Here is a 137,500-nt window from a genome sequence, read left to right on the forward strand (position 1 = left end):
TCAGGACCTCATGTCAGGGACCTCATGTCAGGGACCTCATGTCAGGAACCTCATGTCAGGAACCTCATGTCAGGGACCTCATGTCAGGACCTCATGTCAGGGACCTCATGTCTCTAACCTCATGTCAGGGACCAGTGGATGTGTTGCATCATGTTCAGACTAAATGTCAACTTTACTTCTAGATATCTGGAACAAAGTCAGAGGTTTTAAAAGAACACAGGAAATGAAAGTGCTTGTGCAGCATCTCCCGTCTATGGTCTGTGCTTTCACAAAGCCGGCTGTTGCCACGGTAACTCCTCTGAGCCTCTTACTGCGACCTCACTGGTTTCAGGGTTCATTAGTGTGTTTTGTGTAACGTGTCGTATGTACTCTAATGTGTAAATCCATAACATGTGAACCAACGTGGGGCCCCAATGATGACCCGAGCTCCTCCGTGGGGCCCCAATGATGACCCGAGCTCCTCTGTGGGCCCCAATGGGCCCCAATGATGACCCGAGCTCCTCCGTGGGGCCCCACAGATGACCCGAGCTCCTCCGTGGGGCCCAATGGGCCCCAATGATGACCCGAGCTCCTCTGTGAGGCCCCAATGATGACCCGAGCTCCTCTGTGAGGCCCCAATGATGACCCGAGCTCCTCTGTGGGCCCCAATGATGACCCCAGCTCCTCTGTGGGGCCCAGCCGAGGTTCTGTCCTGAGGTCAAAGAGTCTGTGGAGGAAATAAAACATCCTGGTATCAACACTGTGGAGCCGAGGTTGTCCTCTAAGAAAACAGTTTTCACCAAAGACAAGTCTGTGAACGTATAAAACCTATAACCAGTATCCTGTTCTCGTCTAACGGTGACGTATTAGACGTGAGGTCAGTGTTATTGTCTGAGGAGTTTGAAGAGTAGCTGATGAATGAATCTGAAGTCTAACAGATCTAACAAAGCATAAAAGTTTTTGTTTCAGGTTGATCTTAAGTTGAAGGATCTGATATCGTTCACTGATTTATTCTTTTAAATACACATCATTTCCTGCGTCTTCTCTTTGATATTTGTTCAGTTAATCTCTGATTGTGAGGAGCGTGTCTGATGGAGGTGTTTGACTTTCATCCCGTCAGGTTTTGGTGGTTGGAAATCCGGCAAACACCAACTGTCTGATTGCCTCCAAGTCTGCTCCATCCATCCCCAAAGAGAACTTCTCCTGCCTGACCCGGCTGGACCACAACAGAGCCTGCTCCCAGGTACTCACACCTCCATGCTCTTAGACCGCTGAGGACTCAACTGGTGTTAGACCGGGTGAAGAAACACGTCCTGTGCAAAAGTAATATGTGAAACCATATGAGGGCATCTCATCTGTACAGCTTGATTCATCCTCCTGCAGCCAGCAGGGGTAGTAGGGGTAGTAGGGGTAGTAGGGGTAGGAATCCCCCCGATCCAATACCTAGGGCTGTCAAAGTTAATGTAGTGTGGAGAGGGTAGCTGGTACCTTGTGTTCTCTACTCCAGAAATGTTCTGGTCATCCAACGCTGCCATAAACTCCCTAACCCTCTCTGGAAGATGTTTCTCCTTGACGCTGTCTCCAGGAAACTTTTCTCTTCTTTTGTTGAAATTAACAAAAAAGTCCAGTGTTAGGTGGTGTTAGGGTTTAGGGTGTTAGGGTGTCAGAGTGTCAGGGTTGGGGGGTGTCAGGGTTTTCAGGGTGTCAGGTTTAGGTATCAGGGCCGGTCCAGGCCGATAGAGACGTCCCTTAAAGTGGAGCCTTAATGTGGTCGCTGGCTACACTAGTGGAAGCATTTATTCCTGTGGGCTGATGCTTCTCGGACCATGTTGGAGTTAAAGTTAATAAATGTGGATCAAGACTTTACTTTCTCTGAAATTCCTGAAACCAGAGAGAATCCGTCTGAAGGAGGCAGAGCTTAGTGTTCTCATCCTGCTGCTGTTTAACGTCCGGTATCTACGACGTAGACGTCTCTCTCCTGCCAGGCTCCTCAGACTACAACAGTTTTTATTTCTCTTCTTAAACAAGAGTTCAGTGTTGATCTAATATCTGGACAGAGGTCTGATCAGAAACCAGGTGGATATAAACTGATCCAAATATTCTGATCCAGTGTACACTGAACAAAAGTGGAAGAAATATTTGAACTACAGATTATATTCTGTCTGCTCTGTTCGCTTGTGTTTTCTGATAGTCATTATTTTTCTCTCCTGCAGGTGGCGATGCGTTGCAGCGTGTCCTGTGACAGTGTGAAGAACGTCATCATCTGGGGGAACCACTCCTCCACCCAGTACCCCGACGTCCACCACGCCAAGGTCACCCTGCAGGGCAGCGAGGTGGCCGCCTACGACGCCATCAAGAACGACGCCTGGCTCAGAGGAGACTTTATCTCTGTGAGCGCTGCACTCTCATCTCATTCTGTTATTGACTACTGTAGTCAGTGCCTTACTGTGTGTATATATACATGTATATATATATACATGTGTATATATACATATATACATGTATATATCAGTAAATCTTGTTTCTTAATCCTCCTCCTCTCCGTCCTGCAGACGGTGCAGCTGCGTGGCGCCGCCGTCATCAAAGCCAGGAAACTGTCCAGCGCCATGTCTGCTGCCAAGGCCATCTGTGACCACATGAGGGACATCTGGTTCGGCACCAAGGACGTGAGTGTGGACAGAGACACTGAGGACAGGGACCAGTGTGTAGAAGGACGTTATATTTTAAAAAGTATAAATGATTAAACGTTCCACTACGGTACAGTCTGGAATGAAAACATGACAGATAGGATGAAAATGTTCTACAGACGAAGAATAAGAAATTTCAAATTTCAAATTCATTTATTTAGAAAAGCTGATGAAACCGACCGAGGCTGTCTTCTTACCCACAGGGTGAGTTCATCTCCATGGGCGTCTACGCTGGTGGAAACTCCTACGGCATCCCAGAGGACCTCATCTACTCCTTCCCCATCCAGATCAAGGTGAGTTAGAGCTGCACCTGAAAACACCAGGTAGACTGGTGGAGACACATTCTGACAGAACAGTCCTGCACTAATGTTTTCTGTCTGACAGCGTCCACACACTTGTCCTGTATTTTGTGCCACAGCAGCGGCGCTGTAACCGGCCGGACTGTTTGTGTGTTCATACGTTTCCAGATGCTCTGCTTTACTAGCAGCTGCATCAAGGAACAGCTGTCATCAATGCATCAGTGCAACTCTGCAAAGAAGTCTCAACACTTTAAGGGGCAGACACATTGATGCAGTGATGGGCTGCTACTAGGGTTGCAAAGGGGTGGAAAATTTCCGGTAAATTTCCAGAAACTTTCCATGGGAAGTTAAACTGGGGAATTTTGGAAATATTCCAAATTAGAAACTTTCCATGGGAATTATGGGAATTATTGGGAATTTATGGGAATTTATGGGAATTATGGGAGAGATCAAATATATTTACCCCATGATATTATCAAAACTTACTTGACTTTATATAGTCCGCGGGCTCAAATGTGTGGCTTCAATAGTCTTGTGCTTTGAGCTCAAAAGTGTGGCCTCCAGGCTTCAAGAAATCACCTGTGCATGTGATGGAGGAATGCACAGTGCATGTAGGGGGCGTGGCCTCAATAGCCCTGCAGTAAGCAGTGTGCTGTGTGCATGTGATTGAGGAGTGTACTTGCATTAAATCTGGTTGTTTTAGCCAAGACTATGCTACAATATATTCCCCCCAACTATATTTAAGTTCCCTGTTAAGGGCCAACCTTCAATTTTGTAAATTTCTTATTTATTTCTGTTTATTCCCATATATTCCCGTTAATTCCCATGGAAAGTTTCCAACTTTGAAAATTCCCGGAATTTTGCAACCCTAGCTGCTACATATAAATCATCTTTAATTAGGAATCTTGTATATCTCCATCCCTTTCATCCCTTTCATCCTTGGCCGTGTAGGTGAAAGGTGCTAATAATCCAGCTGTGTCCTTCAGGGGACGGTTGCTAGGGAGTCAGTTGTTTTTAAAATCTAGACTTTAAATGTTTACAGGTTTATCTGATGCACCACAACTAAACTAAAAGCTTGACCTCTGACCTTTCTCTCCATCATCATCATCATCATCATCATCATCATCATCATCCACAGAACAAGACCTGGAAAGTGGTCGATGGACTCTCCATCAACGACTTCTCCCGTGCTAAGATGGACGCCACGGCGGCAGAGCTGGTGGAGGAGCGAGACACCGCCATGGACTTCCTGTCCCAGTGACTGTCGCCTCCTGCTGGCCAACAGAAGCACTTAGATTCCCTGAAGACTGGCTGCTCTCGGCTCTGAAGACGAAGCTCTCCATCACAACCACCGTCCGAGCTGATGTCTGTGTGTCACCTCTGTGTGTGCGTGGGTGTCTGTGTGTGTGTGTGTGTGTGTGTCAAGGCCACTTCTTCAGGTTTATCAGGAAACCTGTTCAATGACCACAACCTGGCCTCCTCCATCTGCAGAAGGTAGATCATAACAGACTAGCTGTCCTGTAACTGTAACGGTTATCACCAATAAACTACAAGGAAACCACAGACCAGACTCTTGATGCTTCCTTCATCATCACTGTTCACCTGTTCACCTTCATCATCACTGTTCACCTGTTCTCCTTCATCATCACTGTTCACCTGTTCACCTTCATCATCACTGTTCACCTGTTCACCTTCATCATCACTGTTCACCTGTTCACCTTCATCATCACTGTTCACCTGTTCACCTTCATCATCACTGTTCACCTGTTCACCTTCATCATCACTGTTCACCTGTTCACCTGTTCTCCTTCATCATCACTGTTCACCTGTTCACCTTCATCATCACTGTTCACCTGTTCACCTTCATCATCACTGTTCACCTGTTCACCTTCATCATCACTGTTCACCTGTTCTCCTTCATCATCACTGTTCACCTGTTCACCTTCATCATCACTGTTCACCTGTTCTCCTTCATCATCACTGTTCACCTGTTCACCTTCATCATCACTGTTCACCTGTTCACCTTCATCATCACTGTTCTCCTTCATCATCACTGTTCACCTGTTCACCTGTTCTCCTTCGTGGAGACGTTTTTAACTCAGACACCACAGATAAGTCTTCTACATCATAACAGATGGAGGAGCTGCACCACTATACTATACTATGTAGTACTACTATACTATACTATGTAGTACCACTATACTATACTATGTAGTACTACTATACTATACTATGTAGTACTACTATACTATACTATGCACCACTATACTATACTATGTAGTACTACTATACTATACTATGTAGTACTACTATACTATGTAGTACTACTATACTATACTATGTAGTACCACTATACTATACTATGTTGTACCACTATACTATACTATGTAGTACTACTATACTATGTAGTACCACTATACTATACTATGTAGTACCACTATACTATACTATGTAGTACCACTATACTATACTGTACTATGTAGTACCACTATACTATACTATGTTGTACCACTATACTGTACTATGTACCACATACACCACATACACCACTACTCACCACTATCACTACAACAAGCCCACTGCCTTAAGTCTGTCTGAATTACATTATTCAGTTGCTGTTAGACTGTGATGGACAGGTGACCTGTCCAGGGTGGACCCCCGCCTCTCGCCCGATGACAGCTGGGACAGATACCGATAATTCCTGATATTACATTTTTAACCCAATATCGGACACCCCTACTGCCAAATTATTAGGTACACAAGTACAAAGAAGATCATTCTAACATGACAGTCCTGCATTAGATCCAAACTGATGACTGATCTAATGTTCAGTTTATTTCACATCACACAGGTGATAATTCTTCTGGATGGTCAATGAACCACTCAACTCAACTCAACTCAACTTTATTTATAAAGCCCTTTACAACAGCTGTGGCTGACACAAAGTGCTATACATAAAATACAACCTAAAATATAAGACATCAAACATAAGAGACAATATAAAAGCAATAAAAACAATATAAAAACAATAATGAATGATAAACAGTATTAAAGTAATAATAAAACAGAACAGAAAACAGGGTCTCATGCTGTGTTAAAGGCCAAAGAATAAAAATGGGTCTTAAGATGTGTTTTAAAAATGGACAGCGAAGGGGCTTGTCTGATGTGTAGGGGGAGATCGGCAACAGAAAAGGCTCTATCCCCTCTGAGCCTCCGTTTGGCCCTTGGTACCTCCAGGAGCAGCTGATCAGCTGACCTGAGGCACCGGGCAGGAGTGTAAGGATGGAGCAGCCCACTGACAAAGACAGGGTTGTCAAAATAATAGAAACATGTCAGGACACCTCAGTATGATTGAATTAGAACTTAATGTGATGCTTTAACACCAGAACCTTCCTGAAGCTAAGATGTAGCGCAGCCTGCTCTCTGACTGAAAGCTTTTAATAAATGTCTGAGTCGTCCTGAGTGACTCTGGGACGGGCGTCTCCTGCAGGGACTGACTTTCATCACACGGGGGCAGCATTAGTCAGAAGCATGAGATCAGTCTGATGGTCAGTGATCATCTCTGGCTCTGTTTGATATTAGGGGACTGAACTTTATGAACAAATGCTAGACTAGTAAATCATGTCACTACAGTGATGAATCAGAACAACTGTTACACATGGACAGATTATTATTAACCACGCTGTAAAAGCACCGTCAACTATCATGTACATCACTGCAACTAAAACTGACTTTAATTATGAATCTGTTGTTTATTTCCTCCATTAACTGACTGATCTCATTAATGTTTAACATATAATACATATGGTCTCAATCACTGCTTTACATTTGGCTTCAGCAAGCTTCAATAACAACAGCTGAGACAAGAGAAGAGAAACAAACAGCAGATACTCATCTACTACAGCTACTGGAGGTAAGTACAGGCGTAGTGAATGAATACAACTACAAGGTACCAGATACTTGGTTTAAATGCAGTCAGTCCATGAAGTGGCACAAAGTAAAGAGGTGATCAACACAATAATCATCATTGTCCCGCCCCTCTGCTCCTCCACTGGCTGTGTTTAATCACCTTAACCAGATACACCTGAGCAGACTGAATAAAAGGAGGAGGTCTGGAGGAAGCACTGCTCAGCTGCAGGAGCTCAGTGGGTCTCACCTGTCGCCTTTTTGTTTTCTGTTGAATGAAATAAATCCTTTTCTGTTCTAACTCTGTCGTGTGTCTCCACTTTATGTTGAACCTCTCGATCCAGGTCGTAACATCATCCAGTCTGTCAACATTTCACTGAACTCCAGATGATCCTGGAGCATCGAGCTCCAACAGACGTCACTCTGAAACTCAACAACTTAAACTTCAAGAACCAAACTCAGTGTCTGTGGACAGAGAGAATCAATGTGTCCCACACTGGGAGGACACTGGGAGGACACTGGGAGGACACAGGACACTGGGAGGACACTGGGGGAACATCTGTCAAATATTAAATATGTAGATCTTGTTAAGTTTCTTTATTTCTTTACTAAGGGCACCTGCAACCTGAGCCTTTAATAATATATGTGTTTGATTTCACCTTTCAGAGTCAGAGAGCATCATTACCATCTACCATTAATTATTAAATCAATGTGTTGAGAGACAGGTGGTGAGCTCACGTGTTCCCATTTGACTGACGCAGCGTGCGACCAATCAGCGCCTTGCTTTAGAGCTGTAGTCGTTGCGTCACTCGTCTGCGTCACTGGGCTGGGCCGGTGCAGCCACATGGGTGCAGCAGGTTCGGGTGTCCGTCAGAGTGCAGGACGATGAAGCCACAGAGAGGTGAAGTCCTGTTTCTGTCCTGAAACTGACTCGTCCGGGTCAGAGCGTCGCCACGCCACGCCACGCCACGCCCCCTTTCTGACGTAGTCCGTGTTGTCCTCCGGTGTGTTGTTGAGGCTCGACCGTTTCTTTGAGTCCAGGTGCGTAAGAGCTTCTTGAGGCAGAGCTGTGGCTGAGTGTGCACAGAGAAAGATCCAGAGCTGGTGTGTGTCTGCTGGCACCGAGCTGCTTCTGTCTGTGTGTTAGTGTGTGTTAGTGTGTGTTAGTGTGTCTTAGTGTGTCTTAGTGTTAGTGTGTGTTAGTGCAACCATTACTTCTCACACACAACAACACAACAGCCCATGAGAACTATATAGAGATCCACCGTGAGACAATGTGCACTGATATTAACCAAGAGATAAATAAAGCTAATGTAACTGTCCGTCCTGTGTGTGAGGAAAACAAGTCAACGAGATGATTCAGATGAAAACACCTCAACACACGATGTAACAGCAGCTAGAGCCTAAACATGAAGAAGACAGAGAAATTACAAGACGAGTATGTGAACTTTAGGAGTTGTAAACTATATGCACAGTCTGCTTCACCTTTGACCTTTACACACCCACAGAAAGGTCAACCCAAAGGTCACAGAGACAGTTGTTTTACATGAAAGTCATTTAACGTGCACCAACACAGAGAGATTAGGATTTATAAAATGTTTAATATGTGAAAAGAACAGTCAGCCAGACTCACAGGCTCTGGATGAGGATCACTATCATCAGCTGTTCATCAGACTAAAATGAGCCAATATTACATATCAGAGTTGTGTCCAGTATCTGCTGGGACCTCCCTTGACTACATGTTCCTGGTTCCTCACAACAGAACCACTTCAGTTCTGATGTTCTCAATCATTTTTATGAAGAAATGGACACAATTAATTTAAGCAGCTCTGTAGTTGCAGCTTATTTGTTTTAACAGCTGACTCATTTATACAGTCACTGAGTGTTCCAGTGTTTAGAAGTGAGATTAAATGATGCTTTCCTAAAAGGCATGGGGGTCGTGGAGCGTGGTGAATCATCGTTGTGTTGTTGTTGTAAAGCAGCCTGACTCTGATGTTGCTCTAATACATTTAAGTGACGTCAGGAAGCATCAGATCCACGTTTATCTCTGTAAAATCTCAAACCCTCTGTGGCCTCTCTAATCCACACCTTTGTCCTAATATCACCCAAGAAAGCTGCTTGTGTTTTTCACTGGTTGTCCTTTGGCAGCCATTCAGAAATTCCCAGCTGTGTCCCAACGTAGACGGAGTAAAGCAACGAGTCAAGTGTCGAGAACAGAAGAACCAAGTTCAGATCAGTCACATGTCTCCTCGTTTCTACATTAGTGTCAGAACAGTTACAGAGCGAAGCAGCTTCCAGTTAGTTCCCTTCTCTAGTCCGACCACTTCTCCTCCATCTGACAAACAGTTATTGGAAACTGCATTTACACCCATCAGCCATAACATTATGACCACCTTCCTAATATTGTGTCCCTTGTGGTGACTTATCAGAGAATGGACATGGGCCTTCTGAGGGTGTCCTGTTGTTAGTGGGGGGGTCTTTGAGGGGAGGGGCCTCTGTGGATCATCCCACAGATACTTGATCAGTTTGGGATCTAGTGAATTTGGAGGCCAGGTCAACACCTTGTGCTGTTCTTCATGTTTTTTGTTTAGTTGTTCCTAAAGTGTTTTTGTGTGTGTGTCTGTGTCAGGCTGCATCCTGCTGGGGATGGCTGCTGCCATCAAGGAGTGTCATTGCTATGGGGTGGGGGTGCCTGGTCTGGTCTAGGTGGGGGTGTCTGGTCTGGTCTAGGTGGGTGCTACATGTCTCAGTAACATCCACACCAATGAATGCCAGGTCCAGAAGTTTCCCAGCAGAACACTGAACTGTCACAAGATGGTCGATGTCAGTGGTCATAATGTTGTGGCTGGTCAGTGTGTATAAAATCTCCATTCATTTACAATGTAGTCACTTTAACATTTAGTCTGTTATGGTTCAGTTTGTAACCTGAACCCAGGGCCTCGTGTGAACACGACCCTTAAATGAATGAATACTTTAATTAGATTTAATTAGATGATCCGTCCAGGATCCAGGATCCAGGGTCCAGGGTCCAGGGTCCAGGATCCAGGATCCAGGATAAACACATTGTTATTTAACAGTCTCCAGATATTCAGTTTGTTGTCATGAAGATGAGTAATCCCACTCTGGTACCTGATGAGCTGGAGACTTGATCACTGAATGTACACTATATTACCAAAAGTATTCGCTCACCCATTCAAATGATCAGAATCAGGTGTTCTAATCACTTGGCCTGGCCCCAGGTGTATAAATTCAAGCACTTAGGCATGCAGACTGTGAAACAAGACATTTGTGAAAGAATGGGCCGCTCTCAGGAGCTCAGTGAATTCCAGCGTGGAACTGTCATAGGATGCCACTTGTGCAACAAATCCAGTCGTGAAATTTCCTCGCTCCTAAATATTCCACAGTCAACTGTCAGCTCTATTATAACAAAATGGAAGCGTTTGGGAAAAACAGCAACTCAGCCACGAAGTGGTAGGCCACGTAAAGTGACGGAGAGGGGTCAGCGGATGCTGAAGCGCATAGTGCAAAGAGGTCGCCGACTTTCTGCACAGTCAATTGCTACAGAGCTACAAACTTCATGTGACCTTCAGATTAGCCCAAGTACAGTACGCAGAGAGCTTCATGGAATGGGTTTCCATGGCCGAGCAGCTGCAGCCAAGCCACACATCACCAAGTGCAATGCAAGGCGTCGGATGCAATGGTGTAAAGCACGCCGCCACTGGCCTCTAGAGCAGTGGAGACGCGTTCTCTGGAGTGATGAATCACGCTTTACCATCTGGCAATCTGATGGACGAGTCTGGGTTTGGAGGTTGCCAGGAGAACGGTACATTTCAGATTGCATTGTGCCAACTGTGAAATTTGGTGGAGGAGGAATTATGGTATGGGGTTGTTTTTCAGGAGCTGGGCTTGGCCCCTTAGTTCCAGTGAAAGGAACATTGAATGCTTCAGGATACCAAAACATTTTGGACAATTCCATGCTCCCAACCTTGTGGGAACAGTTTGGAGCGGGCCCCTTCCTCTTCCAACATGACTGTGCACCAGTGCACAAAGCAAGGTCCATAAAGACGTGGATGACAGAGTCTGGTGTGGATGAACTTGACTGGCCTGCACAGAGTCCTGACCTGAACCCGATAGAACACCTTTGGGATGAATTAGAGCGGAGACTGAGAGCCAGGCCTTCTCGACCAACATCAGTGTGTGACCTCACCAATGCGCTTTTGGAAGAATGGTCAAAAATTCCTATAAACACTCTCCTCAACCTTGTGGACAGTCTTCCCAGAAGAGTTGAAGCTGTAATAGCTGCAAAAGGTGGACCGACATCATATTGAATTCTATGAGTTAGGAATGGGATGGCACTTCAGTTCATAGAATGAGTAAAGGCAGGTGAGCGAATACTTTTGGTAATATAGTGTATGTCCTCGTTAGTCGTGTTTCATTGAGCCGGTCAGTGACGACTAACCCTAATCTATTATTCATGTATTCATCCGTTGGCTCAGGAGTGTGTGAGGTGAAGGTTGTGAGTGGGTACCACCCTACACACACACACACTCTCATACACACTGACACTGAAACACACTGCCCTGGTTGTGTGTGATTGGTGTGTGTGTGTGTGTGTGTGTGTGTGTGTGTGTGGGCCGGACTAATGCTGAGCTCTGGGTCGCTGCTGCAGACCTGTGAGCTTCCTCTGAGCTGAGGATGAGGATGAGGAGGACGTGTGCTCTTCTCTGACAGCTGTTGAATCTTTGGGATCATTTTTCAGTTTTGACCAAACACGTGGACTCATCTGACACATCTGCCTCCACCTCTTACCAGCTGCTTCCTGTCTGTCTGCTGACCTTCACTGTGTCTTGTTCTTTACGTAGACTGTGGTAAAATGTCTCTGACCGTAGCGGGTAAGTTTGTGTGAGCCACTTTTATTCTCTAAAGTCTAACAGTCCTCCAGGTGTAGTGAGAATGAAACACTTCTCACCCTCCAGTTGATGTTCAACACTAACACAGAGAGTTTAAGTGTGTGACCGTTTCCAGAGCATTGTGAGACTGGGTTGTAGTGCACGGGTACACTGTTGGACACACTGTGTTGCTCACCCAAACTACTTGTAATTAACTCCACTAATTAGTGAATATTATGCTAATAATATCATCTGTTGAGGGTAAAGTTTAATGAGGGTTAGTTATATTACGCCTGCAGGCCTCATGGTTATATCAGATTATAACACTGTTCTTAGGAGCTCTGACAGCAGCCAGCCTCCGTTAGAACAGAAGAAGAAGATGTGACTCTACAGGGACCTGGTTTATGTCAGACCTAAAGTACTAGAGATCAGACTGATACTGACTGGACGGTGCAGGGTGATTAAATAATGGTCACTAGATATTAGACGGTTTATAAAAGCAGGTGAAAACATATATTGGTTCAAATAGTCACTTAGTTTTTTTAATGCAAATTTTTAATTTGTTAATAAAAAGTTGAAATAAAAACAAAAATCTTTTTTCCAGTACATGAAAAGGCAGAGGCTAATTTATCAGCAATTAGCTTAGCATTGTGGGTTTAAATAAAGTTTAATAACAACAGAGCTCTTAATGATCTGAGCTCACGTCTGTTTTAACGACATATAGACAATGAAGTCAAGAACAATATGTCAGATTGTTAAAATATTTACATTAAATAGTTGTCTTCTATAGGTATAAATGACATTAATGTGTTCATAACAGAACGTCTGCTCCTCCACTAAGAAAAACACAACTTTGCATGAAGACCCAACACAGCCCGGACCGGCAGCCGTCCACGACTCTGACCTTTAAACATCTTGTCTTGGATGAATAACATGTTTGTGTGTTTGCAGATCTGACCAGAGGAGCCATGACAGAGTTCCAGGAGAAGCTCCGTCAGCAGCACGAGGAGTCGATGCACCGGGACCTGGAGGCGCTGCTCAATACGGCCAACAAGGCCGAAGCAGAGGTGTGGAACAGCTGCAGCTATGGCTCAGGGTTGTAGAGATCACCTCAGAGGGATCTGTTGTTTCTGTTTGTTCTTCACTTTATTCAGACGATCTGTGAACCACACTGGAATATAATGAAGAGACCAAGTTAACCTGGTCTCCCTGTCTCATGGGCTCATTATAGAATAAATATTTGTAGTAGAGTTCATGAGGTTATCTTCACACTCAGCTCACTGACTCTGGTGGTGGAGGACTGCAGGTGAACAACCCTGAGGTCCTGCACACATGTGAGCTGCAGCAGTATTTTACTTGGCAGTGATGGAAGCATCCCTCTAACAGTGTGTGTCCATAACCTGGTACATGGACCACATCAGTGAGCTTCACTGTTAAACCCAATACACAGGATCAGCTGATGTTTAATATAGACTCTGTCCTTTAAGGTGCTCAGATGAACAGACTTGGGTTTTTGGCCTCACTGTTGTTTGATTCCATGTGTTCCAGATCTCCAGAAAAGACTTTGATGGTTTCAAGAGGCTCTTCCACAGATTCCTGCAGGTCAAAGGTCCCTCAGTGGACTGGGCCAAGATCAACCGGCCCCCAGAGGACTCAGTAAGTCACTGTTTACCAGAGCTCAAGGTTCCATGTTGCAATCCTCTGTGCTGATGTCCAACACGAGGCCACGGTTCAGACAAAGACCAACAAAGTTTAACTGACTGTCCCTGAATGTCCCTAAATCTGATCAGGAGGTGTTGTACCACCTCAGCTGGAACAGAGGTCCACATCTTATATCTGAAATCTATTTGTGTGTGAAGAAAGCGTCCAGTATCACAGCCCTGGACACGTCTCCTTCATGATAGAGGTTGTCTCCAGTAACTAAGACGCTGATTCATGTCCCTTCAGGTTTCTGTTATATTTGAGTGAAGCTGTCATGTGCTGTGTAAGATAATCCTTTAAGATCAGATAATCCTTTGATTTATCCCACAGTGGGGATCACACTATGACTGCCAGTCAATGTCCCCTATGGTTTAGTGTGAATGACTATGAATGACTTTATGCAGAGTGGTTTAGGATGGTGAACTCCAGCCTGTGATTAGTGGACAACTGTCTTTATGTGGGGAAGTTAGAGGACACAGGACACAGTGATGAGGAGGAGCAGGAAACAAAAGAGGCAGAGAGACTCCAACAACCTGTATGTGGTGGCTTTGATGCAGCAGGTGAGATGATGGGAGGTGGGACCTAGCGTTACCCAGAACCCCCTCATCTCATTCACACACACACACACACACACACACACACACACACACACACACACACACACACACACACACATATATATATATATATATATCTGATTCCAGCTAGTAATAAATATAAATAATATGGGACTGTCCCTTGAAATGACTGACGTGCTGCAGAGACAAGCGTCAAACATCAGACACAGTCTAATGAAACCTGAGGACAGAGACAACCAGCAGCATGGCAGCATTTCACAGTCTGTCCCCCCCCCCCCCCCCCCCCGAGGTGTCCCCTAAATACCCGGCAGAGTGAAGGTTAGGCCTAAGAATAGTCTGACCGCTGCAGCATTCATAGTCTGCTTTTAGGACCAGGAGACCAGGCAGAGGCTGACATTTGTCTCTAGTGGGACTAGAGACAAATGTCTCCCCCCCCCCACAGCCTGAACCTCCAACTATCATTATTAAAGCAAAGTTGTTCAAATGAAGCTGTGAAACACTTTGTCCTGACAGACCTGAGACGTCTCTGACAGCTGTGACCTTGACTTGTTCCTTCTAATTTAACACAAACTCTACTCAACACAAATGTTGATAAGGACTCAAACTTGAAGTCTGTCATGATGTGTGTTTGTCTGTTCTGAGAATCCAGACCTAGTTCTGCTGATGTGATGTCATCTGACCAACCCCCCCCCCCCAACACACACACACACACACACACACAGTGTCCATAAATACACGTCCTCTGCGTGTCATGCTGCTGTCACGTGTTCATGGTGAGGTTTTAAAGCCTGATTCAGATTATTTATGTTCTATAATGAACTAGTAAATGTGTTAAATAGTGTTAAATAGTGAAACTGCTCAAACTTTACAACCTTAATCTAATTATTTCTAAAGTCTAAATGTGTATTAACTCTGGTCTGGCCTCGTCCTTCACCTGCTCTGACGTCTGACTGAACATCGTCACCGTTCTGCTCTTGGTTTCTTTCAACTTATTTTTCTTTTGGGAAAATAAGACATTGACACTAGAGTTTAGTTTTTCAAATGCTCTCTGTCTCCACAAACACACGTATAATATGCCAACGAATAAAAAAAAATCATAAAAGTCTCTCATTTCATGAGTTAGTGGGACATTCAAACATCTACAACCTGATGGAGATGAGCTGGTGCAGCTCTTCATCTAACAGCTCAGCGTGGCTGTTCCCTCTTGCTCCATCCTCCCTGCAACATTTCAAACAGATCTGTTGTCACGAAGCACAGAAGAAAATGAATTTAGAGCATTTCTGATGAACGGTAGCGCTAAGAGTTAAGCTTGTGTTTTACAGTTAAAAGCTTTTAGTGTTTGAATTCGCAGCCGTTTCTGAAACATCACAAAATGAACAACAGGACACCGTCTGGTAAAGACAGAGCTTTTTAGGAACCAGGTCCTAGTGACCATCAGTATTAATGGGTTAGCTTCACTATGAAGCTGTGGATGTTAAAACTTGTGGGATCTGATCTGATGTGATGTGATGTGATCGAGCCATTTAATATAATGTGACCTTCAGCTTCTTGTCCCGTTAACCTTGTGTCCTGGCTCTGCTGCCTCATCAGATTCAGCCCTACGAGAAGATCAAGGCCAAAGGACTCCCCGACAACATCACTGCCAGCCTCAACAAGCTCGCTGTGGTCAAACTCAACGGTGGTCTGGGAACCAGCATGGGCTGCAAGGGCCCCAAGAGTCTGATCAGCGTCCGCAATGAGAACACTTTCCTGGACTTGACTGTGCAGCAGATCGAGGTACAAATACACAAAGACACCTGACGAGGCAGCTCTGCACCTCCCGTCCTCATGGTTTCTTCTCTGTTGACCTTTTTCAGCATCTGAACAAAACCTTTAATGCCGAAGTGCCGCTGGTTCTCATGAACTCCTTCAACACAGATGAAGACACAAAGAAGATCCTACAGAAGTACAAACACCACAGGGTCAACATCCACACCTTCAACCAGAGCAGGTGCCCTGTACACACACAGTATACAAGAAAGAATCTACACGTGTCCAGAGGCTGAAAGCACCGTCTGATGTTTCTTCACGTCATCTTCAGTGTGTTAAGAAGAGGGTTTATTTATTTCCTGGCAGGTATCCGAGGATCAACAAGGAGTCTCTGCTGCCGATCGCTAAGAACATTGGGATAGGCGGCGAGAATGCGGAGGCCTGGTACCCGCCGGGTCACGGGGACATCTACGCCAGCTTCTCCAACTCCGGGCTGCTGGACAAACTCATCGCTGAAGGGAAGGAGTACATCTTCGTGTCCAACATCGACAACCTGGGAGCCACCGTCGACCTCTTCATCCTCCACCACCTGATGAGCCAGCCGGCCGACAAACGCTGCGAGTTCATCATGGAGGTCACCGACAAGACCAGAGCTGACGTCAAGGTGAGCGCCGGTCATCCAGGTGTTCCTTCATGACCTCGTCCCCTCCAGCCTCTCTCTGAGCTCTGTGTTTCCTCTCTGCAGGGTGGTACTCTGATCCAGTATGAGGACCATCTGAGGCTGCTGGAGATCGCTCAGGTACCAAAGGCCCACGTGGACGAGTTCAAGTCCGTCACCAAGTTCAAGATCTTCAACACCAACAACCTGTGGATCTCTCTGCCCGCCATCAAGAGGCTGTACGAGAAGAACGCCATGGACCTGGAGATCATCGTCAACCCAAAGGTGACCAGGTGGCTCAAGTACTGTCTGAGCATTTTATTAGTAGTTTATTCAGTTTGCTTTTAAAACCAGGAACAAAAACTGTTATAATAATAATAATTAGTATTATTATTATTAGTGGTAATATATTCTGTAGTCTAAAAGGAAACAGATAAAGTTAATATTTGACTTCATTTTCTTTCTACAGACGTGATTTAAAAAATAAAAGTACAACAGCTGCATTTTCCTTCAATGAAACAGGAAGTAACCAAGACTTATCATGACAGCCTGAGGAAACCAGCTGATTACTGAAACTACTCTAGTAAATGTGTCTGAGTTTCCCTTCAGAAAGTAATTCTACACGAGCATGAAATGAAAATGACCTGTGTGCAGACGCTGGACGGAGGTCTGAACGTCATCCAGCTGGAGACGGCAGTGGGCGCCGCCATCAAGAGTTTCAACAACGCCATGGGCGTGAACGTCCCCCGCAGCCGCTTCCTGCCGGTGAAGACGTCGTCGGACCTGTTGCTAGTGATGTCCAACCTGTACAGCATGGACGCCGGCTCGCTCACCATGAGCAAGAAGAGGGAGTTCCCCACCACGCCACATGTGAAGCTGGGCAGCTCCTTCACCAAGGTCAGCACCCGCTACCGTCCCTCTGTCCCACAGGAAACTGTCCTCAGTTTGAATATTCATCAGTTTCACTTAAAGTCATCAAGTCCTTGATTATGACACAGTAGTTTAATCACTACATTTATATTTAAAAGAAGAGGGAAACCAGTAGTGTGAACATGAGTCAAGTTCCTGAAGTAAACCTTCCTCTCCTCTCTGCTTCCTCAGGTTCAGGAGTTTCTGGCCAGATTTGAAAGCATCCCAGACATGTTGGAGCTCGACCACCTCACCGTGTCTGGGGACGTCACCTTCGGAAAGAATGTCTCCCTGAAGGTAAAGAACGTTTCTGAACCAGAGTTTCATCAGTACAGAGTTTAAACAAAGGACTCTTACATTTACTAATTCCACAATTCATTCATTCATTCATCTTCTGTAACCTCTTGGGGGGGCTGGAGCCTATCCCAGCTGTCATTGGTCTAGAGGGGGGGGGTCCACCCTGGACAGGTCTCCAGTCTATCCCAGCTGTCATTGGTCTAGAGGGGGGGTCCACCCTGGACAGGTCTCCAGTCTATCCCAGCTGTCATTGGTCTAGAGGGGGGGGTCCACCCTGGACAGGTCTCCAGTCTATCACAGCTGTCACTGGTCTAGAGGGGGGGTCCACCCTGGACAGGTCTCCAGTCTATCCCAGCTGTCATTGGTCTAGAGGTGGGGTCCACCCTGGACAGGTCTCCAGTCTATCCCAGCTGTCATTGGTCTAGAGGGGGGGTCCACCCTGGACAGATCTCCAGTCTATCACAGGGCTAACACAGAGAGACACTCACACCTACGGCCAATTTAGAATCACCAATGAACCTAACCAGCATGTCTTTGGACGGTGGGAGGAAGCTGGAGAACCTGGAGAGAACCCATGCAGACACAGGGAGAACATGCAGACTACACACAGAAAGGAACCAGTGGGCCTGGATTAGAACCCAGAACCTTCTGGCTGGGAGGCATCAGTACTGACCACCTCCCCACTGTGACGCCTGGTGTCAACAACCAACCAGATATAAATAATAAAATCTGATTTCATCTTTAATCCTTCCTCCAGGGAACCGTCATCATAATCGCCAACCACGGCGACCGCATCGATATTCCCGCCGGAGCGATGCTGGAGAACAAGATCGTTTCAGGAAACCTGCGCATCCTCGACCACTGAGGCCTTCTGGGAAAAAATCAACCCACCCCCCACAAACGAGGCCACGTCCACCTTAAAGAGACGTTGTACCGAGCAGCACGGCCGCTCCAAAGAACCTCAACTCAAATCTTGTGTCAAAGTCAGTTCAGTGTTCATGAAGGGGTCAGAGGTCAACCTCCTTCCTGATGCTCTGACCTGCTGTGGTCCAGTTTCTCCTCAGGTCAATAAACAGTGAACTCTGGGTCATGTGACTGTCCTGTGGTTTTTATGTAGAGACAGACGGAGAACCAGAGCAGGTGATGGTTTAAAATGAGTCACGCAGCACCAGCTTCATTACAGCTGCAGTCAATGAACACATGATGACAACATGAATGAAAGCTGGCAGCAGCTTCAGGTGGTTCAGGTACAGAGGTGGCAAGTAACGAAGTACAAATACTTCGTTACTGTACTTAAGTAGATTTTTCAGGTAGGCTATCTGTACTTTACTTGAGTATTTCTTTTTCTGACGACTTTTTACTTTTACTCCCTACATTTGTACACAAATATCTGTACTTTCTACTCCTTACATTTGAAAAACAGGCTCGTTACTTTTTTAACCTCCACGGACGACAAGACATAAAACACGTGACATGATCGGACATGACTAGAGCATCGGACTAGAGAAGGAAAGTCGAAGATGAGCTTCCTGTGTTCTTCTTCTACTGTTTTGAACAGGCAGCCTGTTGATTAGTTTGAGCTCTGCTGCCACCTAGTGATGAATTGTTTCATTAATAGCAAAATCATTTTTACTTTTTCCTTAAGTACATTTCAGAGCCTGTACTTTCTTACTTTTACTTGAGTAAAGGAGTTGAATCAGTACTTTTACTTTAACCAGAGTATTTTTTTACACAAGTATCCATACTTTTACTTAAGTACAGAATGTGAATACTTTTGACACAACAAGGTACAACTGATCAGAGCTGGAGGATGGGGGGCACGTTGTCATGGCAACGTTTCTGTCCCATAAGCCAAAACAGTCTAAAGTATCACAGGGCTCCTCTGATGTGTTCTTCTCTTCTTCACTCATGGTGTTGGGACACGTTGGTAACGGGACACCTGATGTTAATGTGATTCCAGCTGGTGTCTTTGGTCTCTGACTTTAAATCTCTTCATGTGTCGTTTCACATTATTATACAGAACTTCATGGGTTGTTACTGACATCTGCTGAATTGAATTTACCTGCCGTGTATTTATTCATGCTAGCTTCATGCAGACAGAGCCTTTAAAGGTTAAATCTAATAAAACATTTAGTGAAAGGACTTCCTCCCTTCCTTCTGTCTTCACATTCAATCTGTTTATTGTGAAGCACCTGGGGGAATGAAAATGATCCAGATATAGAAAGCTACTATTTAATAACCATGAAAGATGCTTCTAAGGTCTGGGGGGGGTCCTGGTACCTGAAGGTCTGGGGGGGTCCTGGTACCTGAAGCTCAACGTAGAGCAGACAAACAGACTCAGAGACGAGCAGTCGCTCCATCATCCTGTTTTATTCTCAGCAGGTTTGAAGGATTCAACTCTCACACATGCTGCTCCTCTCAACCCAGAGAGAGAGAGAGGGTTCACTCATTCACTCACTCACTCACTCACACAGTGGTATGGTAGGCACACTGTAGGAGAGCTCAGACGTGTTGTCTCTGACAGTCGATCAAAAGTAGGCACTTCTGAAGCAGACAGTGATGGGGGGGGGGGGGGGGGGGGTCATGGACGAGGCTGCAGCCATCCTGGGACGGTTCGATCAGATGTTGATCATCAGCTAAATTATTTTTATACTTTCTGTCAGTGACCTTCTGTTCCACCAGCTCACAGCCGCAAGCAGAGACTGATGTGACTCATCTGGAGCACCGAGCTGAACGCACCGAGCTGAACGCACCGAGCTGAACGCACCGAGCTGAACGCACAGAGCTGAACGCACCGAGCTGAACGCACCGAGCTGAACGCAGCTGAACGCACCGAGCTGAACGCAGCTGAACGCTCAGAGCTGAACGCACCGAGCTGAACGCACCGAGCTGAACGCACCGAGCTGAACGCTCAGAGCTCAGAGCTGAACGCACAGAGCTGAACGCACAGAGCTCAGAGCTGAACGCTCAGAGCTCAGAGCTGAACGCACCGAGCTGAACGCACCGAGCTGAACGCACCGAGCTGAGAGCTGAACGCTCAGAGCTCAGAGCTGAACGCTCAGAGCTCAGAGCTGAACGCACCGAGCTGAACGCACCGAGCTGAATGCACAGAACTGAACGCACCGACACCGAGCTGAACGCACCGAGCTGAACGCTCCGAGCTGAACGCTCAGAGCTGAACGCTCAGAGCTCAGAGCTGAACGCTCAGAGCTGAACGCACCGAGCTGAACGCACAGAGCTGAACGCACCGAGCTGAACGCACAGAGTGCAGAGCTGAATGCACAGAACTGAACGCACTGAGCTCAGAACTGAACGCACAGAACTGAACGCACAGAGCTGAACGCACAGAGCTGAACGCACAGAGCTCCATCGTGTTAGAGCTGCAGCAGGACTGACAGGGTCACAAGAAGGAGGCTGGATCTTTTACAGCTGGGTACATCTCTGTGTCTAGTTCACATTAACAACCTCAACCTCATCATAGAAAGCTTTCTGAAACTCTCCACACTGTGAAGCAGCACATGATTTACTGGAACTGGAACCTTTGTGCTTTTCTCGGAGTTAAAGAACCTGGTTGAGACGGTTCAGAGTTAAAGAACCTGGTTGAGACGGTTCATAGTTAAAGAACCTGGTTGAGACGGTTCAGAGTTGAAGAACCTGGTTGAGACGGTTCAGAGTTGAAGAACCTGGTTGAGACGGTGACGTTCTGGGTTATGTGGAGGGTTAATGATCAGCTGCAGGTTTCACATGTTCTGTTCCGTCCCGTTTAGTTTCAGCCTCGTGCAGATGAAAGTAAACTACAGTAGAGGTCAGTAGAGTTAACAGCTGATATTCATGCTTCACATCCAGCAGTTCAACTCATTGCATCAATTAACTACATTTATATATATATATATATATATAAAAAACAACATTATATATCAGAAGACATGATGCACTGGACTGTTTAAGGGAGAAAATGCATTTGAGACGTTAGAAGGAGTTTGACTTTGGTAACAACAGGATGTAGAGGTGACTGGTGATGCTTTCACAGTCTGGATGTTGTTTAAAAAAGATAAATGAACTCTTCTCAGCTCCTGCTCCTCCTCCTCCTCCTCCTCCTCAAACAAAACATTCTAGTTTAAATTATAAAAAACCGAAGCAGAACCAATAAAATCAAAGAGGATCCCTGTTGATTGTTTCAGAGCAGGAAGGAGAAACAGATTCTTTCCAGAGCAAATCACTTCGTCCCTTCAGGCCCCAAAGCTTCATCCCATAAAGAGGTTTCAGTGATGATGATGGTCCTGTCCCGCTGGAGGACTTAAAGTCAGAAAAATAAATTACCCTCCATTCGTTAAACATCATGGCCGCCCTGCGCTCCCACTACAACACTCTAATAATTTACTAGTATTCTGTTGAATTGCACACAGTGAGAGGAGGAGGCGGAGTCTCTGAAGCTGCTCCACCTCATCGTCTCTCACATTTATAAGTTTGGTCCTTCTGGGCCTCCATCACCCACAGCCGGCCACCGCTGTCACAACCCGAGCTCGGCCTCAGTCGCCGGGTCGGTTGGTTGAGGACGTCCAGACTCCATCATCATCATCACCATCATCATCATCATCACCTCTTCTGCTCCCAGATCTCTGTCATGTTCAGGTCCAGTCTCTCGAGGCTCTTCAGCGCCTGGATGTTCTCCGTGTAGAACGCCACGTCCACCACCACCAGCCTGCAAACAGTCCACCGTTAGGAAAGGTCCACATGGACTTTAACTGCCATGACAACACATACACACCCATCAGCCACAACATTATGACCACTGTGACAGTTCAATGTTCTGCTGGGAAACTTCTGGACCTGGCATTCATTGGTGTGGATGTTACTGAGACATGTAGCACCCACCTAGACCAGACCAGGCACCCCCACCTAGACCAGACCAGGCACCCCCACCTAGACCAGACCACCCCCACCTAGACCAGACCAGACACCCCCACCTAGACCAGACCAGCTAGACCAGACCAGGCACCCCCACCTAGACCAGACCAGGCACCCCCACCTAGACCAGACCAGGCACCCCCACCTAGACCAGACCCGACCCCCCCACCTAGACCAGACCAGACCAGGCACCCCCACCTAGACCAGACCAGGCACCCCCACCTAGACCAGACCACCCCCACCTAGACCAGACCAGACCAGGCCCCCCCACCTAGACTAGACCAGACCAGGCCCCCCCACCTAGACTAGACCAGACCAGGACCCCCCACCTAGACCAGACCAGGCCAGGCACCCCCACCTAGACCAGACCAGACACCCCCACCTAGACCAGACCAGACCAGACCAGGCACCCCCACCTAGACCAGACCAGGCACCCCCACCTAGACCAGACCAGGCACCCCCACCCCATAGCAATGACACTCCTTGATGGCAGCAGCCATCCCCAGCAGGATGCAGCCTGACACAGACACACACAAAAACACTTTAGGAACAACTAAAAAAAAACATGAAGAACAGCACAAGGTGTTGACCTGGCCTCCAGATTCACTAGATCCCAAACTGATCAAGTATCTGTGGGATGATCCACAGAGGCCCCTCCCCTCAAAGACCCCCCCACTAACAACAGGACACCCTCAGAAGGCCCATGTCCATTCTCTGATGAGTCACCACAAGGGAGGTCATAATGTTATGGCTGATAGGTGTGAATGGACTAAAATTCTTCAGAGTTGCAGTTACCCGTGCTGTGGTCCTCCATCATTAACAACCCCCAGACGGGCCAGCTGCCTCTTCAGGTGCATTTTAAAACTGGCATTGATCCTCAGGAACAACATCTGGACATCAGGACAACACATCATTTAATCTCATTTAATCTCAATCATTTAATCTCATTTAAATCCATTTAATCTCAATCATTTAATCTCATTTAATCTCATTTAATCTAATGTAATCTCAATCATTTAATCTCATTTAATCTAATGTAATCTCAATCATTTAATCTCATTTAATCTAATGTAATCTCAATCATTTAATCTCATTTAATCTAATGTAATCTCAATCATTTAATCTCAATCATTTAATCTCATTTAATCTCATTTAATCTAATGTAATCTCAATCATTTAATCTCATTTAATCTCATCCATCTCTCTCTAACCCAACGTGGAGGATGAGTGGAGCTCAGTCTCACCTGTGTCTGTTCTTCAGGTAGAAGTTCATTAATGGCTTCGTGCATCTTTGCCATCTGCTTACAGACGTTCCTGAGGCAGGCCGAGGGCATCGGAGCCTTCACTTCATACTGAGGACACGCCAGAACATTACGACCACTCAGAGGAGCAGTGCAGATTATCTGGACGTATAAAATATCTAATACTGATACAATGAGGTGTTATATGTTTAAATGTTCTACTAAAGCACAATGTGGCCGATCTGAAGGTTAATGAAAACCGGCCGTGAGCTTACCTTTGATAAAACCTTCTCAAACAGACTGTCCATGATGGCTACCAGCTTAGCAGAGATCTCTGCTATGTGGTCGTTGTAGTCCTGCAACACAACAATCAGCCTGAGGCACAGAGAGCAGACACACACACACACACACACACACATCACATCTGACCTCAGTGATCTCTGTCTCACCTTGGTGATGTGGTCAAAGTGTCTGAGGACGCTGAACTGCTTGGGCTGCAGTTTGCTCTCAAAATGAGCTCTGATGATGGGAATGTACTGAACCACTAGCTGCAGACAGCGGGAAACCAGCGCTACACACACACACACACACACACACAAGTATGAATATTATCTGAAGCAAAGCTAAGACCAGACAAATCAGCTCGTTTTCTTGAAGCCACTCATCACATAGAGAAGTTATGTACCGAGGTTTCTGGTGGTGATGGTCTTGAGGCCGACGACCTGCAGAGCCCCCGCCCCCAGAACCAGCTGGCAGCTCCGAGAGTTGAAGTGCTGCAGAAACACAAGAGACCATGTCAACACTGCTGCTGTAACGGAACGCTAACATTAGCACCATGCTAACATTAGCACCATGCTAACGTGGAGCTGAGGATCAGTGCTGATGGAGCTGCATCAGCCCTAACACCACACTAACCCCATCACTTTAAAAACACACGTGACCAATCTGTACTGAACAGCGACTGTAAGGACTGCTGACCTTCAGGAGATCTGACAGACGTGTGAGCATGTCGGTGGCGATGGACGGGATGTCGTTGACACACTGACAGTATTCCAGGAAGATCCGGATCAGCAGCAGAACCGTCCTAGAGACACAGGTCAGGTTGAGATTAACATGAGAACACAGTGAGACTCGTTGGACCATTTCATTCTTCCCACTAGGAGGAAACTTACCCGACCACGGCGTATCTCTGCCCATTGACGAGCAGGAACTCTGCAGGTTTCCCGTCGTCTGGAGCTGCAGGAAGTCAAAGTCACAGCTGATCAGATTTGACCCCCCCACGCCTAGATGTAATTCATCTGCCACTGGGTTACTGTTATTACTGAAACTACACTGTTCAGGTTAAAGTGTGTGTTGAGGGCTGGACAACACAGAGTGACACTCTACAGATGTGTGTAATAACATCATGTGTAACGATACCTGAGGATTTGCGTTCAGGGAGAGTTATTCTGCCGTCAGCGATGGAGTTGACCAGATCCTGAAACTCAGCAGGAACCTCAGCCTGCTTCCAGCGCTCGTTGTCCAGGAGGAGGCTGCAGGGACACGAGACACATCAGAAACACACAGACACACACAAGGACACAGACACACAACCACACAGACACACACAAGGACACAGACGCACAACCACACAGACACACGATACCGACTGCTGCCTCAGACAGATGAGAGTCAGAGACAAACACTGGCTGAGCTGCAGGTTACCCCAGTTTGGTCTTGCGTTCTTCGTGGAAGCGGTGGACGAAGCGGTTGGCCTGGCTCTGCAGCGCCCCCCTCAGGGAGACGCTCCGCCTGCCACACAGCTCCTCTGTGTCCCTGACGAAACCCTCCACGGCCTGAGAGAGACACACAAACTCTGCCGAGCTCAGGCGCTCCAGAGAGCCGTCCTGAGGGACAGACACAAATATTTAAAGTTCATTCTAAAGGGAAGAGTAAAAATCTAGAGCAGGCCTGTGTGGCGGTCGTACCTTGGCTCTAGCTGTGAGCACTTTGACACAGCGGTCATGGCTGATGTCGGAGGCCGAGTACAGCAGCTCCTGGGCGTTGTTGACCACACGGTTCAGCTCCAGCTCAGACGGCATCATGCTCTCACCACACCTGAACACCAACACACTCACATGGGAAAAGAAGCTACAACCACTGGTGGCGTTCACTAACCAACAGACCCAAGGTAGAACCTGTCACAGCTGATGGAGGTGGGAATGGAATGACATTTTATTTTAAGAAGGAGAAGAGAGAGAGTGACATACATGAAGCTCTGCTCCCTGGACGCAGACGTCTCTGTCGACCCAGAGGCCCCGTCGCCATCAGGGGTCTCCACCCGGCTGTGCTGCATCCTGGGACCCACCGCAGAGCTGTGGTCCTGAGAGGCCAGCGCTGTCTGCTGATGCTGCTGGGCATCACTCAGAGCGTCACTAATGAACAGACCCTCATGGGTGAGGTAGGCCAGCTCAGCCTCCCCCTGTAGGACTGATGGATCCTGAGAAGCCTCTTGGCCTGATGCCCCTGAACCGGTGTCCTCCAGGAGCCGGTTCTTCTGGTTTGAGTCCAGAACCTCCAGAACCACGTTTCTGACCACAGTCAGAGTTGTCTGGCAGACAGACAGAGGAGGAGCGAATCGTCTCTGTGGTCCAGTTTGATGTTTGAACATGAATTAGCTGAGAGCTGGAACTCACCTTGATTCTCTGAAGGAAGAGAAGGAAACTCTCAAAGACGTTCTGCAGCAGCTCAAACCACTGAGGAAACGTCATCAGACGCATCTGGTCAGCAAGCCTGAAGAAATACAGTCAGGTTATAAACTGTTAGACATCCTCCAGCTCTGACGCAGTGAGTCCCTGCTAATGAAATCTAGTTGATAGATGTTTATTTGTAGATTAAGTAGAATGGGAGATCAACCAGTTGAGATTGTTTCCATAGACAGACAATAGATTACTTTTACAAATCCTATAAACCAGTCAGGATGTTCTGTGGGCTACAGCAACACCAACAATCGTTTCATCAAAAGCTTTAAATCACACGACAGGTGTAAAACCAACTTACATACAGGCCTGTCACCGGAACACATTTTGCTTGTATTTTTGATATATTGTCCCATAAGTTATTGCTGAGAAAAGATATTACTGTCAACATTATTTTTTCACTAATGTAATTATAATATCATAATAATGTAAGTACAGCCTTTCAAAAGCATAAACTTTTATTTCTAAGAGTATTTAACAATGTAATTGGAACGTCAAGAACTTCTAAATATCCTAAATAAATAAAACAAACACAAACTGTTTTCTATTGCTTTATTTCTATTGCATGCTCTCCTTTCCCCAAACAAATCATGTGAGACTGCACAACAAGATTAGTCCGTGAAGGAGGAAGATCTACAACATGACAGAAGCTCCAACTCTGACTCCAACGCTCACCAGCCATAACTACTGGTGCCAAAAATAATTAATTAAAACCGTGCACGTTGGTAATGGATTGATTCAGGACGTCAGTAAAGATGTCCAGTATGCTTTCTTATTCATAACAACGTCTACAGTGACGAGGGATCTCATCAGTACCAGGAGATCAGCAGTAGAAGAAGAACCAGAACCCTGGTTCTACCATGAAGGTCATCCTCTGTTAGTCAGTAACTAGTGTAATGTGGATGTGTGGTGAGGTGGTAGTAGTTGATCATCTAAACAGAATCCATGGAGTCCACTCAGTCAAAGGCTGCACCCAAACAACAACAACAAACACTGAACGTTTAAAAGAAGAGAAAAGTTTCCTGGAGACAGCGTCAAGGAGAAACATCTTCCAGAGAGGGTTAGGGAGTTTATGGCAGCGTTGGATGACCAGAACATTTCTGGAGTAGAGAACACAAGGTACCAGCTACCCTCTCCACACTACATTAACTTTGACTGAAAGATTTATTGGACTGAATCCAGTCCACTCTAGGAGAAGACAAGGAAGACAAGGACAGACTTTAGGAAGACACAGGAGACCAACTCTAGGAGAAGACAAGGACGACAAGGACAGACTTTAGGAAGCTACAGGAGACCAACTCTAGGAGAAGACAAGGAAGACAAGGACAGACTTTAGGAAGACACAGGAGACCAACTCTAGGAGAAGACAAGGAAGACAAGGACAGACTTTAGGAAGCTACAGGAGACCAACTCTAGGAGAAGACAAGGAAGACAAGGACAGACTTTAGGAAGCTACAGGAGACCAACTCTAGGAGAAGACAAGGAAGACAAGGACAGACTTTAGGAAGACACAGGAGACCAACTCTAGGAGAAGACAAGGAAGACAAGGACAGACTTTAGGAAGCTACAGGAGACCAACTCTAGGAGAAGACAAGGAAGACAAGGACAGACTTTAGGAAGCTACAGGAGACCAACTCTAGGAGAAGACAAGGGGGACAAGGACAGACTTTAGGAAGACACAGGAGACCAACTCTAGGAGAAGACAAGGAAGACAAGGACAGACTTTAGGAAGATACAGGAGACCAACTCTAGGAGAAGACAAGGACAGACTTTAGGAAACTACAGGAGACCAACTCTAGGAGAAGACAAGGAAGACAAGGACAGACTTTAGGAAGATACAGGAGACCAACTCTAGGAGAAGACAAGGACAGACTTTAGGAAGCTACAGGAGACCAACTCTAGGAGAAGACAAGGAAGACAAGGACAGACTTTAGGAAGACACAGGAGACCAACTCTAGGAGAAGACAAGGAAGACAAGGACAGACTTTAGGAAGACACAGGAGACCAACTCTAGGAGAAGACGAGGAAGACAAGGACAGACTTTAGGAAGCTACAGGAGACCAACTCTAGGAGAAGACAAGGAAGACAAGGACAGACTTTAGGACGCTACAGGAGACCAACTCTAGGAGAAGACAAGGAAGACAAGGACAGACTTTAGGAAGCTACAGGAGACCAACTCTAGGAGAAGACAAGGAAGACAAGGACAGACTTTAGGAAGCTACAGGAGACCACCTCTAGGAGAAGACAAGGAAGACAAGGACAGACTTCAGGAAGCTACAGGAGACCAACTCTAGGAGAAGACAAGGAAGACAAGGACAGACTTTAGGAAGACACAGGAGACCAACTCTAGGAGAAGACAAGGAAGACAAGGACAGACTTTAGGAAGCTACAGGAGACCAACTCTAGGAGAAGACAAGGAAGACAAGGAAAGACTTTAGGAAGCTACAGGAGACCAACTCTAGGAGAAGACAAGGACAGACTTTAGGACGCTACAGGAGACCAACTCTAGGAGAAGACAAGGACAGACTTTAGGACGCTACAGGAGACCAACTCTAGGAGAAGACAAGGAAGACAAGGACAGACTTTAGGAAGCTACAGGAGACCAACTCTAGGAGAAGACAAGGAAGACAAGGACAGACTTTAGGAAGATACAGGAGACCAACTCTAGGAGAAGACAAGGAAGACAAGGACAGACTTTAGGAAGCTACAGGCGACCAACTCTAGGAGAAGACAAGGAAGACAAGGACAGACTTTAGGAAGCTACAGGAGACCAACTCTAGGAGAAGACAAGGAAGACAAGGACAGACTTTAGGAAGCTACAGGAGACCAACTCTAGGAGAAGACAAGGACAGACTTTAGGACGCTACAGGCGATCAACTATAAGGCAAATTTAGGACCAGATCAGATGATAGTGGATATTAAAAGACAGGGATCAGATCAGGACGTCCTAACAACCAGAGGTATTACTGGATGACTGGCTCAACATACACAGTAACACACATTCACATTCACATTTTTACTCACTTAATGACGACATCAGTGTCAATGTCTTCAATGTGCACAACACAATCTGCAACACACTGCAAACACAAACAGGGCGTCCGTTACTAGATGTCCCATGGCTCCTGTCCCTGTTGTGTTTAAAGAGTGAATGTGGGTCCTGCTACCTGAGCAACGATGGCCTTAGCAGCCAGGATCATCTCATCACTGTAAATATCCAGAAAGTCCAGCTTCCTCTGGCGCAGCAGTCCGAACACCAGCGACTCCAGACGCTCCTGAAAGACAAAGACACAAAGAAAACTGTCCTCAAACACACACACACACACACACACACAGCTGACGACAGGCTCGTTAAAATAAAACCCACAACTGAATTTCATAGGTTAAGATTTGTTCCACATGCTGAGATTATCGGCTACAAACCTATGGTCAGATTACTGAGGATTGAATGAAGATTTAACGGGATTAAATCTTCATTCAATCACTGTTTAATATGATTATCATTACATTTGATCACATTCAGTTTTACAGACTGTCTATTTATATGTGATTTAAAAATAATATTATACATATTTACAAAGATTTAATCTGAAATTAAATATAAGAATGATACAACATCAATCATATTTATAATTTAATTTTGTTTTTAACAGAAAACTCACGACACCACCTGAATTATGTGAAAGCATCTCCACCAAGCACATTAAAAGAAACAAGATTGGACTTCTCACTGATCCACATCCTGATGCATGAGCCCGGGTTCATGATTTAATGTGTGTGTGTGTGTGTGTGTGTGTGTGTGTAGCCCACCTTTAATGAGGCAGCGTTTGGTGTGTGATCCTGTGATGAGCACATTCATCCATTAAATACACTCAGTGTTGTCATGTGTTTCTATGTAAACGTGAACTTTTTCTTACGGAGCATAAAACTCAAACAGACTGAATGAATGTAAGAACTAAAACTCATGAGGTGGTAGGTTTTACATTTAAAACACTTTCATTCTCCAAACTGAATAATATTCAGAACAAGTGTTTTCCTCTGAACTGAACACAGCTGTTATTACTGTGAGTCATGTGTCTGTGGTGCTGAACTCCCTCCCTGCCTGTAGGGGGTGCTGTCTTCCCCATTCCTTCTCATTCCAGCTTCCTGTGGGCCGGCCTGTGATTGGAGGGGGCTGGTTGAACCAACATTTAAACGGCCTTTGTTGGCAGAGCTGAACCATGCTACACTTCAAACGATCATCACTTTATAATCTGTGTGTTTCTGGCTGAGTCGGGGTGAGAAGCTGTTTTTGTTTAGGGAACAACTCCTGTATTTTATTTCATTGTTTCATTCGATAGTTAGGTAGAATCTATGTTGGTCAGTTGTTAGTTTGTTATTGTAGCTATGCTCACCCTGAATAAAAGTTGTTCACTGACTGCAATTTTTGTGGATCTCTGGATTTTCTTTGGGAGCAGGGAGAAGTTGAGAGCCAGCGTTTGTGTTACGTGCTGGTTTCCCCGAGGCCGGTCGTAACACTCGTATTTCTCAGTGGCCTGTAGAAAGTGTGCTGCAGAAATCCTGTTTATATAAGAATACCTCTGAGAACCCACATTATTCACTGCTGCAGGATGCGTTTAAAAGTGTGAAGCACAGGATTTCTCTCACCTGAAGCCAAACAAAGCTGAACTGTATATTTAAAGTTTAAAGAGGTTCTTGTTTTAGGTGTTCAGATAAAAACATGTGTCTTGATCTGAGACTGAGGGTTTGTTCAGACCTTCTCCAGGACCAGAGGCTCCTCCTTCAGGCTGCGGTTCAGGTCGCTGCGGGCGTACATACTGAAGTCCTCCACCATCATCTTATCAATCAGCTTCTCTAGCTCACACAGCTGGGAGCCCAGATGTCTGAGGGACACAAACAGGACAGGTGCACTTTAATGTGAAGCGGTGGACAGTTTCAGATGTTCTTCCTGTACTGAGGCCACAGCTTTGGATCAATAACGTGTTTCTCATGTTCTTAAGTAATGCTGAATAATGACCAGCATACAGATGATGTACCATTTCTACACTGACAGCCCATAAACTAGCCCACATCCCCTCAGCGAGTGAGCCCCTCACCTGAAGCTGTGGATTCCTTGCAGCTCCTGCTGCAGCACCTCCTTAGTGGTGGCGATCAGCTCCAGCGCGCCGACAAACTCTGAGGTGGAGAGCAGCAGCTGCACGGTCGGCTGCGTCTGGTGCACCGCTGCCATTAGTTTCAGCTTGTTGTGCAACTTCACGCAGTTGTTACGAGTCAGAGCTGTGCGAAGGGCCCGGAGAGGCCCCTGGCACATGACCCGGTCCATGGCCGCGGTCCGGCCCCGCAGGACAGCCACGGCCCGCTGCGTCTCCTGCAGCTGGTCCTGCAACTCGTGCTGCGAGGACATGGCGTGAAAGAAGGCCTCGGAGCGCAGCGATATCTGCCGAGCAATGCTCACCTCCACCACGTCCAGGTAGTGACTGAGCTGGAGGTAAGAGGACACGCAGAATGAATTCATGTCTGATTAGATTCAAATAGATTTACCTCTTTGTTTACAGTCAGCTGATCAGCTGAAATGATTAAAATTATAACCAACTACAGTTCTGGAATTAATCAAATATTCCCTTGTTTTAACTTTTTAATTGTGAAATCTCATTTTCCTCTGATTCATTTATTATCATTTTTATTCATTTACTGATTTGTCAGTCAACTGGACAGATTTTAGACTTTTGTTCTAATTGATTAAGAAATAAATTACACATCTCTAATTTATTTTATTTATTGGAACCATTGACATTTGCAGAATCAGTGTCCATCGTCCTCTACATGTGTAATCATAAGCAGACAGTTCACCTTTTCTTGCAGCAGTTTGGAGGAGGCCACATCTCTGCTGCTTTTCCCCCCAGCACTGTTGAAGTGTGACCAGGGCAGGACGGCGTTGAAGGTGGCCGGGTCTTCCAGAGCAAAGTCAGGCTTCAAGAATATCTGACAATTCAAGACATAGACAAGTCAGGACAGAGTGGAACAATCATTGTAGTTGATAAGATGCTTCCAGAGGCTGAATCTAAAAATAAACTGAATACGTGAGTGAGAAGACAGATCTGAAGCTAACAGACCAGGCCATGTATCAGCCAGCCTCTCATTCACAAATGTATTTCAATATTAAATCATATTTTGAGGAGACTTAGGGAACATTACATGACAGGTTCCCCAAGATGGATGAAGGAAAATAAATTAAATGAAACACTTCCATGCTTCAATAGAAACAGAGAATAGAGTCGTGTTACCTTCGGGACTTGTTCCAGCTCAGCTCTGGATTTATCTGGAAGAAACAACAAAGGTTCTGGATCAGTCATCTCATCATCACTTAATTATTACTTGGTTATTTTACTGTTTGCATGGCTGTACTTTAAAACTGAATAAAAAAAAACATAGCTAAACATTTTAATGACACTAGTTTCTGACGCCTGGAGTCACGATACCCCCATTTACATTGATGTAAGTATCATGGACAAAGACACTGCTCTCCAAGAAGAACATTTCTAAACATCATGTGGACAAGACAGAAGACTATTGGGACAATGTTTAGTGGACAGATGAGACCAAAGTAGAATAGTTTGGTTTAAATGAGATGAAACATCAGAACCTCATCCCTCCATCAAACATGGGGGTGCTAATGTCCTGGTTTGGGCCTGTTCCGCTGCATCTGGACCAGGACGGCTTGTCATCATTGATGGACCAATGAATTCTGAATTCTACCAGTGAACTCTAAAAGAAAATGTCAGGACATCTGTCCATGACCTGAATGTGAAGAGAAACTGGGTCATGCAGCAAGACAACGAGAACCAAGAACACAAGTGGTTCTACAAAAGAACGGTTAAAGAAGAACAAGATGAATGTTTAGGAACGGCCAAGTCAAAGTCCTGACCTTAATCCAATAGAAATGTTGTGGAATGACCTGAAGCAAGCAGTTGATGTGAGGAAACCCACCAACATCTCAGAACTGAAGTGGTTCTGTTCTGAGGAATGGGCTAAAATCCCTCCAAGCTGCTGTAGACCACTGATCAGCTGTTAGCACATATGAACACATGATGAATTTTCTTGAGTTAAACAAATAGAAACGTATGATATTTCTGTGTGTTCGACTGGTTCTTTAGTCTTTGTCTACTTTGACGTATCCGATGATGTTTTAAATCATTTTTATGCAGAAATGTAGAAACGTTTGAGGGGAACAAATACAATAAGCTGCTCTGTATGTCTATATAACCAACCATCTACACTATATTGCCAACAGTATTCACTCACTCATCCAGATAATTGAATTCAGGTGTTCCAATCACTTCCATGGCCACAGGTGTATAAAATCAAGCACCTAGTCATTCAGACTGCTTCTACAAACATTAGTGAAAGAATGAGCGTGGTTCTGTGATAGGACGACACCTGAGCAACAAGTCCAGTCATTACTAAAGACTCCACAGTCAACTGTCAGTGGGATTAGAACAGAGTGGAAGTTTGGAGCCACTACAGACCTCCACTTCTTCAACTTCATGTGTCCTTCAGATTAGCTCAAGAACAGTAGAGAGCTCCATGGCCGAGCAGCTGCATCCAAGTCATACATCACCAAGTACAATGCAAAGCGTTGGATGCAGTGGTGTAAAGCAGCCACCACTGGACTCTAGAGCACTGGAGACTCTGGAGCACTGGAGACTCTGGAGCAGTGGAGACTCTGGAGCACTGGAGACTCTGGAGCACTGGAGACTCTGGAGCAGTGGATACTCTGGGGCAGTGGATACTCTGGGGCAGTGGATACTCTGGAGCAGTGGAGACTCTGGAGCACTGGAGACTCTAGAGCACTGGAGACTCTGGGGCAGTGGAGACTCTGGAGCAGAGGAGACTCTGGAGCAGTGGAGACTCTGGAGCAGTGGAGACTCTGGAGCACTGGAGACTCTGGAGCAGTGGAGACTCTGGAGCACTGGAGACTCTGGAGGGATGAATCACTCTTCTCCATCTGGAAATCTGATGGATGAATCTGGGTTTGGTGGTTGCCATGACAACGGTACTTGTCTGACTGCATTGAGCCAAGTGTGAAGTTTGGTGGAGGGGGGGGTTATGGTGTGGGGGTGTTCTTCAGGAGCTGGGCTTGGCCCCTTAGTTCCAGTGAAAGGAACTCTGAATGCTTCAGCAGACCAAGAGATTCTGGACAAGTCCATGCTCCCAACTTTGTGGGAACAGTTTGGGGACGGACCCGTCCTGTTCCAACATGACTGAGCACCAGAGCACAAAGCAAGGTCCATAAAGACATGGAGGAGAGAGTCTGGTGAGGAAGAACTAGACTGGCCTGCACAGAGTCCTGACCTCAACCTGATAGAACACCTTTAGGATGAATTAGAGTGAAGACTGAGAGCCAGACCTTCTAGTCCAACATCAGTGTCTGACCTCACTAATGAGCTTCTAGAAGAATGGTCAGAAATATAAAGACACTCCTAAACCTTGTGGAAAGCCTTCCCAGAAGAGTTGAAGCTGTTCTAGCTGTAAAGGGTGGACCCACGTCATATTAAACCCTATGGATTAACAATGAGACGTCACTTAGTTCATATGTGTGTAAAGGCAGATCAACCAATACTTATGGCAGTATAGTGTATATGTGAGTGTTTTCACTGGTCATTTAATGTGCTAATGAGGATGCAGGAAGGTCCCGCAGCAGCAAGTGGTTAATAATTTATACCGTGGTTGGTCGTGATACTGGAGACAGCGTCCACGTCGTCTTTGTTGGGACAGATTGTCTTGCAGCGTTCATGGATGCGCTCCCTCTAAAATAAAATCATGAAAAGACAAGAAGATTGCTGTAGTCAAAACAAAGTCACAGCAACACGAGGCATGGCCCTTACACAGACGACAACTAACTGCTTTTCTGTATCTGAGTTCTGTATTTGAGGTTTGTGTCTCTAGACCAATTCAAGGGTATGATTGATGATATGGCTGTTGTACAATGTTCTTGTTTTGACTAATATTTAGACCTTTTATATTATTATTGTTATTATTATTATTATTGTTATTATTATTATTTATACATACATATTTATATATGTATGTATTTATACATACATATTAGACTTAGACTTAGATAAACTTTATTGATCCACAAGGGAAATTGCTTGGTTACAGTAGCTTAGTTGTCATAAAAAACACACTCTTAAGAACCTCAGATAAAAAGAAAAGATTAAGTTAAATAAAATAGAAATAAAAAATAAGTAGAATAAGATCTAGTAACATAAAAAAGAAATAGTATAAGCCAAAATGTACAAATTATCATATTAGAATATGAACAAATGTACAAGAAATGGAAGAATATAAATATAAATTATATATACAGGGTAAGGTGTAAGGTGCAGTAGTATCCATTAACATTAATAACATGGAGTTATCTGTCACAGAAAGGTGAGTTGTTGTACAACTGGACAGAGAATGGTATGAAAGTAGTCCTGTAGCGTTCAGTGTGGGAGCGGAGCTGGATCAGCCTGTTGGAGAATGAGCTCCGCTGCCCCTCTATTGTCTGGTGTAGTGGATGTGACGGATTGTCCATGATGGAGAGCAGTTTGTCCAGTGTCCTCCTGTCCCTCACTGAGACAAACGTCTCCAACTTACTGCCAATCATATGACCAGCCTTTCGGATCAATTTGTCGATCCTACTTATGTCCTTTTTGCTGGTGCTGCTCCCCCAACAAACCACAGCAAAGTACAGGGCACTCGCAACAACAGACTGGTAGAACATCTCCAGCAACTTGCTGCACACGTTAAAAGACCTAAGCTTCCTCAGGAAGTAGAGTCTACTCAGTCCTTTCTTGTACACAGCATCACTGTTGTCCCTCCAGTCCAGTCTGCTGTTCATGTGGACTCCCAGGTACTTATAATGGTCCACTACTTCCACCTCCAGACCCTGGATGGAGATGGGCTCCACTGCTGTCCTCTTCTTCCTGAAGTCAATGACCAGCTCCTTGGTCTTGTCCACATTCAGGAGTAGGTGCTTTGCCTGGGACCACTCTACAAAGTCTCTGATCAGTGTCCTGTCCTCCACCTCCTGTCCATCTCTAATACACCCAACCACTGCAGAGTCATCAGAGAACTTCTGCAGGTGGCAGGACCCAGAGCTGGACTGGAGATCAGAGGTGTAAAGAGTGAACAGAAATGGAGACAGGACAGTCCCCTGTGGTGCCCCCACATTACTGACAACAGTATCAGACAGGGAGCCCCCCAGCCGCACAAACTGGGGCCTGTCAGACAAGTAATCAGTAATCCAGGAGACAATGGAGGAGCTGACACCCATCCTGAGCAGCTTCTCACTCATCAGAAAGGGCTGAATGGTGTTAAAAGCACTGGAGGAATCAAAGAACATGATCCTCACAGAGCCCTTCCCACCATCCAGGTGAGAGTGAGCAGGTAGATGACAGCATCATCCACACCAACATGAGGCTGATACGCAAACTGAAGAGGGTCCAAGACAGGGGTCACCAGGGGTCTCAGCTGAGCCAGGACGAGTCTCTCCAGGACCTTCATGACATGTGACGTCAGTACAACCGGTCTGAAGTTGTTGAGGCCAGATGGGATGGGCTTCTTGGGCACCGGCACTACGCAGGATGTTTTCCATAGCACCGGTATCCTTTCCAGCTTCAGACTCAGGTTGAAGATGAAGTGCAGGATGCCAGACAGCTGTGAAGCGCAAGTCCCCAGCAGGGGGTCCAGTGGTGAATCTATTCTTCTTTTCTTTCTGTTTATTATAATTATTATTATTTCATTTTTAATTATTTTATTACTTTATACTTATACCATTATTATTATTATTATTTTGCCCTTTTTATCTTTTATTGTTCTTGTTTTGTTATTTTGATTATTGTTGTTGTATGTTTTTGTAACTCAGGGCATTGCTGTAAAAGAGCTTGATGCTCAGTCAATTTCTCCCTGAATAAAAAACGGTTGATGATATTTGAGGCCTGAGAGTGAAACATCTTCTAAAGGCAACGGTGTTGATGAGAATGAGGAAGCAACAGCTGTTCTCCTCTCTCACACATTAGCTTATTCATCATTCTGAAACCTACAGCAGGAAATGAAAACAGCGCTGCAATAACATGTAGACAGTGGTATTTCTGAAAAGCTGACAATTCTTCCAGGAACAGAAAGTGCCCCAGAATAAATAAATAATGTTATACCTCAGTCTGCATCTGAAACCACACTCAGTCCATCTGGAGTTTTTTCTAAAGCAAAGTTCAGAAGTTTTATTTGCTTTTACAGCTTCAGTCCATGAACTGAACCAGTAATAAAAACATAAATAAGGAATAAAAAGCACGATACTGCTAAGAATAGGTTTAGGTTTGGACAGACTGAATATGTTAAAGCTATATATTTAAATGTCTGTGAAGGTTCTCCGTCATCCAGGTCTGGTTAAATATTTAGAGATGCAATTCTCCCTGGCTCTGGTCTGCACCGTTTCTATTTGTTCTATATGTTCCTCTTAAAGTAAATGTGACGCTTCTAATGTGTGTTGACAGGAGGTTCACATTTTTCTAGTCTGTCTTTAAAGAGAAATATTCACGTGCCAGTGATCTGACCCTAAGAGGAAGTCAGTTATGGCCGTCTGGTGACTCTTTCAGCTTCCTACATGTCAGCAGAGATACTGGCTGGACTCTGAACTCTAACCACTTCACTGACATTTCCTTTGTGTTGACAGTCATATCACAACCCAGACACATGACATGCATGCTTCTAAATTCAGTCTGACTTACTTTTTTAAATATGTTTTTGGCTAAATGTTCATGAATAAGAATCAAAACTGCAAGAAAAAAAAAAGGAAGAGGAATCTGTTCAAAATTCAAACTCTGTGAACCCACAAGACTCAGGACGGGTTCTGGAAAGTATCTGGAGACTATTGTTGTTTATGCCAAATAAAGACAACTGAATGAAACTGAACAGGGACGCTGCAAAACGTTTCTAGAGATAGTTGGACACACCTTCTAAGCAGCTGATATGATCAACCAACACATATGATCCTGGGAGCATTGTATTAACAGACTTTACTAAATGCTTTTAACTGCTTTTACTCGGACCACACCGTAAGGATGATATCTAGTTCAGTGGCCACTGTACAGTCATGCTTCAGGACAGTATGACTACCCATGATGCACTGGAGCTGCATTAACTCACCTGTAACATCAACTAATCAAAGCATATCCTGGTAATGGTGAATCTTTGAGTATGTTTATGTCTTTTTCCTACAGTCGGTTTGACACTGAGCTGTTGGAGCCTAAACTGCCCCAACAGGATTCCTGACACGCCCACAACAAGCACACACCTTTCCTTTAATAGCAGAAAGATTTAATCAGCATAGTCAGAGGTGAATCAATCCTCCACCAATCAGTCGTTACCTGAGCCATCTCCTGCAGGTAAGGGCCGAAGTGTTCCCTGGAGATGTTGGGGAGGTAGAAGGAGGGCATCACCTCTGTCTCTGCAAAGTCCAGCCCCCATGTTTTGGTGAAGAAGTCAGACTCCCGTTTGGCAAGGCGTGGGTCGTTCAGCGCGGCGGGGAGGTTTACCTTCGAGCTATACACTGTCCATCGGTCGTGCTCTGCCACCACAGACGGGCCGTTGCACAGGCCCCGCCCCTCACCTGCAGGACCCCGGAAAGACAGAGCGAGGAAAATAATGGACTAGTTTCCTTTAGAGAAGGGTTCTGCTTTAGTTTACAGGTTTCACCTCTGTTAGGTGGGACTAGGCGCTAGCTCCGGGTACACTGGGGAGTGTTTCACCTCTGTTAGGTGGGACTAGGCGCTAGCTCCGGGTACACTGGGGAGTGTTTCACCTCTGTTAGGTGGGACTAGGCGCTAGCTCCGGGTACACCGAGGAGTGTTTCACCTCTGTTAGGTGGGACTAGGCGCTAGCTCCGGGTACACCGAGGAGTGTTTCACCTCTGTTAGGTGGGACTAGGCGCTAGCTCCGGGTACACCGAGGAGTGTTTCACCTCTGTTAGGTGGGACTAGGCGCTAGCTCCGGGTACACTGAGGAGTGTTTCACCTCTGTTAGGTGGGACTAGGCGCTAGCTCCGGGTACACTGAGGAGTGTTTCACCTCTGTTAGGTGGGACTAGGCGCTAGCTCCGGGTACACCGAGGAGTGTTTCACCTCTGTTAGGTGGGACTAGGCGCTAGCTCCGGGTACACTGAGGAGTGTTTCACCTCTGTTAGGTGGGACTAGGCGCTAGCTCCTCTGTTAGGTGGGACTAGGCGCTAGCTCCGGGTACACTGAGGAGTGTTTCACCTCTGTTAGGTGGGACTAGGCCCTAGCTCCTCTGTTAGGTGGGACTAGGCGCTAGCTCCGGGTACACTGAGGAGTGTTTCACCTCTGTTAGGTGGGACTAGGTGCTAGCTCCTCTGTTAGGTGGGACTAGGCGCTAGCTCCGGGTACACCGAGGAGTGTTTCACCTCTGTTAGGTGGGACTAGGCGCTAGCTCCTCTGTTAGGTGGGACTAGGCGCTAGCTCCGGGTACACTGAGGAGTGTTTCACCTCTGTTAGGTGGGACTAGGTGCTAGCTCCTCTGTTAGGTGGGACTAGGCGCTAGCTCCGGGTACACCGAGGAGTGTTTCACCTCTGTTAGCTGGGACTAGGCGCTAGCTCCTCTGTTAGGTGGGACTAGGCGCTAGCTCCTCTGTTAGGTGGGACTAGGCGCTAGCTCCAGGTACACTGGGGAGTGTTTCACCTCTGTTAGGTGGGACTAGGCGCTAGCTCCTCTGTTAGGTGGGACTAGGCGCTAGCTCCTCTGTTAGGTGGGACTAGGCGCTAGCTCCAGGTACACTGGGGAGTGTTTCACCTCTGTTAGGTGGGACTAGGCGCTAGCTCCTCTGTTAGGTGGGACTAGGCGCTAGCTCCTCTGTTAGGTGGGACTAGGCGCTAGCTCCAGGTACACTGGGGAGTGTTTCACCTCTGTTAGGTGGGACTAGGCGCTAGCTCCTCTGTTAGGTGGGACTAGGCGCTAGCTCCTCTGTTAGGTGGGACTAGGCGCTAGCTCCTCTGTTAGGTGGGACTAGGCGCTAGCTCCAGGTACACTGAGGAGTGTCACAACTAGTACACAGCAATTACCAATGAAGGATGAATTCAGATAAGAGCAGGAAGGAAGCAGGTTTTTCTTCAGTGTTATGCAGGTGTCCATGTAACCTTTCCACTGTTTCTAAACTCACGGTGTGTAAGTGAAGGACCATTACACCCTAACCCTAACCCTAACCCTATTACAGTCATTGAGCTGCTGGAGTGAAAACCTTTCTGATCATCTTTCAGTCAGTTCAAATCAATGATTAGGCATTTATTGGTGAAAGGGTTATAAGGTTATTAGAGTCTTTGTGTTTCAGACTGCTGGGTTTAGAACAAAGAACTCAGCTTGAACTTTCTGATATTTTTACAGACTAAACATCTAATTGAGGAAAACACTTCAAGTTTCTACACAAGCTGATATAGTGGAGTCAGGAGTTTTTCCCACCGGTGGGCTCCTTGGGGCAGACGTCAGGCAGGGAGCGGATGGGCCGGCAGCGAGGGGAGGAGGGATTCCGCTCCAGCTCCTTATGGTAGATCCCATCTCGGCCTCTACTGCCGGGACGAGGCACTGGGGAGGAGCTGTGACTGGAGGCCATGGCATTGGGACTCGCCTCCCAGGAGGCTAGCTGGAAACAAACCCAAAGAGAGCTGGTATTAGCTGGAGGAAGACAGGCCGATGGCAAAGCTAAAGTCTGTACCACTAACAAATACCAATGCTTTCCTGTGCTCTGTGCAGCGCAGCCCAGTGGGACTGTGGATAACTTTAGTGGTTTATGGCACAGAGGAGGAAGAAGAGGTATCAGGGCTTGATGCACAGATTATATGTTTAGAACTGGTTCAGCATTAAGAATAATATAAGTTAAAACCAGATGCATTATCGACATCCACTCATTTTATTCTACATCACAGCAAGACAGAAAATAAATCTCTTATTTACAACAGATTCATTATTGTTCCAACTCTGATCAGAGCTGGGTTTAAAACACAAAGAAATATCGCTCTTCATTTAAAACAACTGGTATCAGTTTATAAAGTATGACGAAGGAGAAGAGCTGGACAAACACAAAGCTATGTGCAAGATGTGAAGTAAACAAACAGCTGAAATATCTCTCAATGAATCAAATCAATTCAGTTTATCAGCTGTTAAATAGATGAGCCATAAAACCAAAAGCAGGAACTGAGAGACGCCACAAATCTCTACGCAGCGACACGTCTGACATACGGTTCACATCTGTTCAGCTTCAGAGGATATGAAGCTGTGGAGGTGTTAGATCTGGTCTGACCCTGAGTAGAGGTCTGACCCTGAGTAGAGGTCTGTCTCACTATCTGAGTGGAGGTGTTGGATCCGGTCTGACCCTGAGTAGAGGTCTGTCTCACTATCTGAGTGGAGGTGTTGGATCCGGTCTGACCCTGAGTAGAGGTCTGTCTCACTATCTGAGTGGAGGTGTTGGATCCGGTCTGACCCTGAGTAGAGGTCTGTCTCGCTATCTGAGTGGAGGTGTTAGATCCGGTCTGACCCTGAGTAGAGGTCTGTCTCACTATCTGAGTGGAGGTGTTGGATCCGGTCTGACCCTGAGTAGAGGTCTGTCTCACTATCTGAGTGGAGGTGTTGGATCTGGTCTGACCCTGAGTAGAGGTCTGTCTCACTATCTGAGTGGAGGTGTTGGATCCGGTCTGACCCTGAGTAGAGGTCTGTCTCACTATCTGAGTGGAGGTGTTGGATCCGGTCTGACCCTGAGTAGAGGTCTGTCTCACTATCTGAGTGGAGGTGTTGGATCTGGTCTGACCCTGAGTAGAGGTCTGTCTCACTATCTGAGTGGAGGTGTTGGATCCGGTCTGACCCTGAGTAGAGGTCTGTCTCACTATCTGAGTGGAGGTGTTGGATCCGGTCTGACCCTGAGTAGAGGTCTGTCTCACTATCTGAGTGGAGGTGTTGGATCCGGTCTGACCCTGAGTAGAGGTCTGTCTCACTATCTGAGTGGAGGTGTTGGATCCGGTCTGACCCTGAGTAGAGGTCTGTCTCGCTATCTGAGTGGAGGTGTTAGATCCGGTCTGACCCTGAGTAGAGGTCTGTCTCACTATCTGAGTGGAGGTGTTGGATCCGGTCTGACCCTGAGTAGAGGTCTGTCTCACTATCTGAGTGGAGGTGTTGGATCCGGTCTGACCCTGAGTAGAGGTCTGTCTCACTATCTGAGTGGAGGTGTTGGATCCGGTCTGACCCTGAGTAGAGGTCTGTCTCGCTATCTGAGTGGAGGTGTTAGATCCGGTCTGACCCTGAGTAGAGGTCTGTCTCGCTATCTGAGTGGAGGTGTTGGATCCGGTCTGACCCTGAGTAGAGGTCTGTCTCACTATCTGAGTGGAGGTGTTAGATCTGGTCTGACCCTGAGTAGAGGTCTGTCTCACTATCTGAGTGGAGGTGTTGGATCCGGTCTGACCCTGAGTAGAGGTCTGACCCTGAGTAGAGGTCTGTCTCACTATCTGAGTGGAGGTGTTGGATCCGGTCTGACCCTGAGTAGAGGACCAGCTGGGCTTCCTTCTTCCTCCATCTACTGAGACCTCTCTGGAGGCTTAGGGCAACAATGGCAGGAAGAGATGGTGGATCTTCAGTCATTATATGAATTATTATATTTCTGCATGTAAAACACATGACAGGTCATTTAATATTCTAAACACAGAGAAACGTCTTTGTATCTCGTCTGTGTTGTTTACTGGTCTCTGGAGAAATGCTCTTACACATGATTAGTTCTACCTGGGGACGTCATGTGATTCAGAAATGACCCCCCAGAATCCAGAGCTAGTGATTAGTTTTATCACAGGACCTCTCTGTGAGGAGAAAGGGGGTCGGCCATTAGCCGTGTGACTTTATGAACACTGTTGATTCACAGGTGACCTCTGACATTTTCACACGTTCCCAGAGATCTCAGGTAAAACTAGTCCCGTGAGAAATGGGCTTCAGTGATGGACATCATCAAACATGTCATCTGACTGGTTGCAGGACTGTCCCGTTGATGCAGAGGTAGTTCTTCTACGCGTCGGCTGAAACACGCCGTAATGAATCCATATGGTGACTGACCAGACTGGTACGCCAGGCCACTAAGATTACAGAGATTTAAACCTTTCAACACAACCAGTGTCTCTGTTACAAACGCCAACGCCAGCCTTCGGCCCGACGGCGTCTCCGTCACAGACGCCAACGCCAGCCTTCGGCCCGACGGCGTCTCCGTCACAGACGCCAACGCCAGCCTTCGGCCCGACGGCGTCTCCGTCACAGACGCCAACGCCAGCCTTCGGCCCGACGGCGTCTCCGTCACAGACGCCAACGCCAGCCTTCGGCCCGACGGCGTCTCCGTCACAGACGCCAACGCCAGCCTTCGGCCCGACGGCGTCTCCGTCACAGACGCCAACGCCAGCCTTCGGCCCGACGGCGTCTCCGTCACAGACGCCAACGCCAGCCTTCGGCCCGACGGCTTCTCCGTCACAGACGCCAACGCCAGCCTTCGGCCCGACGGCGTCTCCGTCACAGACGTCAACGCCAGCCTTCGGCCCGACGGCGTCTCCGTCACAGACGCCAACGCCAGCCTTCGGCCCGACGGCGTCTCCGTCACAGACGCCAACGCCAGCCTTCGGCCCGACGGCGTCTCCGTCACAGACGCCAACGCCAGCCTTCGGCCCGACGGCGTCTCCGTGACAAACGCCAACGCCAGCCTTCGGCCCGACGGCGTCTCCGTTACAAACGCCAACGCCAGCCTTAGGCCCGACGGCGTCTCCGTCATAAACGCCAACGCCAGCCTTAGGCCCGACGGCGTCTCCGTCACAAACGCCAACGCCAGCCTTCGGCCCGACGGCGTCTCCGTTACAAACGCCAACGCCAGCCTTCGGCCCGACGGCGTCTCCGTTACAAACGCCTTCGGCCCGACGGCGTCTCTGTTACAAACGCCAACGCCAGCCCTCGGCCCGACGGCGTCTCCGTTACAAACGCCAACGCCAGCCTTCGGCCTGACAGTGTCTCCGTTATAAATGTCTCTGAGTCTAAATGTACAATCACAGAATACACTACGAACCCATGAACACTGATCCCCATCCCGTCCCATCCCATCCCGTCCCGTCCCATCCCGTCCCGTCCCGTCCCGTCCCGTCCACATCCATTACATCCTGTATGACTTCAGCTGAAGAACATAAGCTCACTAACCGACTCCTGCAGACCTCCAGGTCAGAGCTTCCATGAGCCTGACTGTGCAGATGTGCACATCTGGTCAACCCTAACACACATCTACTGAGAAGTCATCATCTGAATTCATAAACTAAACATAAACTCATAAGCGTCGATGAAGCTGGAAATTAGAAAGCCCCCCTTACTTAGACTTAAGGTTTAGTGATGTAACAATGAGCCCGTGTGAATCAAGCATTTATCTCTACAGACACTATATTATATTAAACATTTATCTCTACAGACACTATATTATATTAAACATTTATCTCTACAGACACTATATTATATTAAACATTTATCTCTACAGACACTATATTATATTAAACATTTATCTCTATAGACACTATATTATATTAAACATTTATCTCTATAGACACTATATTATATTAAACATTTATCTCTATAGACACTATATTATATTAAACATTTATCTCTACAGACACTATATTATATTAAACATTTATCTCTACAGACACTATATTATATTAAACATTTATCTCTACAGACACTATATTATATTAAACATTTATCTCTACAGACACTATATTATATTAAACATTTATCTCTACAGACACTATATTATATTAAACATTTATCTCTACAGACACTATATTATATTAAACATTTATCTCTACAGACACTATATTATATTAAACATTTATCTCTATAGACACTATATTATATTAAACATTTATCTCTATAGACACTATATTATATTAAACATTTATCTCTATAGACACTATATTATATTAAACATTTATCTCTATAGACACTATATTATATTAAACATTTATCTCTATAGACACTATATTATATTAAACATTTATCTCTACAGACACTATATTATATTAAACATTTATCTCTATAGACACTATATTATATTAAACATTTATCTCTACAGACACTATATTATATTAAACATTTATCTCTACAGACACTATATTATATTAAACATTTATCTCTACAGACACTATATTATATTAAACATTTATCTCTACAGACACTATATTATATTAAACATTTATCTCTACAGACACTATATTATATTAAACATTTATCTCTACAGACACTATATTATATTAAGAATTTATCTCTACAGACACTATATTATATTAAGAATTTATCTCTACAGACACTATATTATATTAAACATTTATCTCTACAGACACTATATTATATTAAGCATTTATCTCTACAGACACTATATTATATTAAACATTTATCTCTACAGACACTATATTATATTAAGCATTTATCTCTACAGACACTATATTATATTAAACATTTATCTCTACAGACACTATATTATATTAAACATTTATCTCTACAGACACTATATTATATTAAACATTTATCTCTACAGACACTATATTATATTAAACATTTATCTCTACAGACACTATATTATATTAAACATTTATCTCTACAGACACTATATTATATTAAACATTTATCTCTACAGACACTATATTATATTAAACATTTATCTCTACAGACACTATATTATATTAAACATTTATCTCTACAGACACTATATTATATTAAACATTTATCTCTACAGACACTATATTATATTAAACATTTATCTCTACAGACACTATATTATATTAAACATTTATCTCTACAGACACTATATTATATTAAACATTTATCTCTACAGACACTATATTATATTAAGCATTTATCTCTACAGACACTATATTATATTAAGCATTTATCTCTACAGACACTATATTATATTAAGCATTTATCTCTACAGACACTATATTATATTAAACATTTATCTCTACAGACACTATATTATATTAAACATTTATCTCTACAGACACTATATTATATTAAACATTTATCTCTACAGACACTATATTATATTAAACATTTATCTCTACAGACACTATATTATATTAAGCATTTATCTCTACAGACACTATATTATATTAAGCATTTATCTCTACAGACACTATATTATATTAAACATTTATCTCTACAGACACTATATTATATTAAACATTTATCTCTACAGACACTATATTATATTAAGCATTTATCTCTACAGACACTATATTATATTAAGAATTTATCTCTACAGACACTATATTATATTAAACATTTATCTCTACAGACACTATATTATATTAAACATTTATCTCTACAGACACTATATTATATTAAACATTTATCTCTACAGACACTATATTATATTAAGCATTTATCTCTACAGACACTATATTATATTAAGCATTTATCTCTACAGACACTATATTATATTAAGCATTTATCTCTACAGACACTATATTATATTAAACATTTATCTCTACAGACACTATATTATATTAAACATTTATCTCTACAGACACTATATTATATTAAACATTTATCTCTACAGACACTATATTATATTAAACATTTATCTCTACAGACACTATATTATATTAAACATTTATCTCTACAGACACTATATTATATTAAACATTTATCTCTACAGACACTATATTATATTAAACATTTATCTCTACAGACACTATATTATATTAAGCATTTATCTCTACAGACACTATATTATATTAAACATTTATCTCTACAGACACTATATTATATTAAACATTTATCTCACAGACACTATATTATATTAAACATTTATCTCTACAGACACTATATTATATTAAACATTTATCTCTACAGACACTATATTATATTAAACATTTATCTCTATAGACACTATATTATATTAAACATTTATCTCTATAGACACTATATTATATTAAACATTTATCTCTATAGACACTATATTATATTAAACATTTATCTCTATAGACACTATATTATATTAAACATTTATCTCTACAGACACTATATTATATTAAACATTTATCTCTACAGACACTATATTATATTAAGCATTTATCTCTACAGACACTATATTATATTAAACATTTATCTCTACAGACACTATATTATATTAAGCATTTATCTCTAGACACTATATTATATTAAACATTTATCTCTACAGACACTATATTATATTAAGCATTTATCTCTAGACACTATATTATATTAAACATTTATCTCTACAGACACTATATTATATTAAGCATTTATCTCTAGACACTATATTATATTAAACATTTATCTCTACAGACACTATATTATATTAAGCATTTATCTCTACAGACACTATATTATATTAAACATTTATCTCTACAGACACTATATTATATTAAACACTTATCTCTACAGACACTATATTATATTAAACATTTATCTCTACAGACACTATATTATATTAAACATTTATCTCTACAGACACTATATTATATTAAACATTTATCTCTACAGACACTATATTATATTAAACATTTATCTCTACAGACACTATATTATATTAAGCATTTATCTCTAGACACTATATTATATTAAACATTTATCTCTACAGACACTATATTATATTAAGCATTTATCTCTAGACACTATATTATATTAAACATTTATCTCTACAGACACTATATTATATTAAGCATTTATCTCTACAGACACTATATTATATTAAACATTTATCTCTACAGACACTATATTATATTAAACACTTATCTCTACAGACACTATATTATATTAAACATTTATCTCTACAGACACTATATTATATTAAACATTTATCTCTACAGACACTATATTATATTAAACATTTATCTCTACAGACACTATATTATATTAAACATTTATCTCTACAGACACTATATTATATTAAACACTTATCTCTACAGACACTATATTATATTAAACATTTATCTCTACAGACACTATATTATATTAAACATTTATCTCTACAGACACTATATTATATTAAACATTTATCTCTACAGACACTATATTATATTAAGCATTTATCTCTACAGACACTATATTATATTAAACATTTATCTCTACAGACACTATATTATATTAAGCATTTATCTCTAGACACTATATTATATTAAACATTTATCTCTACAGACACTATATTATATTAAGCATTTATCTCTAGACACTATATTATATTAAACATTTATCTCTACAGACACTATATTATATTAAGCATTTATCTCTACAGACACTATATTATATTAAACATTTATCTCTACAGACACTATATTATATTAAACACTTATCTCTACAGACACTATATTATATTAAACATTTATCTCTACAGACACTATATTATATTAAACATTTATCTCTACAGACACTATATTATATTAAACATTTATCTCTACAGACACTATATTATATTAAACATTTATCTCTACAGACACTATATTATATTAAACACTTATCTCTACAGACACTATATTATATTAAACATTTATCTCTACAGACACTATATTATATTAAACATTTATCTCTACAGACACTATATTATATTAAACATTTATCTCTACAGACACTATATTATATTAAGCATTTATCTCTACAGACACTATATTATATTAAACATTTATCTCTACAGACACTATATTATATTAAACATTTATCTCTACAGACACTATATTATATTAAGCATTTATCTCTACAGACACTATATTATATTAAACATTTATCTCTACAGACACTATATTATATTAAACACTTATCTCTACAGACACTATATTATATTAAACATTTATCTCTACAGACACTATATTATATTAAACATTTATCTCTATAGACACTATATTATATTAAACATTTATCTCTATAGACACTATATTATATTAAACATTTATCTCTATAGACACTATATTATATTAAACATTTATCTCTACAGACACTATATTATATTAAACATTTATCTCTACAGACACTATATTATATTAAACATTTATCTCTATAGACACTATATTATATTAAACATTTATCTCTACAGACACTATATTATATTAAGCATTTATCTCTACAGACACTATATTATATTAAGCATTTATCTCTACAGACACTATATTATATTAAACATTTATCTCTACAGACACTATATTATATTAAGCATTTATCTCTATAGACACTATATTATATTATAGTCTAATCATCCTGACTAACAGACATCTACATTTACATGTGGATGTCTGTTAGTCAGGATGATTAGACTATAATATAGTGTTCCAACCATTATGTTGACATGAACATTGTTCGAGGTCAGCACCACAAATAAATCATTTAAACTCTGACATGACTCAGACAAGACCTTACTGTAAACAATTAACGGCTCGTTTAATAATTATTATTATTGTAAGAACTAATAACTAAATGTATTTCACCCCATAAGACCTGAACACTCTGTGTTTGTAGTAGGTTTGGAACCCCCTAACCCTAACCCTGTCTCCCATCCGGACAGGCACTATGTCATAAGCTAGCCAGCTAGCTTTAGCATTAGCTTAGCTACGATGCATTCATTGACTTGACTTGTCAGCGTGACAGCTGAGGAGTTAACAGTCGAGTCAACACTGACCGGATGTACAATAACACCAGAGGACTGGCTTCTCGGTGTCACAGGGCTGATACGGAGCAGAACAACCGCGGCCTGTGCCGATAAGCTAATGCTAAAGCTAACACTGTCAGCGACGGTTACACGTAGACTGGCTACAGTTAGCATGTTAGCCACATTAGCTACCTCACAGACGAACGTAGACTGGCTACAGTTAGCATGTTAGCCACATTAGCTACCTCACAGACGAACGTAGACTGGCCACAGTTAGCATGTTAGCCACATTAGCTACCTCACAGACGAACGTAGACTGGCTACAGTTAGCATGTTAGCCACATTAGCTACCTCACAGACGAACGTAGACTGGCTACAGTTAGCATGTTAGCCACATTAGCTACCTCACAGACGAGGCTACGTTCAGTGGCCGCGAGGCCTCAGCTGCGTCTGTACCTGATGTGTGAAGCACAGCAGCCGGAGCTTCTCCTCTTCATCATCACAGGAAAACAACAAGACACACAGACACGGCAGCAGGTAACACCGGTACATCCCCCATCATGCACCGCTGCTAGGGGAGGAGCAACAGAGGAGCAGGGACCAGTGGCAGAGACGGACCGGCCGCTTCTTCTGCGTTGTTTGTAGTTACAGACCACAAAGCTCCACGCTGCTCCACGCTGCCCCCTGCCGGCCACGGGCGGCTCTGCCGGCCACGGGCGGCTCCTCCGGCCTCAGGCGGCTCCTCCGGCCTCAGGCGGCCCCTCCGGCCTCAGGCGGCCCTGCTGACCTGTAATATTTTTACTTTGCTGGACTCGGACTAGGACTCGGACTCGGACTAGGACTGACTTTATTGATCCACAAGAGAAACTGCTTGATCACAGTAGCTCAGACATGAAAAACACTAGTAAAAATAAAAATCGATGTAAAATAGTTAAAAATATTTAACTTTTAATAAAAATAAAATAAAATCAATAATACAATAGTATAAGCAAGAATATATAAGAAACAGAAGTTAATATACACACATAGGAAGGATAATAATACGGATGGAATATAATTTATAACTATTCTACAGTAACTTTAATATGTTTGTGATAAACATCTTCTGACGTCTGAAGTCTGAGGTTATTTATTTTAAATGAAGGTCTGTTACACTCACTGACCCATGGACATGTCAATGTCAGACTGACTTGTCAACACCAGATATTAATATAAATATAAATAAAATCTGTGGCATTTATAAGCACCAGTGTTCATGTATCTGACTGTGCTGTGACATTGATTATCCTCCCAGCATGCACTGGGCCAAGACACTGGTGAAACTCATTAGTTTGATATGAAACTGCAACGATATTAAAGTCATTTGATAAGAAGCTAGATGATGTTGATCTTGTCGTCCAGCGTCGTGTTCTGTCGTCTCTATCAGACCTGTGATGAATGTCGTCCACCCCAGACACAAACTTCTTAGAGAATTATCTCTGAACAAGAAGAAAAAGACACACAAACACAAGCTATGTCTTTTTATTGTTTGCAGTTGGTACAAAACCAGTGTTCATAGCTGTGAAGTCAACACACATGGACGACCTGCTGGTGAATGACCACTGGTACAGATACGAGTCAGTGCGTTCTGACAGCGTCCTGCAGCAGGTTTGATCTGATGATGCTCTTCTTTGTTACTTACTCTCTTCTCAAAGGAATGAACTTGTGTTTTTAGAGACTTACCAGAAACTAAAATGGAAAGTTTACAAGAGTGGTACAAGAAGTCTGTTCCACAGAAACAGTCCTTCTCCTGAGAGCAGTGAGATGTACGGCCTCATGGTGGCGCTAAAGGGAAGGTCAGGAAGGAGTATTTGAAGTCATTCCTCAGACAGCAGCATGAAATGTTTCCCAGATGTACTTTTATTACGCTCTAGTACGGAGCTTGCATTAAGGTTGAGATCATAAAAAAATACAGAACATTAGGAAAGAGGTCACCCGATTTCTGAAAAAGAATTACAAAAACACATCCTGGAATTTGAGCCACAGTTCAATATTTCTTTAGTATTTTTCCCAGAGAAAAGCTTCCGAAGCAACGTTTAGGCCACAGACGGGACGAGAACAGAGGCCTGAGGCCTGAGGCTGAAGAGACGAGCGTGTCTTTAAGGCAGGGTGAGACAGTGAGCTGAGAGAAACACATTACTGCTGATTAGTCCAGAATAAATAAGACGGTGTCACAGCTCTCTACGCCACACCGCTGCCTAAACCGTACAGAAGGTATTCAACAAGAGGGAATCAACCCGATAAACACACCTATACAAACCAGAATTAAGTTAAATTAAGTTAGGTTCATTCCCAGACCGCCCCCCGCCCCCGCCCCCGCCCCCCGCCTCTTGGTTAAAGTGGTTCTAGTCCAGTGGGCTCTGGAAGATGAGTCTGACGCAGTCGGTGTCTCCGCTCAGCGGCTGGATGCAGAACGGGCAGGCTGCATGGAAAGCATGTGTGCCGTGGGGGAGGGGGATCTGAGACCAGTACAGCGCTGTCTTCTCTGAACACACATGTCCACAGGGGACAAAGGCATGGGTGGGGGGCTCCGCATCGACGTAGAAACCCGCCTCACAGCCCAGCCACAGCGGCACGTACGGGCCCCTCGCCCGGCACATGGGACACTCCCTCTCCTGACACTCCGCTTCAACCTCGGGGTCACGGCGCCCCCCCCAGCTGTGGTAGCCGTGCACGTGGCCACAGCGCAGGTAGGCCCAGGGCTGCTTCTCGTCCAGGACGTCCTTGCGGCGCATGCTGGGGAAGGCCAGCGTGTTGAAGCCCACGGGGCACTGAGGCCGTCCCGCGTTCAGCTCCTGACGCAGCGCCTCCAGGTGTTTGACGGTGGGGGTGAGGGCCAGACCCTCAGCGGTCCGCCACAGCAGCGTGGCGCCGCACAGGTCGATGAGAGAGCCGTCCCTCAGCTCATTAGACTCAGAGTCCACCTGAAGGACATGAAGAGGAGGATCCAGGTCATTCACAGGACACAGTTTTGTCTCACACAGACAACCTACCTCGATCCCTCAGTACTGTGTGTGTTATGTAGCGTGGCGGCTGGACGGTGACACATCGTCTCCTGTCAGACTCTGTTCCACTCACTGACACAACACAACACAACCAAGCTCTGTCTAAATAGATGAATATTTATTTATGTGAACAGAAACTCATGCTCCAGTTCTGCTGCTAAATGACCCGATTCATGAGGGAGACGACAACTAAGTCCTTAAATTAGTTAAACTCTAACATGACAATACGCATACAGGTATTATTTTATTTAGGCAGCACTGCCACCATCTGCAGCTGAGAATTAGAACATGTTGTGTTATCACACCTCAGGTTTACGGTACAGACTCTCTATCAGGCGTATCACCAGGTCAGGTATCAGTGTGTTTGTCACCAACCATCTTGCCCCTCTGCTGAGCTGATCTGGTCTCCCTCAGCGTGAACACGTTGCCGCAGACTGAGATTTCCCTCCACAAACCGGGTCTGGAGTCCTGGCTGAATCCGTGGTGAGGATGCATCACCAGAACACCGTTGGTGGTCAGGGCGTCCATCTGACCGTCCACCGTCCTCCACTTGGCCGCCTTCTCCTGTGAGGAGGTAAGAGGAGACCGTTAGAATAGTTCATCACATGTCATGCATCTCTGCAGCGTCACCACACGGCCTCTCCTACCCCGAGGAAGATGTTCTTGGAGGAGTCGAAGCCTGCAGCGTAGATCCGTGCAGAGTAAGGAGGGGTTCTCTGACAGATGATGCGACAGGCAAAGCGTGAGATGGTGCTCTGAACGGCGTGACCGTCCGCCTGGCTCTGACCGCCCGGCACCGTGTCCGTCACCACGAAGTCGATGGGATTCTCTGTGGAACGACCAACCTGTAATCACACACAGACCACGAGTGTCAAGACTTCAGACATGAGCTGCTAAGATCTGCTCATCAAACCAGGACCAAACGACGAGAGACAGGAAGTCTGATATGAAGACGGCACAAACGGAGGCAACATGAATGTTCTAACTCTATAAAACCTTTCAGCTCAGAGAGTTTTGACACAAACGAAACAAGAAGAACAGAGCAACAGGAAACCTGGGTGGTTTTTTGGAGGGTACACACCTGGAACATGTCTGTGTTGCTGTCGTGGGTGTACTCCACCACCACCGTCTGAGCCCTAGAAAGAGTGTATGAGATGCTGTGCTGCTCCTTGTTGTTGATAGCCTGCAGAAAGAAACAACAACATAAAATAACTGGTTTTTAGACCAGAAAGACTGAGTGGCCATGAGGTCAAGACACACTGATCTCTGGGGACACGACATGTAAATGTCCTCAGGACTGTGCACCTCTATGTTTATACTGTATATATTTTTGCACTGTTATTGGTGACGGCTTTAATCTCATTGTACATGTGTATAGTGACAATAAAGGCGTTCTATTCTATTCTACTCTACTCTATTCTAACCAACGCTAGCTGTGCAGGTAGACAGCAGTCCACCTCTGAGCTGGTGAGCCATCGGCCAGTAAACCCAAAATAAGAAGCAGGTGAGTGGCGACAGGAAGGTTAGCTGGCTGTAAATACGGGTCACAGGACGGATGGAAAATAGTTCAGACATTTAAAACCAGCGGTCACCCTGCACCACGGGCCGCATCAGTCAAGACAAATGTCCACGGGCCGGTCAAGGTGCATCATGAATAAATAAATACATACAGAGAAGGTGTTTAATGTGAACTAATAAAATGTTTTAGTGCAGAGTGCTTCATGCTCTGGTTCACCACATGTTACAGAGCTGCACCTGCTGTCATCAACCTGCAGACTCTTTTCTGTTTGCTGTCACTCTGTCTCATCATTACTTCTTTCTCTCTTTTCTAAGAAGCTCTGCAGAGACCTTTGACCTTTGACCTTTGCTAAAAGATAATCAGGTAGAACAAGAAGAGTCAGAACCAGCACACACTACACGGTGGTAGATGTCAGACAAACAGGCTGTGCTTCAGAAACACTCAGACCAGTCAAAGAATGATTTAAGGAGTCTCCATGATGACTGTAGCCGTCCACACGTAATGTTGACAGGAGAACATACCAGAGCTGCTCATAGGCCTGAAGCGACTGGACCAGTTTTACCTGTCTGTTGAGATCTCACCTTGGCAGCCTGAGGTGTGCAGGATGTGTGGACCGTGCTCGGTTTCACTCCGTTGGCCTTCGCCCTGCGACACAGAGCGAAGCGACTTTTCCTCCGGCCCTTGTCTCCGCTGGGCAGAGAGCCGTTACACCTGAACACACAGCAGAGGAAATGCAGCTTATTAAACATTGATCCTAACCTCAGATGTTTCCTCAAACCCTTTATCACTAAACATATCAACACACTGGTGAGCAATTCCACAACTCTACAAATGAGCTGTAGAGGAAATGATGTAATTACAAGAGTAGGAGGCAGCAATGCTCTCAACGAGTCTAGAGCGCTGTGAAGAAGAGGAAGATGAAGATTGTACGGACTAGGGCTGAAACGATTCGTCGAGTTACTCGATTAACTCGATTACAAAAATTGCTCGAGGCAAAAACTCTGCCTCGAAGCCTTGTTAAATTCCTATGACGCGCACTATACGCGCAGGGATCTGATTGTTCCACACGGACCGTTGTTTTGGAAGCACCTATGCAAGCACACCACTAGCGCGTGATACATTGTGAATTTAGTTGGCGCGATGGCGGAGAGTAAAGATGCCCATAAACGCCAAAAAATGTCTAAAGTTTGGGATCATTACATTCTAAGAAAGGAAGAGAACAAAGTGCAGTGTATACTGCAAAGTAGACCTGGCGTATCACAGCAGTACAAGCTCAAATGATCCAGCATCTGAACAGAAAACATCCACATGCTGTTTCACCAAGCGTCGCTGAAACAAGGTAACGTAACCTAAACCTATACATTAATGTTCGCTGATTTTAATCGCATACTGTATGTAGCGATGTCATGATGCGGTTTGACTAGATATGATGTTTAGCTTCAGGGGCGGAGTGGCAATCGGGACGACCGGGCCGGCCGAAGGATTTACGCAGCGGATCACAAATTGAGCGGCCGCGAGGCGAACGCGACCGGCCTGAGCTTATCAGAATCATTGACGTTACTAAATTCTCTGCACCCTCATCTCTCTCACTCTTCCTCACGCACAGCACGCGTTCACAAACAAACACACAGGTTGCTAGGTTACCATAGCAAATAGGCTCACCCCAGAAATTATGTATTATTTGTTAGTAGCCTAATGGTAAATGCTGCAGGTGTAGAAATCTACATAAAACGGATATTTACTTTGATGTCAGGGCTAGATTACAGCATGAAACTTGTTGTGCATATTAATAAATTAAATTGCTTTTTGTTTTACAGTAAGTTCGCTTAACTGTATTGTTATGCAATTGTTGGCACTGGCACTTTTAATGGGTAAATTGCAATACATGGGCTTAGTTTTGGAGCCAAATGTTGGAGTTGGAGTTCTCTGTTTTTTTGAGAAATAAAAGGCAAATGCTTGATCATTTTACAGCCATATAATTTTCGTTATGCATCATTTGTTTTGGTTGTTTAAAAACGTAAAAAAAATATCCGATTAATCGATTAATCGATCGATAAAGTGCTAGATTAATCGATGACAAAAAGAATCGATAGCTGCAGCCCTAGTATGGACATGGCCATGACAATGGACATGGAGGAGCTGCTACGTCCATTATACGAGTTACATGAGAACCTACAACCATCCTAAGAACCCACAAAGTCAGACAACAAATATACCTGTAGCAGGTGAAAGGTGTCCTAGGAGTGCTTCACCCCATGAAAACCTTTTATATAACTTAGATATGTTTATATGAACATTATGCTCTACTGGCAGGTACGTTATATGAACCAGGAGTTTATTATGTGAACCATTAGTTTATTATGTGAACCATTAGTTTATTATATGAACCATTAGTTTATTATGTGAACCATTAGTTTATTATATGAACCATTAGTTTATTATATGAACCAGGAGTTTATTATATGAACCAGGAGTTTATTATATGAACCAGGAGTTTATTATATGAACCATTAGTTTATTATATGAACCAGGAGTTTATTATATGAACCAGGAGTTTATTATATGAACCAGGAGTTTATTATGTGAACCAGGAGTTTATTATATGAACCAGGAGTTTATTATGTGAACCAGGAGTTTATTATATGAACCAGGAGTTTATTATATGAACCATTAGTTTATTATGTGAACCATTAGTTTATTATATGAACCAGGAGTTTATTATATGAACCAGGAGTTTATTATGTGAACCAGGAGTTTATTATATGAACCAGGAGTTTATTATATGAACCATTAGTTTATTATGTGAACCAGGAGTTTATTATATGAACCAGGAGTTTATTATGTGAACCAGGAGTTTATTATGTGAACCAGGAGTTTATTATATGAACCAGGAGTTTATTTGGGGGTTTAAGCAGCATTCTCTCCCCTGCCTTAATTCATTAGTTAATTACTGACTGTATAATGCCTTAAAGGTTAATGAGCTAAGAAATGTCTATTTGATCATTTCAATGTTTTAAATAAGAAGCGTCTCATGACACAGTAATGACAGTTTTATTCCAGCTCTACATACAATAGTACTAAAATACACAGCAGCCCACAGACTGTGACAGCCAAAGGCCTCAGTCAGCTCAGTCTGACGGTGGCTGAGTTTCTCGGCACATTGAAGTGGATTAATGTGAGTCAGAGTTTCTCCAGCGTGATGGAGCAGCTCATGAGTATCTGGGCGGTGTCTTTATTAGCCAGACTAGAGAAGGTGTGGAGAAAAGGCTGAGAGACATTTTAATTCCAGGTATGATGACTGGTCACTCAGAACATAAAGAGGATTTATTTTAGCTCAACCATCAGTTTAACACATCCTATCTCTGTAGTGTATCACAGTGTTTTCTTGAGCCAGGAAGCTTTGCAGGAGAGATAAAGCTGAAGAGCAACAGTTTCTCTGGTCCAGAATCAAAAGCAGGATGCTGTGGTTTACATTTATCAGCCCAATCTATTGGGACGTCCATCAAATCCAACTTCCATGTGCAGAGCTCATTATTGTGGTGCTGAGTGTATCACATCTAAACAGAGTGGATGGAGCAGGTTATCTCCAGAGCCAGACCACTGCTAGCTGCAGGTCAAGTAAACATCTGAGCTCAGTTAAGAGTCGAGCCATTCTTCCACTGGATAATGTGACTTCCTGCTTTTCACCTCCTTTCTAAGACAAACCCAGACAAACCCAGACAAACCCAGATCACCCGACTCCACCCTGGCTTCACTGTAAGAACATAACACAACCAAACCCTGATGGCCACAGCAGCGTCTCCACAGACGGACAATAAAACCCAACAGCAAACAGAAGGTCTGAAACCTTCAACCTTCAGCCTCTCTGTCTACGTCCACAGTGAACGGCCTTCAGTCAGGAAGTCGACTGCATTCTTCTCTGTGCTCGACTTTCTCAACACATTAACCTCGACTGAAACCAACGGACTGAACGTCACACTGTGGAGAAGTAGATTTAAATAAAATGGATTTAATGTTGTGGCCAAGGTTCAGTTCGTGTTTATTTAAAGGTTGGGTATCAACCTTCAACATGTTCTTGGTACAGTCCACAGTTAAATAATAAAATGTTTGATCATCAATGAACCAGATTACACTTTGACCATAACTGACCATTATATGGAGGCAGTGTTCCCAAACAGCTGCTTTCATTCAGACATTTAGCACAGAATAACTTTTATTTTATTCTACTAAAAATGTTTAAATCCCAAAAACAGTCTGATCACAGTAGTTTATACTCATCATGTAGAACACTGGACGATCCTGACAACAATAAAACCATCTAGATGTTTGTTAGAATAACTCATCTACAGACTAGTGGACTAGTCCATTAGTGGACTTCACTGCTGGACCATGACTCTTTAAGCATCATGTGGACTAGTCTCTGATCATGTAACCATAACAACATGGACGCTTCCTAGAAGACAGGTGAGGAGCCCTAAGTGTGGAAACAAAGCTTTCTGTGCATTCTCAAGTTGTGGGTAGTTAGTTTCTTCATTCAGTCATTCATCTTCTGTAACCTCTTGTCCTGTGAAGGGTCATGGGGGTCTGGAGCCTATCCCAGCTGTCATTGGTCTAGAGGGGGGGTCCACCCTGGACAGGTCTCCAGTCTATCCCAGCTGTCATTGGTCTAGAGGGGGGGTCCACCCTGGACAGGTCTCCAGTCTATCACAGGGCTAACACAGAGAGACACTCACACCTACGGCCAATTTAGAATCACCAATGAACCTAACCAGCATGTCTTTGGACGGTGGGAGGAAGCTGGAGAACCTGGAGAGGACCCACGCAGACACAGGGAGAACATGCAGACTACACACAGAAAGGAACCAGTCGGCCTGGATTAGAACCCAGAACCCTCTGGCTGGGAGGCATCAGTGCTGACCACCACACCACTGAGCTGCCCTGGGTAGTTAGTTTCTGCTCATATAAACTCACAAAGCTTCAACAGCTTAGATTCTCAGTAAGTCTATTAGTCGACTACTCTTGTTACAGTGCTAGTAAAGGAAAACTTTACGTGTAAGAAAGTCCCATTGGCTTTTGGGTTTGACACTGGGACAAGCTGCATCTCAATGATTGAGTTTAAACCCAGATTTAATGAATCTCCTTTCCTCATGTAAAGACAAAGCCTAATTCACTGTCTGACACTAGGAAACCCAAACATGTTGAAAGCTCCTGAGTGAACATCTTACCCCAGCACAATGAGCTCTCCATATTTGACGGGTCCTTTGGTGGATGCAGGGGAGGTACAGATGTTTTCCTGACCGACAGAAAACATCTGTGCTGCCTTCAGAGGGAAGAAGAATTTTGGATTTTTAAGTTGAAGTGAAGTTCCTGTCAGCGTCAGAGCTTCTCCATCAAGACAGGATCACGACACATCACCTGCAGACACAATCAGAAGAGGTTCAGGAACCAGACATGAAGACTTTCTGAGCAAAACATTTCTAATTTAAAATGTACAAACCCTCCAGACATTCATCGTAACACACAACACCATTCATTCCTAGAATACACCCACACTGCCTCTGTACTAGGAGCTGGGAGCAACAGGACCAAACAATGTACGTATTGACTCCAGGACACTGAGTGGGGTTGTTAGGTAGAAACAGACAGAGTGACTCACTTAGCAGCTCACAGGATTTTATATTATAAGACAAGATGAACATTCAGTAAAAGCCCAACTCTGATGTCAAAGAGGCCGTCATCATCATAAATCTACAAGTAAAGTCTCCATGTTGACTTTATCCACACAGGGTTAGGGTTAGGGGGGTTAGAGACCTGATACAGGAGTTTAGACCAAGCTCAGATGTGATGTAGTTTACAGAAGATATAATCATGACAGAGCTGAGACTGTAAACAAAGACACTATCAAGAGTTACTATCACCATAACACCCAGAGATATCAGAAGGGCATACTACCGTGACATGTCAGTCCTGAAATACAACTAAAGTACTACTGCAAACAAGGCATGCTAAGGCTAACGCTAGCAGAGGAACGGTCCAAATCCTCTGGACAGCAGTCAGTTAACAACTTGACCAAACGTCCTGTGGTAACAGAGAGAAGGAGGCTGCACATCAACTATCTGATAAAGTTATTAGACCTTTAGCTGCTACACTATCCCATCTAACAACACGCTGTGGAGTACTATTAAATGCTACTGATGGTGCTGAGGTGCTGCCTGTTTTTATACAGACTATACATATCTGCAGCTCACAGTATGTAGCACATGAGCTGTCTGTTCTCAGCAGATGATTCAGGTCAACAATAGAGATTTCATTGTTGTTTCCTGTCTTTCATTAATCTTGTTTGGTATCCCTGATATACCAGCTTCACTTTGACCAATGGGAGGAAGTGGAGACGTGTCATGTGACCTACTCTCAGTAAAACATGAAGAAGAGTTCAGATTTTATAAATTCTATTTGATTGTAATCACTTGTTGTTTTAAAGGAGACACAGTCAATGAATGGATGAATAAAACTAAATGATCATGACCATGAAGAGGAGGCTGGCTAGGTTTTGTTTTTGACCCCTGACTTCTTACCACAACCTCCCCTCCACCGCTCACAATCATCAGTCGAGGCCGAGGCTTGGAGGTCTGGTCCTGACCTCTTTTATATACAGTCTTTGGTCCTGACGGCAGGTTGGTAGGTCATCCTTCCTGACAGTGGCTACCTCTGCACTAGATCCCCCTCCTGCCCATCCTCAGCCCCCCAGTACGATGAGGGCATGAATACAGCCGGTGAACTGCACCCATTCACAGCCTGTAACTAGACACCAGACAAGTAGAACCACTTCTAAAGTGACTTCACTCCTCTACAACAATCACTCTTCTGTCAACCCCTCTCCTCTCGACAGTGTAACCCCCCCCCCCCCCCCCAGAGTCAGACATGGAGGTGAATCACAGCCCACAGCAGATTCTATCCTGCACTTGTGACTCAGATCTCATGATTCCTAATGACTCTCAGATATATGGATGCTCTTCACACAGCCTAGTCTTCCTCAACACACTGATGCTATATATTTACAGAACAGTTCTTTGTTATTTGTTATTATTTGTCTTCTTCATGGTGTCCCGGGTCGATCTGATCATACGGAAGAAGACTTTCTGAAGAGTTCTAGTGTCGTAGCCACATCATCTGAACACGTCTGTATTTGTTGAAACACGTCAGGTAATTAAATCCAAACGGGGCGTTACCATGACTCATACTGAGATAAGAAGAGAGTGTGACTACACCAGGAAAACAAAGTTAATCAGAGATGAATGATTAGACTTTGACTGCAGACTTTACTAGTAACAACATCCGTTCAGCAGCAGCAGAGAAAAGAGAAGCTTACAACAGTAAACCTGTCAGGAGAGTATAAAGATAATAAATGGACGCTACAGCATTAGGACAACTAACGCAATCATTACCTCACTGATTAATATTTACAGGACATTTGTTTGTCCAACAGCGTACTGGAGACAAACCTGTATGTCCTAATTATAGCCACAGCCTTATAATCCTCCAGGTTGTGATGATACAACCTGACTTTTAAAAGTCAACTCACGTCTCCCATGTTTTAATTTGTTTTATTTTGTGGCGTACAGGCTGCATCTTGTCAAAGATCTCCTTCCCACTGTGCTTAGAGGACTATTTAATGCCTTATCATTAGGTACACCTTGATGGATCAACGTTTGTCTTCAAAACTACTTTAAGTCTTAGTGTCATAGATTCAACAAAGTGCTGGAGACGTTCCCTAAATAATAAGGAGTGATAATTCCAGGTGGACAACGTGGACCAATGATGTTTCAGTGTTTTCTCTTGTTCAAAAGTAGACGTAGCCACTTAATCTGATGTACCACCTTTAATAAGAAGGACTTTACATCCTGCCACGATCTGAATCACACTGAGTGACATCTGTAACCACGGTAACCCTAACCCAGCCATAGACTCTGAATGATTCAAACTTCTAAAAGCTTAATTTAAACTGTGACTAACATGGGTTGGGTTTCAGCTACTAAATGAAATGCCTCAGGTAACAAATGAACATGTGTAGATTAAAACATTTTCCTGTTGATTTAAAAGTAAAAAGATGATGAAATGTTCAAAAAAGCCAAACAGGAAATGAGCCCGGTGTTTAATATCATCACAACATCAAGTTTCTTAGAAATGTTCTATTTTTGTAATTTGTTGAGAAATATTAGTTAATATGAAGAAGACAATGTTTAGTCGGTGAAATTCTTGAGATGAGTCCAGGAAATAGTTTTTAAAGTTAATGTTCAACTAATTTAATTTGTCCAGATTATTATTGTGAGCCTCGTGAGGTTGTCACGGTTAATGATTGACATTTATGTTCTGCACATGAACGGAGTTTAACCTCAATCAAAACATGGTCACAATAAAAGACTGAATTACTGAAGCAGGGACTTCACTGCTGGAGACAGTCCAGGCAGCGTTGGACGACCAGGACATTTCTGGAGTAGAGAACACAAGGTACCAGCTACCCTCTCCACACTACATTAACTTTGACTGAAAGATTTATTGGACTGAATCCAGTCCACTCTAGGAGAAGACAAGGAAGACAAGGACAGACTTTAGGAAGCTACAGGAGACCAACTCTAGGAGAAGACAAGGAAGACAAGGACAGACTTTAGGACACTACAGGAGACCAACTCTAGGAGAAGACAAGGAAGACAAGGACAGACTTTAGGAAGCTACAGGAGACCAACTCTAGGAGAAGACAAGGAAGACAAGGAAAGACTTTAGGACGCTACAGGAGACCAACTCTAGGAGAAGACAAGGAAGACAAGGACAGACTTTAGGAAGCTACAGGAGACCAACTCTAGGAGAAGACAAGGAAGACAAGGACAGACTTTAGGAAGCTACAGGAGACCAACTCTAGGAGAAGACAAGGAAGACAAGGACAGACTTTAGGAAGCTACAGGAGACCAACTCTAGGAGAAGACAAGGAAGACAAGGACAGACTTTAGGAAGACACAGGAGACCAACTCTAGGAGAAGACAAGGAAGACAAGGACAGACTTTAGGAAGACACAGGAGACCAACTCTAGGAGAAGACAAGGAAGACAAGGACAGACTTTAGGACGCTACAGGAGACCAACTCTAGGAGAAGTCAAGGAAGACAAGGACAGACTTTAGGACACTACAGGAGACCAACTCTAGGACATTTAGGACCAGATCTGATGATACTGAACGTTAAAGGATCGGGATCAGATCAGGGGGGCAAAACAAACTTGATTAGGACGTCCCTAACAGTGACTCTGGTTTAGTCCCACTCAGACTAAACTTTCTCTGGAGCTTATGAGGAGACAGTTGGACAAAAACCTTTCCCCATTTTAAACTGGGAACAAAGGCAGCGTCTGCAGGGACAGATGCTCCATGCTAATCAGTCAGTGAGGACGGAACAAAGGAAGCCAGCTGGGCTACAGGGACGGGACGGGACGGGACGGGACAGCGTGTCAACCACAACCATGGAGGCAGCCCTGCTTTGGGACAACACACTGTACACACTGTACACACTGTACACACTGTACACACGTACCCGGCCAGAGTTAAATATAATATCAGTCAGTGAACAACTCACTCACTAACACACAGATCTACAACTACCATACAGAGAAACGTTGAACAGCCTCTGTAGGAATAAATAGAGTCTTTATGATAATATGTAATATATAATATATAATAATAGTATAACAGCACATTAATAATAATGAGATGAACCCGGTTTACACCTACAGACCAGCTGTAGCATTAAGTTAACGACGTTCAGCTAAAACACATGAATGAAGTTTATCTGTTGTTTTATTTAGTCCTAACTGACTGCTCCTGGTCCTGGTCCTGGTCCTGGTCCTGGTCCTGGTCCTGCTCCTGGTGAGTTAAACAAGTAACAAACTTACTGAGCGTCTTTAGTCGCCTTCATCTCTTTGTTTCGGTAAAAGTCCAGAAAATAAGTCAACAAGTTGAAAGTCGTCCTGTTTTTAGCGAGTTCAGCCAAACTAAACCAGACTCGGTGAGGTCTCCCTTTCTCTGAGCACAAACAAAAAAACTACATCCTGACACGGACCGCATAGAAAAAACTACATCCTGGCCGACGACACACTTCCGCTTCTCGTTTCAAAATAAAAGCGCCGCATGTGGCTGATTTCAAAAGATAAAGTTTGAAACATTTAACAGATGAATTAAACTAAATAAATCACCCACGTGTTTATAAGTTCATCTGTCTGTAAGTAGAACTGAGATCCAGAAAACGTTTCAAAGCATGTACGCGTTCACCGTAGATAATAATGAGAGTCTGCTTAATGAAATGAAAGTTGTGTTAACTTGTTACTTATTAGCATCAAAATATTCTGAATTTGTAAATGTGCAAATGTTATTGTCAAAACTCGAACTACTGAAGTTAAGATCGCACCAGCTTCAGTTTTCACTACAGCTTCTGTTTCCTGTCATGAGTTATCATGTTTGTTCAGTTCAGTTTTATTAATATAGCGTCAATAACAACACAAATAGTCTCAAGACGCTTTATAAAGAGTCTGAGTCTGAGTCTGAGCCAGAGTCAGAGTCTGAGCCAGAGTCTGAGCCAGAGTCTGAGTCTGAGTCTGAGTCTGAGCCAGAGTCTGAGTCTGAGTCTGAGCCAGAGTCTGAACCTGAGTCTGAGTCTGAGTCTGAGTCTGAGCCAGAGTCTGAGTCTGAGTCTGAGCCTGAGTCTGAGTCTGAGTCTGAGCCAGAGTCTGAGTCTGAGTCTGAGCCAGAGTCTGAGTCTGAGTCTGAGCCAGAGTCTGAACCTGAGTCTGAGTCTGAGTCTGAGTCTGAGCCAGAGTCTGAGCCAGAGTCTGAGTCTGAGTCTGAGCCAGAGTCTGAACCTGAGTCTGAGTCTGAGTCTGAGCCAGAGTCTGAGTCTGAGTCTGAGTCTGAGCCTGAGTCTGAGCCAGAGTCTGAACCTGAGTCTGAGTCTGAGCCAGAGTCTGAGTCTGAGTCTGAGCCAGAGTCTGAGCCAGAGTCTGAGTCTGAGTCTGAGCCAGAGTCTGAACCTGAGTCTGAGTCTGAGTCTGAGTCTGAGTCTGAGCCAGAGTCTGAGTCTGAGTCTGAGCCTGAGTCTGAGCCTGAGTCTGAGTCTGAGTCTGAGCCAGAGTCTGAGCCAGAGTCTGAATCTGAGTCTGAGTCTGAGCCAGAGTCAGAGTCTGAGCCAGAGTCTGAGCCAGAGTCTGAGTCTGAGCCAGAGTCTGAACCTGAGTCTGAGCCAGTCTGAGTCTGAGTCTGAACCAGAGCCAGAGCCAGAGTCTGAGTCTGAGTCTGAGCATGAGCCAGAGTCTGAGTCTGAGTCAGAGTCAGAGTCAGAGTCTGAGTCTGAGTCTGAGTCTGACCCTGAGTCTGAGTCTGAGCCAGAGTCTGAGTCTGAGTCTGAACCAGAGCCAGAGCCAGAGTCTGAGTCTGAGCCTGAACCAGAGCCAGAGTCTGAGTCTGAGTCTGAGCCTGAACCAGAGCCAGAGCAGCCTGAGGTGGCACGTATGAAGGAAGGCGTTGATACTGCGCTGCTATTTCACCTGGCAACGAGAAATACTGTTTCCTGATTGGCTGATAGGTCGCTGTTTCAAGTGGTGTCACGTGGCTGCACAGAGCAGCACTACTAAGTAAAGACCATAGAGAGCCGAAGTCCCGCCCCTTCTACTTCCGGGTTATGGGACCTATCTTTCAAAAAAATATGAACGGCAGTCTATGGCGAAAGATAAATTATTTTCTGGTCCCGATCGACTTGTGCCTTGGATTATACATATGTTGTTTTTCAGAATAAAAAATGATTTTACATGTCAAGAATGTCACACTTTGTCGCAAGATAGTTCAGTAAAACGCTATGGAAAATACGTAATTAAACGAACTACAAGTCCCGCATGCTGGCGTGAACATAACCGACCAAAACTCCCTTGGTGTAACTACAGCTCTGGACATGACCCGATTTATAATGATTGTCACCTCGTTTGATGCTTCTGCCTTCGTCCTGGAAGAAGACGGTAAAGCTCAACAAGGAGACAGCCATAGTTCTCTAGTGACGTACATTGTTCGAGACAAGAGATGTAGTTCACTAAGCGATCTCATACAAAACCTAATGTTGTTCAGCTTATTTACGTCAAATAATTTATCTCTTGACGTGAAAATTTATCTTTTAAATTCACACACATCACCTGTGAAATTCATGCCACAATTCGAACGGGACCAAAAAATAATTATGATCTCTCCATAGACTGCCGTTCATACTTTTAGAAAGATAGGTCCCATAACCCGGAAGTAGAGGGGCGGGACTTCGGCTCTCTATTGACTAACCCTTTGTGACGTCACCCATTGGATTCCGAATTCAAAAATGAAGCCTGTAGTGGGCGGAGACTTCGGTCGCCATGTTGGATTTGCTTTACTCCGCCCACACTCGGATACTCCACATATGGGCATGGGCGTCGTGTTGGGGGCGGACCTAAGGCAGCCTGGACGCTAAAACCCGCCCACTCAACTCTCCGCTACCGTGTTAGCTCAGGCTACCGAGCTAGGCTAACCGCTATCCGCAGTGCTAGCAGCCGGCTAACACGGCAAAGCGGCCAACTCCCCCTTTTTCCTCACCCGTCCTCCCAGCACCCCACCTCACCTTGCTAGACGTAAGTTCACCAGAAGATATATAACACTCAAAATAATGAGTTATGTCTTAATTTTAGTTATACACAACAAAATAAATAAAGGTATAACTTGGTTAAATTACAGCTGTAGATTTTGTCGAGTGCTGCAGAACTTTGTCAAGTTGTCATAAAACATTTACTCAAAACACCAACGAACCTGAATCAAATGACTTCATTGTTAAACTTTTAAGTTATATTTTTATTAAATAATTAATATTTCGAACAACTTTAGTGGATTATGTTCCTTGAATATGTTTACTACCATTAATAAACAACGTTGGTGCTGGCTGCTGTTTAAAGCTCTCACCATAAATGACATTATGATCTGAAAAAGACAGGTACATTTATATTTATTACAAGATGATTCTCTTTCAGTAACTAGTTAATATATGTACTGGTATTAAGTTTTTTACCCTTCAAATGTGACATAATAATTTTGTTAACTTATACTTTTTTCCCTTCCATAGATACAGTGATGATAATTGGTGATGGCGTGGGGCCTAGAGCTGTGACCACCATGGGGCCCAGAGAGCTGTGACCACCATGGGGCCTAGAGAGCTGTGACCACCATGGGGCCCAGAGAGCTGTGACCACCATGGGGCCCAGAGAGCTGTGACCACCATGGGGCCTAGAGAGCTGTGACCACCATGGGGCCTAGAGGGGCCCAGAGAGCTGTGACCACCATGGGGCCTAGAGAGCTGTGACCACCATGGGGCCCAGAGAGCAGTGACCACCATGGGGCCTAGAGAGCTGTGACCACCATGGGGCCTAGAGCTGTGACCACCGTGGGGCCCAGAGAGCTGTGACCACCGTGGGGCCCAGAGAGCTGTGACCACCGTGGGGCCTAGAGCTGTGACCACCGTGGGGCCCAGAGAGCTGTGACCACCATGGGGCCTAGAGCTGTGACCACCATGGGGCCTAGAGAGCTGTGACCACCATGGGGCCCAGAGAGCTGTGACCACCATGGGGCCTAGAGCTGTGACCACCATGGGGCCTAGAGCTGTGACCACCATGGGGCCTAGAGAGCTGTGACCACCATGGGGCCCAGAGAGCTGTGACCACCATGGGGCCTAGAGAGCTGTGACCACCATGGGGCCTAGAGAGCTGTGACCACCATGGGGCCCAGAGAGCTGTGACCACCATGGGGCCTAGAGAGCTGTGACCACCATGGGGCCTAGAGCTGTGACCACCATGGGGCCTAGAGGGGCCCAGAGAGCTGTGACCACCATGGGGCCTAGAGAGCTGTGACCACCATGGGGCCCAGAGAGCAGTGACCACCATGGGGCCTAGAGAGCTGTGACCACCATGGGGCCTAGAGCTGTGACCACCGTGGGGCCCAGAGAGCTGTGACCACCGTGGGGCCCAGAGAGCTGTGACCACCGTGGGGCCTAGAGCTGTGACCACCGTGGGGCCTAGAGCTGTGACCACCGTGGGGCCCAGAGAGCTGTGACCACCATGGGGCCCAGAGAGCTGTGACCACCGTGGGGCCTAGAGCTGTGACCACCGTGGGGCCTAGAGCTGTGCCTAGAGCTGTGACCACCGTGGGGCCTAGAGCTGTGACCACCGTGGGGCCTAGAGAGCTGTGACCACCATGGGGCCTAGAGAGCTGTGACCACCATGGGGCCTAGAGCTGTGACCACCATGGGGCCTAGAGAGCTGTGACCACCATGGGGCCTAGAGCTGTGACCACCGTGGGGCCTAGAGCTGTGACCACCGTGGGGCCTAGAGCTGTGACCACCGTGGGGCCTAGAGAGCTGTGACCACCATGGGGCCTAGAGCTGTGACCACCATGGGGCCTAGAGCTGTGACCACCATGGGGCCTAGAGAGCTGTGACCACCATGGGGCCTAGAGCTGTGACCACCGTGGGGCCTAGAGCTGTGACCACCGTGGGGCCTAGAGCTGTGACCACCATGGGGCCTAGGGAGCTGTGACCACCATGGGGCCTAGAGCTGTGACCACCATGGGGCCTAGAGCTGTGACCACCGTGGGGCCTAGAGCTGTGACCACCATGGGGCCTAGGGAGCTGTGACCACCATGGGGCCTAGAGAGCTGTGACCACCATGGGGCCGAGAGCTGTGACCACCATGGGGCCTAGAGAGCTGTGACCACCGTGGGGCCCAGAGAGCTGTGACCACCATGGGGCCGAGAGCTGTGACCACCATGGGGCCTAGAGAGCTGTGACCACCGTGGGGCCCAGAGAGCTGTGACCACCATGGGGCCGAGAGCTGTGACCACCATGGGGCCTAGAGAGCTGTGACCACCGTGGGGCCCAGAGAGCTGTGACCACCATGGGGCCCAGAGAGCTGTGACCACCATGGGGCCGAGAGCTGTGACCACCGTGGGGCCCAGAGAGCTGTGACCACCGTGGGGCCCAGAGAGCTGTGACCACCATGGGGCCTAGAGAGCTGTGACCACCATGGGGCCCAGTGAGCTGTGACCACCGTGGGGCCCAGAGAGCTGTGACCACCATGGGGCCTAGAGCTGTGACCACCATGGGGCCCAGAGAGCTGTGACCCCATGGGGCCTAGAGCTGTGACCACCATGGGGCCTAGAGCTGTGACCACCATGGGGCCTAGAGAGCTGTGACCACCATGGGGCCTAGAGCTGTGACCACCATGGGGCCTAGAGAGCTGTGACCACCATGGGGCCTAGAGCTGTGACCACCATGGGGCCTAGAGAGCTGTGACAACCATGGGGCCTAGAGCTGTGACCACCATGGGGCCCAGAGAGCTGTGACCACCATGGGGCCTAGAGCTGTGACCACCATGGGGCCCAGAGAGCTGTGACCACCATGGGGCCTAGAGCTGTGACCACCATGGGGCCTAGAGCTGTGACCACCATGGGGCCTAGAGCTGTGACCACCATGGGGCCTAGAGCTGTGACCACCGTGGGGCCTAGAGCTGTGACCACCATGGGGCCCAGAGAGCTGTGACCACCATGGGGCCGAGAGCTGTGACCACCATGGGGCCCAGAGAGCTGTGACCACCGTGGGGCCCAGAGAGCTGTGACCACCATGGGGCCGAGAGCTGTGACCACCGTGGGGCCCAGAGAGCTGTGACCACCGTGGGGCCCAGAGAGCTGTGACCACCATGGGGCCTAGAGAGCTGTGACCACCATGGGGCCCAGTGAGCTGTGACCACCGTGGGGCCCAGAGAGCTGTGACCACCATGGGGCCTAGAGCTGTGACCACCATGGGGCCCAGAGAGCTGTGACCCCATGGGGCCTAGAGCTGTGACCACCATGGGGCCTAGAGCTGTGACCACCATGGGGCCTAGAGAGCTGTGACCACCATGGGGCCTAGAGCTGTGACCACCATGGGGCCTAGAGCTGTGACCACCATGGGGCCTAGAGAGCTGTGACCACCATGGGGCCTAGAGCTGTGACCACCATGGGGCCTAGAGAGCTGTGACAACCATGGGGCCTAGAGCTGTGACCACCATGGGGCCCAGAGAGCTGTGACCACCATGGGGCCTAGAGCTGTGACCACCATGGGGCCTAGAGCTGTGACCACCATGGGGCCCAGAGAGCTGTGACCACCATGGGGCCTAGAGAGCTGTGACCACCATGGGGCCTAGAGAGCTGCGACCACCATGGGGCCTAGAGCTGTGACCACCATGGGGCCTAGAGAGCTGTGACCACCATGGGGCCCAGAGAGCAGTGACCACCATGGGGCCTAGAGCTGTGACCACCATGGGGCCTAGAGAGCTGTGACCACCATGGGGCCTAGAGAGCTGTGACCACCATGGGGCCCAGAGAGCTGTGACCACCATGGGGCCTAGAGAGCTGTGACCACCATGGGGCCTAGAGAGCTGCGACCACCATGGGGCCTAGAGCTGTGACCACCATGGGGCCTAGAGAGCTGTGACCACCATGGGGCCTAGAGAGCTGTGACCACCATGGGGCCCAGAGAGCAGTGACCACCATGGGGCCTAGAGAGCTGTGACCACCATGGGGCCTAGAGCTGTGACCACCATGGGGCCTAGAGCTGTGACCACTATGGGGCCTAGAGAGCTGTGACCACCATGGGGCCCAGAGAGCTGTGACCACCATGGGGCCTAGAGCTGTGACCACCATGGGGCCTAGAGAGCTGTGACCACCATGGGGCCTATAGAGCTGTGACCACCATGGGGCCTAGAGCTGTGACCACCATGGGGCCTAGAGCTGTGACCACCATGGGGCCTAGAGCTGTGACCACCATGGGGCCTAGAGAGCTGTGACCACCATGGGGCCTAGAGCTGTGACCACCATGGGGCCTAGAGAGCTGTGACCACCATGGGGCCTAGAGCTGTGACCACCATGGGGCCTAGAGCTGTGACCACCATGGGGCCTAGAGCTATGGGGCCTAGAGCTGTGACCACCATGGGGCCTAGAGCTGTGACCACCATGGGGCCTAGAGAGCTGTGACCACCATGGGGCCTAGAGCTGTGACCACCATGGGGCCTAGAGCTGTGACCACCATGGAAACAACCTCAGTCTGCAGGACGTCCTCATCTGGTGGTTTGTCTGGGTGGACTACAGTGGAAAGGCCTTCTTCCTTTCTTTTCTTTTTTTTTTCTATAGCAAATATTTTTAACTATTACATTAAAATCCTCTTTGTATTTGCACTCCTTTTGTCTTTCATGCTTACTGTAGATCTTTCACAAACGTCACTGTTAATCTGAAAGTTAAAAAATAACAGGCAATGGTGTTCAACACATGAGACAGAATACAGAACTGTAGTTTATGTAGAAAGGTAACAAACAAAAACTGTGTTAAAATGACCACAATATTAACATTGAAAACTGATGAATGTCAGCAAGTCCAACATTTGCTGTTAATTTAAATTATATTTAGTCTTTTCTATTTTAATAACAAAAATATTACTGTTATACAAGCAGTGGTTTAACAAGTTAGGATCAAATGCATTCAGTGAAACATCAACATTATAGACAACACATTACCAAGTTGTTTAGTATGCTTTAATATGTTAACAGATGAACAGTAATTACAAATACTTGTGTCCTGTGAAATAAGTAACGTTTTCAACCTCTTTATTATTATTGTTGTTAGTGTTGTTTGTTGCCCAGGTATATCTCTCCCAGAGTGTCCTACAGAAGAAAAAGGTAACTGGTTAATTACTGGCAGAAAGAAATACCATGGTCTGTCTGGTGCAGGCCAGGAACACTGGACAAACATAAGAAACTAAAAAGCACGAGGACATAAGGATAAAAAATATAAATATGACAGATCCAAGACTAGAGAACCTGTGTATGACATCTGTAGCAACAAAGGCCTGTTCAGGTGTCATTAATCATTTTATGTTACACAGATCTTATTGTAATTGCACACAGGTCGACACTTCTTAATGATTTTAAGCTATTCTGACATTAACGTCCCGTTACCTGTTAACGTTATATTGCCAAAAGCAAGTTCAAGATTAACATTACATGTATGTTAGCTAATTTATGAGGTGAACTATTTTTACCAACCTCATACAGAGGCATTAGGTTTAAAGGTATCATCAACACTTCTATATTACTTATTGATTTCTATACAAGTCGGTTTAATAACTGTGACATCCAACAATGTGCTCCGTTAGGCTAATTCATTAGCTGGCTAACGAGCTAGCTAACAAGCTGAGCTAACGCGCTTGTTTTGTTAAGCACAAACACCAATGTTTGCTAATTAGTGAGAACATATTTAGAATAAAACCAGTGTTTCACTCACCGAAAAAACTGAAGAGCAGATTTCTTTGAAGGTCTGTTAGAACAATTAACCGAACAACAAGCCATTGTTTATTCGGTATCTGTCAGTGGTATTTGTGTGTATAATTTTCCAAAACTGACTACAAGCACCAGGCCGGGTGGTCGTGACACTGATTAGCTAAAGAAGTGGGGGCTAGCGGAGAGACCAGAGCTAGCTGCTAGTAGCTAGTAGCTAACAGCTAGCAGCTAGCAGCTAGCAGCTAGCGCCAAGTGACCGGCCCATACGTCACCTGTCAATCAAGGCGGGAACGCCCTTAATTATGCAGAATTTTAAACCTTAATAAAAAATAAACGAACACGTTAGAAATGAATCCACCCCCCGTACAGTTGTCATGAATAGTGAAATAAGACATTGAGACTAGAACCGTTTCTTGTACCAGGCTGTAAACATGTTTAACATTGCTGTAAAGTTGAGCATTTTAACATGAGGGTCTATGGGGATCTGCTCACTACATGAACTGCAGTTTGCTGCACTTCCGCATTGGCTTCAGCTTCAGACCCGGATGTTGCCGCCTGGTAATGACGTCCCTCGTTTCCTGTTTCCAGAAGACATGTTCTGGTGCTCCCTGGTGCTCCCCGCCCGCCACATGTATTCATTCATCATTCATTCGTGGTGGAGGTTCACCTGTCTGACCCGGGATAGACCAGACCACCTGTAGACCACCTGTAGACCACCTAGAGCACCTAGAGCACCTAGGACCCTCACAGGTAAGATCGTTATTTCTACCGAGCTGACTTTATTTCATTAAGTTTATTGGACACGTGCTTCCTTTCTCTTTGAGTTTAGGCGCGTGTAACCATTAACCCGCCAGAATGAGGCGCGTTAATTATTATTAATGAATTAAACTTCAACACAAGCTGATAAAAGTTTAAACTACTAAACTCACACACACATTTAGACACGAGATCAGACATTCACTGTTATTAGAGAGACTTAGGACAATATCAGCCTGTTACATATCATCATATATAATATATATATATATGATGATATATGTATTATATATGATGATATATTTATAAATGATCATATGATGATTTATAATATATGTGATGGTATATATATATACGGTCATATATAGACATGATATGATCGTATATATATTATATATCATCATATATAATATATATATGATTGTATATATATTATATATGATGATATATTTATAAATGATGATGATGATTTATAATATATATGATGGTATATATATATATATATATATATATGTGTGAATGAATGCAGTGTGTAGACAGGAAACAAACATATGAAATGAGCTGGCTCCACGAGGCTGATGATGCAACTAGATCCACAGATGAACCAGTAGTAGTAAAGCAGGTGTAGTGTCACGGTGTCAGCTGGTGTCTAAATGCTGAGGCAGAGATTAAAAAGGTTTCTGATAAATATGACACTGAAATCACGCTGTGGGGTCAGAGATGAACCGTATGTTAAGAATCATTGAAGAGAATCAGAAGTTTTATTGAACTACAGTAATACTACAAAGCTACAATATGTATATAATAATACACATATAAGTATAATTCATCATTATACGTCTGACTCACATGTAATAGAACAACTATACACCGATCAGCCATAACATTATGACCACCGTCTCTCTTGTGATGAGACTATTGGGACTATTTGTTATTGACGCTATAAATGAAACTGAACTGAGCTGAAAACAAAACAAGATGACAACAAACTGACAACACACACCAGATATGACGCCTCCATAGAACACTGAGCATGTTTAGTGCAGAGTTCCTTCAGTATAATTCAGAACAGAGCGTCATCAGAGCTGTTGGTTCAGAGCTGATTTTCTTGACGTTTGCACAGAAACCCAACAGAAGCAGCAGCATGTGGAATGAGAAGAAACAGAGTCCGCCTGCTGACCGGTGAGTTTTTAGATCTAAACTCCTCATGCTCATGCTTTGAGCCAGTTCACGTCACCACAGTGTTGTGTTTTAACCTTCCAGTGGTCAGGCTGTGGCCCTCATCATCTTTGTGCTGGGTCTGGGAACTCTGCTGCCCTGGAACTTCTTCATCACAGCCTCACAGGTTTTACTCTCATCACCAGATCTTTAGTTTCTAACGCTTGTGTCTCTGGAGACGCTCCGGGTGACGGTTCTTGTTGGTTTCTTACGCTAACATGTTCTTCATCTTCATCTTCCAAGTATTTCAACGAGCGCCTGAAGTCCAACACGTCCTCAAACGACACGTCGGACGGGACGTCCAAAGACTACAGCTATGACAGCTGGATGGCTCTGCTCTCCCAGCTGCCCCTGCTGCTCTTCACCCTGCTCAACTCCTTCCTTTATCAGTGGTGAGTGCTGAGAACACAGAGCCAGGCGGCTGTGAAGGATGTCTAGGGCTCCTGCTCCTCTTCCTCTCTCTTATGATCAGAAAATAAGAAGAAGAACAATGTTTCCCTGTGCAGGGTGAAGGAGCATTTCCGAGTGGCCTTCAGCCTGGTCGCCATCTTCCTCCTCTTCTCCCTCACTGCTGCTCTGGTCCAGGTCCCCATGCTGCCGGACACCTTCTTCTCCGTCACCATGGCAACCATCTGGTTCATCAACAGTAGGTTCTAGGGACTGATCCCTGCAAATGGACAAATGAAGACAAACTTTATATTTGTGTCCTGACGGTTTCCTGATGATGTTCTGATGATGTTCTGATGATGTTCTGATGACGTTCTGATGACGTTCTGATGATGTTCTGATGATGTTCTGATGGTGTTTGTGTGCAGTGTTTAGTGCCGTGCTGCAGAGCAGTCTGTTCGGGGTGGTCGGCCTCCTCCCTTCTCGCTACAGCACTCTGTTCATGAGCGGTCAGGGTCTGGCCGGGATCTTCGCTGCCATCGCCATGCTGTTCTCCATCCTGAGTAAGAGATGAAGCTCCATCCGTAACTTACTGTTGACATGTTGTAGAGATGTTGATCAGAAGCCAAACTGATGTAAGAGAGCTAATACCACATATAATAACACCCCAGCACAAGTCTCAGCAGATAAGTAAAAGCCTTTAGAAGTCAAATTAAAGTAAAAATACTCAGTAACTTATGTATTCTATTATTTATTTCTACTGTAGCTGAACCATGTTGAGCTCACTTCAACTATTTTCTTCTAATTAATCTGCTAATGAGTTCCTTCATTAATGCAGCGACTTTAAACTATTAAAAGGAAAAGCTGCATTTAGAAAATGATACAATATTGAAAGGATTTGATAAATTAAGACTTTGTTTATTAAATGTATTTATTAAAGGTCAAGGCAGTAGAAGTACTATAATACAAGTTAGATAACAAAAAGATTTAATATATTAACAAAAAGAGTTGTTCAGGATGTTAGAGCCACCTCCTCCACTGAGTCCTCAGGATCAGTTTGGTGATTACCACTTCATTAATTAGCTAAAGAAGTTTATTTTCTATCAAAGCATCACGTACGTTACAGGGTGCTCTTTGATTGGAAACAGATTTTGTTCTAACGTTAGTTCTGAGGAGAGGTCATGTGCTGGTTGTGGTTGGTCTGATGGGAACAAGAGAAGCTGATGAACAAACCAGAACAAACAAATAAATGAAGATTAAATGAAGCTGATTCGTTGTTGATCTGCAGGTGAACCTGATGTAAAGTCGGCTGCTTTAGGATACTTCATTACTCCATGTGTGGCCACTCTGGGGACTCTGGTCTGTTACCTGCTGCTGCCACACCTGGTGAGGAGACACCCACCCAGACACATAGCATCACTCCATCCAGGACGTCCTGAACCTGAGACATCTATGCTCCTATGAGGCCTGGGGTTAAATGTGATCATTAGAAAATAGAAGATTAGTTATTTCTCCAGCTGTAAAGCTCTGGAGCAACGGATGCTGGAAGTTAAAGGAGGATCTTTGTATATAATAAACTAACAAACCTCATTAAACACTTTAAATAATGTGTGAATACAGTTCATGAAATAATGTGATTTTATTCAAAATCAAGCTTCCAGTTTAAAACATATACTGCGTCAGTGAATCTTTTTATAATTTATTTTCATTATTTAAATCCCTCCTGCAGGACTTTGCTCGTTTCTATCTGAACAGAAGTCAGTCTGATGACGTGAAGACGTCCCAGGACCTCCTCAGCAGCAAAGGTCAGTGACCCCAGATTAAAAGAAGCCATTATTAATTAATAAAGTCACTAATTCATGTTTATTTTATTATTATTATTCTTTCTTTGAACAAAAAAGACCTGGAGGCCAAAGGTCAGGTCCCCATGAAGCCAGAGGAGACTCAGGAGCGTTCCTCTGTCCTGGCCGTCTTCAAAAAGGTGAACATTAGGTTTTGTCTGCTCCATACACTATATGCACTATATACTATTTAACCTGGGGGGGGGGGGGCTCATACACAAAGAGCTTTAACTGTGGTCATGAGCAGAGGACAGGGCTCAGCTGAGCAGACTCTCTTTTCATGGTTGCTCCCTCTCATGTCCTGGTGCAGTTTCATACTTGAGTTCTTTTGAGTGTCTTTTTTTCTTCTTTTCTGTCATTACTAAATAAAACAAGCTTGGTTGTGAAGTGTCTGGTGTAATCTTTGTCTGTCTTCATATCCTGACTCTCAGATCTGGCTGATGGCTCTGTGTGTGACGTGTGTCTTCACCGTCACTCTGTCGGTGTTTCCTGTCATCACGATACGAGTTAGGACGGTCTACGAGGACAACGCTGGCTGGGGTGAGACGCCTTCACAGGAATCAAACTGTATCTCAGTTGTTAAGTCAACCTGAGTTCAGTTATTTTAGCTGGGAGGCAGCACTGATCTGTAATGGATGAACTAAAACCAGCTGATGTTTTATTGACGCTCTCCTCTCTCACCCTAACAGGCAAAGTGTTCACCTGTGTCTGCTGCTTCATCGTCTTTAACGTCATGGACTTGGCCGGTCGCAGCGCCCCGTCTCTCGTCCAGTGGGTGAGTTTGACTTGTATAACATGAACAGAAACCAAGTCTGAAATATGTGGATGTGACTTTTTCCTTATATTTGGAATTATTGTGGAAGATGGTTCTTGACATGAGAAGATAATGAAGGCAATGACTCCAGATCAGATACTACCTGTGATCCAGCCCTGACCCAACCCAACATCTGCAGACTATTAAATAATCCTCCAACCAATCAATGCTCTAATGACTTGTATGACTGCTGTCCATCACCACATTAAGCCCCGCCCCAATCGATCTGATTGGCCCAGCAGATCTTTACTAGAATGCACAGACTCTCTAGTTTCAGGATTCCTTGAGTTGAGTATATTTGTCTTTGATCATCCATCTCTTCCTGTGGACGTTTGCAGCCGTCGAAGGAGAGTCCCCTGTTTCCTGCCGCCGTATTGTCTCGTCTGGTTTTCATCCCTCTGCTGATGACGTGTAACATCCAAAACTCCACACTCATCGTCTTCAGTCACGACTCGGTCTTCGTCATCATCATGGCTCTGTTCTCCTTCTCTAACGGATACTTGGCCAGTCTGTGCATAGCCTACGCTCCACAGTGAGTCTTTACTTCACATGTCACATGGTCGGAGTTAAAGAGAAAGTCTGAGACGTCTCTCAGTGTCTGGAGCTGCTCTGTTCTCACCTGGTCTGGTCTGCTGTGGAGCAGATCCGGTCTGCTGTGGAGCAGATCCGGTCTGCAGACCCGGTCTGCTGTGGAGCAGATCCGGTCTACAGCGCTGACTCAGTATGTCCTGTACAACCCTAGAGCGTATCAGACAAGGTGTAACTGTGTGTTTGTGTCCATCAGGTTGGTTCGGAGTAAGGACTGTGAGACAGCAGGGTCCCTGATGACCTTCTTCCTGGTCCTGGGTCTGACTCTGGGAGCGTCCCTCTCTTTCCTGCTGGGTACTCTGGTCTAGATGACGGGACGTCCTGGAACTAAATGAACAGTCTCTGTCAGGATCAAACAAAGGGAAACACCACATCAGATGGGGGGCGGTCTGATGAAGTATTCTGGAATTTGTTGATGCAGCTAAAGTCAGACATGGTCTCCTCTGTGCTTTTATTACTGAAAATTCTATATTTGTATATTTATCTTTTCACTGTTTTTACTGTTTCAGCTGTTTTTTATATTGATGTATATAATGTTTTACTGCTGTTGCTCTTCACGTCAGTTTTATTGCTTAATGTTTTTTTCACTTTCATAATAAACTGTTAAAGTGACAGTTACAGTGTATTTGTCATTTTGATTTAGAACAGAATAGAATAGAATAAAATAGAATCCTTTTCTGTGTTCAGAAGTTCTTACACTAACATGGCAGCTACTGTCCCATCTGAAGACGTTTAAGTCTCTCTAGCAGCACCACCCTGACATTACAGCTCCTAGTTATGATCCAGTAAACAGACTGATATTAAAAGCCTTGCTGCAGAGCTGCAGCTGGTCGCTGGTGTCCTGAAGAAACACATTAGCTGCTGTTATGCTGCTGCTGCTGGTGTTTCCTCTTCCTGCAGCTCGGCCCTTTCCTTTGACCACGTGTCCTCCTGCTTCCTCCTCTTATTGTCTTTATTTAAACTCTGTCTGGAAACTGAAAATGGAAAGTTGCACCGAGACAACGGGGATATTCAGCGTTCTTTAAATCACATTAACGTGAAGATGTTTTCCAGGAGAGGCTTCAGATCTGAGTGTTTCTAGAATAATCTTCTCATCAGCTTCCTGGAGGTAAATAGACTATATGAACATATATATATATATATGTGTGTGTGTGTGTGTGTGTCTTGTAAGACGTAATAAGACGTAATAAGAAGTATGGAGTGTCACTGCAAGCTTGCATTATGTTCTAGTTTATTTATTGAGCTCAGCCCTGATGTTAGTTTTACTAGAGTCAGAATAAAAGACACGGCTCATCATTAAAGATAACAGCGATGTCAGTTTGACAAGTGGAGGCTTCAGATGGAGGTAAACTCCTGACACCTCCTGACAGTCTTGCTGTTTATTAACTCCCAGTGAGATGTCATAAAACACAATAATGCTGCTCCAGGTCTTGATCCAGGTCCTATATCTAGGTCCGAGTCTATATACAAGTAAACACATTAATACATTCATGAGACCAGATCAGTGTTCACACCTGGACCTGTTTAACCTGGACTCTAGAGACCAGATCAGTGTTCACACCTGGACCTGTTTAACCTGGACTCTGGAGACCAGATCAGTGTTCACACCTGGACCTGTTTAACCTGGACTCTGGAGACCAGATCAGTGTTCACACCTGGACCTGTTTAACCTGGACTCTGGAGACCAGATCAGTGTTCACACCTGGACCTGTTTAACCTGGACTCTAGAGACCAGATCAGTGTTCACACCTGGACCTGTTTAACCTGGACTCTAGAGACCAGATCAGTGTTCACACCTGGACCTGTTTAACCTGGACTCTGGAGACCAGATCAGTGTTCACACCTGGACCTGTTTAACCTGGACTCTGGAGACCAGATCAGTGTTCACACCTGGACCTGTTTAACCTGGACTCTGGAGACCAGATCAGTGTTCACACCTGGACCTGTTTAACCTGGACTCTGGAGACCAGATCAGTGTTCACACCTGGACCTGTTTAACCTGGACTCTAGAGACCAGATCAGTGTTCACACCTGGACCTGTTTAACCTGGACTCTAGAGACCAGATCAGTGTTCACACCTGGACCTGTTTAACCTGGACTCTAGAGACCAGATCAGTGTTCACACCTGGACCTGTTTAACCTGGACTCTGGAGACCAGATGAGTGTTCACACCTGGACCTGTTTAACCTGGACACTAGAGACCAGATGAGTGTTCACACCTGGACCTGTTTAACCTGGACTCTAGAGACCAGATCAGGTCTGATGATGTATGTGACATCTGAGACACTGAATGGTAGCTTATGTCTCATAATAATAATAATAATAATAATAATAATAATAATAATCTGTATTTATATAGTATTTCTATAAGTTAAAATGTGCTACGCTACAAAACAACATCTGAGTAAAGTTTGAAGTCGCTGGTATAAATGTCTGTTGCCTTGATTCTTTGTGGATGTTTTAGTCTGGGACTAACTTACTGAGCTTTTTTAATTTACTGAGCTTTATTAATTTACTGAGCTGAGCTTTAATCTTGCCTGTGAGCGGCTCCGTGAACTTTGACCTTTGACCAGATTCTATGTTGATCTTTCAGACGTTTCTCAGACTTGTTGCCGTTCTGAACAACATGAGACACTCGATGGTTTTAGACTGAATAAGAGGTGTTGGTGTGGAACTTCATTTGCCCTGCTGGAGGAAATGTTCACCAACCTGGGGGGGGGGGCTCACAATGAGTCTCCTTGTTATTGACCTGAGGAGGGAAAGGCATGCAGGGGCAGCTGATTAGCAGAGCTGGTTGAAGGTTGAAGGTCTACGTCAGTGGACAGGATAAACTGGATCTGCAACTCATTCCTCTTTGTTTGCTTCAGATCAACATGGCTGAAAGCCACAGAGTGACGGCGGGAGGCAGGAAGGTAAGGGACAAAAAACCTTGAACACACAGACAGGAAACAGTCAGACAAACTGCTTCGCTGCTACACGACTTCTCTGAGCTCACTTTTATTTCTCAGGATCCAGGTTAGACTCAACACAACTTGTCTGCTTTTGGTTTCTATCAACATGTTTTTCTACCTCCTGGTGTCAAGTTAACTACAATAAGCCACAGTTCCTGTTAGAAAGAGCAAAATAAAAGCCTTGAACCATATCTGACTAAACTATATGCCAGGCGAACAGGACAAAGGTGCTAAGATAAACTCATTAAAATTCGCCTGAGACTGGTAATAGTTAAAAACAGTCTATTCTATGGAAGACTCAAAAATGTTGAATAGGGAATCTGTAAAACAGGTATAAAGTAATAAATGAAAAGTCTTAAATAATATCCCAAGTATAAATAAAGTCCAGACTTTAATTGAAGATAAGTTTAAAGTTAAATGTTTCTTCTTTTTATTGAACAGGCTTTTATATTTTGATTATATTGAGTGTAAATGTACTTTAGGATCTTTAATGTTTTAATTTTTATGTTTTAACCAGGTAACACTTATCACAGAGACGTTTCAGTAAAAGCTTTTATTTTGAAGGTCATCAGTTGGTCACGGCTGGTCACGGGTTATGTGACGTCACGTCGTAACCTCCGTTCTGACTTCATTCATCAGAAAGAACAGATTAAACCAGGAGCTTTTATTTTGTGGACGTGTTCTGTGTCTGTTGGTTTTTATGAAACTGAGAAGGAATCAATAAATGAAACTGGTCCTTTAAATACTCAGATATAAACAAGTGAAAAATAAAAACTGCATTGAATGTTAGTGTCAAAGCATGAGGTCAAAGTGAGTTCATTCATTAACACGTGTGTTTTCTTTGTTCTTCAGAAATGGACTCTCCCACAGAGAAGTGGAACCGACCAAACAAAACCAAGCAGTCGCCCTGCAGACCCCCCTGACAAAGAAACTGAGAGAACACTGGTAACGTTTATAGATCAGATCAGTCAGATCTACACCAGCGGAGCACAATACAATAAAATAATGTCAACATCAACATTAAAGTAAAGAGATATTAGAGATATTACACCTGGTCTCTAATCATAGAGATTACATTACAAAGAATCAGTAAAAAGTCAGGTAGAATGGATGAAAGCATATGTAAAATACACAATACATATATATTTATACAGATCCATATATATATATATATATATATATATATATATATGGATCTGTATGGATTGAAGATGAATAATGACTGTTTTTCTGTGCAGGCCGTTCCTTTCAGAGGTCATGTCTCAGGTGGGATGAGGCCGGGGAAGAAGGTGACAGTGGTGGGCGTGGTGGACCCCCGTCCTGACAGGTAGAGATGTGACCACTGTTTTCCTCTCTCCTCAGTATCAGTGTTACTTCCAGTTTGTGTTGCTGCACGTTCTCTAGGCCTCCTCACCTTTTAACCCTTATATTGTGTTAGGGTCAAATTTGACCCGTTAACCAGTTCAAACATGTCTTGTATTGTATTATATGTTGGACCCCAGGAAGAATAGCTGCAGTTCTGCTGCAGCTAATGGGGATCCAAATAAACAATAAACAATAAACAATAAATATGTAAAAAGTACAGTTCATGATATCCTCAGGAACAGGTCACTTCAGACCTTTCATGTGTCCAGAATTATCCACTTTGACAATTAGGAGACGAGAGCTGGTCCCGTGTAAATTACAAACTTGCTCCCATTAGAGATGTTTGGGACGAATGTGAGGAGCACTTGACATACATGTACAAACCAGGGCCTATATTTACATTTGCAATTTTGAGCAAAATAAAGTTTCATTTTGTACATAAATATATACATGTCAATAATGACCCATAACACAACAGATGTCACTGTGGTTAATAGTATTCAACATGGTGGTATGTTCTAATATGATATGTGACAGTCAGATGGAATAACTGTTCATTGTCTTCACTATAACAAAGATAAGAAGTCAATTTAAAAATTATTTCAAATGAAAACTAGTGGTCACATAAAGCAAGTGACCAGGACTGCCTTCTTTCACCTGCGTAATATCGTCAAAATTAGGAACATCCTGTCTCAGAGTGATGCTGAAAAACTAGTTCATGCATTTGTGTCGTCCAGACTGGATTATTGTAATTCATTACTGTCTGGCTCCAAATAACTCTTTAAAAAGCCTCCAGTTGATTCAAAATGCCGCAGCAAGAGCATTGACAGGAATTAGCAAGAGAGATCATATTACTCCAGTTTTAGCTTCTCTTCACTGGCTCCCTTTAAAGTCTAGAATAGAATTTAAAATCCTCCTCCTTACATACAAGGCCCTTAAAGGCCTAGCTCCATCGTATCTTAAAGACCTTATTGTACCATATCATCCCAGCAGATCACTTCGGTCTGAAAGTGCAGGCCTACTTGTGGTTCCTAGAATTTCAAAAAGTAGAATGGGAGGTAGAGCTTTCAGCTATCAGGCTCCTCTCCTGTGGAACCAGCTCCCAGTTTGGGTTCGGGAGGCAGACACTCTCTCTATTTTTAAGGTCAGGCTTAAGACTTACCTTTTTGATCAGGCTTATAGTTAGGGCTGGACTAAACCATCCCTTAGTTATGCTGCTATAGGCCTAGGCTGCTGGGGGACGATGCACCAAACACATGTCCTCCTTCTTTCTTCTGTCTCCTCTCTCGCATCCTCCACTTTCTTTTCTCTGGCACAGAGCTCTTGCCCTCTAATTTCCTATATACTACTAGTCATACAATTCTGAGCTATTACTATGTAGAATGTTTACTGCTGTGTGTGTCCCACCCCCCTTCCCCCCACCTCCCCCCCCTTCCCCCCTCTTCTTGTGAGTATCTCTGGCCTGGAGTGGTGTGTTTCCTGTGGAGCTCTATACTACATCTGTTGTCGTGGTCTCATCAGCCTGCCCAGTCTTCATGGAATCCTGCAGTTATCCACTCCTACCTGAATGAACAATTCTCCAACCTGCCTATGATTCCTCTTACATTTTCAAACTGTCATGTAACATCATCAGTTTGTATCATAAGATTCCACATGTACACTTTAGTCAGATATGTGTATCTATGACAGATGTATGTTTATCTTGCTGTTCTCTTCTCTTCTCTCTTTGCTGTTCTCTTCTCTCTTTCTTCTGTCTGTACCCGGCTGGCCTTAGGCAGATGGGTCCCTCCATATGAGCTGGGTTCTGCTCGAGGTTTCTTCCTGTTAAAAGGGAGTTTTTCCTTGCCACCGTTGCCTTCAGGCTTGCTCTGGGGGTTTCAGGCCGGGTTTTTGTAAAGCGTCTTGAGACGATTTGTATCGTTATTGACGCTATATAAATAAAATTGAATTGAATTGAATTGGTGTATACTAATATATAAAAAATAACATTTAATACAATGCTTACATGGATATGAATACAAAACAAGTTAGATATGAGATGAAAAACAAAACTGGTTGATAATCATTGTTCTTTGACAGTTTTGGGCTGGATTAAGTCACGGGTCAATTTTGACACGCCAACACAAAACACATGGGCAGCTTTCTAAAACATTACAAGTTTAATCTGTGTCTGATGCTGTAAATTTATTCCTCTCCATCCTGTTTATTCTCAGCCACAAGTAAACATCCAGAAAGATTAGGTCCATATATGTGACAGCTGTTTGTACAGGAACTTCAAAGAGCTCGTTTCTTCATAATGTTCATGTCACGTGGGACAAAGTCAGCTGTTTCACTCTTTACTTCCTTCACTTTCACAACAAAAACAAACCTGGCCTGTGTTGCTCTCTCAGGTTCTACATTGCCCTGACGTGCGGTTGTGGGACGTCCCGGGAGCCTCCACCTGATGTGGCTCTGGAGGTGTGTGTTCGATTCAAAGACCGACAAGTTCTGCGAAGAGCCTGCGTGTCTGGATCCTGGGGCGACACTGACAGAGTTATTCCCTACTTCCCTTTCATCAGAGACCAGCCGTTCAAGGTACAGCACCAGCAGCCCCTCACCTGGAACTACCTGTGGAGTAAACTACCTGGTAAACTATCTGCAGGGTAAACTATCTGCAGGGTAAACTAGCTGTGGGGTGAACTACCTGTGGGGTAAACTTCCTGGTAAACTATCTGCAGGGTAAACTATCTGCAGGGTAAACTAGCTGTGGGGTGAACTACCTGTGGGGTAAACTACCTGGTAACTGTCAGGACACCAGGTGACCTCTGAGGAGGCTGCCCTGAGCACACTGGCGTGGTGACGCAGCTCATCAGAGAACATAAAGAGCATTTGTCAGTGTTGTGGTTGGACCAAGCCAGCCAAGTCAAGATGGATGGGATCAGTAGCCAGGTAGTCGTCTGACATCAGACTGAACTGGGGTCTGACTGAGGCGTCAAGAGTAGAGTGTGGTTCCAGATACCGCTGAGGCCCAGTGGTCAGAATGAACAGTCATTGGTTCAGATCCCACCACTGACAGGAAGTAATGTGAGGCTGCAGTGAAGGAGCAGTCCTTTCCACACTGCATCCACTGCTGAAGTACCCTTGATCAAGACACCATCTCATAGTTCACAGCAGTAGGAGAACAAAGCCTTGTTCAGACTCTGTCCACGGATCAGAACCTGCTCTCAAAGCAGAACCTTTCTGGTAGAACATGAGTCAAGAAGAAGACAGCAGTCAGGAGGTTTAAACTAAATGAACTGAACCTCTTCTCTCTCCTCACAGATTGAGATTCACTGTGAACACAGCAGATTCCTTGTGTTGGTGGACGGCCATCAGCTCTTTGACTTCTCCCACAGACTGACGTCGCTGAGCGACATCGACACGTTCTGGATCAAAGGCTGCATCACTCTCACCAAGCTGGCTTAAACTATATACATACATACATACATACATGCATATATATATATATATATATACAGTATATATATATAGAGAGAGATAACTATATATGAGACGCTGTGGACCATGAACTAGCAGGACTGACTGTGTTCACTGAGGAATAAAACCTTTACAGACTGACTAGAGCTGTAAACATGTTCGTGTAAATGTGTATTTATTCAGGATGGAAGTGTGAAATAGTTTTGTTTTGTGAACATGATGAATTATTAACAAACTGCCATGAACTGTTGCATTCAGCTGTTTGACCAAAGTTCAGGATTTTAATGAGATTCTATTGTTTTTTATTGGATGATAGAACCACTGCTGCCATCAGCATCTGTTGTCTCATGTGACGATGTTTCCAACAAAAATAAAATAATAAAATAATTAAACATATGATATGAAGAAAAATATGTGACGAGTACCTGTGTCCACATTCAGTGTAATGATGTCCTGTTTCCATCCAGAGTTAGTCTGATCCTGATTAGATCCTGGTTTCTATACATGTATATGTATATATAACCTTTAAGGCTGCCCTTTGAACAGGTAGTACACCTGTCTGATCACCAGATGGCTGCACACACACGAGGCTTTCACATGAGTTAACACATTTGTCTCAAGGAGCTTTGCTGAAGCCGTAGACTGTGACGTCCTGAGTGAGAAATGAACCTGGATGGAACCCAACTCCTACTGTATGTGGGGGCGGGGGCTGGATTTGATGCGGACCAGAGAAGAAAATCTCTTCTTCATGGAGCTGTCTTTGTGCATGGGGGGCGCTGTCCTGTTTAATTTACAGCAGGGTGCTGTTCATGTCCCCAACAGTAAAAAGTCAGTCAGCTGTTTCCTGTCATGGTTCTGAGTTTGGACTATGTCCTGTCCCCCTGTTTGGTTTTATTTGTGTTTCCTGCTTTTATTTTGTAAAGTTCTCCCTTGGTGTTTCATGTCCTGTTTTACTTCCTGTGTTTTTCCTCCTTTGATTGTTTCATTGGTTTCTCCTTGTGGCTCCGCCCTAATTGGTTTCACCTGTGTCTCCTCAACCCTCTGCCCAGGTATATGTAGCCCTGCCTTTCCCTCTGTCCTGTCCTGTCTTGTCCCTGTTTGTCTTACACCTGTCCTTCCTCAGATTCCGTCTTGGTTTTGATTCTTTCCTGTTTTTTTGTATTTGTGTTGTATTGTGCCTCTCAACAGCACCACCTGTAATTATCATTAGTCAGTTTTCATTAAATTGGTTTTATTTCCTACTCCTGCCTCCTGCCTCTTCTCCATGTCCTGTATTTGAATCCTGCTGCACACAGCGCCTCCATCTTCTTCAGTTACATGGAGATGTTCCACTATTATCTCCTCCTGCCTTCCTTCATCTATTATTCATCACAGCTACAGGTCACTGGAGGGCCCTGTCTCTCTAGGGACTGTTAATACTGGTAGTATGGGTAGTACTGGTAGTACTAGTATTGTGTTAGTGTGCTCTGTATGTACTGCTGAACCAAACAGTAAAACTAAAAGCCTCTGCGCCATAAACAACATTTAACTTGAATGAGTTAACTGAGATTGGACCTGGGGGAGGAACCTTCGACCTGATGGGGGGGGGGGGGGACTACCTTCATGTGCAGGATCTTTACCAAGTCACCTGACCCACAGCTGATCAACGTCCATGTTTAGTGACATGTGACCTCTGCCCCCCCCCCCCCACCTGATGTTGCTGCTAATGAAATATTCACAAGTGTTGACAGCAGCCAGTCGTATATAAACGGACTCTTCCAGACCATCTATAGTCATGAAGGTTTCTGATCATGATCCTCTCCACCGTTAGACATTAGAACTAAAGACCTACCGGGAGGAATTCCCCTTTATAAACCTGATAGACCCCTGATAGACCCCTGATAGACCTGATAGACCTGATAGGCCCCTGATAGACCTGATAGACCCCTGATAGACCCCTGATAGAACCCTGATAGACCCCTTATTGACCTAATAGACCCCTTATAGACCTGATAGACCCGATAGACCCCTGATAGACCTCATAGACCGCTGATAGACCCCTGCTCTATCAGGGGTCTATCAGGGTCTATCAGGTCTATAAGGGGTCTATTAGGTCAATCAGGGGTTTATCAGGGTTCTATCAGGGGTCTATCAGGGGTCTATTAGGTCTATCAGTGGTCTATCAGGGGTCTATCAGGTCTATCAGGGGTCTATCAGGTCTATCAGGTCTATCAGGGGTCTATCAGGGGTCTATCAGCGGTCTATGAAGTCTATCAGGGGTCTATCAGGTCTATCAGGGGTCTATCAGGGGTCTATCAGCAGGGGTCTATCAGCGGTCTATCAGCGGTCTATGAGGTCTATCAGGGGTCTATCGGGTCTATCAGGTCTATAAGGGGTCTATTAGGTCAATCAGGGGTTTATCAGGGTTCTATCAGGGGTCTATCAGGGGTCTATTAGGTCTATCAGTGGTCTATCAGGGGTCTATCAGGTCTATCAGGGGTCTATCAGGTCTATCAGGTCTATCAGGGGTCTATCAGGGGTCTATCAGCGGTCTATGAGGTCTATCAGGGGTCTATCGGGTCTATCAGGTCTATAAGGGGTCTATTAGGTCAATCATGGGTCTATCAGGGTTCTATCAGGGGTCTATCAGGGGTCTATCAGGGGTCTATTAGGTCTATCAGTGGTCTATCAGGTCTATCAGTGGTCTATCAGGGGTCTATCAGGTCTATCAGGGGTCTATCAGGGGTCTATCAGCAGCCTATGAGGGGTAGACCCCTGATAGACCCCTGATAGACCTGATAGACCCCTGATAGACTTCATAGACCGCTGATAGACCCCTGATAGACCCCTGATAGACCTGATAGACCTGATAGACCCCTGATAGACCTGATAGACCCCTGATAGACCACTGATAGACCTAATAGACCCCTGATAGACCCCTGATAGAACCCTGATAAACCCCTGATTGACCTAATAGACCCCTTATAGACCTGATAGACCCGATAGATCCCTGATAGACCTCATAGACCGCTGATAGACCCCTGATAGACCCCTGATAGACCTGATAGACCCATGATAGACCCCTGATAGACCTGATAGACCTGATAGACCCCTGATAGACCCCTGATAGAACCCTGATAGACCCCTGATTGACCTAATAGACCCCTTATAGACCTGATAGACCCGATAGACCCCTGATAGACCTCATAGACCGCTGATAGACCGCTGATAGACCCCTGCTGATAGACCCCTGATAGACCCCTGATAGACCTGATAGACCCCTATAGACCACTGATAGACCTGATAGACCCCTGATAGACCACTGATAGACCTGATAGACCACTGATAGACCCCTTATAGACCTGATAGACCACTGATAGACCTGATAGACCACTGATAGACCCCTTATAGACCTGATAGACCACTGATAGACCACTGATAGACCACTGATAGACCTGATAGAGCCCTGATAGACCCCTTATAGACCTGATAGACTCTTTATAGACCTGATAGACCCCTGATAGACCACTGATAGCCCCCTTATAGACCTGATAGACCACTGATAGACCCCTTATAGACCTGATAGACCACTGATAGACCTGATAGACCCCTGATAGACCCCTGATAGACCACTGATAGACCCCTTATAGACCTGATAGACCACTGATAGACCTGATAGACCCCTGATAGACCCCTGATAGACCACTGATAGACCCCTTATAGACCTGACAGACCCCTGATAGACCCCTGATAGACCCCTGATAGACCTGATAGACCCCTGATAGACCACTGATAGCCCCCTTATAGACCTGATAGACCCCTGATAGACCCCTGATAGACCACTGATAGACCCCTTAGACCTGACAGACCCCTGATAGACCCCTGATAGACCCCTGATAGACCTGATTGACCTGATCCATTAATCCATCCATGGTGCAGAGAGTAGAGGCTGACTATCCTGCTCTGGACCAGGAGGACTACTGTTGGTGATAAATCCACCATCTTACTGAAACATATCCATGAGTCTTCATGGTTTCATGTGCAGCTCAGAACCTGATCCTGACAAACAGGATTAAAATGATTAACCGTTTCACAATTGATTCAAAACTAACACATTTAATCATTTTCAACAAATTCATTAGTTTCAAAAACAATAAAATAATAATAATTACAAAATGGATGCTGACTCTTATAAAGACTACATTACAAAACAATCACAATCTTCTTCTCCACAGTTCGTTAGATTTACTTCAGTTTGACAATGTTAATAAATTTATAAAAATATAAAAGCAGCCACACCAGAGCCTTCTCTTTAGTCATCTGTTAATAAAATAAGAATAAAACCAAAAGGAAAAACAACATTAGTTTGGAGGATCAGGAGCAGGAAGCTAACACATATCTGAAATAAGTCTGAAGCCACCTGAGGAACATTTAGCGCTTTTATAAAGGAAACCCAGCTGAAGATGGCCTGTCTAAATCTATTCATAAGAGAAGAGAGACTTGATCTGAGTTTCTAATTAACAACTAAGCTAAAACCTGATTTATGTATCTGCTGGAGCCGGCTGGTGAATGTTTGAACTCGTGGTGGAAATAAACTTCTAAACCTTTGTCTTCATCTTATTCTTGTGAGTTCTGTATAAATATACCTTTATACAGCACATGGTTCTTATACATCATCTGTAGTTGTCTCAGATGCCTAAAGAATTGTTAAGAATGTACTTAGGTTTCCCATTTAAACTCTAAACTCAAACAAAGATTCATCTAGAGGCAAATAAGAGATGAATCAGCTCAGGGTTCCCGGTGGCGACGCCAACAGTCCGTTCACATCCAGCTTCAACAGGATGCTGGTCCAGATGTTGGTCCACAGCTTCCTCCTCCTCATGACTGTTAGCCCCTCCCTCCATGTCAGGCCCCTCCCTCCACGTCAGCCCCTACCTCCACATTAGGCCCCTCCCTCCACGTCAGCCCCTACCTCCACATTAGGCCCCTCCCTTCAAGTCAACCCTCTCTCCTCAGGTCCACATGCCAGAGCTTAATGTTCCAGAATAAACCCGTGTTCTTTCAGGGTTCTGTCCTAGAAGGATTTCCAGCGGATGGCAGACAGGATGGTGTGGATGAAGTAGAGTAGAGTCGTCACGTAGGAGAAAACCTGCAGAGACAGAGCGACGTTAGACTTTAGCGGAGCTGGAGGAAAATAATAACTAAGATCTGTGAATATGTGCAGGAGGCTGTGACACCAGTCCATCCAACATGAAACAGGCTGACTCACCACTGCAGAGATGTCCAGCTGGTAGTTCTGGAACACTGGTCCATCTTTCAAGTCCAGGGTGACTTTGGCCAAGGACACTGAAGCACTGAGGTAGAAGAACGCAGCGATGCCGTGATACACAAAGTCCTGACGGGAAGAAGAAAGACGTAGAAATGATGAGAAACATCCAGACACTTTCTGTTTTTATCTGTTAGTGACCAGCTGAGCCATCATTTAATGTGTTCTTAGATGACAACATCATCAGAAACATGCTCACATCTGTTTATCCTGCTGGTCTCTATCTACCTGTTCTACCTGTTCTACTCCCTACAGCTGAGAGCCTCTCTGTGTTTTTATTGGCTTTACTCCTCCTGTAGAACCAGAACCTGTTCACTGGGGATGATGATGTATAGTAGTGCTAGTAGAGGTGTAGTGAGGAGACTTACTGCTGCCGCCCAGCTGCCCTTGTTGTGATGCCCTCCACAGGCAAACACCACCATCCAGATAAAAGTCATGAGGAAGCAGAAGACCGAGACAAACATGACCCAGCCCTGAGGGTTGGCCGGCACCACCAGCGTGCACGCCACCAGGATCCACACCAGACCGCCGAAGATCTGCAGGAACACCAGAGACACAGGAGACGTTATTTACTGAGGATTGTTGTCTCTACTCATTAATCTACAGACGACATGTCTGACTTTGTCCAGAGATATTTTGTTAAGAGTGAAACCCAACGAGTGTAAAGCATAGAGGGAGGTTCTGCTCGGGTCTGTTTTCTTTATTCCTCTAAAACACGTTGACGGACGCTCATTAACAAACAGACTCCTCCTCCACACTGCATCCCAGGTTAATCTAAGCCTGTTAGCACCACTCTGGGGCCTCAGGGGCCCTTCTTCCCTATTCCCTTATACATTTATACTATTTGCTCTAAGCTGCATGTGTCACTGTTCAGAACCATGTGGTTTCCACTATCAACGTACAACAGAAACTTTCAGCTCAGAATGTTTTAGACTCTACTTTATCATCTGTCTGATCAGAGCTTGGAATACTGTAGACACAGACTGCATTTTACAAACGAGCATCATTATCATTTCTTATTCTAACCAGATCTAGACGTCAAGCTTCACTAGACTTTCTTTGTCCTAAAGAACCTGATATTGATCTGAAACATCTGACAGAGAACAGACACACCTAAATAAAAATGTCCTAAATGATAATGTCCTAATGTCCTAAATGATAATGTTCTAAATGATAATGTCCTAAATGATAACGTCTTAAATTATAACTTCTTAAATGATCAACGCCCTAAATGATAATGTCCTAAATAATAATGTCCTAAATGATAATGTCCTAATGTTCTAAATGATAATGTCCTAAATAATAATGTCCTAAATGATAATGTCCTAATGTTCTAAATGATAATGTCCTAAATGATAACGTCCTAAATGATAACGTCTTAAATGATAACTTCTTAAATGATCAACGCCCTAAATGACAATGTCCTAAATAATAATGTCCTAAACGATCAACCTCCTAAATGATCAACGCCCTAAATGATAATGTCCTAAATGATAACGTCTTAAATGATAACTTCTTAAATGATCAACGCCCTAAATGATAATGTCCTAAATAATAATGTCCTAAATGATAATGTCCTAATGTTCTAAATGATAATGTCCTAAATAATAATGTCCTAAACGATCAACCTCCTAAATGATCAACGCCCTAAATGATAATGTCCTAAATAATAATGTCCTAAACGATCAACATCCTAAATAATAATGTCCTAAATGATAATGTTCTAAATGATAATGTCCTAAATGATAATGTCCTAAATGATAACGTCCTAAATGATAACGTCTTAAATGATAACTTCTTAAATGATCAACGCCCTAAATGATAATGTCCTAAATAATAATGTCCTAAACGATCAACATCCTAAATGATAATGTTCTAAATGATAATGTCCTAAATAATAATGTCCTAAATGATCAACGTTCTAAATGACAATGTCCTAAATGACAACATCCTACATGATAACGTCTTAAATGATAATGTCCTAAATGATAATGTCTTAAAAGATAACATCTTAAATGATAATGTCTTAAATGATAACGTCTTAAATGATAATGTCTTAAATGATAACATCTTAAATGATAATGTCTTAAATGATAACGTCTTAAATCAGGTGTGATTGATTGAGCCAAGTCAGGTGTGCTGCTGCATGGTTGGAATGAAAACCTGCAGCCACATGGCCCTTTCACGGATCAGTTTGACACCTGTGTCTTAAATGATCAATGTCCTAAATGCTAACGTCCTAAATAACAACGTCCTAAATGATAACATCCTAAATGCAAACGTCCTAAATGCTAATGTCCTAAATGATAACGTCTTAAATGCTAATGTCCTAAATGATAACGTCTTAAATGCTAATGTACTAAATGCTAACGTCTTAAATGCTAATGCCCTAAATGCTAACGGCCTACAGTGCGGGAGGACTATCCACAGCATGAAGTGTGTGTTTCCAGGCTGGCGTGCAGCACAGAGCACAGAGCAGGTGATAACTGACAGGTTCCATTATTCATGAACCTTCTCCACCTGCTGCCTCTCACCAGGTTTATCTGTGTTTGTGTTTCGGTGAATAAGCCGCTGGCAGCATTCCTCCACTCTGCTGAATATCTGCAGTTTAAGAGCATTTCCTCATCATCATATCAGATTATATTTAGTTCATATCTCTACAGGCTCATTTCACCAATCATCACTGTTAATTTGACGGCTGTGATCTCTGACCCTTGACATACTTCCTGTTTATTTAGTCTTTTGTTTCCCGTTTCCAGCTGATGGAGAAACATTATCCTCTTCCTAACATATTCATGTGTTCATTGGCTTTGTCATCTGGAGGTTCCTTAGCTTCCAGCTTCACAGTTCAGACGATGGTCTCGTCAGGACTGGAGTCAGCTTTAATTATCAGGTCTTTAGATGCCGTTCATTGAGTTTCATGCTTTTTAAGGTTGGTCCACTGTTCCCCAGAAAGTTGGATTAAAATATTTTTACCTCTTCTCATGGAATGATTGTGACAATATGATTAGTACAAACAGAAATAAAAAGAGGAATGTGTCTGAAGACCAAATGAGACTCTGCTTCACCGAAAAATCACATCAAAGAAAACAAAGAATAAAAAATGAATTAATAAGAAGCACATTTGTTTGTTTTCTCAGTCAATAGTACCTGAAAATATCAACTTATTTGCTGCAGGTGTGACACCTTTGTTTTAAGGAATCCATTAAGGTGTTTTAGTTGTTGTCTTGGAGCCTTTAAGTTGGAGCTGTAACTCCGAGTCTGAGCTACAGCCTGGACTCCCATCACGTCCTGTCAACACTCATCTTAATCTTTTTTTATTTTGGTTCAGCCACCACATCATGTGACCCTGTGTCTTTTTTCAGGAAATAAAATAAAACACAATAATTCGATATGATTTGATTTGGTGTTGAATTCAACTCAACAGATATATTTTCATCTCTTCTTTCAAGAGTCTTTGTTCTAAACGATGAACGAACTCTAAGTGGTTTTATAAAGAAACTACTCCATGATGTTTTGACCCACGCGTAAACGTGACGCACCGTGGCACAGGACGCGTGAAACCGAGAGAGAGAGAGAGAAGCTGCGGCTTCTTACCAGCTCTGGCAGGTAAAGGATGTCGGGGATAGTGGTACATATTCCGATCCCGTTGGGCAGGTTCGCCATGGTGTCAGTGTTGGAGGCCATGCTGCTGCTGCTGCTGCTCCGCGGACTGACGGGACTCGAACCTGCTGCGCCTTAAATGAACAGGAGGAGACTGGACAAACAGGAATCCACATCAGCCAGCTCAGACACACCCGGCGGCCCGCACGCCCTGGAGATAATCAGCTGTGTTGGAGGTCCACATCCACAGTGATCACCGTTACAGTCAGACACACTTATGTGAGACGAACGACTCATTTATCACCATGGCAACCTGCAGCCACAACAACAACAACAACAACAACAACACAGACACAGCAGGAGAAACACAAACTCAACTAATCTAGACCTGAGAACAGATAACACACATCAGTCATTAACAATAAGAAGCAACGTCTCACACTGAGTTCAAATGTGTTTTAAGAGGATTTATAAAGAAGAAGTCTGGAGGTCTGGGGGTCTGAGGGTCTGGGGGTCTGGCGGTCTGGAGGTCTGGAGGTCTGGGGGACAGATACACATTTAAAAACTATCCAGAAACCAAGCAGGAGCCATAAAGAGCTCTGCTGGAGTCTGAATGGGACAGAAGCATGGAGTCAAACCTCAGAGTGATGCAGACAAAGAACTGGTTTCACTTCTATATGTTTGTCTTTAGTTTTATATGTTGACATGACACAGACTCTGTAATTCTGACTTTTAGACAAGTTTTGGAACAACCTTCAGTTTCTTCATGGTGTTTTACTGATGTCCACCAACAAACACATAGAATGTATAATAATGTCATGTAGTCAGGTACCAGCCTGGATACTGGTGCAGGTTCTCTTCTCTCTGGTCCAGGATGAATTCTGAAAACAGATTGTGATTTTGAGTCTTTCTCAGTTTAAATGGATTTAACAACTTGATCCATCAACAAGGAAAGCTCCTCCATCACCACAGAGCTTTTCACTCTGGATAAACTCAAACGCTACCACAGTCTAGTTCTTGTCAGGGTAACACACAACCAGCTCAGTCATAGATGTGTGTGTTTTAGTGAGTCCTCCTTGTTCAGATCAAGTAATAGAAATATGAGGGGGTAGAGTAAAACGTCTCCAGAGGTGGAAGCGGACATGTTCTTGTCTGTGTGATGTGTAATGCTGATCAGCTGACTGAGGCCTTGGACTGTTTGTGTATGTCTAAGGTTTAATAAAGCTTTAACATAAATAATAAAGAGATGAATTCATATGGACTGATTCTACAGGCCACTGTTAGAACACACATACAGCAGGTATAATATATAGAATATTTAACACATATGTGTTGAACTGTTGACTATGAAAGGTCAGAAAAAGAGCCAGTGTTAAATCAAATGCTGCTCTGTCCCATCACCTGAAGCTAGGCAGATAGAAACCAGACAGCCTCTCCTGGCTTCTTGTCTTTATGTTAAACTGAAGAGATCATTCTACTCTGGTTCACCAAACCCTGACCTCCAACAACTACTCGTCCCATCAAGGCCTCTCAGGTCTGCAGACCATGAGCTTCTGGCTGAAGCAAAGAAGACATGGTTCTTTTCGATTTAAACAGACCAGATCTGATCTGAAGTATAAGTCCAGGAGCTTGTTGGTGAGCTACCTGCTTCACATCTGTGGTGGAGCGTCTCCTTGTCACTTATAAAACTTTAAACATTTCTTCTTGGACTTTGGGCAGCACATCCTGAATGAACTAAGAAGAGACACATGACTGTTTGTGACCCGTTAACATCTGAGCTCTGTTCTGTTCGTGCCACTTGACGGTGTAAACAACAGAACCATGGAAACATCTCATCTGGCAGAGCGGGGCTGTTGGTCAGGTGAGCTGTCGGACAAACACCTCGGATAATCGCCGTGCTGGATCTAGTTTCCTGCTGCCGTCATCCTATCCTTCTGTCTGAGAAACCTACTCCTGACGGCCACAACACTCCATGGACACGTGTCAGAGAAGATACTGTACGTAGTGATGGAACCAGGCCTCAGCCACAGCCGTGTCCATGACAACCAGAGACACTTTACTGTGTCTGCAGATCTACATCAGCTTTAATAATCATTTGATTTCATTGTGTGATTCAAGATGAATCCATTTTTATCATGTTTATGAATCATGAGTTATTGACCAGACAACAGAAGAAGAAGAAGAAGAAGAACAAGAAGAAGAAGAAGAAGAAGAAAGGACTCAAATGTTTAACTTTAACTGCACCGTCCATGTTCGGGGGCAGGAGCCTTTTTCAGTTAAAGAAAAGTAAAAGAAAACCCATAAATCCAGCAGTGACGTGACATTATTAAGTAAACCCTTGGTTACCGTGGTAACGTGGTGGGGTTGGCTTTGTAGCTGCTAAATATTCCACGTTCCTCTCCATGCTTTCAAAAAATAAATAAAATAAATTGGTCCAAATAAAAGTAAGTAGTGAAGTCTATGAGTGGACGATGCAGCGCATAAAAGGCAGCGCTCCATCTGTTTAACCCAGACTGGACGTTAACGTGGCTGTAACTATCTGCTTCAGCATCACTACAAACCTCAAATCATCTTCTCATCATCTTTAATATGCATCAGTGATGGAGCTTTAAAGGAAGTGAAGGAGGTTCTGGTCCATCCAGCTCGGCACACCACCTCTCTCTCTGGGGTTCAGTTTCCACAGGATGATGCAACTTGAGCTGCAGGTAAATTCCTCCTTTTCCCCTCCACTCTATTGTCCCAGTGACGGTGTTATTAGATAATGGGCCGCCCGGCGGGGAGACGCTGTGCTACCTAATCTTCACGTCAATCAGCAGAGCACTGAATAGTTCATGATGAGACAGTAAATGCTTGAGTTCTGGATCCATACCTGGACTGATGGTTATCAAGCGTTTACCCTCTGCATGGAGCCTGAGTCCTGTTTGAGTGAAATGAACCAAGGTCCTGATTATTTATGGATTATTTATGGACAGACGAGTTAAACTTGTAAAGACTGAACTGAGGTTTAGTCTTTTGAGGAATGAGATCAGTGATGAGCAAGTGACCTGAGCATCTTTTAATCTTTTGTTTTGTTCGCCACGGCGTTGGTGTTTGAAGCTGAGGCTCCACAGAGGAGCAGGAACTTTTATATTTTTAAAAACTGTGACTTGAAAGCAGTTTAAGGTTTTAGACTTTAGCAGAAAGTCTGTAAGCAGTCAACATAAATAAAGATAAACTAATGTGCTCATATCTTATTGCAACAGTAAATTACATTTCACAGATAAAATAACTTAAACTACAACTAAAGCCTTCACCTGTCAAACTGCTATACATCAGAACTGAACATCCATGAGTACATGTATTCAGTATTATCTGTATCTGGTCTCTGTGTATTTTCATGTGTTCACTGATCTCGTCTGTATTTTAAGACTCTGTGTTCTGTTTTATTGTTTGTTTTTAATTGTTTCACCTTCTTTCAGTTCCTTTTCTTTTATTCATTTATCGTCTTCATGTCCTACGTAGAAACAAAAGCAGACACCATGCAGTGCAGCTTAAAACAATTCATTTATTATTATTGTTATTATTACTGCTACATATTTGCTGCGTGGTTGACCTTTTGTTTTGTTGCTTTGCACCAGTAGAACCAGAATAAAGAGGAATGTTGTCTGACGGTGACCGTGCAGCGTGCAGAGACTGAAACATGCTCAGATGTCAGATTGTGTTGACTTCCTCAAATGCATTTTTACAAATCCATCACTGATGGACATGATGATGGACATGGTGAAGGACATGGTGAAGGACATGATGATGGACATAGTAGCCTCTACAAATGCTTGAACCAACATGCCTGGGATGCATTAAAAGTCAACGCAGGCCCAGTGTCCAGATGTGTGTGCTCTCCTCTGCTACCATTAGAACAGCTGATCATAATAATAACTGGGTTTAGTTGTTAATAGTGTTTGTTGCATACCATGCAGCGCCACCTACGTCACACCCAGAGGAGCTGATCTCTATCAGATGTTCCATCTCTGATCTGAGCGTCTGAAATGTTTGTCTGACGTCAGACTGCTATTAACCAGTGAGTCCAACACAGAATGTCCTGGAGATCATCTGTCAAATCTCAGTATCAGCTGAGATTAATGAGCAGCGGCATTTAACTAGTGACGTCTGATGGGACAGTAGACGGGACAGCAGATGAGACAGCAGACAGGACAGTAGACGGGACAGCAGACGGGACAGTAGACGGGACAGCAGACGGGACAGTAGACGGGACAGCAGATGAGACAGCAGACGGGACAGTAGACGGGACAGCAGATGAGACAGCAGACAGGACAGTAGACGGGACAGCAGACGGGACAGTTGACAGGACAGCTGATGGGACAGTAGGCGGGACAGTAGATGAGACAGCAGACAGGACAGTAGACGGGACAGTAGATGAGACAGTTGACAGGACAGCTGGTGGGACAGTTGACAGGACAGCTGATGGGCCAAACAAGACAAGAGGAGAAATTCACTGAAAACATAAAGTCAAATAAGTTTGAGGCTTAATGAGGAGCTGATGTCAGTCAGTTCGTCCAGAGAGGGGTTTCCTCCTTTTCTTTCTAACACATGATTACAAACTGATGACAGATATAGATGCAGCCCTCGAGGAACGTCTTGTATGTCTCCTTGTCTCAGACTGCAGACGTAACACCGTCTAAGAACAAAGGGTGTGTTTTTGACAGATAATAAAAGAAGAGGAGCTGGTGGGACGTCCCTCAGCTTTCTGTTCTCTGTTCTGCAACTCTACGTCTAAAGGTCAAACGTGAGGCCAGTCCTCCACCGAGCTCTTCACACTCATCATCTTTAATTAATATTTACTCATCCACTGTTTGTTATAGAGACACAGATGTTGTTCCCACCTTTAACAGGATAACAGGCCTCGGCCACAGCACCTTTATTCCTTTGGCAGAACATTGTGTCCAGGTCCAGGTCAACAAGTCCAGGTCAACAAGTCCAGGTCAACAGGTCCAGGTCAACAGGTCCATTTGAATAGGTCCATTTGAATAGGTCCAGGTCAACAGGTCCAGGTCAACAGGTCCATTTGAAAAGGTCCAGGTCAACAGGTCCAGGTCAACAGGTCCAGGTCAATAGGTCCAGGTCAACAGGTCCATTTGAAAAGGTCCAGGTCAACAGGTCCAGGTCAACAGGTCCAGGTCAACAGGTCCAGGTCAAAAGGTCCAGGTCAACAGGTCCAGGTCAATAGGTCCAGGTCAACAGGTCCAGGTCAACAGGTCCAGGTCAACAGGTCTAGATGTGTGTACATGAGTTCAGTTAAAGGCATCATTTAAATGAATCATGTAACAGGATCCATGGAGGAGTCTAAAGGATCCTTGAAGAAACCTGTGAAATGAAAAATAGAAGGTGAATAAATGTTCATGAAATGTTTTGGTGGTTGCTCCATATATACTCCATATATACTCCATATATACTCCATATATACTTAATATATACTCCATATATACTCCATATATACTTAATATATACTCCATATATACTTAATATATACTCCATATATACTCCATATATACTTAATATATACTCCATATATACTCCATATATACTTAATATATACTCCATATATACTCCATATATACTTAATATATACTCCATATATACTTAATATATACTCCATATATACTCCATATATACTCCATATATACTTAATATATACTCCATATATACTCCATATATACTTAATATATACTCCATATATACTTAATATATACTCCATATATACTCCATATATACTTAATATATACTCCATATATACTCCATATATACTTAATATATACTCCATATATACTCCATATATACTTAATATATACTCCATATATACTTAATATATACTCCATATATACTCCATATATACTCCATATATATCCCCATACGGACTACTACCCTGTCTGCAATTTCCCCATTGCGGGACTAATAAAGGTTTTTCTTATTATTTTTTCTTATATATACTCCGTATATACTCCAAATACACTGCATATATACTCCCTAAATACTCCATATATACTCCGTAAATACTCCATATATACTCCATATATACTCCATATATACTTCATATACACTCCATATATACTCCCTATATATTCCATATACACTCCCTATATATTCCATATCATCATCAGAGAATGGACATAGCCCTTCTGAGGGTGTCCTGTTGTGTTAGTGGGGGGTCTTTGGGGGGGGGGGGGGGGGGGGGGCCTCTGTGGATCATCCCACAGATACTTGATCAGTTTGGGATCTAGTGAATTTGGAGGCCAGGTCAACACCTTGTGCTGTTCTTCATGTTTTTTTTAGTTGTTCCTAAAGTGTTTTTCCTGCTGGGGATGGCTGCTGCCATCGAGGAGTGTCATTGCTATGGGATGGGGTGGGGTCGGGGGTGGGGGGTTGTCCGTGTCAGGCTGCATCCTGCTGGGGACATGGACATATGTCTATGGCTGGTGATGGCTGTCTTTGTACCACAGGGACGTTTCTCAGGTCCGCTGGCGCCACCTCCTGGTCAGGAGCAGCATTGTTCCCGCTGTGCGCCTGTTCTCTCGGTATTACGGTACCTCGGTATGTGGGTGCAGGTCTACTACCGTCGTAGAGGGAGGGTAGCTGTGGACATGGCAGCGGCCCACACACACCAGCAGCAGCAGCTCCACAACTAAAGGTGAGTCCTGCTTTCTTTTATTTGTCCTCAACACTCACCTGTGGTCCGTCACGTTTCACCTCAGCCTCCTCTCACCTACCGACAGCTCATCTACCGGTAAACGGTGATCTTTGGTTGCGAGCTTACAGCCTGCGCTCCCCGGAAGCGACAGAACAAAAATAAAAAAATAAACTGAGCGCGACAAAGAGAACGAGACCATCCAGATGTTCCGGTTCAGACACAGCGAGGTTCTGGTTCCAGGGGGGTGTCCGTATCTGTCTGTATGCTGCCATTAGGTCTACCCTGTGGACGCAAGAGGACATGGTCCATGTCACATGGACAGAAACCCGGTCTGGAGCTGGACCTGGTCTAGCGAAGTCACTGTCCCGCTGTGGAAGAAATATCTTAAAAGTTAAATATTTAAACCAGTAACTTTACAGTTTAGTTAGTAGAATCTACATGTATGACCCAGTGTGCTGAATATTCTCCTAACGTGGTGTCAGAACTAACAGACTGTTGGTTCAGATGAAGATTAGGAATAAATTCAGACTGTTTGTAGTTTAGTGCACATTCACCACAGCCAAGTACAACATGAACACGGTCTTATTGTCATTAACTGTTAAATATATTCTCTGTTAAATATTAAAACAAATATCAGGTTCCAGGATGAGCTCTTTACACGTCTTGTTTTATGTGGAAATCAACACAACAGAATATAAAAACATTAAATTGTCATATGTGTTCAGGGTTAATTAATGTCATGAATCTGAGGAGCAGGAATCAGAAACGATGCTTTCACGATAAAAACTGTTTCTGTATTCATCTGATTGTTGGAGCTCTAATCATCTCTAAACTCCTTCTGACGTTCTTTCACTAAAGTTCATTAGAAGTCCTGGTGGAGATGAAATAATGATAATGATAATAATGATAATGATAATGATAATAATGATAATGATAATGATAAGTGTCTGACCTGGTCATCAGACGTCTCGTGCTGTGAATTTTGATGAAATTGTTCCGCGGTCATAAAACATGCAGCTTGTTCTCATGAGTCAACATTCAAAGAGCTGTAAGAGGACAGGGATGAATAACACAGATATTATTTATCATTTATAAAGCCAGCGCTTTATAAATGATAGCTCCTTGAATTCATTTGATTCTGAGTTTCAAAAACTAATGTTGTTGTTGTTCTTTTAACTCAGCCCTCGTTTGTGTTCTGGCTTGTTCATAACTTATAGAATATACAAACTAATATAACTCCACAGACCAGAACCAGCGTTTCTGACTGTACCCACTGATAATAATAATGATAATAATAATAATAAAAACTCTTCTTGTCTCGTTCTATAGACGCTGGAGGAGAAGCAGACGATGCTGAAACTCTCCCTCTCTGTTTACAAGACAAACAAGTGCCAACAGCTGACTCGTTTTCCACAGAGCTATCTGTTCACAGTGGAGTCGTCCCGTCTCACTGGTTTGGTCTGTCCTGTGGGACATCTAAATGTTGACTGAGCCCTCCGGAGCAGGCCTCCTCTGTCTGAAGCCAGTTTGTGTCTTTGTGGTTCTGCTTCACTAATGCCTCGATATAAAGTGTTGTTCAGTCAGTACCTGCGATGGTCCAGCCCCGTCTCTCAGGCCCTCGCCCTGTCCGTCATCACATTCTGTGTTGTTCTTCCTCTGTGCTGCCATCGGCTGCTCTACTCCTATTACTTCATCAAGTCCATGTACCTGGACTCCATGAGCGAGGAGGTCCTGAAGGAAAGCCGAGCGCGAGGTCAGGACGCCCTCAACTTCTGGCAGAGCTCTACCCCGTCAGCGTCGTCCAAATTCAGAGACGTTGCCCAGAATCCAGAGCTGCTGGTCACCGTGGTGACAGCCAGGCGGAACGAGGGGCGGGACTTCCACTACCTGCTCCAGGTGATGCGCCAGCTGAGCAGCATTGTGGGAGAATGTGGGAAGGGCCGGTGTGCAGAGGTGCTGATCTGCGACGTGGAAAGCGACCCCCAGGAAAACCAGGATGCCAAGATGCTGGAGTCCTATTTTAGGGTAATCAGGCGTTCCCCTCAGGATCAGCAGCGGAACTGGGAACGAATCAACACCTTTGAGAAGGAGAAGAGGGATTACGTCTTTTGTCTCCGTAAGGGATGGGAGCTGGTGAAGCCCAGGAACATGGTGGTCCTGGAGGATGACGCTTTGCCCAGACGGGACTTTTTCAGAGTGGTTAAGGACCTCCTGTCCCGTCGCTTTGCCCTCCACACCCTTTACATCAAGCTGTATCACCCCGAACGGCTGCAGCGCTACTGGAACCCCGAGCCGTACCGCATCCTGGAGTGGGTGGGGCTTGGGTTGGTCGGCGCAGCGGCCCTCCTCCTCACCTTCCCGTACTGGAACCCCTGCTCTTTCTCCTTCACACTGTCCACTAGCCACCTCCTCTTCTTTACCATCTACTTCATGGCTGCAGCTGAGCTGTTTGGGCGCCACTACCTCCTGGAGGTGCGGAGGCTCTCCCCACAGCTCTATGCAGTTTCCCCGGCCACAGAGTGCTGCACCCCAGCCATGCTCTTCCCCGGCAATGCCTCCCTCAGGGTAGCTGAGTATCTGGATGGGTCGTTCTGCATCAAGGGGAACGCCAAAGACATGGTTCTGTATCAGATGGCTAGGACAGTTCCTGGAGAACGATCTCACAGCGTGGAACCCAACCTCATCACACACATAGGGGCCTACTCCTCAGTCAGGGCCAACCCATCCAGGCCCAAACTCCTCTGACAGGACCAGGAGGAGACGGGGACCCAGTCTTAATCAGGTTCCTCCTCACTTGGCTCTACTTTTATCTTCTGTGTCACATTCTCAGATGTATGAATGTGTCACTCTGGGTTTGGACATTGACAGGAGTAGTTTCAGACGTGGTTTTCTCTCCTCTATCTGAGTGATGGTCTTTAACAATGACTTCAAAAGATGCAGGGCTCGGTTTAAAGAAAATGGATTGTCAGATTTGAATCAGTCTTGATTTGTTAGATCTGATATCTCTATTCATAAAATCCTCTTCCTGTTAGAAATTTTGCTGCAGCCTTGCAAGAGTGGTTCTCTACGACAGATAGAGATTTGTCCAGGTGAGGTAGATCCAAGACATGACAGAAGCTCCAGGACTGGAAGATAATTGGATTTAAAAAGTCTGACGGCAGAGAAGAGCTAGATAAAAACAAAGAGGAGAGAGAGAAGATTGAGGAGGTAGCACAAACCTCTGGAACCAACGACAACATTAGTTTTAGTTTAGTTAAATTGTTTTGAAACAGAAATATCTCTAAATGAAATGATATTGATTTGGAATCGAACTAATTGAGGAAGTCGGTAGCGATACCTGGCCTTAGGAGGTGGTGGAACCGCATTAAAGGTGTTTACAGTCATTCCTACGGCGCTCAGTGGAAGACAGAAGAACGAGTTGTTAAATGTCGACTGGTTCAGGAACAAAGGGAAGCAGAATAGTTTTATTTATGTGGACAGGACTTAACACCTTCATCACCAAATCACAGAAACCTTTTTCTCATTGAGCCATGTCCTGAGCGTCCTGAGGGACCAGACCTGACATCATCATGCTGGACGTCTTCTTCTTTTAGTTGGAGTGACTTTCAGCTTTGCTGCTCAGCTGAAGACTTCTCTACTGATGGATCGTTTCCTCCCTCACATCAGAATCTGATTCTTCATTTAATGATAAAATTACAACGCTATGAAAGGACCACTGTTTACACACTGAGACCTTTTTAAGAGCATTTTATCAAGCTCTCATATCTCGTCCTAACAGCTGATCTTTGACCGAGCGCAGACATCGATGTGTCTGAGAACAGTTCAGCTAAAAGTGTTTAAAGTGAGTTAGTGATAATCTTCTGAGTGTTTTTAATAATGATTCTTTTAGAGGTCTAGTAGTGCTCTCTCTCTGTCTCTGTGTGACTTGTTCAGGAGGAGTCCGCCTTCTTTATCTTCTTGGGTTGCTAAGTATTATAATAATTTGTCGTCAGGTCTTAGAGTGATGTTAAATTACTGAACACACCCTTTGCAGAAGTTAAACTCTCAAAAGATGCCGATATGTCTTTCTGACTCTCTGAGGACAGTAGACACCTTACAGTAGATTACAGTAGAGCATTAGGACATGATCAGCTGATCAGAGCTGTGCTACACCTCAGAGCAGTGACTCAGACAAACCTCCTGACTGGAGCATGGCAGGTTTCAAGGATCAGTCTGACACTGTAGATGAATTACTGCCCCGTTCTGACTCCATGCTGCTAACATGTTAATGTTCATATCAGAAAACACAACAACACTCTGCTGGAAAGTGTTTTATCTGCTTTTTAGTTGGAAAACAAGCTGGAGCAAAGACGACTGGGCTTGGTGGGGTTTTTGGAGACGTACCGTCTAAATACATGAGACACGTAACACTTGAATTAGGTTCCCCTGTTCCTGTGAAATACTCTAAATACTAAAGTGATGAAGGGAAATGTCTGTTTCATGTTAGCATCTCACTGACCACTCTGATTCACTGAATGTGCCTTTTAATCCATCACAGGATCTTCTTGATTGGTCTCAGAACTGTGCATTAACTTTGTACACGTGGGATATAATCATTAAATGACTTTAAACTGTAGGAATTACAGGAAGTAGCTGCCAAAATAAAACCAACCGGCCTATGAGAGCTGTTCAGTCTGATCCTGTGGAAAAACCAGGAAGTTAAAATACTGGAGCTCAAAAAGATCAAACGACCAAATTAAGAACAGAAATGATTGTAGAGAGAACGAACCTTTAACTCTGAGGGGTACGCTACTTCCTGTTGTGTTTAACATCATATGGCGTCTGGTCAGATGTTCAACTTTAAACCGCCTTCATGTCTGAACCGTTATCATATGATCGTATGAGGCTGCAGCATGCTGCTAGTTAGCTTAGCTTAGCATACAGAAAACAACTAAATCCACATACCAGCAGCCCTCTGACCAATCACCAATCATGTTGCTGTAAAGTAATGCTCAGACCTGCTGTTACTCATCTGTCACCCTGTAAAGGTCTTGTGGAGGGTGGGGTGGGGTGGGGTGGGGGGACGCACCGTGTTCATCAGTGAGGAAACATATCAGTCGTCAGTCTCTTTAGCTCTAATAATGATCTTATATTTCTACACTACATGTGTCTTTATTGGTGGTATTTATCTTTATCATGAACCTAACCCTGAACTTTATTTCTACTCTTTGGCAGCTCCAGAACAAAGGCTGTAATTTATTATTTCAGGCCTGTTTTCTTTAACTGGCACTTTATTAAAAGAATATTATAGAACATACAACATAACTAAGTAAAACTTTATTTTATAAAATAAATAGAGAAATATCAAATAAAAGAATCCTAGTGTTTGATGAAAAACATCGATGAATCATAAAACTGCCTTAAAAGATTTTACATTTTGATTTAAAACACTAAAACTTCCTAAAATAAATAAAACTGTTGATAATTAGTTTGGTTGTGGTTTGATTTGGGTTTTATTTCTGACATGTATGTATTTTATTTAAATGATGAACTATTCCTGACGCTGTGTTTAGTTCAAGGTGTGTCGGTTTTTCTGCTTTGGTTTGATTTTAGTTTTTAAGTCTAAACTGATTCTTGTGTCTAAATGCTCCAGCAAAGATAACAATAATGATGTGATGGTGAAATATCAACCAGTAAAAGCAATGCACACATGAGATCAGAAACTACAACATGTCTGAGATCTTCTTTCTTCCCATTTTGAGCTGATTGAAAATCTGAACACGTCTTGTTTGCACCTTTTTCACAGTTTTCTACGTTTGAAATAAAATAAATCTCTGAGGTTGAAGTTTGTTGGTTGTTGGAGAGTTTCCCTTGGAATAAATATCTATCTATCTATCTATCTATCCATCTAGACAGATAGATAGATAGATAGATGAACGTCCTTTTTATTTCAACATTTCTCCTAAAAATAAACTGAACACACCGTTTTTAATGAAAGTCTTTTCTTTCCGTTTCCTCGTTTCCGTTATCCTTCTGCAGTGAGTCACATGTCGCTCTCTGCTGCGTTCACTGGCTACGAATACTGTCGGACGTACAGACATCACCTGACACCAACGTGTCCCGCTGATTGAACCCGTGGTCTGTTTATAGAAACTAGATAATAAATGAAATAAAGAATAATAATTAGACAACACCGAGAGGCTTTCACTCATTTTTAAAATCAACATTTTAAAGTATTTCGTGTAGATGATGTAGATAAAACTGATTCTGTGGGTGTGACGGTTATATATATATATATATATATATATATATATATATATATATATATATATAGTCTATATATGGTCATGTTCCTGACTGACTAAATACACAATAGTTAAGTGTTTTATTTAATACACGTGTGAGTTGATGCATTTCTTTAATTGTTCTTACTTGTTTATTTTCTCTGATTCTTTCTCATTCATGTTGATATTACTTATGTTCAGATTAAAGGTGGCCAGTTACTGTTCAATTCAATTCAATTCCATTTTATTTATATAGCGTCAATAACAATACAAATCGTCTCAAGACGCTTTACAAAAACCCGGCCTGAAACCCCCAGAGCAGCCTGAAGGCAACGGTGGCAGGAAAAACTCCCTTTTAACAGGAAGAAACCTCGAGCAGAACCAGAACCAGAACCAGCTCATATGGAGGGACCCATCTGCCTAAGGCCAGCCGGGTACAGGTTCATTATTATTATTAATATTATTATGGGCTTAGTTTCCTGATACCACGTCACTGTCGCTGTTGCTCCCTCCATATTTCCGCCAGCCTTTGAACGCAGCACAGGTCCTGGTTTATTAGAGCAGGACAAGCTGCAGATCAGATCAGACCAGACCAGTTCAGCTGAGAGTCAGAGTCAGAGTCAGAGTCAGAGCAGAGATGGAGTTCCTTCTGTTCCCGTTTATGTTCAACAGAGAGGAGAAGCTGTGATGTGTGTCCTGGGACATGGACGGTCTGTGGTGACGCTTTAAAATCTACCGGGAATAAAAACCATCGACCACATCAGACAACCTGAAGCTCGACTCAACAGTTTGCAGAATCCTCTCTTTGCGTTCAAACAAGTTTTAGGAGAAGTTTTAGGTTTCAGTGGTCGCTGAGATGTCGGAGCCAGAGAAGAGTGAAAACAGTGAAAACATTCCTGATGAGTCTGCAGGAAAAGGAAAAGGAATTCCGAACGGAGCGAATCCTGCAAAGACCAAAGAGGTGGGAGTCTGTCTGCACACACACACACACACACACACACACACACACACACACACACGTTAACACAGCTGATGCGTGTGTTTTTCTGTCAGTGGAAGGTCCCAGGACAGTGTGTGACAGCAGTAAACTGATGGACTCTTGTCCTTTAGCGTCATAAACGCGTTAAAGAGTCAGTGAAGACTCTTTAACGCGTGAGTCAACATCTGGCTTCAGAACACAACCAGTGAATGTTCAACGTGTCGTTTCATCCTTTTCAGATCCATCTACAGAGCGTTGGCTTCTCATACTATCACAGATATAAACAGAGTTTACCTGTAGGTTTGTGTATCTTCTGGTTGGACCTGTCTCACGTCTAGATGCATCTTCTCATTCATTTCTACTCATTAATCATTTTCAGTATTTCACAGTAAAGTTGCAGAATCTAAACAATGAGACTCTGTAGAGCTGTAGAGCAACCAACGTGTTTTATAGTTTAGCTTCGTCTAAGTGACAGCCCATCACTGTCTTGTATGTACACTTTATTTACAGGCAGGTCAGTCACAAACAACTCTTATAAAACACACACACACACACACACACACACACACACACACACACGTATATAAATATAGAACAGTCCGTGTTATTAATCCATGGTTGAATGGTTGAGCTAAGGACAGAGAAGAGATGTCCGTCATTAGTTGAAGCCGTGGAGGTCAGCAGTCTGATGACGGGACCAGGTGTTTGTTTATGGAGAACAGCTGTTTGTGTGGTTGGAGAATCAGCTGTGATGGTGTGGACGGGACACGAGGACCGTTTCATCTCCTCGTCTGCTGCGTCAGATTCTCTCAGAGCTCTGAGCTTCTCTTCATCACAGACGTCATCACCTTCTAAACGCTTCGCTCTGATTCTCTCTCCAGGATTTCGAGCTGGCAGCCATCTATGTGTCGGACGCTCAGTACAACAGAAACATCTACTTTGACACATCGCCTGAGGCCGTCAGGTCAGAACTTCACGTCTTAGTTCAGTCTTCACTTGTTAACGTTCTAGAATACTCTCATGTTGTTTATGCTGTAAGTCTGGACCTGTTAGTGCAACATGCACCGTTAAAAATGAACCGTTGATCATATTGAACTACCATGAACTGTAGTGTCCTGTGGTGTACAGTGAGGAGGTGGTGGGTGTCACATACAGTCACATACGTCCTGTGTGTGTTTCAGACTCTATCTGCTCTACAACCACTGGCTCGCTAAGGTTTTCCTTTACTTCTTCATCCTGGTCGATCTCTCCCTGGCCATCTTCGAGGAGCCGGCTCTTTTCTCTCTGCCCACATGGGTGAGATGGTCCTCTGTCCTCATGCTTCACTATTCACTGCAGGACAAACACTACAGCAGTACAGTAGGTCAACGGTGCAGACTGAATATGGGACTAGGGACCTTGAATCATCGTCATCAGAGGCCGATATAGACGTCTGCACCATATGACTCCTGTACAGTCACCGTTAACAGTGTTTATACTCTGAGCAGACTGACGTGTGTGTCATTACTGTTCCCCGGTTTGGGTTCCTGGGTCAGGGTTCTGGTTTCTGGGCTGTTTGCTGTGGTTGATGTTGTTATTGTTGTTCTCAGGCCACCATGCTGGTGGAGCTGCTCTGTCTGCTCGTCTTCACTCTTCGACTCGTTCACTATGCCAAGGTGATTCCTCGGGACAAGTTCTGGAAGGACCCCAAGAACATCTGCATCATCGTCACCGTGGTGGTAGGAGACCTCACCTGACTCCGGGTGGTGGGAGGGGCTTATGTCCTCCATCCATATATGAAGTCCATACATTAAACATGACTGATTCTGTCCTGGTGTCTGATGAGTTCCTCGTGTGAGAGCTGGAATAGCTGCAGTGTGCTGAGCAGAGTTCCTGTCGTTGCACTGAATGTGCTGAGAAGTCTTTCTGTCTGTTGTTGTGAAACAACCTTTAGCCGGAGATGTTGCCTCATCAGCACTTTTAGAGCCGAGAGGCTTCCTGGTCACTCAGTGACTCTGAGGCTCGTAATCACATGAATGACATGAACGGTTCCTGCTGAACACGTTCAGATGTTTATTTACTGGCCTCTAATAAGCACAGATGCTTGTTGCTGGTTATTAGTTTCATTAGATTTATTTTAGAGGAGCCTGAGAGTGGAGCTCTGATCCTGGTTGAACTAATCCAGCTTTAAATCAACCAGTTTATTCTCATCTAGTGAATGTGGTTCTATGACGCTCTGGTGGACATATTCATCCTGGATGAATGACGGCAGCATCAGGTCTATGTACAGTCACCATCATACTGGTCTGTGGGAGCCCCCCCTGCACACCTCAGTCTTTTAATACTAGTAGGAACCAAAGGGTGATATTTAACACTTCACCCTGACTCTCCACCCCAAGAACAAATGTGTCTGGTCACTGTTCCATGTTCTCTAAACAACAAGAAGAACTTTCCTAACTGTTGGTCTGTGTCGTGCAGCTCACTCTGACTGACATGATCATCTACGGAGCGCTGAAGGCTGCAGACTGTTACGGCGTCCGCTGGTCCAGAGTCCTGCGTCCTCTACTGCTGGTCAACATCACGGAGGGACGCCAGGTAACGGCTCACCCTCCTCACCCTCCTCACCCTCCTCACCCTCCTCACCTTCCTCAGCTTCCTCAGCTTCCTCAGCCCCTGGATCCCTGGTCAGCGGCCGTGGCTTCAGTAACGTTAACCGTCCTGGTCCTGACGGTGCATAGTGAGAGGCTTTCTGCCAAGTTAAAGGAAAATAATGTGAAGCTTTAAATGTGTGTCAGCGTCTGCAGGACCTCAGAGGGCTTCAGGTGGATTCACTGCTTTAATTAGTGACTGGATGATTTTCATTTCTTCTTCTGATGTTGATGTCAAAGTATTTACTGACTGTATGAACACCCTGTTCTGTAGCTCTGATGTTTAAATGCTCATCATGTAAATGTTTAACTTTGTGAGCTGAGGAAGGCATCATTAGTGTGTGGATGAGGCTGTGGTGATAGCGCCCCCCGGGACCACCACTGTAAACACTGACCGTGTGTTTGTTTGTGTTCAGCTCCGCCGAGCGTTCAGGAGCATCCGGAACGCTCTTCCTCAGATCTTCAACGTCTTCCTGCTCTTCATGTTCAGCGTCCTCATCTTCTCCCTCATGGCCCTCAAGCTGCTGAGCAAACGGTGAGACGGCTGACCCCTGATGAGTGGTGACTGTCTAACTGTCTCCTGGACACACAAACTCATTTAGTCTGAAATGTGAATGTAGCTCCTTTAAGCCCCATACATTGACCCTAAGCCTGACCCATACATTCTCTGCCAGGCTAGTCAGGGCTGAAGCCCTCCTAAAGGTTTCTGGGCTTAATGTTTGTATTTACAGTACTAATCCTCCAGAGAGAACAGAGCAGGACACAGCTCTGTGTTAACATATCGGCTGTATGTTCACAGTCATGACAAACCTTTAGCTTTACCACAAGCTCATGCCTCAGTTGTTAGAAATGCTCCACTCGTATATAAATGTAGAATAGAATCAACCCAGAGTTTAATCTATAACGTGTGTGTGACGTCTACAACCTGCCGTCCTTCACTACATTATTGTGAAATCACTTGAATTATTCAGAAGATGCACCAGGACTGGTTCTTTGTACCAAGTCCACAGTGTTAAATGCTTTGAAAGCATCTCAAATTAAAAACTCAAGTTGCCAAATCTGTCGTGTAAAAGTATTTGCAGGCCTCAGAATATGTGTGTGCATAAAATATAAATATAAAACATTGATATCTGAATGAAAATACGTCTGCTCCTCAGAATCTTTTCTCTCTTTTGATTGGACTTAATTTGCTTTTGTTTGTTGAGAATAAGATCATTTATTTTTCACATTTCTCTGCAGAGGCCTGAAAACTATAAATGGACATCCCTACTTCAATCAGTACCTGGACATCGTCTTCGACCTGTATGTCCTTGTCACCACAGCCAACAGCCCTGACGTCATGTAAGACCAGTCCTTCCTTTAAACCCAGCACTGTGGACGTCCTGGTTTGTTTGGTGGATCAACCAGACATGTGGTGTCAGGACTGCAGCTGTTTCTAGTCCCGTCCTGGTCAGAGGACAAAAATCTAAACATTTAAAAAAATCTACAGGCTTTAGCTTTTAAAAACATCAGATGGGATCAAGATCTTATTGTTAGGCCCAGGCTGCTGGAGGCCCAGGCTGCTGGAGGCCCAGGCTGCTGGAGGCCCAGGCTGCTGGAGGCCCAGGCTGCTCTAGGCCCAGGCTGCTGGAGGCCCAGGCTGCTCTAGGCCCAGGCTGCTCTAGGCCCAGACTGCTGGAGGCCCAGGCTGCTCTAGGCCCAGGCTGCTGGAGGCCCAGGCTGCTCTAGGCCCAGGCTGCTCTAGGCCCAGGCTGCTCTTGGCCCAGGCTGCTCTTGGCCCAGGCTGCTCTAGGCCCAGGCTGCTGGAGGCCCAGGCGGCTGGAGGCCCAGGCTGCTCTAGGCCCAGGCTGCTGGAGGCCCAGGCTGCTGGAGGCCCAGGCTGCTCTAGGCCCAGGCTGCTCTAGGCCCAGGCTGCTCTAGGCCCAGGCTGCTGGAGGCCCAGGCTGCTCTTGGCCCAGGCTGCTGGAGGCCCAGGCTGCTGGAGGCCCAGGCTGCTCTAGGCCCAGGCTGCTGGAGGCCCAGGCTGCTCTAGGCCCAGGCTGCTGGAGGCCCAGGCTGCTGGAGGCCCAGGCTGCTCTAGGCCCAGGCTGCTGGAGGCCCAGGCTGCTGGAGGCCCAGGCTGCTCTTGGCCCAGGCTGCTCTAGGCCCAGGCTGCTCTAGGCCCAGGCTGCTGGAGGCCCAGGCTGCTCTAGGCCCAGGCTGCTCTAGGCCCAGGCTGCTCTAGGCCCAGACTGCTGGAGGCCCAGGCTGCTCTAGGCCCAGGCTGCTGGAGGCCCAGGCTGCTCTAGGCCCAGGCTGCTGGAGGCCCAGGCTGCTCTAGGCCCAGGCTGCTCTAGGCCCAGACTGCTGGAGGCTGATGCTCTGAGCTACCGTCCTTTTTGCAGATAAAAATAAAAACTATATCATTTCACAATTCATGCTAGATTGGTAGAGTACAAAAAGTCACTGACTTCCTGATAGAGAAGAGGAAGTTAGTGTTGTTAAAATGTGTCTTCTCTTTTCTTAATGTATGAGCTTCAACACGTGTTCCCATGTGGTATTCATTACATTATGTTGTCTTTTAGATAAAGCTGTTTCATGTAACCCTCAAACCACAGTAACAGAGGGAGGAACATCTGATCAAGTGGTTTACTGGTCTGTTTATCTGTCATCTTAGGATGCCAGCGTACAACGCCAGCTTCTTCTTCGCCATCTTCTTCATCTTGTATATCCTGGTCAACACGTACATCTTCATGTCCGTCTTCTTGGCCGTCGTTTACAACAGCTACAAGAAATACCTGAAGGTACAGACTCAGTTATGACTGGAGTACAGTGAATACATGAAACATCATGTGTTAACACCTGACACCTGAACCAAGTGTGTCACAGATAACCAGGGAGCGTCTGTCCTATTCTATTGAGGACAGGACAGACGCCTGTCACCTGTGTGGACGTAATAGAGCCACATATCCCAGAATGCATTTCACAGCCGTCATCATGTATTCTGCCGTTCCAAATTACAGGATGACCCCCCTGCGTCCTCCAGAGCGTCTGAAGTTCTTTGTTTTTATTAAACCCTGTCCTCTTGTCCAACAGGAGGAGGTACGGCAGCTGGTGAGGACCAAAAGGCACAAGATGGTGCGAGCCTTCGCTGTTTTGCAAGAGAAGAAGGATGAGGGCGCTGAGCTGGTGGTGACCCAGGCCAACTGGAACCAGCTGGTCCGACTGGTCCAACCCAACATCAGCAGTGCTCACAGAGAGCTGCTGTGGAGCGTCTCAGATGACAAGAACCAGGGCTACATCGGTGGGTCACACTCAAACATGTCTGATGTGCAGGTCATAGGTCATACCTGACACACGATGCATGTTCAAGTGTTATTTGTTTGTTTGTAAGTGGTCCCGTGGAATCCAACGTCTCCTTGTAACAGGTGGAGGTAGAGCAGAGCGTAGTGTTAATGAAACTAAAACATGAGTGAGTCTGGAGGAAGTGTGGGTGGGGCATCAATATCACGGCTCCACGTGGCTCCGCCCTCAGACCGTACTGATCAGACACTGGATCCAAACTCACAAGATGGCGCCGCCCGTATCCCCGGGAACATAGAGTCAGTTTGACCAATGAGAGGAAGAGGAGACGTGTTGTCCATATTTATATACAGACTATGGTTTAAATGCATCTTGCCATTTTTCTTTCCACTTTCAAAGTAACATGTCAACATGTGAAACCCCGTCAGCATTATTCTCTGTGTTCATGTTGGCTATTTAAAACCTCCCAGTGTGAGGAGCTGTGCATGTTTAAGATGTAAAGTCTGTTCCTCTTTACTGAGGCTTCACTGTCCGACCATCGCTGAGTCACTCATGTTCAGACTCCTCATGGAGGAAGTCAAAATGCTTCATCACTGAGTTCCCTTTAGAAGTAGCCAGATGTAGGTTAAAGCTGAGTCTGTTTTTCTCTTTCTATGCCACCAACTACTACACTGTTCCTTTTATTAAATGAATTAACCTGGTTCTTTTACTAACATGGAACCAGGTACGCTGCCAGTCTGTGGTTCTGTCTGATAACTCTCTGCCATACCAGTTAGAGACACTGAAGTTGTGAATAGGTATGATATTTATTTTTTTCACGTGATCTCGGGTGGTTGATTTACAGGTAAGGTGGCGTTCGTGCAGCTGGCCGACCTCCTGAACATCGAGGTCATTACGCTCAAGTCCAGACCCCACCCCCTTCTAGGTTTATGTCCCAACTTCTACCAGTCTGCTCCCAGCCGCCTCCTCTGCCGCCTGGTGCAGCACCGGTGAGATAAACAGCGTTAAAATAAAGTGTTAAAGAGAATGAGTGAGAAGTTCTCTGACTCCTGTCTTCTTGTTTCCAGGGCCTTTGTGATCGCCTACGACCTGATCATCCTGGTCAACGCTGTGTTCATCGGTCTGGACGAGAAGATTCCCATGATCACTTACTCAGAGTGGGTTTTCCTTTCTCTCTATCTGCTGGAGATCCTGCTGAAGCTCTACGTGTTCGAGCCCAGAGCTTTCTTCTCCAGACACAGCTTCTGGAACTGGTGAGGATGAGATGAAGGTCTACACCACCTTCTCTTCATTTCACATGCTTTACATGACCACTGCTGATGGTTTCCATGGTCTCCAGGCACCAGGAGGTCATGTGGGTGAGATGAGACATGAGACTGTCACAGCATACAGATTTATTAGATGATCCAGTGACAAACCTGCAGACCTACATACACGAGGGTCGGTGGCTATCAAAGACCACAACACACAGTGGACTGCTCAGAATAAAGCCCTTTGGTTTTTATTTATTTTAGATGGTGACTGCTCTTAAACAGATGGATCCACATCTAGTCATCGTAAACTTGTTGGTCCTATAAAAATGAGACACTCATGAGATGATGTGTGACAGATGCTACGAGCCGGGACTCCACAACTAATCAGAATCAGAATCAGAATCAGCTTTAATGGCCAAGTATGTACACATACAAGGAATTTGACTCCCGCAACTTTTCTCTCTGGTACAGAAGCGGCTTAAATAAGTGAAATAAAATAAAATAAAATAAAATAAGATAAAAATACAAATAAATCTGAATCTGTACACATAAAATATAGGATAATATATACACCAAACCAGGATTATTATATAATAGAACCAATAGAACCAATAGAACCAATAGACAGGCAAACCTTATTGTCTAATTGTAAGCTATTCATAAAGTTGAGTGTTCTAGTCTAAACTCTTGATAGGATGATCTAGTCCTTCATTGATCCACCAGTCACGTAGCTCCTGCTCTGCCTGGACGTCTGTGACCTGCTTCTGGAGATTGTTTCATGTCACTGGGAAGAATTTAATTCAGATAAATTGTGTTAAACTAACATTAGAAATCATTTATACATATTAACAAATGTAAAACCTGCATCCGTTTCACACAGTTTGTCTTCATCCCAGATTATAAATACAAGGTATGTGACACGTGTTCCACTTCCTTTATGTTTATCAGCTGCTTCGTTCGCCTCAGAGCGCTGCTGAGCGTGACTGTTTCATATTTTTAATGGTTTATTTCTTTGGTATTGTGGAATAAAGCTGCTCCTGAAGGAGGGAGCTCAGTTTACTGTAGTTTAACATGAATAGAACCCTTCAGTGTCTTGCTTTAGCTTCAGGACGCCCCCCTGCTCCTCCTGGTGCTGCACTGAAGTGGTCACTTTATTATGTACACCTGTACCATTCAATGCAATCCAACAGAACAGCTTTCTGTGTTCACATATGATCTAGTGATCAGGCCTCCAGACTGACAGGGCTCCAGTGTGGTGCTGCAGAGGTTTGAAGCTGTAGAAACTATGTGGAGCAACAGGACATGTGTACCTCTGCTTTAAAAAAGAGAACGGGACGTGGTTTTCAGATTTATTAGCGTCCCGTGGTGACCTCTGCCTTGGTTGCTCTTTTTCAACCAGGCAGAGCTTCACCTTTACATGATGTGCTGTTGGTATGGTAGAGGACTAGATGCCTCCTCCAGACTGGTTTAATTCCTGTAATCCAACACAAACTCACCCCATCAACCATGAATCAACCTTAACTCTGTGACTCATACCCTCAGAATAACTGCACACAAATCAGCATCTGATCTGACAACCATACGCCATCATTTAGTTGATCTTCATGAAAGTGCTTTTATTGTGAAGGGTGATCATTGAAGGCATCTTTTGGATTGGATTGGATTATAAAGGTGTGCCTAATAAAGTGGCCACTGAGTCCAGCTAGTCTTACGCTGCGACTGCTGACGTACTTTTCATTTGCATTTTAGCTTTTCTTCTCCAGTTGTTTGGCCGCTGCTGGTGAGCAGTGCTGCTGCAGCGTCATGGAGGATTATTAGAACTGGATCCTGGTTTCACTCAGATGGAAAACACTTGACCACCATGTACCATGTACCATGTACTGCAGACCATGTACATGATCTTGTAGTGTCGTCAGAATCCAGTTCTGTTAATACACCGTGGTGTTTCTCAGTCGTAGGTGACCTCAGATCGACTCCTGGGCATCGACGGGTTTGCGGTTTTGCTTTCAGCATCGTTGCTGTTGAAAACTTGAATGTGCTTGTAATTCAAGTCAGGAATATATTTTATTTATCTGGAAGTATCAGGCATATCTAAACTAGTTGCAAGGAAGCTTGGTATTGTCATTCATTATTTAAAGAGAAGGGGTGGGAGTTTATAAGTTATTCTTCTTCTCACTCCTTTTCAAATATGTATTTCTATGTTTAAAAGTTTTGCCTTACTTTTCTTTTTATTTTGGTTTGCATATTCGAAATAAACACTTCAATCAATCAATCAATGTGTTTTTTCTAATGCTTGTTTTCTGTCTCCAGGTTTGACACCATCATCGTCATCTCTGCTCTTATTGCCACCATTGTCAACTCAACCATGGAGTCATGTAAGGACGGCTTCACTGTCAGCCTTTAAACTGAACAGCAGAGGGTTTGTCTAGTTGGTGGCATCTACAGGTCAACAGATACTGATCCTAGTTATTGTTAGTTGCTGCTGCAGTCTGTCAGTGTGGTTGTATTTATCCAGACATAAATGGACAGCACATATAACGTCTGTTTCCCGTCCTGTTCTAGTGAGCGGTTACACCAGCCGCCAGATCCTGGACATTGTCTTCATCCTCCGAGTCCTCAGACTGATCCGGGTGGTGGACAGCATCAAAAGGTTTCTAATTCTTTTATCACTGCCGGAACACATTCGTCGACCTCAGACGTGGTGAAAGAGTTCAATCTGTGCTCATGGTATCCGTGGTAACCATAGCAACAGTGTGATTCCTGGATGGAAGAACTCTTTCCACGTGTCATCACACACTCACTGAAATATTCCTACATAGATGTTAATGAATGAAGATGAGGCAGCTGGACAGTAGAGTCTCTGGAAGAGGTTTCATCCACGTAGCTGATCAGTTCTAAAGCTCTGGTGGAGGAACATGGAGCTCCAGGAAGTTTTCTGGTCGATAGCAGAGGAAATAAAACAAGTTTCCTCCAACTACCTGTAAATATCTGGTCGGTTTCTGGTTCGACTTCAGCTGCTGCCAAGGAAACTGTAGGAAGGTGAAGACACCAGCAGCACCTGTAGTGTATGTCTAGTCATGTCCGTTTCTGATGAGCTACACCCACAGATGTTCCACCTGTTCTTTAGAACTGAGGACTTAGATGAAACCTCTTCCAGAGACTCTACAGTCCAGTTGCTCTTGATCCAGATCTTGTTGTTTTCGGGGGGTGACTGAGAACCTCAACAGGCTCAGTGAATACTCTACTGTTCTGTGTTGTCAGGTTTCGTACGATCATCAACACCCTGATCAGGATTGGACCAGCGATCCTCACCTTTGGACAGCTCATCATTGTAAGTTCCATTAACCACATCCAGACCAGAGGCTCTGTGTGGCCCCGTTAGACACAGCAGACCTGTTGAGGTAAATGCTAGCATGCTAACATGCTCACAGTGCTAACATGTACACTGTATATAATGTTTACCATCTCAGTGTCACGTGTTAGCACGCTAACAGTTGATAATTAGCTCAGCAGCAGCAGCAGCAGCAGCAGCAGCAGTGTGTTAAAGTCATCAACAGAGTTATGACCTGACGGAGGCTCTAGTCGGCTCTAGTCAGCTCTAGTCAGCTCTACTCAGCTCTACTCAGCTCTAGTCGGCTCTACTCAGCTCTAGTCAGCTCTAGTCAGCTCTACTCGGCTCTAGTCAGCTCTAGTCAGCTCTACTCGGCTCTAGTCGGCTCTAGTCAGCTCTAGTCAGCTCTACTCGGCTCTACTCGGCTCTAGTCAGCTCTAGTCAGCTCTACTCGGCTCTAGTCAGCTCTAGTCAGCTCTACTCAGCTCTAGTCAGCTCTAGTCAGCTCTACTCGGCTCTACTCAGCTCTACTCGGCTCTAGTCAGCTCTAGTCAGCTCTAGTCAGCTCTACTCGGCTCTAGTCAGCTCTACTCGGCTCTACTCGGCTCTAGTCAGCTCTAGTCAGCTCTAAGTTTATTCTAATGAGAACAGTGAATGGTGTCAGTTAGAAGGTTAGATGAGACGTGGTGGACCATCACACCATCCGTCCCTGTAAACCGGAGTTAGCTGACCATCATTCTCCTCCTCTTCAGGTGGTGTACTACATCTTTGCCATGGTGGGGATGGAGCTCTTCAAGAACAAAATAAAGGACTCCAGCGGCCCAGACAAGGCCTACTGTGGAAACCCTCTGCTGAAAGAAACCGACTTCGCCAAACTCAACTACTGCAAAAACAACTTCAACAATGTGGTGTCCTCCTTCATCCTGCTGGTGGAGCTGACTGTGGTCAACCAGTGGCATGATATCCTTTACCTCCAGCTTTAATTCCTGAATGTAGGAGTGGTTTCTTTGATCGCATTGAATCCTTAATGTCAGTCCACTGCTCAGCACCGGCTTCATCACCGTCACCCACGTGTCAGCCAGGATCTTCTTTGTCCTGTTCCACATCACTGTCGTCATCATAATCATCAAGTAAGAATAACAGTGCCCTGGTCCTGGCCCTGGCCCTGGCCCTGGCCCTGGCCCTGGTCCTGGCCCTGGTCCTGGCCCTGGCCCTGGTCCCGGTCCCGGTCCTGGTCCCGGTCCCGATCCTGGTCCCGATCCTGGCCCTGGCCCTGGCCCTGGCCCTGGTCCTGGTCCTGGTCGTGGCCCTGGCCCTGGCCCTGGCCCTGGCCCTGGTCCTGGCCCTGGCCCTGGCCCTGGTCCTGGTCCTGGCCCTGGTCCTGGTCGTGGCCCTGGCCCTGGTCCTGGCTCTGGCCCTGGCCCTGGTCCTGGCTCTGGCCCTGGCCCTGGCCCTGGCCCTGGCCCTGGCCCTGGCCCTGGTCCTGGCCCTGGCCCTGGCCCTGGTCCTGGCTCTGGCCCTGGCCCTGGCCCTGGTCCTGGTCCTGGCCCTGGTCCTGGTCGTGGCCCTGGCTCTGGTCCTGGTCCCGGTCCCGGTCCCGGTCCTGGTCCCGGTCCCGGTCCCGGTCCCGGTCCCGGTCCTGGTCCTGGTCCCGGTCCCGGTCCTGGTCCTGGTCCCGGTTGTGGCCCTGGCCCTGGCCCTGGCCCTGGTCCTGGTCCTGGCCCTGGTCCTGGCTCTGGCCCTGGCCCTGGTCCTGGTCCTGGCCCTGGCCTTGGCCCTGGTCCTGGTCCTGGTCCTGGCCCTGGCCCTGGCTCTGGCCCTGGCCCTGGCCCTGGCCCTGGTCGTGGCCCTGGCTCTGGTCCTGGCCCTGGTCCTGGTCCTGGCCCTGGTCCTGGTCCTGGTCCTGGTCGTGGCCCTGGCCCTGGTCGTGGCCCTGGCCCTGGTCGTGGCCCTGGCTCTGGTCCTGGCTCTGGCCCTGGCCCTGGCCCTGGCCCTGGCCCTGGTCCTGGCTCTGGCCCTGGCCCTGGCCCTGGTCCTGGCCCTGGCCCTGGTCCTGACTCTGGCCCTGGCCCTGGCCCTGGTCCTGGCCCTGGCCCTGGTCCTGGTCGTGGCCCTGGCTCTGGTCCCGGTCCCGGTCCCGGTCCCGGTCCCGGTCCTGGTCCTGGTCCCGGTCCTGGTCCCGGTCCTGGTCCTGGTCCTGGCCCTGGCCCTGGTCCTGGCCCTGGCTCTGGCCCTGGCCCTGGTCCTGGTCCTGGTCCTGGTCCCAGTCCTGTATTTCCATGGTGGTGACGTGTCCCGTCCTCTTGTCTTTCAGTATTTTTGTGGCCTTCGTCCTGGAGGCGTTCTTCGTGGAGTACTCTGTGGATAAATCTGACCTGCAGACGTCACTGGAGAAGAAGATTGAGGAGCTGGAGCTGGCTGTGGCGCAGTACGTTGCCGTGACGACCCCTGACCCCTATATAGAGTATACCCCTAGTGTATACAGACATTATACTGAGAAGCAGTGTACACCTGGTTTACAGGACTCTACCACCTTTAGAGGTTAGGTAGGGAGGGAAGTCGTCTAAACTCTGATTTGTAAATCAGGACACAGGTCATAAATCCTTCTTCTCTGTTTCACATCCAGTCTCTGTATTTACTGTAAATGATCCGTGGCTCAGATGAAGCCAGTCAGTTATTTCTAGCGTCCTGCAGGTGAGAGTACAGGACGGAGGTGTCACGTCATTTATTCATTTTATTTTCTCTAGTGAACGTGAGACACGTCTGTAGGTTTGGATGCTGCTGTGTTCATGTCTCTGTTTTTCTTTCTCTACCAGGGAGAAGCTGGAGGACAACTTGGTGAACGCCATGGAAACCATAGACAATGACCTGGGAGCAGGACAACCTCCTGCAGCAAACCTTCCGTCTCTGATGTTTAAAATCGCTTCTAAAAGTAAGATGAAGGATGAGCTGTGCTGATACGAGGCTGAAATGAACGCGTGTTGACTGTCTGTGTCTGTGCTGGTGTCGTCTCAGGGTATCGGACGGTGGACGCTCTGTTACAGCGAATGTTTGAGGCCGATCTCCACCCCGAGGATTTTGCTGAGAATGACGATCCTGAAGCTCAGAACGGGAGCTTTGCCAACCCAACATTTAGCTCTGCATAGAGATTCATGTCCACACATTCAGTATATATAGATATAGATATATAGATATCTATAGATGTAGATCTACGAAGGGATAAATAGTTTTACACTCAGTATAATTTGACGTGGACAGAAATGTGGGACTCTAATGTTTATCAGTGTAAAGGCTGGATCCAGTATTATTATATTTTTATATTTTTTGTTCTGAGCTTTTGTGAAACACACAAAAATAATCTGTATTTTCACATAAAGAATATTTTCACTGACGTTTGTTCAATTTTTACCATAATTAAGAATCATTCAAATATATTTCAGCTGATCTAGTTTGTGACGGCAGTAACAGGAGGAGCACATGTAAAATAAAATAAGTGTATTTTGTTCAACGTATGTTATTTGAATATAATCTACTGTGTACATTTACATGTATATCAACATGACATTTTAGTATTTATACTGGTTCTATAAAAGCTTTTCTCAGGTACATGTCAGAGCTCCAGTTTGTCTCATGTAGTCGACGTCTCTCAGCATTTTAGTATTTTGGTTTTAATAAATGTATGAGATGGTTTTAATCCATATTAGGAACCAAAGAGCAGTCGACTGATTGATTTATGAGTGGAAACATCCAGAGCCACAGATAAAGTCTAAAGACATTCATTCATCCATGTGTAGTGACAGAAGAGACGCTGCTGCTGCTGCTGCTTTATGTTGGTTTCTATAAATAGTTCACGGTTCATTCATTTCATTTCACTTTTATGTTGATGCACAACTTTAAAGACAGAAATGAAAAGCCGTTCAAATAAAGTTCCTTTTTTATTATTAACTAAAACATATTAAAGTGGGTCTAAAAATCCTTTATAATAAAACTTTACAAATAAATAAAATAAAAATATACAGGAGGACAGTTTGAGTATGAAACTAATAAACACTAAACTTAGATAATGAATAATACTGAATATCCTAAAAGCTTGGATGCATAACTCAGACACAGTTTGTAGCTTAGAAAGTCTTTATCTAATCTGACTGTTGATGACTAATGAGGCTTTTAACAGACGTCAGTCAGTCAGAGGGGGAACCAGACAGCAGAGCAGGAGGACCGGGCTCCTAATGTGACTTTTAATCTGGTTTATTTAACATAAGATATAAGACATAAGACTTTTATTTAATCCCATGTGTGGGAAATTTCCTTGTTCCAGTAGCACAGAATTTGGCAAAAAAAAAATATATACAGAAAGACAGTGACGACTTTGAACAGGGAAAGGGTTATCAAAAAAACACAAATACAAAAATTTAAAAAATATATATCAAAAAATATACAAAAGAATGACCATACTCTGAGAAAATATAGGGAGGAGAAATCACTAGAAAATATAAGACATTCTGTATGTACAGTGTGGTGGTGGAATAAACTTTACAAATAAATAATTGCTTAATGTGCTTTGAGAAAGACATTTTGAGTTGGTGAGGTAGTGGTTTGTGCAAAAAGGCAGATTTATTTGTGCAAAGTACATTTCTTATTGTCTCAGGCTGGTGTTGTTCAGCCTGATGGCAGCTGGAATGAAGGACCTGTGGTAGCGTTCCTTCTTGCAGTGTGGATGCAGCAGTCTGCTGCTGAAGGAGCTGCTTAGGTCTGAAACAGTCTGATGCAGTGGGTGAGAGGGGTTGTCCATGATTGATGTCAGCTTGGCTAACATCCTCCTCTCACCCTCCTCCTCCATGGAGTCCAGAGAGCAGTCCAGGACAGAGCCGGCCCGTCTGACCAGCTTGTTCAGTCTCTTCCTGTCCCTCTATGAGCTCCCACTGCTCCAGCAGACCACTGCATACAGGATGGTAGAAGAAGGTCCTGAGCAGTGACCTGCACACTCCAAAGGACCTCAGTCGTCTCAGCAGGTGGAGACGACTTTGGCCCTTCTTGTACAGGGCGTTAGTGTTGTGTGTCCAGTCCAGTTTATTGTTGAGGTGAACACCCAGGTACTTGTAATCCTCCACGACCTCGATGTCCAAGCCCACAGACAGGACAGGATGGACTGGGTCCATGTTAGACAGGACACGATGGACTGGACTGGGTCCATGTTAGACAGGACACGATGGACTGGACTGCGTCCATGTTAGACAGGACACGATGGACTGGACTGCGTCCATGTTAGACAGGACACGATGGACTGGACTGCGTCCATGTTAGACAGGACACGATGGACTGGGTCCATGTTCAACCTGTAGTTCAGGCTCCGTGGCAGCAGGGGACGCTGCGCAGCCGCAGCTCCGACACGGAGCCAGTGAAGAAGTGTGTATTTGTGTTGGTGTGTGTGTGTTGGTGTGTGTGTGTGTGTGTGTGTGTGTGTGGTGCTGATGCTGTAGAGATGGAGCAGAGGGAGTGGATGCTCCTCTTCTCTCCGTCGCGGAAAACAACATCCAGGTAAGAAACGGAGCAGAGTGACGGTGATTCAGGAGCACGAGACTGAAAAGAGACGAAGAAGAGTCGAGCTGTGCATGCGCGTGCGTGTATTAACGTGTATTTATGTGCATTATGTGTATTTGTGTGTATTTGTGTTCAAGGCCACAGGCAGGTTGAGTCGGATCAGTCTAATCACTGAACACGATCCTGCTCCTTCATCCATGCATTCATCCATCCATGTGTCCATGTGTCCATGTGTCCATCCATGTGTCCATGTGTCCATCCATGTGTCCATCCATGTGTCCATCCATGTGTCCATCCATGTGTCCATGTATCTGCTGCTGTTTAACGTTTCATTAACAACAGGCCGCAGGGATGAGGCGTTCAGGTGCCGCTCAGAGGGTGGGACAGAACAGCGCCACCTGGACAGTCACAGCTCACAGCGTCCGGTCGCTCCTTTCAAAATAAGAGCTGAACTACATCTAATGTGTAAAAGCTGCTGTCCAGGAGACAGAGACACGTTAACACGTTATGTCAACACAGTAGTCACGATGTTCAGCTTCGTTATTGCTCCATAACAACACAGATTATCTCCAGATGCTTCACAGGATCGAAATTAGATGAATATATTTGATTTATTTCTTTATTTATGTTATGAAGTCTGTTAAATATCCATCATAATAATTACCCAGTGTCTTTGAATGCACCGTTCACAGTGAATGTTCAGACGTTTATATGTTTAAATACGTCCATCCTGCTCAGAGAGATGATCACTGGTGATCAGAGCCCACGTTACTGACAGAGCTGCTGATGAGGACACAGGGACGTCACAGGACGTCTTCTAGTGGGACCTGGAATAAAAAGAGGCTTCACTGATCATTTCACTTGTAAACACAGAGCAGCAGTGTTTCTGTTTCTGTCTCTCTTCAGTTCATTATGAGAAAGACCGCTGATGTGTCTGTGGTTGATAGTTGGACTCAGCTTCTTATGGTCCCGATGAAGTGTTTTGTTGGACACATGAGTCTCATTTGAAGTCTTGAGACTACGATGGTAAGGGGGGCAGGTCTAGAAACTTAAAACCTGTCTGGGCGCTGACCCTGGACACCATGTCAGAGGACACATTAGCATCATTAGCTGTCTGACTTCCTGTTGTCCTCCTGCTCCAGAATGTTGTGTCAGTGCTCGGTGCTGCCTGGACCAGGTCCACCTCTCTGAGCTGTGGTAGTCCCAGATTATAATCTGCTTGTGTGTCAGCTCAGTGGTGTGTTGTTGTTGTTGTGGGGGAGAACAGTGGGTGAGTCTAGGTTCAGATGGTTCTAGTGAGTAAAGAGGAAGGGGTCTTATCAGGTTTATTTATTTAACAGTGAACTTTAGTTTTTATTTCAGACCAGGAGACTGAAAATGAACAAAGTGATTCAGATATGATCTGAAGAAGAAACCACTTTAAAGTCACATGGATATGAACCAAACCAAACCTGAGTCTGGATGTGGAGCTGACAGTGATGACATGAAAACACAAGCTGCTATAGATGAGAGGAGTGACTGATCTACAGCTAAAATACTGAGATCACCTCATGTCTCCATCTGGAGGAAACCAAGCTGAGGAATCATTTAAATGATGAATTATTCAAATGAGCTGCAGATAATGTGATTATTTAATATGTTAGAAGTCAAAACCAGACGTATCTGCTACCACTGAAGGCTATGACTAGTATATATATATATATATATATATATATATATATACAGTACAGTAGTATATAGAGTAGTATATAGAGTACAGTAGTATATAGAGTAGTATATAGAGTAGTATATAGAGTACAGTAGTATATAGAGTAGTATATAGAGTAGTATATAGAGTACAGTAGTATATAGAGTAGTATATAGAGTACAGTAGTATATAGAGTAGTATATAGAGTACAGTAGTATATAGAGTACAGTAGGATATATACAGTAGTATATAGAGTAGTATATAGAGTAGTATATAGAGTACAGTAGTATATAGAGTAGTATATAGAGTACAGTAGTATATAGAGTACAGTAGGATATATACAGTAGTATATAGAGTAGTATATAGAGTAGTATATAGAGTACAGTAGTATATAGAGTACAGTAGTATATACAGTAGTATGTGGAGTACAGTAGTATATAGAGTAGTATATAGAGTAGTATATAGAGTACAGTAGTATATAGAGTAGTATATAGAGTAGTATATAGAGTAGTATATAGAGTACAGTAGTATATAGAGTAGTATATAGAGTACAGTAGTATATAGAGTACAGTAGTATATAGAGTACAGTAGGATATATACAGTAGTATATAGAGTACAGTAGTATATATACAGTAGTATATAGAGTACAGTAGTATATAGAGTACAGTAGTATATATACAGTAGTATATAGAGTACAGTAGTATATAGAGTAGTATATAGAGTACAGTAGTATATAGAGTACAGTAGTATATATACAGTAGTATGTGGGGCTGTTGATATTTGAAGATGAAATCATTCTGATTGTTTTATTATCTTCTTCTTCTTGATAAACGGCTCAACATAAACCCCCAGTGATTCTGAAGCGGTCCCAGTATGAACGGGACGGGGGCTACCTGGTTCAGATCCTCTTTACTCCTGAAGGGTCTTTTACTCTGAAGGGACCAGGGTCTTTTACTTTGAAGGGCCTGGCCGGATGTCGTGCTTGTTCTCGTTGAGGTGTTGAGGGGGGCTTGACGCTCGTGGAGGTAACGCTGCAGTGCGGACAAACGGGCTGGAGCCGGAGAACCTGACACCCACAGACCACCGCGCACTGCCGACCCGGCTCTGGATCTGCTTCTGTCCGGGGTTCAGCTCCCGGGTCCGGTACCAGCGGGAGGTACAGGGAGGGGGGACCAGCCGTCCTCCTCCTCCTCCTCCTCCTCCTCCTCCTCCTCCTGCTCCTGCTCCTCCTCAGGACCCGGACAGCAGCGAGGTTTAATGAGCACCCCTGGACTCTGAGGGGAATTTAAAAACCTGGACTCGGTGCGTCCCGAGCCTTGCAGGGACACCGTTCCACACGGGACGGCCGGTCTGAGGACGGACACGGACACGGTCCCGGTCTGATTTGACATCGGGGCGGAGGGAGGGGGGTGGGGGGTCGTTAAAGGAGAACTAAATAGTGGTTCAGTCCTGCGGACGTGTGAGGCCCGGACCCCTCCGCTCTGTAGGGGGACGCTGGTGGTTTCTGGTCCTGGACGTTTTGTGCCGAAATAAAATCCCAGATGAAGATTCCCAAAAGGCGGAAAAGGAGCGGACGGTGCGCCAGGTAGGCCTGATCCGGACCAGCCTCGGCTCGGACTGCAGCGGTGTGTGTGTGTGTGTGTGTGTGTGTGTGTGGGCGGGGGGGTGGGTGGTGATGGACCCCCACCAGAAAGGCCTGGTCAGAGCGGGGCCTCGTGGTCGTCCACATTGTGTAACTGCAGTGATCTTTAATTCATAACCCGGGTCAGTCCGGGCCAGATTTATTGATCAGCATGATGTGACGGTGCGCATGCGCACCTAAGACCCATGACTTTGCACTGCAGAGAGGAAAGACTCGATATGAGTGATGCGGGGGGGGCTGGATCAGAGCGGAAGCTGTCACTAGAGCATTCATTAGTTCATTCATTCATTAGTTCATTAGTTCATCCTGCCACAGAACAACTACACTAGTAAACCATTTAATCTCTTTAAATAAATGAAGTCTGTCCAGAGTGATGAAGATGATGATGATGATGATGATGATGATGAAACATTTATTAAGGACTGAACTGAAGCAGATGTTCTTCTTCTCTTGTCTGTATCTGATACTTTTAACCATTGATTCATTCATTCATTCATTATCTCTGAGATCAGACAGATGTAATAATAATAATAATAATGTAAGATCAGCTGGAAGAGATCAGCTGGAAGAGATCAGCTGGTAGAGATCAGCTGGTAGAGATCAGCTGGTAGAGATCAGCTGAGAACATGGGAACTTTAGAAACATGAGTTTGATCAGTTACAGGAATGAGATTCAGTAGATGGATGGTGTATAGTATATAATGAGCTCTATAAGATTAAATATATATATTAGTGAATAAATAATAATAAATAGACAGAGCTTCATGCTGCAACATGTGATTATGAAGTAGAATAATGTTTGTGATAGAATCCGTTCTATTCCATCTACTCTCTAAAACAAAGCATCCCATCTTCAGACGATAAATGATCATCAACTAACAATAAGTTTAAATATGAACTTTACCATAAACATGTTAATGTCACTACTTGTTTCACCTTCAGGATCATTTATCATTATTAGAATTCACTGAAACAGCTGATGATGATGATGATGATGATGATGATGATGATGATGATGATGTTTAGAGGAAGTCACAGCGTCACACAGACTAAACTACTCTGATGTCAGATTCACCAAACCTCCTCAGAGTTCTCATCATGGTACAGAACATCTGACCAGACTCAGTCCTTTAAGGACAATAGAAGAGCAGATGGAGTCCATGTGGACACAGAGACATGTGTCCAATGACCTCCTGTCCTCTTAGAGTCCATGTGGACACAGAGACATGTCTCCAATGACCTCCTGTCCTCTTAGAGTCCATGTGGACACAGAGACATGTCTCCAATGACCTCCTGTCCTCTTAGAGTCCATGTGGACACAGAGACATGTCTTTAAATAAAATGCCCCCTGTCCTGTTGGACACTGGACTTCTGTTCCCTGAATGAAAGCATCTGATGGAGGTGAGGAACGTCTGATCAGTGTTGAGGTGAATCTGGCATCACGTGGGATCACTGCGTCAGAGGTTGTGTTTACATGATCTGCTGAATGACAGCCGGGCCCCCCAGGCTCCTCCTTGTTGTAACACCAGGACATGATCATAGGGGTCCAACTGCACACCCCTCACTCCTCTCTCCTCAGGCCCTCAGACCTCTCTCCTCAGACCTCTCATAGTAGTATCTACAGGTACAGGTAGTATCTACGTGGAGTACATTCCAGTCGTTAGCTCACAGGCTAACAGTATCCTCAGTATATTCAGCCTACGTTAGCACAGAGTCCTATTTAACGACATTAAAGTCGTATTATTTACTGACATGAGTAGCTGGTTGAGGCTCTGATGCGTCAGCGTTTCCCTCAAAGTCTGAAGCATGTAGCCTACTCAGACCTGACTGTCTCACCAGGCCGGGGCCCCTGTGGAGGGGGGCCAGGGCCTCAGGAGGTGGGGGGCCAGGGCCTCAGGAGGAGGGGGGGGGGGGGTCATGCTCCTTCTCCACTGGTTCATAATATTGAGGGTGTCAGGAGGAAAGAGTGCAGTTGGACCCTTGTGCAACGGACACCTGCATCGGTCGGCCATCACTGTCTTCCTCCTTCTGCAGCCCTGGTTAACTGTGCCCTCTGTTTTGGCTTGTAGGCTAACAAAGGAACAGGAAGGGTTTTGTCCCGCTCAGGATTTGTTGTAAACCGTCAGGTTTTCCGGCAGCTCAGAACTATGGTGAGCTCTGACTGACTTCCTCAGGTCAAAAGTGGAATGATGCAAACCCAGCTTCTGGCAGAGCCCCCCCTTCTCCTCTTTCCCACCCAGTTACAGATGAGTAGATTTGTTGGTGAAAGAGAGACGATGACCAGACGGAGGTTTGTTGATAGAGAAAGTGTCTGTCAGGATCTTTCCACTCTGATCTGCTGCTGAGATGCTTTAACTGACCAGGACTGACCACACTGCTGCTGGGCCACACACTTTCTCTGAGAGTCAGAGTTCACCTCCACAACGTATGATCTGATCACCTGATATATGAGGAGGAGAGGCTCTATACATATATAACTATACCTCTATATAAAGAACTACATTATATGATCTGATCACCTGATATATGAGGAGAGGCTCTATACATATATAACTATACCTCTATATAAAGAACTACATTATATGATCTGATCACCTGATATATGAGGAGGAGAGGCTCTATACATATATAACTATACCTCTATATAAAGAACTACATTATATAATCTGATCATCTGATATATGATGAGAGGCTCTATACATATATAACTATACCTCTATATAAAGAACTACATTATATAATCTGATCACCTGATATATGAGGAGAGGCTCTATACATATATAACTATACCTCTATATAAAGTACTACATTATATAATCTGATCACCTGATATATGATGAGGAGAGGCTCTATACATATATAACTATACCTCTATATAAAGAACTACATTATATAATCTGATCACCTGATATATGAGGAGAGGCTCTATACATATATAACTATACATCTATATAAAGTACTACATTATATAATCTGATCACCTGATATATGAGGAGGAGAGGCTCTATACATATATAACTATACCTCTATATAAAGTACTACATTATATAATCTGATCATCTGATATATGAGGAGAGGCTCTATACATATATAACTATACCTCTATATAAAGAACTACATTATATAATCTGATCACCTGATATATGATGAGGAGAGGCTCTATACATATATAACTATACCTCTATATAAAGAACTACATTATATGATCTGATCATCTGATATATGAGGAGAGGCTCTATACATATATAACTATACCTCTATATAAAGTACTACATTATATAATATGATCATCTGATATATGAGGAGAGGCTCTATACATATATAACTATACCTCTATATAAAGAACTACATTATATAATATGATCATCTGATATATGATGAGAGGCTCTATACATATATAACTATACCTCTATATAAAGAACTACATTATATAATCTGATCATCTGATATATGATGAGAGGCTCTATACATATATAACTATACCTCTATATAAAGAACTACATTATATAATCTGATCACCTGATATATGAGGAGAGGCTCTATACATATATAACTATACCTCTATATAAAGAACTACATTATATGATCTGATCATCTGATATATGAGGAGAGGCTCTATACATATATAACTATACCTCTATATAAAGAACTACATTATATAATCTGATCACCTGATATATGAGGAGAGGCTCTATACATATATAACTATACCTCTATATAAAGTACTACATTATATAATCTGATCATCTGATATATGAGGAGAGGCTCTATACATATATAACTATACCTCTATATAAAGAACTACATTATATAATCTGATCATCTGATATATGAGGAGGAGAGGCTCTATACATATATAACTATACCTCTATATAAAGTACTACATTATATAATCTGATCACCTGATATATGAGGAGGAGAGGCTCTATACATATATAACTATACCTCTATATAAAGTACTACATTATATAATCTGATCACCTGATATATGAGGAGGAGAGGCTCTATACATATATAACTATACCTCTATATAAAGTACTACATTATATAATCTGATCATCTGATATATGATGAGAGGCTCTATACATATATAACTATACCTCTATATAAAGAACTACATTATATAATCTGATCACCTGATATATGAGGAGAGGCTCTATACATATATAACTATACCTCTATATAAAGTACTACATTATATAATCTGATCATCTGATATATGATGAGGAGAGGCTCTATACATATATAACTATACCTCTATATAAAGTACTACATTATATAATCTGATCATCTGATATATGAGGAGAGGCTCTATACATATATAACTATACCTCTATATAAAGTACTACATTATATAATCTGATCATCTGATACATGAGGAGAGGCTCTATACATATATAACTATACCTCTATATAAAGAACTACATTATATAATCTGATCACCTGATATATGAGGAGAGGCTCTATACATATATAACTATACCTCTATATAAAGAACTACATTATATAATCTGATCATCTGATATATGAGGAGAGGCTCTATACATATATAACTATACCTCTATATAAAGAACTACATTATATAATCTGATCATCTGATATATGATGAGAGGCTCTATACATATATAACTATACCTCTATATAAAGTACTACATTATATAATCTGATCATCTGATATATGAGGAGAGGCTCTATACATATATAACTATACCTCTATATAAGGAACTACATTATATAATCTGATCATCTGATATATGAGGAGGAGAGGCTCTATACATATATAACTATACCTCTATATAAAGTACTACATTATATAATCTGATCACCTGATATATGAGGAGGAGAGGCTCTATACATATATAACTATACCTCTATATAAAGTACTACATTATATAATCTGATCACCTGATATATGAGGAGGAGAGGCTCTATACATATATAACTATACCTCTATATAAAGTACTACATTATATAATCTGATCACCTGATATATGAGGAGGAGAGGCTCTATACATATATAACTATACCTCTATATAAAGTACTACATTATATAATCTGATCATCTGATATATGATGAGAGGCTCTATACATATATAACTATACCTCTATATAAAGAACTACATTATATAATCTGATCACCTGATATATGAGGAGAGGCTCTATACATATATAACTATACCTCTATATAAAGTACTACATTATAGAATCTGATCACCTGATATATGAGGAGAGGCTCTATACATATATAACTATACCTCTATATAAAGAACTACATTATATCATCTGATCATCTGATATATGAGGAGAGGCTCTATACATATATAACTATACCTCTATATAAAGAACTACATTATATCATCTGATCATCTGATATATGAGGAGAGGCTCTATACATATATAACTATACCTCTATATAAAGTACCACATTATATCATCTGATCATCTGATATATGAGGAGAGGCTCTATACATATATAACTATACCTCTATATAAAGTACCACATTATATAATCTGATCATCTGATATATGATGAGAGGCTCTATACATATATAACTATACCTCTATATAAAGAACTACATTATATAATCTGATCATCTGATATATGAGGAGAGGCTCTATACATATATAACTATACCTCTATATAAAGTACCACATTATATAATCTGATCATCTGATATATGAGGAGAGGCTCTATACATATTTTATTCCAAGTAAAAAGTATGCAGTTGCGTTATACTACACACAACTATACTATGGCATAGTACTATACTGTGCTATAATATACTCTACCGTACTGTACTATACTCTCACTTTATACAGTACTCCAGTGTAATACTATACTATGACATACTATAATATAGTACAGATATATAGTAGTAAACTACTGTAGTATAAATAGTTTACTATATAGAACATACTGTACAACTAGACTACAGAATGAGTCTAGTTGTACTTTAAAGTGTACCTATATTACTGTGTACAAATACCAAACTTACTGTACATCACACTACACCGTGTTAATAATATACAATAATATCATTCAATGCTTTTGTTACTGTAGTTCCTAAAATACAGTACTTAAATGTATTTAAGTGTTCTATGAGCTCTGATTGGCTCGTTACTTTCGACCTGTAGTGTTACCTGTACCACAGTGTACCTGTAGTGTGTACCTGTACTTGTAGTGTGTACCTCTAGTGTGTACTACCTGTACCTGTTGTGTGTACCTGTACCACAGTGTACCTGTAGTGTGTACCTGTAGTGTGTACCTGTACCCGTAGCGTGTACCTGTAGCGTGTACCTGTACCTGTAGCGTGTACCCGTACCTGTAGCGTGTACCTGTAGCGTGTACCTGTACCTGTAGCGTGTACCCGTACCTGTAGCGTGTACCTGTAGCGTGTACCCGTAGCGTGTACCTGAAGCGTGTACCTGTAGTGTGTACCTGTACCTGTAGCGTGTACCTGTACCTGTAGCGTGTACCCGTAGCGTGTACCTGTAGCGTGTACCTGTACCTGTAGCGTGTACTACCTGTACCACAGAGCTAAGTGCAGTGACTCCAGGGGAACTGTGTGGTCCTGCCGCCTGCAGTGACGGGCGGCTCAGCAGCGTGTTGAGGCCTACAGCAGGTTTGACTGCAGCTCCAGTGTTCCAGTGTGTGTCACTGAAGGTGCAGAGAAGCCTCCGCCCCTCCTTCCTAGTCCGTCCAGTCCTCTATCAGAGGTGGTCTGACTGGAAACACAGCGGACACTCTCCTTTATTATCTGCAGTCCGCCCGAGCTCTGCATGCACTGACGGCCCATGGCATTGCATGCAGAATAGCATGGTTTGAGGACTGACATGCATCACTTTGAACTTAAGATTTCCCCCACAAATCCACTGACAGCTGACAACCCCCCGGTAGATATGTTAAACCCAGAGTTTAGTTCAGGTGGGTGGACAGGAGATCAGTAAAGTGACGGCTGGGTACTGATGAGCGTAGCTTTGAGCGGCTGTGAAAGAGATGCAGGCCTCTGATGATCATGTGTTACATCCACATTCATGGTCGTGTAGTTCAGACCGTCCAGCTCCTACAGGATTTTATGACTGCACCAGGACAAGAATGAACCCAGTTTCAAACAGTACCTACATTATGTGCTGTAAAAACAGGAGAACACTTTGAACAATGGCTTCCATGTCTGCACAGAGGAAAGTTTACTGCAACTGCTACAAGCTCAGATTCAGATTCTATCAAACCTCATCAGACTAAATGTTTGAAGGCCTCCAGGACCTTGTTTCTCAAATCTGTGTCTCACTGGAACAGTTAAAGAAATTCAGAGAAACAGAAGTTAGAACTGGTACACAACCTTTCAGGCTCAACTCAGTTACATTATTTAAAAGCATAGTTCAACATTTGTTTAAATACTCTACTTCTTTTTCCTGCAGAAAGCTGGATGTTCAGATTGATACCACACTTATACGTCATCTGTAGAGTAAATGTGAAGGCAGCGGCCAGTTAACTAGAAGTACAGGGGGTCTGATAGCCTGGCTCTATACAAAACAGAGCAGAAATCATTTTACTAAGACATTTGTGACGGAGCAGTGACTTCTGGAGTCTCCTCTAGGTCACTGTAGAAAATAATGAATGCTCTTAGTTTTTGTATGAATTCACCAGACACCATGTGACACCATGTGACACCATGTGACACCTTGTTAACTGGTGATCTTAAGTAGTGCATGTAATGAACAGAGCCAGCCTAGTCCTAACCCTCTGTTTCTAGTCTTTATGCTAAGCTAAGCTAATGGTCTTGGCATGTGGTTGGTATCAACGTGAACATCCAACTCTCAAGAAGAAGAAGAACCTTCCTCAGAATGTTAGAAAGGTTTCAAGGACATTGGTCAGTCCTCTGTGGGATCCCGTTGGTGGGATCCCGTTGGTGGGATCCCGTTGGTGGGATCCCGTTGGTCCCACCGAGGGACGTGTTCATAGCTGATTAAAAACCAACCGCCTGTTCTGATCCCGATGATTCGCTTGAGATGAAGGCTGTTGGGCCGTCAACGCATCAAACCTGCAGCTGTGGTCAGGATGAGCGCGTCCGGCTGCTACCTCTGCAGACATGATATTTGCTCCAGTTACTGCAAATACCATCAACCCCCCCCACCCCAACCCCCCCACCTCATCCCCCAACTGCAACCCCACCTCACCGGCCTGTAGCCTGATCCAGCTGAAGAATGGCTTCTAATGGCAGCCAGCCATGTACTGCCTGTTGTGTGACCGTCCCAGCTCAGAGCTGTGGTTGGACCGGGGGTCTCACAAAGATGCACAAGCACAACGTTGATATTTAGAAATATTGACAGCAGCTCTGTCTTGCTTTTCCTTCCCTCCTCCTCCCCCCTTCCTCCCCCCTCACAGATAAATGGCAGTTTTAAGCAGGGAGCTGCTCGTGTTCTGTCTAGCTGGCATATGCAGTGCATAGTCCCTGGCCTCCTGGACAACGCCAACATGAATGGGACGTCCGAGCAGGCCGACATCCTGCCACCAAACTGCATGGTCAAAGACCGATGGAAAGTGGTGAGTGCCCCCCCCCCCCCCCCCCCCAGTTTATTCATCATTCATCATATTGTCCCTGTCTCTGCTATACTAGTTCATATAGAACCATCAGTTTTGACTGAAGTCATCAATCTAATATTAGTTCTATTACTGATGTCATGATGCTACTGTTGGTTTAGTATCCAGACACATCTGAACATA

The 137,500-nt window shown here is 44.3% G+C and overlaps 10 protein-coding genes across 11 annotated transcripts in view; 7 read left to right on the plus strand and 3 right to left on the minus strand.

Annotated features, from left to right (window-relative positions):
* Positions 1-4,528, plus strand: part of LOC311499534 (malate dehydrogenase, cytoplasmic-like) — a 10,335-nt gene extending 5,807 nt beyond the window's left edge. The window contains exons 5-9 of the mRNA XM_084560549.1: positions 1,100-1,222; positions 2,193-2,369; positions 2,532-2,645; positions 2,870-2,959; positions 4,104-4,528. Coding sequence (XP_084416675.1) covers positions 1,100-1,222; positions 2,193-2,369; positions 2,532-2,645; positions 2,870-2,959; positions 4,104-4,226 — 627 coding nt within the window. The 3' untranslated portion in view covers positions 4,227-4,528. The remainder of the gene's footprint in view (positions 1-1,099; positions 1,223-2,192; positions 2,370-2,531; positions 2,646-2,869; positions 2,960-4,103) is intronic.
* A 2,894-nt stretch (positions 4,529-7,422) lies between these two features.
* LOC311499493 (UTP--glucose-1-phosphate uridylyltransferase-like) lies at positions 7,423-21,546 on the plus strand. Its single transcript, XM_084560486.1, has 10 exons — positions 7,423-7,912; positions 12,712-12,827; positions 13,309-13,416; positions 15,630-15,815; positions 15,896-16,029; positions 16,155-16,452; positions 16,534-16,731; positions 17,101-17,343; positions 17,548-17,652; positions 18,410-21,546. Exons 2-10 carry the CDS (start codon positions 12,729-12,731, stop codon positions 18,515-18,517), a joined length of 1,479 nt encoding a protein of 492 aa, XP_084416612.1. The 5' UTR covers positions 7,423-7,912; positions 12,712-12,728; the 3' UTR covers positions 18,518-21,546.
* A 342-nt stretch (positions 21,547-21,888) lies between these two features.
* Positions 21,889-50,816, minus strand: vps54 (VPS54 subunit of GARP complex). 2 transcript variants are annotated; one of them, XM_084560353.1, is made up of 23 exons: positions 50,702-50,816; positions 41,053-41,233; positions 38,953-39,194; positions 35,262-35,346; positions 32,824-32,858; positions 32,390-32,521; positions 31,636-32,021; positions 31,296-31,422; positions 29,707-29,814; positions 29,564-29,619; positions 26,477-26,573; positions 26,051-26,391; positions 25,769-25,898; positions 25,506-25,687; positions 25,221-25,333; positions 24,974-25,037; positions 24,780-24,885; positions 24,487-24,574; positions 24,251-24,372; positions 24,077-24,157; positions 23,805-23,912; positions 23,356-23,450; positions 21,889-22,354 (listed from the first exon to the last, which is right to left on the minus strand). In XM_084560353.1, exons 1-23 carry the CDS (start codon positions 50,795-50,797, stop codon positions 22,249-22,251), a joined length of 3,081 nt encoding a protein of 1,026 aa, XP_084416479.1. In that variant the 5' UTR covers positions 50,798-50,816; the 3' UTR covers positions 21,889-22,248. The 2 variants fall into 2 exon arrangements, with proteins under 2 accessions (XP_084416479.1, XP_084416478.1); XM_084560352.1 differs by having other exon boundaries at positions 24,077-24,372.
* A 961-nt stretch (positions 50,817-51,777) lies between these two features.
* On the minus strand, positions 51,778-65,354 carry LOC311499511 (E3 ubiquitin-protein ligase pellino homolog 1-like). Its single transcript, XM_084560509.1, has 7 exons — positions 64,743-65,354; positions 60,034-60,223; positions 55,390-55,519; positions 54,371-54,472; positions 53,937-54,134; positions 53,665-53,853; positions 51,778-53,208 (listed from the first exon to the last, which is right to left on the minus strand). Exons 2-7 carry the CDS (start codon positions 60,117-60,119, stop codon positions 52,630-52,632), a joined length of 1,284 nt encoding a protein of 427 aa, XP_084416635.1. The 5' UTR covers positions 60,120-60,223; positions 64,743-65,354; the 3' UTR covers positions 51,778-52,629.
* Positions 65,355-73,845: 8,491 nt separating this feature from the next.
* LOC311499503 (equilibrative nucleoside transporter 2-like) lies at positions 73,846-79,423 on the plus strand. Its single transcript, XM_084560500.1, has 13 exons — positions 73,846-73,955; positions 75,085-75,143; positions 75,225-75,306; positions 75,423-75,571; positions 75,686-75,825; positions 75,995-76,129; positions 76,855-76,952; positions 77,296-77,371; positions 77,468-77,547; positions 77,839-77,947; positions 78,097-78,182; positions 78,560-78,753; positions 79,006-79,423. Exons 2-13 carry the CDS (start codon positions 75,106-75,108, stop codon positions 79,115-79,117), a joined length of 1,299 nt encoding a protein of 432 aa, XP_084416626.1. The 5' UTR covers positions 73,846-73,955; positions 75,085-75,105; the 3' UTR covers positions 79,118-79,423.
* A 2,148-nt stretch (positions 79,424-81,571) lies between these two features.
* On the plus strand, positions 81,572-86,589 carry lgalsla (lectin, galactoside-binding-like a). The gene is made up of 5 exons (XM_084560573.1): positions 81,572-81,721; positions 82,613-82,705; positions 82,999-83,087; positions 85,516-85,699; positions 86,426-86,589. The coding sequence occupies exons 1-5, from the start codon at positions 81,683-81,685 to the stop codon at positions 86,567-86,569; spliced, it is 549 nt and encodes a 182-aa protein (XP_084416699.1). The 5' UTR covers positions 81,572-81,682; the 3' UTR covers positions 86,570-86,589.
* Positions 86,590-91,634: 5,045 nt separating this feature from the next.
* On the minus strand, positions 91,635-95,573 carry LOC311499561 (myelin and lymphocyte protein-like; the record flags this gene model as incomplete). The annotated part of the gene is made up of 4 exons (XM_084560584.1): positions 91,635-91,709; positions 91,830-91,955; positions 92,255-92,422; positions 95,484-95,573. The coding sequence occupies 4 exons, from the start codon at positions 95,571-95,573 to the stop codon at positions 91,635-91,637; spliced, it is 459 nt and encodes a 152-aa protein (XP_084416710.1).
* Positions 95,574-102,112: 6,539 nt separating this feature from the next.
* pgap4 (post-GPI attachment to proteins GalNAc transferase 4) lies at positions 102,113-107,195 on the plus strand. The gene is made up of 2 exons (XM_084560522.1): positions 102,113-102,171; positions 103,501-107,195. The coding sequence occupies exon 2, from the start codon at positions 103,726-103,728 to the stop codon at positions 104,914-104,916; it is 1,191 nt and encodes a 396-aa protein (XP_084416648.1). The 5' UTR covers positions 102,113-102,171; positions 103,501-103,725; the 3' UTR covers positions 104,917-107,195.
* Positions 107,196-108,902: 1,707 nt separating this feature from the next.
* On the plus strand, positions 108,903-123,848 carry tpcn3 (two pore segment channel 3). The gene is made up of 20 exons (XM_084560624.1): positions 108,903-109,395; positions 110,295-110,377; positions 110,595-110,709; positions 111,003-111,131; positions 111,871-111,987; positions 112,457-112,575; positions 113,280-113,381; positions 114,697-114,823; positions 115,116-115,323; positions 116,167-116,311; positions 116,390-116,575; positions 117,456-117,485; positions 118,886-118,950; positions 119,138-119,225; positions 119,837-119,906; positions 120,659-120,866; positions 120,946-121,036; positions 122,221-122,334; positions 122,723-122,838; positions 122,922-123,848. Exons 1-20 carry the CDS (start codon positions 109,291-109,293, stop codon positions 123,050-123,052), a joined length of 2,349 nt encoding a protein of 782 aa, XP_084416750.1. The 5' UTR covers positions 108,903-109,290; the 3' UTR covers positions 123,053-123,848.
* Positions 123,849-137,212: 13,364 nt separating this feature from the next.
* The window catches only part of ttbk1a (tau tubulin kinase 1a), a gene marked incomplete at its 5' end in the record, with an annotated part of 31,149 nt that continues 30,861 nt past the window's right edge, over positions 137,213-137,500 (plus strand). Inside the window, one exon of the mRNA XM_084558964.1 lies at positions 137,213-137,320. Within this exon, the coding sequence (XP_084415090.1) occupies positions 137,213-137,320 (108 nt within the window). The remainder of the gene's footprint in view (positions 137,321-137,500) is intronic.

This window comes from Chelon labrosus, assembly GCF_963514085.1.
Source record: "Chelon labrosus genome assembly, chromosome: 2".
NCBI classification, from domain to species: Eukaryota; Metazoa; Chordata; class Actinopteri; order Mugiliformes; family Mugilidae; genus Chelon; species Chelon labrosus.

Coding starts and splice junctions, on each gene's coding strand:
- LOC311499493 (XM_084560486.1), top strand. CDS start 12,729: ATGACAGAGTTCCAGGAGAAGCTCCGTCAGCAGCACGAGGAGTCGATG. Junction 15,816..15,895: donor TGACTGTGCAGCAGATCGAG/GTACAAATACAC, acceptor GACCTTTTTCAG/CATCTGAACAAAACCTTTAA. Junction 17,653..18,409: donor GAAAGAATGTCTCCCTGAAG/GTAAAGAACGTT, acceptor TCCTTCCTCCAG/GGAACCGTCATCATAATCGC.
- vps54 (XM_084560352.1), bottom strand. CDS start 50,797: ATGTACCGGTGTTACCTGCTGCCGTGTCTGTGTGTCTTGTTGTTTTCC. Junction 26,392..26,476: donor TCTTCCTTCAGAGAATCAAG/GTGAGTTCCAGC, acceptor TCTGTCTGCCAG/ACAACTCTGACTGTGGTCAG. Junction 24,575..24,779: donor GTCTGTCAGATCTCCTGAAG/GTCAGCAGTCCT, acceptor GTGTTTCTGCAG/CACTTCAACTCTCGGAGCTG.
- LOC311499511 (XM_084560509.1), bottom strand. CDS start 60,119: ATGTTTTCTGTCGGTCAGGAAAACATCTGTACCTCCCCTGCATCCACC. Junction 54,135..54,370: donor GCAACACAGACATGTTCCAG/GTGTGTACCCTC, acceptor GTGTGATTACAG/GTTGGTCGTTCCACAGAGAA. Junction 53,209..53,664: donor CTCAGCAGAGGGGCAAGATG/GTTGGTGACAAA, acceptor CATGTCCTTCAG/GTGGACTCTGAGTCTAATGA.
- LOC311499503 (XM_084560500.1), top strand. CDS start 75,106: ATGTGGAATGAGAAGAAACAGAGTCCGCCTGCTGACCG. Junction 76,130..76,854: donor CATGCTGTTCTCCATCCTGA/GTAAGAGATGAA, acceptor GTTGATCTGCAG/GTGAACCTGATGTAAAGTCG. Junction 77,548..77,838: donor TCCTGGCCGTCTTCAAAAAG/GTGAACATTAGG, acceptor CCTGACTCTCAG/ATCTGGCTGATGGCTCTGTG.
- lgalsla (XM_084560573.1), top strand. CDS start 81,683: ATGGCTGAAAGCCACAGAGTGACGGCGGGAGGCAGGAAG. Junction 81,722..82,612: donor TGACGGCGGGAGGCAGGAAG/GTAAGGGACAAA, acceptor TTTGTTCTTCAG/AAATGGACTCTCCCACAGAG. Junction 83,088..85,515: donor GTGGACCCCCGTCCTGACAG/GTAGAGATGTGA, acceptor TTGCTCTCTCAG/GTTCTACATTGCCCTGACGT.
- pgap4 (XM_084560522.1), top strand. CDS start 103,726: ATGCCTCGATATAAAGTGTTGTTCAGTCAGTACCTGCGATGGTCCAGC.
- tpcn3 (XM_084560624.1), top strand. CDS start 109,291: ATGTCGGAGCCAGAGAAGAGTGAAAACAGTGAAAACATTCCTGATGAG. Junction 116,576..117,455: donor AGACACAGCTTCTGGAACTG/GTGAGGATGAGA, acceptor CGTTTCACACAG/TTTGTCTTCATCCCAGATTA. Junction 122,335..122,722: donor CTGGAGCTGGCTGTGGCGCA/GTACGTTGCCGT, acceptor TTTCTCTACCAG/GGAGAAGCTGGAGGACAACT.